Source organism: Barbatula barbatula (assembly GCF_947034865.1).
Source record: "Barbatula barbatula genome assembly, chromosome: 25".
Lineage (NCBI taxonomy): Eukaryota > Metazoa > Chordata > Actinopteri > Cypriniformes > Nemacheilidae > Barbatula > Barbatula barbatula.
Window position 1 is genome coordinate 6,560,341 of NC_136788.1, and position 104,405 is coordinate 6,664,745.

Here is a 104,405-nt window from a genome sequence, read left to right on the forward strand (position 1 = left end):
GATGCAGTTGAAATACCACTGTTTTTACACGAAGATGGTTATGATGAGGAGAATCACCGAAGGTGAACAGTGCTCATTACTTAAAATGGCTTATTCAGTAAATGGTAGGGATATAAATCTATCTGATCTAGAGTGGTATTGCAACTTGCATCTAATGAAATTAATGTCGAGTAAAAAATAAACAGTCCTGACTGCAGATAATTCAGCAGCACCAAAGAAAAAAAAAGTTATTTGGGTGAACTATCCCTTTTTTACATGACAAATATTCCATATAAATATATTACACAATTGTTTGTCACCTTAATGTAAGTTTCAATTCATGTTTAATGATTAGGAAAAGTGTGTGCTGCAAATTATTCTTAAAAAATAATATGAAACAACAACACTTTCTAAATTAAGAAATGAGCATGTGTGGGTTTTGTTTATTGCACTCCTGGAATCAGACATATCCAAATAAAGATATCGGATAAAAACACAAACATGAGGCCTAATTGTAAAACAGTCACATTAGATGTATGGATTGACTAATTTATTTAATGGAATAATGTTGTACAAAAATGTCAAAATGTATAAAGAGAATACACATCTCTCAATAAAGAGAAAATTAAATACAAACAGGACTTCACTTCAAACCAAGAAAATAAAAATAAAACATGTCCTAATTACTAAGTACTATAGAAAAAGTCAATCGTATTAGGCTATAGGTAATGGACTTCTTAGAATTAAGGGAAAAAAATATCAGCTGACATTCTCAGCCAATGAGCACGAAGCTGTGTCGTCAGTCAGTCGTTTCCCATCATGCTTTTGAGTAGCGCAGTCGGTGGAGAGCAACTGCGCTCGACTGCTCAATCCGACACAGCCGCCTCGCTGTCGCGAGAGTTTTTTGGCACACGTCAGCATGAGGTCAGAGCAAGGCGGACGTAACTCGGACACTTTTCTAACCGGCATGCAGCTCGCGGTGATCACCGGTGATCGGTTCTGCGCAGATTTTGTTCATCTCAAACAAGCCTAATATCTCAACCTATTTCAATACTTCACGACTTACAGGAACGTTTCGACTCCGGTTATAACTGGTTAGAGTTCAAACAAAAGATTGTCATAAAGAATTGTTCAAACTCACACTTGTCAAGCAATCGTTTTGCTTATCGTTTGTTTAATAACTGTGCAAACATCGCTAATGTGATATAATTTAAGGTAAATTAAATGCACATGATCAGAACTTTGTTTGTTCACTTTGAAATATTAGGAAAAAAATGAAATGATGAGTCTCATTGATTACGTTATGCTATATATCACAATGTACGATTGTACAAATATCCCATATATGTTTTACTGAATCCAGCAGAGACAGCGTTAATCTTTAAAATAGTGGGAGCAGGGTTTGTTTATATCTGTTACTAGAGAAACCAATGCTAGGAACGCCTGCTAACGACCTCCTAACAAGAGACTAGCGACACAGTCACTCTGCGGTCTGAACGCAGTTACTGACAGTAAAGTGCGGTTTTCACTTCTGCGTCAGACCTACGCAAAGACGCGTACACTACGCCATAGCCTGACACGCACAAAATGTCGCATTCAATGGGACGCCGACCGAGCGCTGTGATTGGTCTGCTTGAATCCCATCCCTTCATATAACAACATTCTGCCATAGCATCGGGTTTACTCATATTAATTTCCGAATTAATCATCCAAATAAAGTGTTATTCTTTATTTAACAACTAAAGCTGCAAAAGTGACGGTTACTTACCGCCATCACTGCTAAATGCTTCTCAAACAGCGTACACAACGAAACCGCTTCTTCTTCGGCTCTTGTCTTGTTTTCTTGTCCTCTCCACGCGGACAATGACGCACAACTATAAACAAAAACTGCAGAAGTAAAAATAACTGCCTTAACTGACGAGAGACGGATGACGTGAGCTCCGCTGCTTTACTCCTATTGGCAGTCGCTCAGCATTTGCATAAAGTGAGCAGTGAACGCAGTTTTGGCGGCGCCGTTGACGTATTGCAGCAGCTGAGTAAAGCTATGTTTATGAGCTCAACTGCGTTCTATGGAGGTCGCGTTTGTCAGGCTCATGCGTCATCAAGGTTTGTATTTTAGGATTTAATTTAGAAAAGCAACTGTTATATTTTAAGGTAAAAATGAAACTACACTGATTATGTCTTAAAAATATATACAATTTAATTTCACTCAACAAAAATGAGATGACTTATGCGGTGGACAATATGTGACCTCTGGAAGACTGCATTGCTTGGCATACGATTATTTTTAATGCATATAATAATAAAGTTTTGTTGCTGTGTTTATTTCACGTTTTGAAAAAACTTTTAAATTGTTTTGATTTTTAAATGCTTTAAATAAGAAGCTTTAATTAAGCTGGTTTAACCGTGTCTTTTTATAGCCATTTACCTTGGCTAAACTAGTTATTGTGGCGAGACCATAGTAAATGTGTGGTTATGTTTTTACTACCAAGAAAAAGCTAAACCATGGTTAACTTTCGCAAGAATGTCAGTTCTGTAATATATATATCATAAATAAAACAAGTACATACACAGAGTTAAAGTGGCATTTCAGGTTTTATTCGATTACACTTTGCTGAGTTTAACATATTAAGTGGCTTTTAACTTAGATAATTAAAAATACTTAAAAAGCAAGTATTAAAGAACTCTGCCAATAGATTAAAAAGGTCAAAATAAATATAAAGGAGAAAGACTATCCTCTCTCTCTCTAAAGGCAATTATTGTGATTTTTTACATAGTTACAATCTATTTCTTAAGAAAAGGGAAAATGTGCATGTTTGGGATGCCACGATATTCATTACCGCTGATAAATTAAAAAAGTGAAATTAAAACAGGTATTGCGACACCGGATTATGTGCCGTCTAATCATTGCAACAGCAAGTCAACTGCCATGCAACAATTATTTGCCTCCATCTGCAGCATCTCTGAGCAAGCAGACATGCAGATCTTATGTCCTTGTCTAGAAACCTGCAAAACAAGTTCAATATTTTGCCAGAACATCACTCAAATTCATCATACCTTCTTTAACGGAATCTTGAATGGATAATGAGTACATTTTAAAGATGGTATACTTTGAAAACCTCTAACTTTGCGCCACACTAAAATCACAGTTATAAAGCCAGATACATCCTTGCAAAAATTTAAACGCAAAGCAATTTAAAAATGGTGCCAGAGGAGGTAAAAACAAAAAGAAATGGGTAATATATGGTGTTTGGAATAAGATAAGTCACTATGTGAAATAAGGTTGTACATGAACAGTAAGTCAGTGTGTGACCTTACTCCCTCCACAAGAGGCAGCCAAGGATCACCCATAATTTTCGAAACGTTGTTGAATACAGACCATACCTTATATTTCCAAGGCACAGATGAGCAAAGCAATAAAACCATTCCCTTAAACAAACAGAGTAAACACAACCTCCGAGAGCACATGCGCAAAAATAATGAATAATGCAAAAATACAAACTGTTCCTATATAAACAACAAGGTAGACAGATTGTTTTTCCTGTAGGAAATATTCCCACCAATCTGTGCTGGTAAACTGCAGACCTCTGTCCCCACTTGTCCACCAGTTTGTATTAGGATGGCAATAAATATCAATGGAGGGGCCCGACCCATGTACTTAACATACACCAGAGGGCTTTGAGCCGTTTACCATCTTCCCCCTCTTCTGCTCGGTTTGAGGAGTTTGGTCGCCGGGACAACAGGCTCATCTCTCGGTTACGTGATTGTGTGTATGAGGGGGCAGGGGGGTGCACAGCACCTCTGATAGGTCGTCCATGATACAGGTCTCCTTTGAGTCGACCAGGTTGAATTCCCTGATAAAGACGATGAAATGTGCGTACAGTGTATTTAAATGTCCCTGCAGCTCCAGAGCTACGGACTCTTTAAAGTGTGCCCAGTAGATGTGCGCCAGCACGTGAAACAGATACCGGCAGATCTTCTTTATCAGAGACTCGAACGAGTTGGGAAATTCTTTGCCTGGAATGAAATAAAAAAACATTAACAGTTAAAAAATTTTTTTTACATATTTGTTTGAATTTAACATTATTAATAAGTAATAAAGACATTTGACACATTATTTTTGTAGTTTTTTGACTAATTATGTTTTATATGATTAACGATTATTTATTTATTTATTGTTAAAAATGTTATTCATAAATATAAACATATTCAGTTTTTTTATTTTAAATTAAATATTTGTCATTCCTTTTTATCCAAATTAGTTCTAAGTCCTTGATTCCATTCCTTTAAATTATTTAAACAAATTAATTTGATAAGAATGTAAATATTTATAAATAATAAAAAAATCAATCATTTGTTTTCTTAAAATATGATTTATTTTTTAACAAAAATAGAGCCATTGGTTTTAATGATTTGTTTAAAAAGCTACTATATTTTTACTAAAATGTATTATGGTTATTTATTGCGTTATAAGAAGAAAGGAAACTTTTTCAATAGTTTTCTTAACGACTAATTGCATATTATAAAAAATAAAGTGGGTTTCACTGATCTAAGGTATATTATATTTAAATTATGTCATTCTAAATAAATGTAAATATTTTTAAATGATTAAAAATGTATATGTTAAAACGTTCATTGTAATCATTACTTCGTTTAGCTGTAAATAAACGTAATTGACTTTTTTAAATTAATTTAATATTCAAAAATATCTGTATTTGAATCAATTATATTCATATTTCACATCAAAGCAACATTATAACTAATTAAAAGACAGACTTATTGCATATTATAACCACTAGAGGATGCCACAGACTCAAGATATTTGACTTGAGACTATACAATCCTACTATCCTGTACTTCTCTACAGTGACCAGCGATCATACCATATTTTGTGGGAAAGATTTCGTCGTCCGTCACTACTTTCTGCACGAAACTCATGACGAAGTCCACGTACTGAGGCGCTGTGCACTTAGTTTTCTTCCCCCTTTCATCATACCAGTAGTATATACTGCAAAGAGAAGACAAACAGGTACAATTCACCTACTACCACTTTACTTTAAACACACATTAAGACACAGTAAACGGTTTCGAGATTAAAAAACCTGCAATGCAGCTACCGCCGCCTTTAAAGCGGGTGTAGTTTAACGAGGTAACGTGGGTTCAAGGGGCTGTAGACATTACAAATCTCTTGGAATGCAGACTGTCCGCATAACTGACCCTGCAGCAGGGACCCACTGACCGCTAACCAATTCACATGCATTCAACTGTGGACGCTTTGTAGATGATCGGCCAAACAGAATTGGGGGGAGAGATCTCAACCGTTAAAAAGCATAACAGGAATAACGTCCACAAACTAGTGGCGCGGAAATGCAGAGGCTACTTGTCTTACAGTGGACAGGCAGGTAAATGTCCCAGCACGTTTCCTAATGTTCTCAAGTAACTATGAACGAGTGGGTCAAGTTACAGATTTTATGAGTGGATTGTTGGTCTAAATACGGGCGGTTAGTTTCACAATCGCAAATGCGTTATGAATCTAACTAATACTTATGCATGTACAATTATCCCATTCAGGCAAATGGTGAGATCTGTGGCAGCATGTTTCTCAATGTTTAACTGAAATATTTTTTCTGACACTTTTTGCTCTTTTCCCCTCAAACATTGAACAAATGTAATTACAAATCACTATTCAATATTATAGAAATGGCATTCAAAAAACAATTTGGCAATGGACTTTAAATTATTTAATACACACGCTGCAGTTAACTTTCTGTCTTAACATATGACCTACATCATCTCACACATGCACATCATCGACACTTTTGTCTCACAATAAAAAGTTTGCAAAATAATTCTGTGTCTAGTCTACAATACACAACACCAGCAATTCAGCATTACGGCTATTTGTGCATCACTGTCCCTCCCTTTTCTTTAAAACACGTTGTCAGTGATTGATCAATCAATCAACCGTAAAACCGACAATGACGTAAAATTGCTGTTGTTTTGATGCGCACACCCATCCTTACCCTTCTTGGTATGTCATGGCTGAATGCGTAATTGTTTGCATTTTGTGTGTGTTGGTAATTCTCATCCTTTAACATTTGACTTGAAAAGTAACAAATCTGGTTTAACAGGGTCGCAATGTAAAGGAAAGGTTCGCACCTAACTGGTGCTCCGGGCGAACAGGGTGAACAAGTTGAGTGAAGGTTTTAAATGTCAACTTTGAAAACTGTGGGAATGTACCGTTTTACACCTTTCTCTTGAGTTTGATTTCTTCGATTAGGGGCGTTTTGACTTAATCTTAAAACAGTGGTTCTCAAACCTTTTCGTCGTATTGTTCTGTGGCCCCCTAAATAAAGACTTACACCGTGTCTACACCGAACGCAACGTGACACAACAAAAGACATTAGAAACGCATTGGAATCCATTATAATTGTACATTTTGTCCACACTGGATGCGGCGTGACAAACCCATTAACCTGTCGTGTCCAGTGTAGACACGTTGTTATGATCTTAAACTTCGATTATACAATGCTGGAACATCAATTCTTTCGGTAAGTGGTCATATTTTTCTGATGTTTAATTGCAAAAAACGAAAATTTCATAAAATGCCACAAAAGCTGTGGCCCCCGCTGGACCCATCTTGGGTCATAATTGTTGAGTCCAGATCACCGATCTTCACCAAATCACACAAACAGCCTGTGAAAGCATTCAACTACATCCTAGAAAGACATTCGATTGGTTACGCTACAAAAAAAAAAAAAACCCTATTTCAGAGAACGGCGCCTTTGTATTCTTTCGTTCCAAACACATTTCCAAGCCAAACCAGATCTGGCTTCATTAAAATGTGTGTCAGTATCTATCCAGTAATGTGGGAACTTAATGCAGACCTACAAACCCGGATTTCTAAAGCTTGGATCTCAAATGTGGAATTTTAGCTGCACAAATATTACGAAAACGTGGGATCTGATCCAGGAGCAGTTCCCGTAGCCAGAAGGTCCTGAGTCTCGTGTCAGGACAGGCCCAGAAAGAGAACGTTAGACATATGTACAGGAAACGAAAGAGAAACAGAACTTACGTGTTGCAGGCCGTCATGGCTTGACAAGTTTCACCAGTGCAAAACTCTGAGATTGTGCTGTACTGCAGGTTTATGAGATTGAAGAAAGTTGTTGCTGTAGAGAAAAAAAGAAAAGACATTCATGAGATAACATTCGTAGTATTGTCTTACGAGAATCTGTAGAAGTTAACTGTGACCTGTCGAAGGGACAGTAATCCCCATAATATCAATAATCCATAAAAACTTGGCAGAAGCTTTAATCTAAAGCGCGTAGGGCTGGGCAATATATATCACGATTCACGCTAATTATACGTGTCTAAATCGATCCTGAAGAGTGCTTGCGTGAATTAAATTATTCAGAGTTTCTGCGCAAGAGCACCCCCTGGCTTTCAGATGTGGCGGCATTTAGCCGTAATAAGAATTGCACGATATATCGCACAGCCCTAATGCAAGGTATATATTTGATCAGTTAGTGTGTGTTTTCTGAGGTTCAAATCCAAGATTCTGCCGTTCCAGATGAGCTACATCAGCAACTTTTAGTTCAACTTTTTCCATTTAACGAAAATATGTGCCTGTGCTTGTCAGCGCAAGCCACCATGATGCGACTAGGGTATTTCCGTTACTATGTGGTTCATGTTTTGCTCTGATGGTTCGCCAGGGGCTTTCTAGAAAAATGGTATGCTGATCTAGCATCTGGCCAAGAGCTGCTTCAGGTCTATAAATTTGCATTATATATCTGCTTAATTGCAAGCCTATATGATTTTCACCTATTCTTATTTAGCTTTTTCACGATTCATCTACAGCAATATCAACGTTTAATATTGAGGGTTACAGATTTGTTTAAATCCCTAACCAGAGGTGCGAGCAAGAGTTTTCTAGTCCCTATCATTAAAACCGCAATACCTGACTGAAAAAGCAACGTTTTTTAAAGACAATGACTCTAACCTAAAAATCCTGAACAAATACTCAGAATGACTTAAGTGTTTGGTTATGGACTCACTGTTGCTGGCAAGCCATTCATTCAGGTCTATCTCTTTGGTTGGAAGCGAAACCAAATCCTTAAGGCCGAAGTCCATGAGCCGCACTTTTGTGTACTCTGGCTCCAGGTAATGCTTCTTCTCTTCTGCGGGTGCTTTCTTTCCATTGGGCTTCGTTTTGGATTTCCTGTAGGACAAAAGAACATAGGACACATTAAGATAATAGACGCAGAGTGGACAAAGACAACGTTTTGTCTATCTTCTTCAAAAGGGACATACAGAATCGCAAAAATAATGATCGTGAACTCATGCCATTGTAGGGGCCAACTTTGCCAAGTCAGAATCCTAAAAACAAACAGATAAATCTATTTACACTTTACAACTTGAAAAATGTCATGTATCTGTCTCTTAATGTAACTTGAGATTTACTGTGATCTACAACTATTTAATGACCAAAGCAAATCACCCTCCAGGCACAAAGACATTTCAAGAAAACTGATCTTAAAAGGACTGTTCACAAAATGATTTCATAATTGATTCACCCCTTGTGTCATTCCAAACCTTTATGACTTTCTCACTTCTGCAGAACACATAAGAAAATATTTTGAAGAACATTATTAAAAACAACATTGGCCCACGTGGACTTCCATTATATGGACACAAACCCACGGAGACATTTCTCTAAATAACTTCTTAATTTATTTGTAATAATAGCGTCATACACACATTTCGAACGACAATGAAGTTGAATAAATAATGACCGAATATTCATTTTTGGGTGAAATATCCCACAGGGTTATCCACATTTTTGGTTCTTTTAAAACTGGGGTGTCAAAAGAGACTTGTACTTCCAGTGCTAGCTTTTACATATACGTGTCAGATTTGCACAGTCGTGGTAGGTCCTGCAGATGGCTGGGACAAAGGTTGCAGGGGAGGCATTAAACAACTAATAGCAGGCGAGAACAGATTATCAAGAATCCACATGCTGTTGCTCCATTTATTGCTTATTGATAAAATAGGCTGTTTAAATTAGAATTTATATCTACATTTTCTAAGTATCCTCTTCATAAAGCCTCACCACAAGTGTTGTTTTTCTTTGTAAAAACCCCACTCATTCACCAAATTCAACTTGATTTCCTGTTTATGTCTCCCATCACATTCTCAACCTTTAGTCTGACCGCCTTCATGACTTCCTCTTCACACACAGTAGTCTAGTTTAGAATCAGGGACTTATCTCCGAGCCCAAAGTCCATAAACAATTCTTTTGAGAAGCCAACAAGCAACGTCTTTTATGGATTGGCTTTGCTTGGAGATTGAGCGGGAAATCTTATCAAACATGTCAAACTCAAACTGAACTAATGCAAAGGTCTACAAAGGGTTAATAAGGGAGCGCGGTCAGATCAAACATTACTCGAGAGTGTGAGAAGACTGGTAAACTTCAACTTTATAAGTCATTATGTTCAGTGTAAAACGGAAAACACGATAAACACAGACGGGAATTCACACCATGAGGCAATTTACAACTCGGCTCATTTTTGCAGCGATCGCATCGAAAATCCAAATATGACGACAATGTTATACAGAACAAAAAGAAAGATCCGCTTTTAAGTTAATCATTGTTTTTTTACAACAGCTAACGGCAATAAAAAGATCACTGGAACTGAAACCAAATGTTTGCGTAGTTATAAAATATGTCAAAATATAGTCAGATCGAGCTCTTTTGAATTAGCCTTGTAGCACCCCCCTAGCAGCCATCCACAACACCCTAGTATCCGCACAACAACGTGCAATGTGTTAAAGCCAGTCAAAAGACATTGACAACTGCATAGCAACACCCCAGCAACAATCCACAACAAATCCGCATTCTTCACTGATCTAGTACCAGCTTTGACTATAAGCATTGAACAGCTGATCTGGGATCATCATAAAGAATCGACCTGTATTACGGGAAAGCAAATCCTGCGAGCAGACAGCTGTCAGTTCCAGCTGGTGAAAATTGAAAGGGACGTTCATGACTGAACCATCTGAACATCTCGCAGAAGCTTTGATGGATCGGCACAGCTGACGGGACACGGGAGCTTCAATACACAGCTTTGTGCAAAACCGTCCCTCCACTAATTTATAACATAATGCGACAACTTGCGCGTCTTGAAGTTTGTTGACAGAAATGCACTTTCAAACTGCCGTTGAATCAGTAAGGGTGTCTGTAAAGAACCTGGGGTTAAGTTTGAGATACACCAATACAGCGCAACCAAGAGAGAACAACAAACACAGATGTTTGCTCGCTCTCCAGCTAAGTGAATGATACAGGTCTTCGGTCACAACCTTGGCTTGGTCTGAGAGTAACACTACAATGCCTTTTATGGCAAAGATATCTGCGGGAAACTCAAGTTAGTGGGCATGTGTGTGCGGGCGAGTAACGCTGGCAGCAAGAACGTTTTTCTTTCTCTTAAAATAAACTAGCTAATGGGCTGAGAATTTGCCCCTGGCACATAATTTATGAAAAACGCTGCTTCCTGGAATTACGAAACGCAGGGAGGGCTCAAATAAAACAATGTGCTTCTTGGATGCACATTCTGTTTTCCGTTTAAAAACAACAAAATTTGGGGTATTGACGTAATCACGTGCATGCCGTCAAGAAACGTGAATAAACAGCGAACTGCTTGACAAATAATAACCCTGTAGATACATTATCCTCCCGTGATATTTGTCCATTTTGAGATTATCTGCATCACTTGATAACAGTGTTTGCTTGGACGAGAAATGCATTTCTAACTATATGAATGTGTTAACATTTGTCCCCAAGCCTTGAATTAGTTTGAGAACATGAGATTAGATATAATATAAAACACTTCAAACTAATGTTGGACGAAACTGCTCAATAGGGGAAAAGCATTATGTTAATCCTCCATCTTTAGTAAAAAAAATACATATATAAATGACACATGGCATTATAGTACATGGTGCAGTTTTTTCTCAATATGATGTACATTGATTAAGCTTAACTCAAATAAATACTATGTTGGATTGTCAACCACGGGCCGTCGATTGTCTAAAAGCAGACGACAATATGATATCAAGAGATATTAATACAACAGTATAATAACAACAATTAATTTAATCTTTTTAAGCATTATATGTATGTATGTATGTATGTGTATATATATATATATATATATATATATATATATATATATATTAAGCATATATAATTGTGTTATAGCATCCTTCAGCTGAAACGCTGTACGATTTGGCTGCGAGTTTATGGCCAGGTTAAGACTTCCTAGTTCTCACAGGCATGGAGAGAGTGCGAAGGGCCATTGAGAAGATGACAGTATTGTGTTAAACACAGTAACAGCGCCACGGGGACAGTACAACGAGAGGTCATAAGCATCACAACAGAGGGGGGCTTTGAAATTAGCGTACCACCCACACACCCTAGTTTCATCTGAATTTCACAACTTCATTATTATGAGGAGCACATGCTTTATGACTGCAGCTAAAGGAAGAAAATCAAAGTTTGCAATTCATTTCAAACTAGAAGCAGATGCATAAACTCCGATATTTAATTACAGCTTTATATTTCAAAACACTTGAATGAAATAAGAGTCCCCTTGACACAGACAGATGTCTAATTCATATGCAACTTGATTTCCTCTCGTTATTTACTATACAACCATATCGTGCGTCTGACCTCGTTTCGTTTTATATCAGATATCGGCAGCACGCGAATATAGATGAGATGCAAATATTTCAACCAATCCTAACGTATTATTCGTGCGTCAGTAATAAATTGCGTTTACAGATGTTTGATTGGTTGAGAATATGCGGTGAGCGAGCGCGAGACCGCAGTGCGTGCTTCATGGCTACGCGTTATTATGCCTCAATAAATGCGGTTTTGACTAATGACGGTGTCATCACGCAAAAAAATGAAGTGAAAATATTTTATATTGTTTAATGAAACTGTTATGGTTAATGTAGCCTGCTTTTCAAAGTGAAACCCTATTTTGCGCAGACAGACAATAATAACTTAAATAAACTCACTACTCCGCATGCACGAATAACGTGACGTACACAAGAGATCTGAATTACACACGCATGCGCGCGTCGACTGACTTTATTGTTGTTATTTCCAAATGCAGTTCTTCTTATATTTGGCCTCAAATAGCGAACTATCAATCCCGTCACGTTACCGTAAAACTTTTCCGACCGCCTGAAGAACCATCTTGCAGCTTAGTCCGTTTCTGGGAGTTTTCTGCGAGTGCATATCCGAAGTGCTAAAACAGACTTTAAAGTGTGGACTGAGAGTCCGGATAACCGGCTGCTGTTCTCTCGTGCTCTGATGTTTTTAAGTCGACACGGCGAGTGATGATAAACTTCTCGGGCTAAAGTTTTCGTCCCAGCAGAGGACAGCCTATCAGAACGGCGCAGGGGCGGGGGGTAACGCGACAAGGCCAGAAATGATCCAATCATAAGAGCTCGGGGGCGGGATGTGTCGTTTGAGTTGAGCGTCTGATCGGTGAACTCCTGCAGATGAACAGACACCGCGCTTGCCTCTGGTTTACAGGGTGTGAATTAGAATGAAGTATGGTGGTGGTTTAATTATGTAGAATATATTTATATAGTTATATATACGATATGAGATCGTATTGCCTGACAATTCACACCTTTTCTTTTTCAGAAAAAAATAAATGGAGTTCAGAAACTTCTTGATAAAAGAATTAACAGCTGGACCAGATTGAGTATGAACTTTTTAAAGATGAAACAATGTCAATTCCACCAAGTCACGCATATTTACAGTTATTCAGGGCACCATAATATTTCGAAGGTCAAGAAACAGAAAACACACACACAAAACTCAACTTTGCCTGAAGCCAAACTACAAACAAATTCCTGACAGAGGTGCGGAGAGAACGCGCTTTAACTTTACTTTGACCGTGACAGTAAAACAAAAGGAATAAACAGATTTTAAATTGAGTATTTAATAAAATGCAATATCATAACACATATGTCTCCTAAATCTATCGACAAATACAGAACACATTAGACACAGAAAGTGACCATGAAGGGCAGTCTCGCTATGAGTTTTTGGCTACCCCCGCATTTTTATTTACACCTCACTGGAAAGTTATGAAAAATATATGGTAGGAGGACATAAAAACAGCAGGGTTTTTGCGATAAGCATGATCTGACGTAGTCTGAAGCACTCGAATTTCAGGAACAACAGATGCTAGATTTAGAAACGTATAGTTAAAATTATTGCATATCGCCTCTGTGATGTTCACATATACCGTCGAAATTCTTTTGAAATAACCTCAGTCCGATCCCACACACCTCATGTGATGCGTTTACTCACCGACCCATTCACCAAACAACTGAAACAACATGCCAACTACATCTGCCGTGTCTGATAATACAATTAAGTCATCCATTCACAGGAAGGGTTTCCTGTTCAGGATTTTACATTCAATCTTAAACATTTAGTCATGTTCTCGAGGGTTGAATTACAAAGAACATTATATATTTGAAGGAATAGCTCACTATAAGCTGTTCCCCAAAGAAGAAATTTGGAAGGATGTTGATGACCAAACAACATCTTGACTTCCATTGCCAGGACATAAAAACACCACTGCAACGTTTCTCAAAATATCTTCTTTCGTGAGTCCTAAACAGGTTTTCAATTTGGGTGATGAAAGAATTTTATTAAACATTATTGCATAAGTATAGTAATGAACATTTTCTACCCATTTCACATGCTTCCAGTCTCACCCAATGAGAGAAGGCCTCAAAAAACAAAACACAGCAAATAAAACAAAACTAACAATTTAGGCTGAATTACAAAAGGTTCATAGCATGTTCGATCACACAGTTGGTCACGTGGCCTGCTCGACTCGTTCGGTAAGAAATGTAACGAACATTCCTCTCAGACAAAGCCAACAGAAAAAAACTATTCCAGACGCTGCACATTAGGCCGGGAGCTTAAAGCATCCAGCAAACAGAGTAATCCAGCCGGCCAACACGCCAGGGGCGTCGCAAGATGAAAAAGACAGATAAGACCAACACACAATCCTAGAAATGTGATAAATGCTGCGAGACCTTTTACAACACTTCCCCTTTGATCGTTTTAAATGATCACTTTTACGACTTTAAGTAGCTGAAAGAGTTTAAATTATTGAGATTTTACAAAGAGTCAAGAGATACGCCATGAAAACGCTCCTAAAAGTGACACTCTCCAAACCAGGATTGTTATTGTTCTGGTCAGCAAGGTTAAAAAAAGCCCTGTCTCTTAATATAACTCGAAAAATATACCAGAGAATTTAGATTTATTCATTCTTTTTCACATGCTCGGCAGGATTTCTCAAGTCTAAATGAAGTAAGTTGCAAAACAACCATGTATCTACTCTTCTCTGAAGAGATCTTGGAAGAAGGCCATGAGCAACATGGTCCTGCATCCTATTATGCATTCCTGCAGGGGAGCGACCACATGCACCAACACGCTCTGCTCCCGGCTAAGAAAACCCGCAGCGGGGGAGCAGAAAAAGCGACAGAGGGACGGAGAAACATTTCTGAATCATGGCTTATGAAATATATTGGCTCTGCTTTCTACATCGCTCAACGTTGTGCTTGTTATGAATCTTGCTTGCGAGGTTTGATTTTTATGTCGGCTGTAATAAATCGTGCAAGACACAGGAATGTGATTTTGAAATCGACTGAGCTAACAAAATGTTGCAAGAGTAACTTAACTTATGAAGATCTAGCTTTCCAGGTATGTAAAAAACAGAAAATGGCCCTAGAGATGGGGAGTTCAATGGCCAGAAGGGCACGAAAACTGTGCAAACAAGAGAGAAATTGAAAGGAACAACCAGAGAAAAGCAGACGTTGTAGAGGTGTGCGTGTTGTAGCATGTTCTGAAGACTTCACCACACACACCGCATTCCTGAGGTTAGATGATTCAGGTGTACTTCTGGGTACGGGCTACACAAACCTACAAACATACAAATCAAGACTCACCGCCGCTCCATCTGTTCCAGAGACAAAACCACCTGCCAATTATGCGGGTCCAAGATTCATTTTGTGAGATCTTAACTACTTTGTGTGTTCCTGTAGCTATTGGTAAAGCATTGCTATTGGTGAAAGTCACTGCTTTTGCCTAATTCATGAATGTTAGAAACAATATGCTAGGCCATGGGTTCTCAAACTTTTTGACTCCAAGGCCCCCCAGTGTATTCGCTAATATTTAGAGGCCCCCATCTACCCAAATTCTTCCCAATGAAATATTTTAGAGCTTAACATTAACTGGAAAACGTTTATTTAATATAAAAATGGGCGAATAATAAGAAATATCTAGTTTATTTTTGTGGAAAGGATTGGTTTAGACATTTCGCGAACGAGCCGGCGAGCTTGTGATACTTGTGGTTTTAGACCGGAAAAGCAAATCAAGGTTTTTATTCGGAGGATAAAGACATGAGAGACGCATCATCAGAGTGGACCAGCATTACGCAAGGTAATTACATCATGAGTAATGCGCAAACGTGCACGGATACTAACACGTGCCGCCTGCCACGACACCCAGCAACAAAAACAATTTGTTAATTCAATAAGACAATGGGATGCAAACTTGGGAGTGTCTGAAAGGTAAACTTTGAAAAACGGCGACACCCCAAGGCGGTGAAATAACAAATAAAAAGATTGACAAGTCAACAATGAATATAAGAAAACACTGCCACCTACTGGAGAAGAGAAGTCTGTTAAAGAAGGCTTTAAAAATACTTGAGTGGTTTATAAAACATGTACAGTTATATGGCAACAGAACTACGAAAACAAAAGCCAGACAATCTTTCAAAACTTAATTTGTATTACTTAATGGCTGGAAAGCTATAAAAAACACGAACCCCCTTCTCTATTTCTCAATAGGAAGTTCTCCCATATGGTGAATCCCTTTATTGTTGTTCTAACTCTTTTAAGACGCTTTGGATAAACGTAAATGTAAATCAACCAATTCATGTTCTTAAAGGAATAGTTTCACTCAACAAACAAGCTCTGTCATCATTTACTCATCCTCGTATCATTTTGTATGCTGTGCTTTTTTGTGAAACACAAAATAATTTTGAAAAGAGATTGCAAAAAATGTTGATCAAAGCCATCAAGCGCCCAAAAAACATCTAATCTAAAAGTCTTCTGAAACCACATTAGAGGTTTGTGTGAGGAACAGACCAAACAACTAGTATAAAAAGAACAATGAAGTTGGGCACTTGAAGACTATTGAAGATTGCAATATAGTGTTTAGATCATTTGGACAGCTTTAATTGTTAATTAAAGACGGATGTTATCATCGAATATTTGTTGCACAGTGACAAATTGTTCTGCCATAGAATTAAACGATTACAATTATAAGTGAGGAATTTTATGTATTCCCTGAAAAAAATGTCCTAAATCTCAAAAGGTAATATGTTTAATAAATGTATTTTGTTGTTTCACATGTGATGTTTATTTTATTGACGCAGAATCATAATTTTGACGTTTATTTGCCATTAAGGAATATTTACATTGATAAAATAAGATGATGTATATCTCCCTTACTTTTACATTTATTCAGGGACAAAGTGACTCGAAACGTAGAGGGTCAGAAATATTATGCCATAGTAACACACAAAGGAACAAAAATAAGTATAATTATTTTAAGGCTTTAACGTTTTAGCTAACATGCGATTGTAAATTGTACAAATCAATTTAACAGTTTAACAAATCACATTCTAATATATACAGTTTGGGCTAAGAATGTGAAGTGCTTGCTACACACAAAGTTTATTGTATAGATAAACATACAGTTACCAAACTTACGAAAAAATTTGAGAATGCTTTTTCGAAATGTTTGAGAATCGCACTCTTACGAACTTCCTATAGTTTATCTTAAAGTCCGAATTAGAAAGTGATATTAAAATATGTGTTTCTGAGTTTGTCACATAACAGAAAAGTGTGTTATTAACCACCCAGCCAAATTTGAATGGAGAAAAAACATTCAAGTAAATAAAATAAGTTCATTTAAAAAATAAACAGGACTATCTGCTCTTAAACTGGGGCTGTGCCCTCTGATGGCGCTGAAGTCACGCCCACTCGCGTCGCTCAACACAAGTCCCCAGTAGGATTTGAATTCAAATTGGAGTCAATTTGCGCATTATTCATTAATAGATCATTCACGAGTTCGCCTAAGCAGATAATAGCACAGGTTAAAAGGTATGTGTATTTGGCGTGATGTCCGGGGAGAGGGCTTACAGCCCGTCAGTTTCTGAAATCGGAGTAGGACCTACTCTCCCCCACGAGACTTGCCCGAACCCAGAGCACTCCCCTGTTGTCCTGCGGGAGAAAACGGGCACATGGTGAGGAGCCGAGGTAGTGGAGGGATGCTTGAAGCATGTAGAGAGAATGCAGGTAAGACAGTTTTCTTGAGCTGATAAGATTGATGCTGAGAATGCCTATAGTGAACCGGGCGGGTGGAATATCCGCTCTTGCCCTTTCCGAACTTTTGCTTGTTATTTGGCCTGAGATTTGTTTAGTTGGGCGTGATAGAGCCTGAAAGCATGTGCGTGAGAACTCACAACCCTGAGCCATGATTTAGCAGACCCCCGATGCCAGGCCCTCTAGTGAAAGGGGAGGGACCATGCATGCTCGGACACTTCATTGCGTCATCGATACCCTGTTTTAGTCCCGCCCACACAATCCTGAACAGAGAATTGGTGAAAACCTGTTTAACTCCACAATTAAGTACTAAATACGTCTGTGTCTTTGTAATGTGTTTCAGCAATACATTTCTAACATCTATAATGTGTTTAGACACAATTCTCAGAATTCTCGTTACCCGCACTTTAAGAACAATCTTATATTTTGGCCTGCCCCGGGTTTGTAATCTAGATTTTACAATGACAAAAAGATCCAGGACAAACAAACTGTCCCTTTAAAACAAGCACCAAATGTAGCGCACACCACATGACAAAAGAGATAAGAAGTTTTGACAATATTTTGAAAACACAGCAATAGAAGAGCCAGAGGGCCGCCTACACATGTCACCATAACCTTGAAATGTACGCAAGCGTCCACAACAAACAGTGTGCATGGAAACAACTGAACCATTTATCGCTTATATGTATAGAAAACATGTCTCAGAAAGAAAAAGGGGCCACGTAAGTGAATTAAACTATGTCTCATTGTTCCATTTTTTGACCTGGAGGGTTCAAATATTAGTCACTGACATGAAGTCACAAAGGCAGCGCTCAAGTGATTTACATCACATCACTATTGTGTTACAGATACTACTGATGTGGGGGGAATCAAATCAAATAATCCTTTAAAACAAGAGAAATGAAATCTAAACAAAAACATTAAGTGAAGAGAAACAAACTTATATGAGACCTTCTACAGAAAAAAACAGTTAATGTTTCAATAAACTATAAGTAAGTTATGTTTCTCAATGTGTATAAATTGTTTAAATGCACGCAATTCATAATTTTGGCAAGTAAATCGTACCCACACAACTTTCTCCACAACTCTAAAGGCTTTCTTAAAAGCTCATTTCCTTCTGTTCCTCAATCTTGCCCTAATTTTCATTACAGTTTTTCCACAATCACGTTTGCTTCCGTTTTTCCGGAGCTTCACAGACATTAACCAGCAGCATAACAGATTTAATGAAACAGGAACGACCCGGGCTTGTGAATCTACTAGAGAAAAACTAAAACTGGTATATTGTCATTTGAAAGGCTCGACCTCACGTTTCTATTGGCTAAGGAAATGTAAACAGCAGCTGCCACAGGTGCGAAGCTCATGGAAACTGTTATCCGTAAGCAGCTTTGGGTTGCCATTCTGGGAGGGCATTTCGAGGAAACGCATCCAGCTAGACCTCTATAGAGCATATATCGTCTCTGGAGATCTTGAATCCACAACAACATACAATTCTGTGTGGCCAATAACAAGCAATGAAAACATTTCAATTATTTTTTTGTCAATTGTTACATTCTGGGCTTATGTGCTTTAGAAGAAAAAGTGTGAATAGGTAAAAAGAAAAGATCAGAAAGACGTGCCGTTTACTGTCTCTACAAAACAACTTGCACACGGAAAAAGGTCTGCCGGACTGGTCTCAGATCACATACACACAGACTTCATCAAATGAGTAAAGTCCAATGCACTTTAAAGGGATCGTTCACCCAACACTAAAATAAATACTGCCTTAGTAGGGACAATAAATAAAATGGGAGTCAATGGGGGATGAGATTTGGTTGGTTGCAAGCATTCTTTCAAAAATCTTCCTTTGTGTCTAGCAGAACAAAGAAATGTATACAGGTTTGGAAAAACCTGAGGGTGAGTAAATGATGAGTCTTCATTTTTTGTGAACTATCCCTTTAAGATGACTTGCTTGGAGATCAGCTGGCTGTTGGTCAAATCCTCAGCAGATGAGCCTAAAGCACAATATCATGAGTCTCTATCATTATCGAGGGAGTCACACACCTTGGGATGTGTTGACGTCTGGGTGCACGGGTGTTTTGTCTGGTTGTTAATTCCCTTTGTAATATGTTTGCACCTTTGTTTGATAAACACAATGCATTCAATTCTCTGATGTTGAAGGATGTGCACGAGAACCCTTTACGCCATCATGATGTCTAGCACGTTCACTTATACTCCGATGTAAAAATTCTCTCATTGTTCACTCACCCTCTTTATAACACTGGACGTCTCATTGGTTCTTGCGTGTCTTGTGACTGGTTGTAATCCGCATGTTTCTAAAGTTACGCAAGAACATGTGCAACATTTTCAATGTGTCATTTTTTATTTTATTTATCGTTCTGATATGTATGGTGCATAGACAACAGAAATCAATCACTGAACAAACTTTCGCCATGCTGACACCCATATAAGTAGGGTACCGAGAACCGGTACTTTTTGGAACCGGTACATAATTGGGTCGATACCAGAGTATTGATAAGCTTCATGACAAACAATACTGTTATTGACACTTGCATTGTGTTATCTCTGTTTATTCGGGTGTTATTAGAGGCTGCTGCCGGTCTTTTACCATCCCTGAATAATGTCCGAATGGCTGAAGTTTGCTCGAGGTTTGTGATATCTATAGGGCCATATGATTTCCGCAATGTATTTCTATCGTACATTGCATCAATGTATTGCAATGTACATTGCATCTGCTTGTTTTGCGTGTTTATGAGTGAAAGAGTGGCATGGTTGTGATTGTGGAGCTTTCAGCGTCCGCATTTTACAACGAGGAAGCTTCCGTCAAACACCCCTTTGCGGTAACCCATCAAAATAAAGTTCTTTATTTGAGAACAAGTTATAACATGCATTTCAATAATTCGGCCACGGACTATATTTACCTACTTTGGTAAATTGAAAATTTGTTGTAAATACGTTGAATTACATTAGGGTGTGCTCCTATGCACATGCTAAATGCCGTAAGTGATGTGCTAAGGAACACACACACGTTTTGTTATGTGGCATTTTCTGTTTGCTCAGAAGCATTTGTTAACTTTGTATTAGCACCTAATGTGCTATTGCTCTTTTATGACATATCGCTTATCGCTCCCCGAACTCTTTGTAAGTCGCTTTGGACAAAAGTGTCTGCTAAATGACTAAATCTTAATGCAAACTGTAGTTCTAAAAGTCAGCTGTAATAAAGAAACTTAAAATGTTCAACATCTTTTCACATCATGTCTTTTTGCAACAAATTATAGAGCGTAGTATCGATAACAGTATTGATAAGTACCGGTATCAATCAAATCTTTACGATACCCTTCCCTACATATAAGAAAACAACATGACATGTGTATTTCATAATTTATAAAAATGTGTTGGTTTTAACTGAAGAAAGGAATTAATATACATCTGGGATGGGACGACGGTGACTAAATGGTGTGAAATCTGGGTGAACTATTCCTTCAAGCTTTTTGCATAACAATCAATACATTTGCTGATGTTGAGGTGTGCAATTCGAGTTAGAGAAAACATCAGATATCTTTTTTAATGTTTGCATGTTCCACAAACTCGTCCATCAATTTCAACCCACCAGAACCAAAGTATACCTGCATCTCCAAACAGATGACAAATGCAATCTTTGGCTGTTTTGTAACAAGAACCTGCTGTGATAAGCAACACTGCGTTCCTCCTTGCACTTCTCCTCCAGCTCCTGACGGCTAAATATAGCTGGGCTTAACATTGCTGTATCACTCCTGTTATGAAATTATCAAAGTTGTGGGAGTGCTTTGGACTTCTTTGTGATAGTCTCCCTCAATGTCACAACGACAGATAATGCCGAGAATAAACACCATCTTCACTCAGAGAAATGAACTATCGCTGTTGTTGTATATTCAAAGGTTCACATCTGGATTCTCATCAACATCAAAAGGTTCAGAATATATTTTATTAAATTAAGACTTGTTTTAATTAACATGGTTATAATTTTATATAATAATTCAACTTGACATATGCTTTTGATCATATCCATGACTCATCAAGTCGTAGCCTACTTGCATTTTCTCTCTGAACGGTTACATACACAGAGCTGCATTTTTATTAAACTAATTGCCCAAAAAACTGATCTAATTTACATATTTTTAGTTTCTGAAATAGAACTTTAATGTTACCTGCAGTCACTCCTACTGAATTGCTAAAATCTTTAATTATAACTGCAATAAATTGTTATACAGCTGTGAATTATATAATTGTATATATAGTGCAGTGCAAACGTCTGTCTTGTGCATATGTAGTTTGTCTGTAAATATGTGCATATTTACAGACAAACTACATTCATTCAGCTGCGGTTCAGTCAGTTGAATATGCTGCTAACTGTGCCGGACCGGTTGCTGGACAGGCCGAAAAAAACGAGCTGCGTCGGGAAGGCAAAACCTTGGCGACATTTTTCTGCCGAAGGAAAGTTAAGGTTTATCCAAAATGTTGTTGATATGCGCTTTGTCTGACGAAATAAGTCTGTAATCACTGGTTTGCGCGCCTCTGAGTGTGTGCGTGTTTGTGTACTCTGGAGGTCTGATGAGAGTGCACTTGAAATATGAAGTGGATGGATGTGGGTACGGATCGACTTCTTTCCAGGTCCGGATCAGGACATTGATAAAAGCTGGCATATAATATTGGAACTATTGTTCGGGTTACTTAATATAAACAAGTTAATTCAACATGACTGGTGCGTAAGAAATGTTGTGTTATTTTAAGTGTTGTTCAGTAAAGATAAAGACTTTTAGTTTAATGTACATTTAACTTTGTTTTATGTTTGAATTTTAGGGGGTACCATTTTCGAGAAGAGGTGTAAATGTGCTTCGGCTGTGAGAGGTTAAAGTGCGCCCATGATGTGTATTGCATGATTCAATGATCATTAACTTAATGCCAGTACTGAGATGTCCCCCATCTGATTTGCTCATTGTGTTTTGACTTAAAACAAAAAATAAAATTAAATAAATAAATAAAATTAATTAAACTTATCTTCTGTTCATACAATTGTAGAATTGTAGAAACTACTAATTGTAGAATATTTGCGTGGAACCCCTTGATGCTACTTTTTTAATGTTAATCCAACACATGTATTTTTCGATAGGGTAATTAAATATACGAATATTGGGGATCATGTTCTAGACCCCACAAGCATTCATTTATCCCTCGGAGCCTGCGGATGTGAATAACTGAATCATGTCTGGATGTGCGTCCAGCTGAGTGAATGAATGGAGTGACCTTGGATCGTACGCTGAGCCAGCACTATCAGGTGCTCGCGCTGCAGCTCGGCATGCTGAGCCAGAGAGAGAGAGAGAGAGAGAGAGAGAGAGAGAGAGATGGAGAGAGAGAGAGAGAGAGAGAGGCATCACCGCAGTTCTATCTTTCGCAGTGGGAGGAGGCAGTTGCGTAATTTTCACACGATAGATGGAGGAGGCGTGACAATGGGAAGAAGGGAACCCAGAGGAGCTACAGAGGATCTGACAACATTCATTCTTGTGCCATGATCACATCAAAACATTGGACGACTGGATAAAACAATAAGATTGGAAATAAGACTTGATCATGGTGTGTGATCTATTGAGACTGCTTAAGGTTTGCATCGTGTTGAGGAATGAGTATGGACTTACTGATGTCAACATTTTCAGCCTCAAAGATCATGAACTTAGACTTAAGCTTTGAAAAGTAGGCCCATTTTACCCCAAGACACGATAGTCACCAGAGATTTACCCGAAGCGAGGGAAGAATGCAGACAGTAAGGAAGCGCTGGCCGCAACAGACCAATTAAAGCGCATCCGATTAAATATACGCCGCAGTCAGATGGCTTAGCAGATAGTGGCACAAACCAACACCAGACAGCGCTGGAATATAGTTAAACATTATTTACAGTCCTATAACAAACTACTCCCATTATAAATCTTACACCAACAACTGGCCACATTTCAAATGGAAAATAACAGCAATCTGAGTCTGTGTTTACATGATTCCAAACAGGATGTATTTCAGAATTTTGGAAGCTGGAACTTCGCCTCAAACAAGTTTGTCAGGACTTAATTTGAGACGCCGTGAATTTTGCATGGATGCGATTTTCATTCAACCAGGTTTTGCCGTGGTCATAATTTCCATACACACAGCGATGACTTATCAGCGCATATCTCACAACTCACACAGTTCTGATTACACAAAAGCGAAATATTGCATATATTTGTGGAAATCAAGCATCTTGAACCAACACCTTTAAGGACTGTTACGACCAACAACGAAAACACTGGTCATCCACATCTAAAAACGCAGACGTCAATGTATAGCGCATACATGAAATGTAAGAAGCTTCGATACTCGGTCACATGACTACGTCGCATGACGAAAAATGCTTCATCGTCTTCAAACGTCTCAGTTTTCCTTATCCACACTACAACACGAAAACGGAGCATTTTTAAAAAGGGAAAAACTTTGTCTCTGTGTGGACAGAAGGCCAAAACGGAGAAAACTATTTGCATAAGCGTGAACAAAAAAAAACATTATTTAATGAATACAGTGCTTATCTGCTTTTCTAAACAGTTTACTTGCTCTAAGTTCATATAAAAAAAGATACTTTTATACTAGATGCTCTGCTTTTGAGTAGATTTGTGATACAGTAGCTAATTATAACTTTTTATATGTGAGCACTGACACGAAGGGAGATGAGTGTGGCTGCCGTCGCATCATCCAGGTGGATGCTGCACATTGGTGGTGTTTGAGGAGATTCCCCCTTCAATGTAAAGCGCTTTGAGTGCCCAGAAAAGTGCATTTATAAATGTAATGAATAATTTTAAAAACAGACAGCAAAAGAGAAAAAAAATCGGAGAAAAGCAAACTAAATCATTAATTACCCCGCTAACAATATATGTTCAATAAATGTTTTGCTAACATTGCCGTGAAGTTATGAAAATATAATTTCTCTGTGTTTTAAACATTCCACCAACAAATGTAAGAATAACATCATCATTTATAACGTTTAGCAAGACGTTGATCAAATGTTCTTTAAAGGGACAGTCATGATTTACTCACCCCCAATTGTTCCAAACCTGTGTACATTTCGTTGTTCTGCTGAACACAACGAAAGATATTTTAATATAAAGGTCCGGGGCACTATAGACTTCCATAGTAGGGGAAAAACTACTATGGTAGTTAAAGGCGCCCCACAACTGTTTAGTTTCCCCACACAAAATATGTACTTTTGTGGTCATCCCTTTAATCATTACTTTTTTACATAATTTTAAGAGAACGTTTGCCAAAGTTCTGAGAATGTTCCCTGTTAGCTCTGCAAATAAGGCTGGGACTAGTATCCCCCAGAACACTGGCTTGGTTATATATACTATATATATATATAGAATAAAAACCTAGCAAGCACCAGGTCCCTATTACACGGCAAAGAAAATAAACTCCAACCCCAAGCAAAAGAGGAAACATATCTCTCGACACTTTCACAAGCAAAGCATGCACAAACTTTTAACAGCCCCCTTGCTTAACATTTCCAGAGGTCGAGCCTAACATTTGAAAGGGCAAAGTCTGCATTAAGCAGCGAGGAACAATTTGTCCCAATGTACATTGGTCTGCAGCCCTCACACGCACAAAAAGAGAACGTCTTGAACATTGATCCTGAACTTGAGCTAACTACCATTATGTCCCGGGCACCTTGTCTCCATACGCGTCTGATCGCACAACATCTGCTGGCAGAGCTTCTGGCAGAGCTTCAAGAACATCCACAACTTTAGACAGAATATATACAAAGATGCAGACATAAATACATAAGTGTGCATAACACAAGGATTAAGCATCTCAATTTTAGTACCTGTAGAAGAAACAGTCACAACACACCAGAACCCCCATGCAGCTTGTGAAGTCAGCAATCAGATTGTTCTGTCGTAGCGCTTGCCTCAAGGATTTACAAGATGTACTACAGGTGAGCGGCATCCATCAGACCGTAAACTCTTGGCAGAACTGCGGCGAGACGCAAGCTGGTTCAACTCAGACTTTCTCGTCTCCTATCTAGTTTCCCGCTCTGTGTTCGATTGCTGTGCTACAGTGAAGCTTTTGTTAGGTGGTGATTTCCCCTTGGCACGGTGCAGACAGAACAACACTCCAGTCAGCAAACAAACACAAACGTCCGCAGCGGGCGAGCACAGCACGTACAGTTGTTCAGCTCTTGTGTGTTCCTGTCTGCTGATACCCACAGTATCCCCCTCCCATCTTCTCTCTCTCTCCTCTCTCTCTCTCATTTTCCCGTTGGCTCTGACTTTGAGGCGGGAACGCTGGGTTGGCAAATAGATTTGCTGCAAACAGATGACGGACCACTGCAGGAACATTCTCAGCCAGGAGTTTTTAAGGGCCCGAACAGCCCCGGCAAATGTTGCCTTTAGGGATTTTCTCCATGCTCACCCTACGCAAAACGTCAACAGTAATATTCTCCAAGTGTTCCAGTACATGGAGATAAGTGCACTGTGTTAGTAAAATAAATAGGGAAACTATGGTGGTTAAGCTACAATTTGATGAAAACGTTTGCACAAGTCATTGCACATGAAAGTATATTGGTCAAATGTCATTATTATTTTTAGTTTTAATATATTTGTATTTATTTTACTCAATTTACTCATCCTCAGTTCATTCGAAACCACTATGACTTTCTTTCTTCTGCAAAACACAAAAGAAGATATTTTGAGGAACGCTGGTAACCAAACAACTAGGGACGTAACGATTTCCGGTTGAGATGTTAAAAGAATCCCAGTTCATGTTTTGAACAGCAGGGGCCGCTGTTTTTTTTCCGTAAATGTGGATATGCTGATATTTCTTAAAAAAGTAAAAGTTAAGAAAAGCACAAAGTCTTAGTTTGTTTATATTAAATATACTTTTGTATTATTCATTTTGTATTTTGTTTGTTTTAAAACTGCAATTCAATTATGTGACATAAAATACGACAATGCGTAACTTTAGAGAAATAATAAAAGGGCAATTGTTCGTTTTTAATTTGCTTCAACTCATTCTGTAAGAAAAAGTGAATAAAATCGCAATGTGAGATCAGAATCGTAATTCGCATTGTGAATCGTTACATCCCTACAAACAACATCGACCCCCATTGACTTATCAACACAAACCCCTTGAGACATTTCTCAAAATATCCTCTTTTGTGTTCCACTGCAAACTTAAAGGAAAGCGACGATACACTCTTAAAACATGATCTTATTCTTGTCAATATAAATTTAATAATTCTGGTTCTGATCTGGTGTGTGTAAAACAACCGTCCAGCAGTTTTCCCTAGTGTTTGTGCATGTAAATATGCATACCAGATTATAAATTCCCTTACCTCAGGAACAGATTACATCACCCATCTAAATCAATCTAAAACCACAGAGAGCGCAAGACCTCGTGTCTTTGTTTCAACCCTTAGTTTCAATGCATTAACAAAACAGCAACCACAGGGCCTTTCTCCCAGACCCGATGACGCAATCCCGAGCAGCATACTGCGTTTGCAGAGCAAAACCACAGGAGACCACCTCGATAAGAGCCTTCCCTTTGTCCTTAGAGTTCTGTGGGGTGCAACTGTTTTCTCTCCAATATCAGAAACAGACCAAGTAACAATGAGATCCATCTCAGTGCAGAAAGATGCGAGAGGAAATGCGCCTGCATGCTCTTATGTGATGGATGGTGAGTGCGATACACTCTGAATGAAACGCCCGTCAAAAAGACCACGTTCATTTCAAGGAGAATACGTGAAATGGATTTAACATGTAGGCTGAATAAGGAAAAAGAGCACGAGTCTTGTGTCCCAATGATGCGGTCATGAATGAACCCAAATCCCCGACTCAATGAAACCAACGAATAACAATCGAAACATGCGATGCTCTCTCAAAATAAATGGGAACGAAGCCCCCCCACACAAAAGCAGAATTTACAGCTTATATTTCACGACAAAAGCCGATCAGAAAGACTTCCACGCATCGTCAGGAGACACCTTAAACGTGCAACCAGACAAGACGTTAAGCAGGAAACTCCCAAATCGGGGCGCGTGTGGGTGATGGGGTTCCTCTCCTATCCGACCTGAATATAACATCCTCTTTTGTTCAGTCGTGTTAAAGTCAAAACGCAATTTTCCGAGACTGTCATACAACGAGCCATTCAAATGTCACGGGTGACCTTACGGAAACACGTGTGGCTTTAACGGGTCGCAACACAACAATGGAAACGAAACGCTACAAATGTTGCAGCTCACGCCTCAAAGTAACATCAAACGCGTTAACAACAAACGAAAGACGCAGTTTCCAGAGAAAACCTCGCGTTTGAGCACAACGCGTACGCGTGTTTGTCCCAAGAAGACCCCCTCACCGTCGATATAAACTGCTTACCTATTCAACGTGTACGAACCGTTCCGTTTAAACCTCATTCTGGACGCTAAAAGTTTGACGATGAAATCCAGAACTGTATCGATTCGGGCTGCAAAGCACGCGGACTGTTTTTACAGTAAGCTGCTAAAACACAAAGAGAAGACGTTTGCGTACGCGACCGCCTCTCATGTCCGTTTGCCTCAGTAGGACTGCCTTAAAAATCTGACAGGGGATGAGGGCGACACGAACCACTCATCGTTGTGTGCTTGTGAAGTTGTGGCAATAAAACATTGGGATTTGTCTGACCTTTGTGGCAACAAAGGATGGAGTATGTTTATTGTGAGCCACAGAAATAGAGATCTGCTTTTATACATACTGTATGTTTATAGATAATAACAGTATAAATATATTTGCAATGTCATGATAACACGTGTGTGTGTGTTTGTTTATTTAGTTTAGTCTGTGTGTACTATTAAAAAAGACACGCGTTTCAACATCCATCAGGTTCCCTAACTAAACATTTACAGCATTGCTCGAGGGATCATTCTGTGTCAAGTCTTGGATGTTTCCCGAGACATATATTTGGTAATATCTGTAAATAGGGATAATGATATGCCTAAAGTTACTCTTACCCATGAGACCCCACCCAATACAGCAACGCTGTCTGGTTCCACTTAACTAAAAGTGCCGGACTAAAAATAGAAGCAGGGGGAAGGCTGTCCGTGCAGCAGTCTGGAAAGAATCATGTAAAGAATGACTAAACCAAGTGCCAAGTTACATTTACTTAAAAAAGAATATGATATACTGTAGATGGACTGATACATAATCAACTGCCTCACTTTTGTGAGAAGTTCCAAATGGTTTTGTTTGTCCATACAAGACGCACCGTTACAATGCTGGCGAATTCTGATTGCATACTGGCCCAAGTGAAAAGAACCCACTCGATTTAAATGTAATGGGTCCCTCCTCCGATGCACAGTGCTTAAAGGGGAAGTTCACCCAAAAATCAACGTTGTGTGATTTTTTACTCACTCACATGACGTTAAAGGTGTTTAGAGAACTTGCGGCGTCTTCGGTGCACAAATGAAGATATTTAGGTGACATCTTGTCAGTGTATGGCGCGCGTTCACGAGACACTTCTTCTTAGTCTTCTTCTTGGACAAGAGCACGTTGACGCATACGTATTAGGTTTGTGGCATGAGGCTTGCCCCATTGGACGCCGACACTCTGTCTCACAACGCGGAAAAGTGATCTCGTCCAAGAATAAGAAGAAAGACGTGCTCTCGTGAACGCGCGCCATACACTGACAAGACAGAGGAAGATATCTCGATCAAGTTTGTTTTTCGCACATAAAGCATTCTCGTCGCTTCAAAAGAATTCGACTATGCGCGGATGGAGCAATTTAACGGTGGACCTTGACAACAACTGACACCATGATGTCTATGAGGAGGCCTAGAAATCTCTCGGCTGTCACCTAAATATCTTCATTTGTGCTCTGAAGATGCCGGAAGTTCCCTAAACATGTTGAACATCATGTGGGTGGGTAAAAATAAATCGCACAAGCTTTATTTCTGGGTGAACTTCCACTTTAAATTGATCAGACCACCTGGCCGCCATAATAAAGAGAAAACACAAATAGTGTAATATTGAAACATTAAAACTTGTTTTTCTATTCATAATAAAAGCAAATAACTGTAAGTGGGCATCTGAATAAAACAATAATATTCCTACAAACCTTACATTGGTAGGTGGTCTAATAAATTTGTCAAGCACTGTTTATCTATGCACACTTTATTTTGCTAAAAATCACAAGTCTTCTTGCTTAGAACAGTAAAGACACACAGTGTTTCTGTAAGCCAGTTTGTATTTATTGCTCATTTCTCTATTCATATTTCACATAAAAATACGAGTGCAGTGATGAGCTACATGTTACTGGTATACATCCCAAGAAAGACAATTTATGAACTAAAGACATACTGATATTCATCATTGTACCCTTTGATCATACATACTTTCTTATTTTAATTGTTTTATTTGATGAGAAAACATCTAAGAGCTTCTAACTAACTCAGTGCATGTCTTGTGTGGCAGTCAGACAGGTTATGTGAATGTGTTTCTCTCTCTGTTGGTTATTCCTGCGGAGAGCTTGGCTGGCTGACAGGACCATCATTATAATTACAGCTTGCTGCCGGTGTCCTGAGATATTGATTCTTGAGACTGCAGTCTGCGTTACACAATCCTCAGCGAGAACCATCAGAGCACCGGGACAAACCAGTCATATACCTCTGAGACCGACTACTGTATTTACAATGCAAAATAAATGATTAACACACACACCTCCATACACCACACCCAGTTGGATGGTTGTGACTGTGAATATTAATAAGGCCTGGTCTCCTGTTGTCTAACAGATACAGGATGCTGAACAAACATCGAAAAGTATGCAATTTAACAGGTGAAGAAAGTGGGATGTTTTGATGTACAAAGCTCCACCCACACATGACTGACAAACAAAGCATCCTGCGTGTCAACTAACCGTCACCTAAAAGTGTAACTTACTGGAAATGGAAGCAATGTTTACAAAGGGAAAGATCTTGGAAAACAAAAGTTTATCGGGTGGAAAAATTTTCATTGAATTTCTAGTGAAGTGGTTCCATTTCATGCTAAATCATTTGCAGTGCAGTGGAAAATATGTTTGGACATGAAGACTTTACAAAATGTTCTGGAATCCATTATTGTTTAATCTATGTCTAGGTAACAGGGCAACAGCGCTCTGTGTTCAGCAGTCTAATGCTCAATATCATTTCAGAGACAGATTTGGCGTCATCGTCTGCCAAAGAGTTCAAAACTCAAAAGCGAGTCTCCCGCATGCACCATCCATCACTTGGGTATGAGGTAAATGTCATGTTCTGGAACAAGATGGAAGTACAAAATCAATGCTCAAGGGAGAAGAAAGTAAAACATTTCAGACAAAGGTCAAAAGCTTTACATTATATCCAAAAATAAAAAAATTATGATTACCAAAATGTATAACATCAATAAACCGTTTATTCAAGGAAAAGTAAGTTATTTTTTATTCACCCACATGACGTTCAACATGTTTTAAGACCTCCCGGCATCTTCGGAACACAAATAAAGATATTTTAGGTGACACCTGAGAGATTTCCAGGCCTCTTCATAGACATCATGGCTATAGTTGTTGCATATACTGTATATAGTCGACGCATGCGCATTCGGTTTGAGAATATATTGATTCAAGTCGATTTATCTCGAGTAAAGAGTATATCTAAAAAAAACACATTTATTTTAAAATAAATGGCAAATAAATAAAAAAACTTAAAATAATTAAACACTGTTGTCAAAGATGACAGGCTCCTTTTTAAAGCCCTTAAAGTAATGTCTCTAAAAAATGTTCAGTGGCAGAACCATACTTAACCGGACAAATTCTACTGCCGATGCCCACCTGAGCAGCCTCATTTTCTTTTTAAAGTCTATGGCATAAGAGTGCCACATGGTTTCCATTTGCCGGTTACATCAGCTTTGTAAACAAATTCACATGTACTGCGCTGCCAGCGGGGAAGCTTATACAGTGACATTATTTACAACACTGATAACAGACAATAGAGCTTATGCACACGAGACAAAGATGTACTTCCGCTGAAATCTCAGCAAGCTAGGTCACTTCCGCTCCCATAGAACTATGGGGATTTTTCCCCAAGTGATAACAAAGTATTTAGGAAGAAAACCTTCACATTTCGGCGTGCCTCTGTGATCATGCCTCTAGTAAGTGGAAACGTTCACTTTGTACCTCGAAAGGGATAGCCTGAAGTTGTTCTCCTTTTTGGTTGTGACGTTTGGCGAAGTGTTTGAATACTTCGAATCACGTAGTTGATTGTAATCCTATGTGCATCCTGAAGCGAAACGCCATTGTTCCCTATGCCGCCAGAAGTAACGGAGCTGGCAGAGACTTCATGTCTCCGTGTGAATATACCCCATTGCACATGTCAACCACATGGGTGAACCCCTTGTGAAAAAGGTCTATAGTGTGGCTTTTTCACTAGTTAAATATTAGAAAAACCCACCAGCAAAAATATATGGTGACAAATAGTAATGATCTGCACAACAGCAACAAAATACACCTAATAATAAACAAACTCAACCTAAGAAGTAAACTCTAACTGAGAAAACGATACTTTTCGGCTTTTGTTGTTTCTTACGATCTGCTGCACCAAATTAAATTACACAGATCTAATACGGGCCATGTGGCCGGAGTGACGCAAGTGTTTGCTGAAAAATGTCAGACCTCCCGGTTGGAAATGTTGCCTTTAGGCTCACATGCACAATCGAATCAATCTGCACAGACCTCGACTGATGCACACTGCCCTCTGTCTAACAGCTTGACAATTCCTAGATCACATAGAAAACATTTAATATTTGTCTGTTTGTGAGCTTGTTAACCTCATTACCTTAACAAGGTTTTGGAGGCACTGTCAAAGCTGTGATGAACTGAGCCAAACGCCGTTTAAGCCAGGAAAGTCACTAAATTCTCAGACGCTATAAACTATTTGTTGCAGAAAGTTGAACTTATGTAACTCGCTCGATTTATGTTTGTAGGGTAAACTGGACTTGAGGCCTCTGGGGTAAAAGGATCATTTGATTTAGTTCTTCTCCAAAACACAACAGTACTTTTTTCGCAACCTGTTTCTATCTACGCGCTGCAAAATCTTCCGGCTTCATGTGGTTATTGTGTGCGGGTTCATGCTTATGATTTTAAACTTGAAATAAATGGTTGAAAATTAAGTGTGACCTTATAACCTACAGTATGGCATATTGCATATTATTTTGCGTTCAACAGAACAAAATAAAATGATAAAGTAATTTTTCCTACTTTGGGAGTCAATAACCAGATCTGTCTGCTTATAAGCTTTATTCCAAATATCTTTCTCTGTGTTCATCAGAACAAAGACATTTATACAGATTTCGAAAAACTTAAAGGCGAGTAAATGATGAAAGAGTACAACAAAATGGTATTGCAAATAGTTTTTGTTTTGGAAATAAACTGGATATTGATATGTCAGTTAGAAGTTTTGGCCAAAATATTGTGACACTACTCGACTACTGTAAGGCATATTGTATTGAACTGTGCACCATGGACATGCTTTTGGTGGCTGGATATGCTGTATTATCATAAACTTTGTAAAAGTGCCGATGACCCCAGAAAACTATTTTTTGTACTCCCATGACTCAAATTTTTTACCCTTATATGAAGAATGTGATGTTAGTTTAACATCAGTGGGAGTCTGAGCATTGGAGTCATAACAGCAGTTGTCTTCCTCTCACTCCTCTACAACATTCCACTCGTGTCTGTGTACTTCATGATCCAACGACCCTTTACACACACAGAAAACACTAACTAGATTAATGACATCCTGAACGAGGCTTAAAAGAGATGGAAAACAGTATGTCACACAGAACCAGCAGACAAATAAGAATTTGGTGTATCCTGAAATAACTATTGAAAGACTTGCCTGTCGGATTTCTTATCAGCAAATTTTGTATCCGCACTCTTGAATATTATACTCTTAACAATACATTTAAATATAATAGAAATAATTATATATTTTGATACTAATATAATTATATACTAAAATGGGAATTGGGCTTATGGTGAATCAATATCCATCACAGTACTGGTATAGAATACAGTAGTAAAGACGTGTGGTTATGATCGGTGGGGATGCGATGCTGCCATCTAGTGCAGAAATGAGAAAAAAACATCAAACTACAGAAGATTTTCTGAACAAAATGTACAGTAAGTTTGGCTTTACAACAGTCAGCAGCGTAATTGTTGGTTGGTGTTTGTTGTGTTATTGGTGTTTTTTATTACATTGCAAGGTGTCACCCATGTTTGTAGCACAACTTAAATCCTGTGCGATAGCAATAGATTCTCATCTTAGCAGCACAACTTATAATGTTTTTTTTGCCACATTTCTACAGAAATGAAAAAAGGACAAGAACAAAAGGATGACTGGAAGGATGGAGGTGACTGGAAACTCTGCTAACCACTAAGCCACAGCTCCATCATAAAATGTTGCATTCAGTACCTTTCACACCATGCGCGTGAATGATACACTTCATTGAAGATGGGTATCGAGACTCAAAACAGAACTGTGGGTTTTTGTCGGTCTAACCGTTGTTTTGTCTTGTGACAATATCTGTGAATCAACTGGATCAAAACCCTTAAATGATTCAATTCTGTTGACATTTCCCAGTCTTAACTAAGATGTTTAAAACAACCTGACGCACACTCTTCAAACATAAAATAAACAAAAAGAAAGTGTGAAGATTCTGAAAGAATGTGTCAAAATGTAACATTTGAAGCTACATCTATAAACACAATTGGTGTGCTGCTGTCTAAAAATGTATATATGCTCTAAAAAATAAAGGTTCTTAAAAGGTTCTTCACAGCGATGCCATATAGACCCCTTTACAGTCGACGTCACGGCATCAGCTGGAGGCAAAACAAAGAGAAAACTGGAGGCAGCCAATACAAACCAGCACAGATTCGGCTACATAAGTAGTTTCAAATATCATCTTCTTGTGTTTAGTGCCACAATCCACAGAACACAGTCCCCAATTTGATATTTTAACACATACCTGCGGCCATTGCCACACAAAAACACTGACGACAGCTGGAGTTAAACACTTCATAACACTTGAGATGAAAAAACGACTTCTTTTGTTGGTGTGGATAATTATTTGGGTATTTGTCTAAAATATCTCACGTATGCCCCAATGAGTAACTGGGGAACAAGGTTATTTTTCACATCATGTTATGTGTCAGGTTTGTGTTCAAATAAATGCATTTGTTAACGTTTGCCACTGTTAGTACACGCAGGCATCTATAGATGTATACACTCTTAGTTTATATTCACATTCAATGGTGCTCAAGTGTAATAATGTATTATAATGATAATTCTAATAATTAAAAAATACATGTTTGAATAAAATAAAAAACATTTTCCCATTTTAGTCGTGCAAAAAACATTTTTGATGTATGCGGTGAAGTGATTGACACATTCTTGATATATCGTAAAAATCTACAAAGATTTAAAGTGGCATTACACTGACAGTTTGTCTTCACATTTACTGTAATCTACAGTTAACATGCAGACGCACGCACCCTATTTCTAGACACAAGGTGTTCAAGGTATTTTGTATAACTAAATGCACCTTTCTAATCTCAAGGGACAAGTTATTATGAAAAACAAGTGACATATAACCGCAGCGTCACCTTTGGGACCCTTTAAGTTACTTTCAGTTCAGAAGCAATAGATTGTTGCATTTTCACAATACGTGGCAACAGACTTGGGTTATAAAACTAACGAAATTCATTGAAACACTTAAGATTGAAACAGTACGCTGTGGTTGTGGTTGTGTAACCATGCAAACTCAAATAACACATTAAATTCTCTAGAACAGCAATATGAACAGTCTGAGAAATTGTCGACAAATCAGTCTATTTAACCCTGTTTTTTTCAGACTTGAAATGTTTTGTTGCCCTAGCAAGAACGCTGACCGTGGATCTGTGGATTGGGTTAGTTAGGGTTTGACTTAGTGCCAATGGGACAGAAATGTAAACTGATTTGACCGTGACTTACAGTGTAATGGCTGAATATATTGCAATCCTCCCATTAATAATTAGACAACACACCGGCAGATGATTGATAAAATGTTTGCACTTTTAACTAAATATATGAATTAAAATGTAATGCAGATAACTTGTGTTATTTTTGCATTACAAAAGCCTTTAAAACCCTTTTAAGTGACATAAAGAGATTCAGGCTACTCGGGTGAATGTTTAAAAGAACTAAGAGCGTCGGATTTCTGCCTTCATACAGAGCTCTACCGGAGCTTTACAACAAACTAAATGACACAGATGAGAAGCATTAGGGCTGTCTGCTTACACGACAGAGATGTTGATTTTCCCTTTATTTCAAAGTTAAAGTTCAAAGTTATTTACATTTAGCAATTTAGCCGTTGCTTTCATGCAAAGCGTCTTACAAATGAGGTAAACAATAGAAGCAATTGCAAGTTATTTATGTTAATAGCACAGAGGGAACTTGCAGTATTGTGTTGAGTGTTTTAGTTTTGAGGAAGTGTTGAATGAAGATCTGTTATTCTGTCTCATGAGTACATACTCCTGTCTAGCTGCAATAAATGACTCGGGTCGGACCGGGGGCACAAAAAGTCTGATCAGGACATCCCTAGTTTTTGGGATTTAAAGAGCCTCTTTGACCCAACATTATGCCTAAGCTATCTCAAAACATTTTTAGGAGGTTTATTGACACTTTGTGTGGTGGTGTTGACTCTATAAACCGGATATACTACTTTTTATGAATCACTTGAGGTAAAATAGGTTATCAGTTGAAAGCACAAGATGGACAAAAGATTACAATTAAATCGGACGTTTCTACAAAGTAAAATTTAGGAGCTAGCAGCTGCCATTCATATCTAATCCTGTCAAACACAATTACATCATATTCACTCTAAAAAATAATTCTGCGGCTTTATATCACAAAAATAAACAGCTATATTACCTTAAAGTCCCCCTGTGGTTGAAAGTTTTACTCATTGCATATTTGAACATTTTCTTCCAGTGAAAACCGATTTCCTGCCTTAAATGTAATTCTAGTCATGAAGTATATGCAGATACATGAATATGCAAATTAGCCCCACCTGACATGTATGAATCTGACAGCTGATTGTTTCAGATCCTAATCTATGTGCCATCCTTGCATATCTATGGCTGGAACTGCTTATCCAAGGAGTCAAATGAGTTGATGTGGTTGGTTGCAGGTTTATGACATCATAAACCCGAGCAGTTTCAAACAGCATTTTTTAAACTGTGTTCGGGAAACTTACATTTTATGGAGAAAATACTCAGCAATGGTTTAAAATGATAAATGTGCACATGGTTTGTCTTAAAGCACATTAAAAGCAACACATAAACATATAAAAACACTAAAACTTGATTTTCACCAGAGCGGGTCTTTAATACAATTTTATGTTAGATAAAGTTATGTAAGTTACTTAGATTTACGATGGTATTTCTTTAAACTGTATATTTCATTGATTTCACAGCGTTTGAATTTAAAGTGGAGACACTAGACTGGAAGCAGGGATTTTTATTGCTGAGATAAAAAGTAAAAATTTCATTTTCATTTTAAAATTAGAGGTTTGCTTGCCCACGGGTCTTTCGACAGTTCATTATTTAAAAGCTTTAAAAATCTAGAGATGCTTACAAACAAAAAATACATAAAAAACACTATTAAAACACAATAATTGAAGTGGTATTTCTCCCAAAAAATTAAGATCCTGTCATCATTTACACATTCTCCTGTCATTTCAAACCTGTGTGACTTTCTTTCTTCCGCAGAACTCAGAAGATATTTAAAAAAAGTTGTTAACTGGAAGACAGAAGTTTATTATACACAATAAACAAATATTATTGTGAATAAATGTTGACAGAATTTTCATTTTTGGGTGAACTGTCCCTTTAATATAATAATTTTGGACTTGTTTTGAAGTCTACTGGCACTGTTTGTTCTGCGCTATAGAATTTGCAAGCAAACAAGCAAGAACACAACTGTGCCAAACACAACATGTACTATGCTCAGGGACAGAGGGAGACCTAGGGAGACCTTAGAGAAGAAAACACATCACCGGAATTCACAAATATCAAAACTCTTTTACTTAAAATGGCACATCAGATTTGGCAAATTTGATACAAGCTATAACACTTTACCAACAGATATCTGTCTATAAATGTATCTAGAGGGGACAAATTGTGAACTGTGTACTCAGATGTTAAATCGGTCTAAAGTTATGAAAGTTGAACAGGCATCATAAGCGTCATCGCTTCCCCAAGATGTGATACAGTTCCCATAAAGCATTGCTCTAAAAACAATGGCTCCCTCCACCCAGCGGAGACGGTTTCCTTCCCTCCGGCCTTTCTGTAATCTGTATTGTTTCTACATAGTGGAATTCTCCACTCAAATAAACTTCTTAAGCCATCCTATGTGTGTCAAGTGCCCTATGTGACGCCAATTGCCTCAAAGCATCTTAAACTAACATACTGTTAGGGGCGCCAAATATATTTAACAATCGGATTGCTCTTTATAAATCAGGTAAAAGACATGAGTATAAATAAATGCCACTGTTCTTACACAAATTGCAAAAAAAACTTCTCTTCTGATATGACTTTTATTTTCTGCTGATGTAATCATAGGGCGGGAAAAATATGAACCAATTATATTATAACCGTAGATTGTTTTAGGCCAATCAAGTCCCAGACATTTTCAAAGCCCACCCCACATACTGTCTGAATACTCAAAAATGCTGTCACGTTACGAAAGGTTAGTTCAATAGCAAGACGTGTTACACCAGGCTTGGCATCTATGACAGACAGCAAATGTCATTGGTTTGCAGACATTTATCATAAACTCACTATCTTATCCAAGATATCAAATACTAAAAGATACTTTGTCCCACCGTCCTACTATGACTAAATGGTCAAAATAGACCAAAACAGCTAGAACAGTCCATACGTCAGGAATGTGAATGTATGGCTAGTTAAACTATCTGGATGATGGCATTAACCCATAAGAATGCCTGACTAAACCTGACTCGCTGTAACCAGAAGCCACACCTAACCTCTCACTGACAGCAGACAGAGACGCTCTTTAAATAACGTTTCTAGCGAATGTTTCGGCTTGCGTGTGCTTATTCATAGCTTCTAGGTCTAAAACAAAACCCAAATGACAGCATGCTCGCATCAGTCCGTCAGCAAAGTCTGCATGGTTTCTTTTACTGCAGACACGCATCGCATCTTTAAAGCCTAGAACAACAGAAATAATTGAAACTTCTTTTCAATTGTTGTCACCATTGGAGTCAGAATCACAAACTTTTAAAAGATTATTATATAATAATAACTGATCTTACAAAGACATTTGACAGAAAAATTACAAATATTTTACAAGTCACTGTCATTGTCAAACAATGACTTTTTTCTTCTGCAAAACACAAGAGAAGAATGTTGGTAACAACGCAACCCCACTGACTTCCATTGTGTGAACACAAAACCACTCATACATTTCACAAAATATCTTCTTTCGTGTTTCACAGAAGCCAAAGTCATTTACAGGTTTTGTATAACATTAAGGTGAATAACTGATCATTTTAGGTGAAGTATCAATTTAATCCATCCATGTTTACTAAACTAACCCTAACCCAACCAGTCTAGTTTTAAGACCTATTCTAACAACATAAACGAAATCACAAAATGCCAATGTCGCTGTGCTTCAATGGGATGCGTCTGACAACTTTGACAGTGTTATCAAAAATGTCATATTATATTATAGAAAAAATAAATCCAAATTGTCATGTTGATCCACACTGGTTAATACTGCGGTGTCCCCAGCATGTGGACTGGTTGACCAGCATGGTCCTTCTGGTCAAGCTTGTTAAGAAACCATGTCGGGGACCTCATTCCACCACCAGAACCGTATACAACCCAATCTTTTGAGCTGGACAAACAACTGAAACATCAAATCTTGAATCAGTCATGAATCATGTCGATTCAGGTCAATACAGTTCAACAGCCAATAGACAGTGTTCAGTTTCTTGGAATACAATACAAACCGAATCCAAACGTCTTGTCATCTTATTGCCTTTAAAAAAAACAGACGCTCAAATGAGTGTCAGTGTTTTCTCAGCAAACTTTCTGTCAAACTCACGATTGGAGGGATGATGGACAGAGTCGATACATTTTCACAACAGCGAGCTTGCCACGAAGCTCTTGAGGTTAGTTTTCTGTTTATTTTACAAACCTTTCCTTACCATGCATTCAAGTGAACGGAACGTAGGGATATAACACCGTGAGCCGGTTGAAAATCAATTATAATATGTGACGACTCAAATCGGTTGAGACGATAATTTAAATAATCGCAGTTCATGTTTTGGTGCTGTTTTTTTTCTACAGACTTGGTAAACGTGGATATGCTGATATTTCTGAAAAATTAAAAAGTTAGGAAAAGCACAGACAAAGTCTTAAATTGTTAATATTAAACTGCGTTATTTCACATAAAATACGACAATGTAACACATTGTAGAAATAATAAAAGGTTGTTCGTTTTTTATTTGCCTCAAATCATCATGTAAAAAAAATCGTGACTAAAATCGCATCGTGAGATCAGAACCGTACCGCATCGTGAGCTGAGTGAATCGTAACATCCCTAATGGAAAGTGTCTCAAATCATAAATATTGAGCAGTTGTTCATTTATTATTTGCCTCAAATCATCATGTAAAAGAAATCGTGAATAAAATCACATAAATCCTAAATATTGAACTCACCCCATCAACCAATCCATGCTGATGTTAGGGGCTGATCCACGCCAGCTCTGCTTTGACTTCCACCGGCTGTCTCAAGCGATGTCCAGGGGAAGATTTGCTCTCTATTGAGTGTTCCTACAACATTTCTGGGCGCAGAATGTCTCGTGCAAAACAGCTTTGACTTTAAATGATGATCTTAAATAGTTGTGTGAAAAAGTTGATAACATCAGTTCGGTACTGTCAGGACTGTGCTGCAGTAATGATTCAGCCCCGCTACTTCTTTATTTTTAGGAATGACCGGAAGTAAACGCGGGCGGTGTCTCAAAACCTCGTGCGCTGACCTAAACAACAATAGACACCCTATCACCTAACGCGTTAAAGGTCGATAATAATGCTTTCTATGTAGACCACTCACTAGGCGCTTCCGTACCTGTCAGTCGTGGTTGTTCACCTAAGCTGCAGTCAAAAATAAACCATATCCTGCTTAACAGCTGCTTTTTACATAGATACATTTAAAGTATGGTCTCGTGAGGATCTTGATTATTTAGTATTTATTTTATTTATAATATTATATATGTTATTTAAACTATTTACATAATTACAGAAAATGATTTTCAAAGCTGACGACTTTCGTGTCAAGTAGTTAAAGCCGTATTATATCCAACCAGCAGGTGGCACTGTATACATGCTTAGTGTTACGTAAGCAAAACATTCCCTACATTTACTAAATTTCATTTTTGTTTAATTTTCAATCCGTTTCTGATTTTATAATACTTTTTAAACTAAGTAAACTAATTCACAAGTATGCATGACTGACATTTGGGATAAATGTGGATACAATATACGGGCCTTCCCTTATTAAAGTTCACCAAAAGGGACATATAAAACCATGGTTTTATTATAGTACAAGCGTGTTTAGTAGTAATTTTTAATACATTTGTATATTATAATGGTTACTATAGTAAAACCATGGTCCGTTTTCTTTTTAGTCACACATATGTGCTATAACCGCTGACTGTGCTTTACATTACGTCAGCAGACGAGGTTGATTCCCTTTAGCCTTTGCAACCATAGTACAGATCAATACCGACTTCTCTGACTCCAGACACGCCGTCTCTTGTCTCTCTCTGAGCCATGAGGCCGGCGCCTGCCCGAGGAGTCATCCCTACCTGTGATTCATGCACAGCTGGCCCACCTGACAAGTACATATGGTGTCTCCTTACATCCCCATTAATGAAATCACAGAAGACCAGAGATGATGCATGGAGAGAGGAAGGGCATGTTATATAATATGTGACCTCAATTTGGCCTTCTTAATGACAAATGAATTAGGATTCATGTCAAGACAACGTCGCCGTGCACCAATAGATGGCAGCACCATGCAGGTGTGTGTGAAATGTAATCTCAAGTCATTTGAAGAATACACTTTTATGGGCCAAACAAATAAATATTTGCTGTTCATTTCGGTCTTGACGTAAAATGATTTGATGAATTAGCACGGACCACCACCTCAGCTAAAAACCTTCTTTACTGTTCTACTGAAGAAAAGTTGCAAAAATCTATTTTTGGGTGATCCGAACCTTTCAAATATTTTCCTGATAAACCTTTTTATGAAAAATAAATAAATGCAACATTTGTAGGTTGTGTAAATACAATCAGGGCTGTGTTACGGGCAGCTCAAGTACAACACGGCTCGACCAAAAGCACGAGCTTGAGGAGGAACTTTGTGTTTGCCAGATGTGAATTTGGTGACTTTTAAATTCGCAGTTAGTCTCAGAATGCTGTGTTACTTGGAGCTATTAAAACATTTACATTTCACGTCAGTTTGCTCTAATAGGGTTTATTATATTATCAGTTGTAGTGGTCATTTTAGCAATGAAAATATATTAGGCCCAAACATTTTTATTGGCACTATAATTGGAGAAAGATTAAGCAATGGAGTAATGCACCCACGTCACAAGAGTCTAAAAACAGGCACAAAATCATTTCCTGGCACCAGAGGTTTATACATTTCTTACGGTGAATCTTTGTGGTTTTTCTGTTAGGGAATAAACATTTTCAGATGCTTTCAATTTACGGTCATCCGAGGACACAGGCAACAGGGCACGGAATCCCACGGAAAGTTACCTACCAGCTCCGGCAAACAGAGTTGGGAAGGACTGCAGTTATGATGTAACAGTTTTATAAGTTGCCATATATAAACCCTGGGATCCGAGAGAGCTCTGGCACACGGCACGGCTACATCTGGAAACCGTCGTCTCCACTCGTCCATCCACTCGTTTGTTCGGTCGCCTACAATAACACACACATTTTTTTTCAGTTTCACAAATATGTAGAAAGAAATATTTGAAATTGACATCATTTATTAAGTCAATTTTATAAACTTGAAACTCTATTCATTTTTTTAATGCGAGTCATGTTTGTTATTATTGTGTTTTTGAAAGGCATGTTAAAAAAAAACCATGGCTTCATTTAATAACCACACGATGTGATTCTGCATGTCACACTTACTAAAACAAACCCAGGAGACATTGACATTCCTGTTAATGTGGATGCTGGACTGCAGTCTTTGTAAGATGACAGCAATTTGACAATCGACTAACATATGTAATGTGATGTATTTATCAATATATTTATTTAGATTCATATATTTAATATTAACTGGCATTTATTAAATTGAGGTTGATAAATCAACATTCTGATTCTCGTAAATGTCCCAAATATTGTTTTAATAATTTAGTGCCGATTTATCAGTATGATTAACATGAATGAAGACATAATTAGAAATCTCATCAAACATGAACACATACACACATCCATATTATGTCAACTATATTATTTATGTATTAAGCTTATTTCATTTAATAACTGGTGTTTGCCAAAGACTAAATTTGAGCTAGAATCACTAAACTAGAGGTAGACTGCTGACCGCAGCAGCAATGTGAAAGGTGGGTAGTTGGTTTTTGATGGTGATGTGAGGGAGGAACACAGGAGGCTCTTTTGTGTCGACTGCATGTCATCATGCGGTCATCGTCAGCTGGCCTTCTGTAGTCATTATCTCTTCACAACACGCAGTCTGAACAACACTGCCTCATTTGACCCACTCAACACGTTACACAGGGTGTGTGAATACATCACCCGCAATGTACTGTACATCATATCATGTCCTAGAGTTCCTCAAACCTTCATTCATTCACGCTATTGACATTGAATGACACGAAAAGGAAATAAAAAATTCCCAAGCCGAGCAGGAACAGAATGGTATTCTCGAGTGGGAAGAGGGGAATTTGTCATGCTCTTCCCACAGGATCTTGTGTTTCTGGCCATACGGAAGGTCTTTCTTCTTCGCACTCTTACCTTTGACCCTGCAGCTCTGTCTGGTTGTGTGTGTGTGTTGGGCACCTGGGTGTTCACACACGTGATGAGAATTTCTGTACTTCCACTATCCACTATAAAGACAAGTTTGTCATGGAGAACAATGGGGGGAGTTTCGAAAGAGACTTCCAGAAAATGTGTGGTACATGTGAAATTTCAACAGAGGTCAGGTGTGCAGGCCTTGCCAACAATACACAACTTAGTTGTTCTCATTGGGCTTTGCTTAAAGACACAGATTTCATATTAGAGTGGGAGACCTTAATAAAATGGTTAAAAACAAGAAACATAAGTGCGTAAGGAAACTCTCCGGAAAGTGACAAACCCAACACACGGGTTGTAAAATAACATATGCTGGGTTGTTTTAACCCATCGTTGGGTCAAATACAGTACGCAGAGGTTGGATTTGTCCCTTTTTTGAACAAACGCTTGGTTAGAACAATTCAGCAATATGTTTTTTGAGTATACCCCGATCGATAACGTTAAACTTATAGTAATTATTTATAAGTTGCACTGCCAGGTACAAGCGTGAAATGTCTGTTTGACATTGTTTACTTCAATTTTGATGTTGTTTTACTTTATAAAAATAAGTACCTAAAGTAACCTACAGCTCTGTTTCATACACAGATGACGATAAAAGGCAAATAATATTGCAGCTTTAATAATATTACTAACTAACAGTTAACTCACTTTAACAAGATCCCGTAAAAAGTTAACTACATTTTCTTTCAGCTGGAGCGACAGAAATATATCGTAAAATAAAAAAATGTCCGCTGTAAAATTACAGGATATATTTAATAAATTATGAATTCAGTTTTGTGTAAATTTGCTGTCTCTTTCTGTAATTTTACCATCTATGACCGTTTTTCAAAACTAAACCGTAAAAGAATCTGAAACAACTGAAATGTTTTGGCAGCTGGGGCGCGATCAGAAATAAACAGTAAAATACCTGTTTTCCCAGTTTTTCATGTACATTTGTGGTCTTTTTCTGTAATGTTATTTTTTTTACGTATTTCAAATGAAAATAAATTATAAAAAAAAATAACAGAAACATTTTGAAAATTATGTTTTTGAATTGGGCCAGGTAAACTGATCATTTGGGTTTCTGAACATCTCGTGAATATTTCATGGTTTTGGTAGTCTTGATATCAATAATGCATTGCACTAAACAAACCATGTTGTTTTTAATGTAGTCTGCGACATTTTTACAATTGCATAATTTTGTTGAATAGGCCCTTTAAATGTCAAAACGTCTATTGTTGCTATAAATTTGGATTATTATAAAGTCAGTTGTGTTTTTTACGTTTGCATTTACCATTGTTTTCCCATACTATCTTTGATCCCAGTAGAAAGCAGGTGCTTTTATCTAATGCATTCAGCATTTTGTAACCATAGAAAAATCGTTATGAGGGTAAAAAGGCTCTTTTTGAGTTTATATTGTACCTGTTCCCTAATCAGTGAAAGGCCTAATACAGAATAAGCTTGTTTTTCACATTCTTAAAATGGACAAAACTCATCTACCCTGGTGTTAAATATATATTGTTCATCATGCCTAAACAATTATAATGTTATGTTAATCCACAAAAACAGTTTTGAGTGTTTGATCTTGCACAATTGGGCCAAGTAGGACACAAATCAAACGAAAAGAAATCGCTGGAAGCGTTTTCATATTTTGTAATGTCTGTATTTCGTTTCATCATCACAGAATGGGTACATGGGGAGGAACAAGCCTTTCAAAAGAACCTGAGGTATTTTGCGTCAAGCAGCCTAAGGTATCAAGATTTTCTCTTTTAAAGAAATCCCTATATCAATTATAGTGTTGTTGATACGATGCTATTCACACAACATAATAATAATAATAAAGTTGCCAACTATTTCACAATTTCAGCAAAAAAGGACAGCCTGCATCTTTTTATTACAAGTTTTAAATAATGATAGCAATGACTTTAAAAATATAGTACAGGAAAGGAAAAGGAAAGACAATGTCTCACACAAGGAAAAAAGGGAACTTACAGCAGCACAAATACAAGATCAAAGGTTTGCCATACAGAAAAGCTATAACTGAAACATACAGACATAAATAAATAGCTGAACTTTCTCCCAGCGAGAGGTCAATCCCATTCACATTCACACACACGCATACCCTTTCTGTGTTACATATCAACTTTGGAGCACTCAAGAGAATGTGAAAGAAACAGAGAGGATTGTGGGAGAATGGAGTGAAGAACAGAAAGAGATAAGAGCGCTAAAGAGAATGTAGAAAAAGGAGAAAATGAGGAGGAACCTTAGAGCTCAGACAGAATATAAAAGCAAGCAGAATGTATTGTCACATTTGTGCAGATTCTGTTGTCATCAGTTACTGACCTTATATATAAAGTTTATGAACAAACTAGTTCAAGAACAGACACTATTCTGTCTGGCCGAGTTCATATACGTGTATTTTTTCATGTGTGCACAGTTGCGGATGAAAAGTGTAGGGGCAAATTCTCCTCTCCATGATGCTTGTCTACATGAGCATCTGCAAGGGTCAGTCATTCACATCATCCATCCACAATCAGACCCAAACAAACAATAAATAAAGTCATAAATATGCAGAACAAACAAGGGGGACCCAGAGAAACCCCTCAGAGTCCCTGACATTTATTCCCTTCATTTTTTCTTCTGTGCTTGTTAATACAAAATTTGTATTCTTGAATTTCAAAATGAGTCAAGTGGCTGCTCATTTTACAATGCTGGGGTATCATACATTTATTTTTTAGATTATTCATGCTGGATTAAAGTATTTTAATTATTCAAGCCAGCAGACGAACGAAAGCCATACCAAATGCTTTAGTTTGTGACACACACTGCAGGACAATGGTTACACACATTTTTTTTTTGTAAAGCATTGTGGTACCCTTTAAATGAGAATGTTGAAAACTTCCCTCTCAAAGCAACAGAAAGTGCATTTAAACATCAGATCACTTCTGGTATTAACCACCCTTATGAACAAAAACGAGAACAAAAGAAGTAAAAACACATATTGCTTGTTATTGCGTATCGGTCTGGTGAGTGTTTTCGTAAATATCACTGTAAATGAGAGATCAACACTGAAACAGAAGAGGAAAAATAAAAATTCCACAATCTTTATATTATTTCTCATTACCAGAATGAACCAGTAGAATAAATTAAAACTGTAACTAAAAAAATGACAAAAACAGGTCCATTGAAACCACGGTGTATAGTTTATATACTATTTGTAATGAAAACAGCAGCCTCATACAATGCTCAGTGAGAGGAACATGGGCGGCACAACAGTTCGAGCATCACCACTTGGGCACAGGAGGGGTAGGACAAGACCTTGAAATCTGGGTAACAAAAGAGGGACAGAGAGCATGATGGGAAAACACCCACAATGCTTTTCCTTCATGACATGCCTGGTTCCTCCTCCAGAATTCCATGAATGCTGAGATACAGGAGCAGGGTGGACAAAAGCACTGCACAAAGAGGCCTTCATTCAGCCAGTTAAAGCATGTACCACTACGGCTTAGTCTGTGCTGACTCCTTGTGCTGTGGTGGTGTAACTTCACTGAGTCCAGGGCAGCATAATAAAAGAATCAAGTGTGAGCATAACGGCCATGCTTGATTCTCAATACACCAAAAGTCTGATAAAGCTTTTTAAAATATTTGGGGGGGTGGTTTCGAGAGCAAGGAGTTGAATTTGACAACTCAAGTATCAACTCTTTGTCATCTAGGGATGGCTATGGCTTAAAAACAGTAGAAAGACAAGCAAAGTCGTCCGGTTCCACCGGCTTGTAAAGACCAAAAAGGTTTGTTTAAAATTTCTGAGATCCAGTCATTATTTATAAGCCTATGAACTATTCTGAATGTGTTAAACAACAGCATGTCCACGCTCATTCAACTTTCCCACTCTCAGTCATCCTTGCTTATAGATGTTGCCTGTCTGCCTGTGTGTGAAAGTCCCCATGGGCTGTGCAGGTGATGTCAGGATACTTCGATGATCTCCATGCTTCCGGAAAAGCTGGATTGCTTGCTGATCTTACCCAGCTCTTCCCTTGAGCGTGTCTCCGATCTGCCCTCTTCAAACTCCATCTGACAGCTGCGACGCTTAAACTGTTTGTCAGCAGCGATGGAAGTGGGAGTCTCCTCGTGCCAACTGCTCCTGGAGTCCCGCGGGTCCCCTGCCTTCTCACGCAGACGAACGGCCTCACACGGTCCTGGGAGACTGCTACACCCAAGTGCCGGAAAGTGTACCGCCACTCCTCCAGTACTGTTCATTGATTCTGAGCTGTAGAACCAAGGGGCTTCACCGGTTGGTGTTACAGGAGTGGTGGCCTGTACGGTGTCTCTATGCTTGGTCCACATAGGTCCGGTGCCCACGGTGGGAAGGCTGAGCAGCAGGGAGGGCTTTAGATTGTCATCAAGACTCTTGTGTGCAGGGAGTGAATGTCCAAAATTTAGGCCTTGCATGTGCACGGGTGAACTTCCGGCGCTACAACCATTGTGCTTGCTTTTTCTCCGCGAACGGAGTCGGGAGCTGCTCTCAGGAAAGTGGCCTGGAGATTCAGCTAAACCAGGGCTGATAGAAACAGGTGAGTACTGGTAGACACCATTGGCTTCATCAGCTTCTGGGCTATCCAGCTTGCAGAGTTTAGGTACATCCTCGGTATGCGCAGGTGCAAGGCGAGGACAGTGGTTAGGCTCATAGACCGATTTGATATCGAGCGAGAAAGACCGCTTTAGGCGGTTGGTGTCCAGGATACGCTCTGCCGACAAGTTTAAGCCATTAAAACCCTGCTGGAGGGATGTCGGAGAGGGTATCTTGCCATCCAATTCCTTACCGTCTTTCTCAGCCTCCATGCGGCTCTTCTCGGGATCACTGGAAGATTCCCCTCTATGCTCCGATAGTTCCTTCAACTGATCCGACTTCTCTTGCCCTGCGGAGAGAGCCTTCAGCAACCTCAAGCCTTTCTCAAATTCCAGAAGCTGTCCTAAGAAGTTAAAATTGGGTGATATTGAAGGTCTGCGGTCCTTCACAAATCTAGAAATACAAGAACGGTAAGAATGGTTAGCCTAAGGACAAATAGACATACATGGAAAGGAAGACGTCTTTAACAAAAGATGCATCATGTGAGCTTGTGGAGACCATGAAAAAACTTTGTTTAGAACACAACGGGTATTGTTTACAAGTTTCTATGTGATCCGTTTTACATGTTGCAGGAAACAGATCTAACATTACAGCTAGCAGAAAATGGCTTTTTGAGAGCGTGCAATTTAAGCTGAAGGGTGTCTGAGTGAGTTTACCTGTACGCGTCATCTGATGACAAGCCCATTGTCTTCATGATATAAGCAATGGCAATGGTGGCGGACCTGGAGATGCCAGCTAAACAATGGACAATGACTCGGCAGTTGGAAACCTTGGCTTTGTCTGAAAGCGAGATCGGAAATGTGTGAGCGAACAAAATGCAAGCAAGACAATAAAAACACTTCCTCAGTCACAAGCCAGAAAAAAAGCAAATAATTTCTGCAACTATACTTTGAGGATCAAATTTGTTCTGATATCATCACAGGGTTAGATTCCTGTTTTTCGAGTCACGTTTAATCAGGATTTCCAGACCTGAAGACAAATGCATTAAGAAAAAGTTTCTTACCAATAAATTCGTTGGTTTTGTCTAACCACGGCAGGAGTTTTTCACAGTAGTTGTCATTGACGGGAATGCGCATGAAATGGCTCTCAGAGATGAACTCAGGCTTCGGGCAGGTGTTACTTGCATTCAACACATACGTGATGCCATTCTGAGCCATTAGATCCTATGAATGCAAAGAACCAATGTATGAATGATAAGTATGACTTGTCAATATAGTGCTCCTGTTTTGGATGATCTTTAAAAAAATATCAAGGTCTAACCACAGGCAGTCTCACCTTGTTGAGCACATCTTTTTGTGAGCCCAGGTAGAGATGGGGCAAAATTTGTGTGGGACCCACATTTGCCACGGGTAGACATGGCTGAGACAAGCTCATGGGCAGAGTAGCCACTGGCTTTCCTTCACACAGGCCTGGGAAACAGGATGAGAATGCTGCAAAACCACCTGAAGAAACGCACAAAGAGAAAAACTTAACACGTTAGGAACATTTGGGTCCTATAATCAAAAAATTACAAGAGACATATATCTAGTCAAAAACATATGCAGTATTTGTACTAAAAACGGACATTGCGATGTCACGCATCATTTGTCAATAACTAACCAAATCACAATTAATACGATGAATGAGACGTGTCAATCTAGGTCAGTGCATGAACAAACGGAGCGGACAGTGAGCAATGGCCAGCCAGCCTTAAAAAGAACCCTGTCTCTTTAGGAGGCGGGTGGCTCCAGTTTTGGTATTTGTATGCTGGAGCTCCTTTTCCTGAATGACCTAATATCCTCAACATAACAGTTGCGTCAGGCTTAAAGAATGAGGGTGGTCACAGGTGCAGACCAAGCCCCTGATTCATAGCCCGAGAGTGTTGGGTGTCTGGACAACGAAATGCAAACACACAAATACAAGGTATAAATCCATAAATGCATACATAGATGTGCACACATGCACAAAAGTATCTATAAGCAGCACTTTTGTAGAATGGAGTTACAGTGGAAATGGAGAAAATAAAGTCTTGAACTGTGCAATGCTTCAAGGAAAGTTTGAGGTTTAGTGTTTAATCTCAGATGAGGTCTATGGGAATCTAGGACACTGTAACCCTGGTATTGTGCACACACAGCAGTCAACCATGGATCCATGACATCATTTTGTCCGAGCCAGGAAAAAGTGCAATAGTCCAACAGAGACTTTGTTAATCAGATCTGGGTGTTAAACCAAACAAGTCAATAAAATGAGTCATGGCAAATAAAGACTGAGATGATAAGAAATTTTATAACAAAGAGAAGCAAAAGCCACATTGAGTGTTGGTGCATGACATCATCCAGAGTCAATAGAAGGGTGACAAATACTTCAATTGACTGTGAACAGTAAGGCCACCTGCCTAGCACTAACAGACACAGAAGAACACCTGTCCCTCTTATCAACACATAATCTGCTATCTAAGCCACTATTGTTTTTTGGGGAGCCTGGCCCTTTAACAGCTTTGAGCGACAACCTGCCTGTTTCCTGCTATTAATGACAACGGCTGGTGCAATGACATCATCTCTCAGCACAGAAGATGGGGGGGATTTGCATGTCACTCAAGCAGAACCAACAATCCCCGGGTGCCTCCTCCATACGCTCTCGAAACTAGCATTAGATGAATGACTGCCTACCGAATGCTCCACAACCCCATATTGATTCATATGCACCCTCCCCGCCCCCACCTTAACACACACACACCAATATATTCAAACACATTACAAACATGAAAATCCTGGATGTATGTTACCATCCCCCTACCATGCTAACTGACACAGTGATGTAACTGCATGAAGGGTTGGTCATTGTGGCAGCATTTGTCAGCAACACCTAGGACAGTCACTTCGTAACTGGCTGGTTGAGTCCTGTTAAAACCAGTTGCCTATCCCATATTTTACCAAAACAGGGAAACAACCATGAGCTTACAATTCCTTCTCAAAGGGAAAGGTCTTTAAAACCGAGACCAAATCTCGAAAGACGATTACAAAATAATTCCATGTCATCTTTGATGACCATTTTCATCTCTCCAAGGATCTGGGCCTGGTTGCATAAAGCACCTTAAGATTTTTCCTAAGTATGACACTTAAGGTGCTTTATGCAACCAGGCCCTGTAATATTGTCCTGGGCTTTTTTCAAAAGCATCGTAATCTTAAATTGATTTTAGAACTATAGTCACCAATGAAGCTACGATCAACGTAGGCTTACGATGCTTTTGGGAAACGCTACAATGGTCTTTTGTTTCAAAGGTCTATAGAGGTGCATTATATAGGTTCCTAAAAAAAGTGTTTCTGGACCACTGAAGACAAACAGGAACAAGTAGAGCGCCACACCGTTGAAAAGTCAAGAGAGGAAATACTTGAGTGAGGTCATCAGCTATCATTTCGAACTGGGCGGTGGTGGTGACAGTTAGGATTACAAGGAAACCTTTAGTTTCCGTGTAACTTATCTTGCTACAGTTGAGTTAACTGATTCCTACAAGAACTGATTCCAATGCAAAGCCGAAAACCCCTCAAAGAGATACAATTTGTTGATCTGCAGTGTTTTTGATGAATGCAGAGACACGCGTTAACACTCACTGTACGCTTATTTGGCCTAGGAAACACTTGTTTTATTAACTGTCTAGTTGCGTAACGGGGCAGTGCTGACGTTTCTCAAAACTGCTGGGCATGCGAATGCATACAAATGTTTTCAGCAAGAGAAGTGCTTGCTTGACCAAAAGGCAATGTGCCATACGTTTCCTCTCGCTCCCACCCTCTCTGAAACTTACATAAGTTTGATTTGCCATCCAGCTTCTTTCTCTGATGTGCTTCAGACCTCGGTCCTTTAGACAAGCACAATAAACTTTCCCTCATGAAGAAACCAAAACAGTATTTCTCTGCAACTGCAGTGGCGATGTCAAAATGTACTCCTCATCACACATCAGAGTTGCGCGATAGCTATCAAAATACTACAGCAGCAATGATACTGTGTTCCCCAACCTGTGATTCATAATGCAGAGGCAGAAAATTCATTAACTCCAGCCTTTGATATCAGTTCATTGTCCTTCGGCACCTGACCTCCATCTTTTGGAGCCCCTTAAGTTTTGCATCCTTTCAGCTGAGCTCTATAGCCTCTCACACAGGCCTCCATTCACAGCTCTACATCCAGCAGCATTGATAGGCCTCTGAATGAAACCAATGCACATTAACACACACACACACACACACACACAAGCTCTCAGTCTCCAGATGCAAAAGACATGACGGCATTGAGGAACAGCCCCCATCTGTCCCACACACACACACACACACACATATACTTATTAGCATCTCAATAAGGGCCCGATGACATCATTGCACACATGCACGCTGCACAATGAGGAACACAAAAAACAGCAGGGGGTTGGTGGCTACCTCATCACTCCGGGCGCTTTGTGTCATGCTTGACAGATTAGAAGTGTTAAACCCCAGGACCCCTGTATCATTGAATCATTAACTGTTGGCGCCGTTACAATTATTGCATTTCTGCCTCAAAGCATTTGCCGATGTAATGGCAGTAAAAGTAAATGGCTTGACAAAGTCCAACTGTTTAACTTCTACTTGGTGACATCAGTATAACGTAATTGCTATGAGACTTATATACATGCTGGTATGTGCACAAAATTACACAGGCTGTGAGAACCATATTACTTAACGTATAATGTTTGATTTACATCAAATAAACTGTGCCTGCTGCATGCACATCCAAGGAATTTACATCCTACTAAGTTACAATAACATTAATTCAACACTTGATTAACGTTTAATATGTCAAGTTTCTTGAGGAATGAAAAATAATTTATATATATATCAAAGGCTCTTGGACCGCCACGTGTTTGACAGGTACAGTTGGGAAAGCACCTATCGGTCCAGGTGACAACAAATGCTACACACCTCTAAGCTTGCGTTCGTTCCTCATCTTGCGAACTCTGATTTTGAGCCTCATGTCTGTTCGCTGGATCCCCGGCCAGAAGCAGTTCTCCAGAGGGGTTATGACCACGTCTAGGGGCATCCGCACTAGATTGCACTCCAAATAGCAATCCCAAAACTATATGTCCATAAAACGCTGGCTACACAAAAAGGTAAGATCCTAAAAAAGCTCCAACTGCTTGTCTCCAAACTAAAAAAAGACGCAAAGCAGAAAGAAGTGTGTGGTCTGTCCTGAGGAGCACCACGCATCCGCTCTCGATCTCATTCTGTGTGGCAACAACTGAAAGTGGAGATCGCTATTGTTGTACAGCCTCCGTTCAAGTCTTTCCCCGCCTTCTCTCTCTCTCTCTCTCTCTTTCTCTCGCTGTGACCTTAGAGTGAATGAGCTCATTTGCCGTGAGCACTGAGCACAGACTGCCCTGTCTCTCTCCTCTGTCTTACTTTCTCTCTCTCTCTCTCTCTCTCTCTCTCTCTCTCTCTCTCTCTCTCTCTCTCTCTCTCTCTCTCTCTCTCTCTCTTCTCTGCTTCCCCTGGTCTCTCTCATTCTGTGTCTGAGCTATATTCTGGCTCATGAGTAAGGCATGCAACCACATTCCTTACTCACCGAGCAAATATGCAACCACCTTAGGGGCCCACTTGAATTTTTTTCTAAAAATGAAAAAAAAAACGGATCTGTTTTAGACAGGAGTACCAGACTGCAAGTACACACGTCATGTATATGGCGGCAATTTGTTCTTTTCTCTATGACTTAAGTTTTATAATGTTGTTGTGAATTCTACAAATGCACTGATTTTCACTTAACGTTACATATAAACCACATTAATATAAAACTTTAAAATGTCTGTCCATTAAATCACATCATAAAGTATCTAATGTTGCTATCAGTGACAATACTGCAAGAAGCAAATGCAATGCACTCTAAAAAATGGTGCCTATAGCACTTATAGTGGTTCTTGGCTCGTAGGGCTCAAATCTTGGTTCTTAATGAGGTGCTATATAGAACAGCTGAATATCTATATAGCACCTTAGTCATCCCAAAACACCACTGAAGCACCAAGTTATGGTTCTAGATAGCACTAAAAGTGATTCCCCTATGATTACAAGCAAATAACTACTATAGCTGTATAGCACCATTTGTTTTAGTGTGTTCGCACTGCTGTACGTCGCAAAACAATAGGTGTCATGATCGGGGTATTGAGACACGGAAAGAGGACCCAAGTGCAGACAGCGGGTAAAGGGTTAACAGACTTTAATATATGAATGACAAACAAAAACCAAACAGGGATGGATACAATAACATGAGAAGACAGGACTAAGACTAACTACACTTAAACAGGACAAAAAAAAACTCATTACAAGAACTACAGACTAGACTAGACTAGACTGGACTGGACTGGACTGGACACAGAACCTCACCACAAAAACCACAATGAACCAACACAAGACACAAAGGCATTAAATAAGGGACCAAATCAAGAGTGGAACAGGTGTAGGGCATGAATCAATAATGAGGAGACGAGACAGAGAGAGCGTATGGCAAGCAACATCAACAATAATTGCATCTCTCCACATTAAACTTGAGGTTCTGTCATGATCCTGCCACTGGACCAAGAGAAAACTGACATGATGTGGCAGAATCATGACAAATATGCATGTATGCAAGGTTAGTAAGACACAAGCACATAACACATCCTCATTGAAAACACCACCGTTGATACATATACATTAACATCCAAAACACCAATCACCTGATCTTTTTTAGTGACTGCCGTTGCTACAACTAAGAATAATCACTGCAGAAGTGTCGTTCATTGTTATATTATCTAATATGACTAAGGTAAACAATGGAAGCTATTTGTAGAGTGTTACTTGATACAGTTAATGCTTTTAGTATACAGTATTTTTGCAGAAGAGGGTCGAGTACATGCATGTAGAGGACATACGTTTTAAGTGTGTTTTTTTCTTACGTTTATGCAGTATGTTACGTTTTTTATTGTGTACAACGATTGTGTTTTTAACATGTGTTAGTGTGCGTTTGTTTATTTCTCAGCAACATGCATGAGAGTTTTAGAAACCGCCACTACATCTTAAGTTACAATGTGTTTTTCAAAATGTTTTGTTCTCAAGAGTGTGTTGAAAGTATGTCATTGAGTTACGTCGTAGCTTTTATATAGAACACTTTCAAATAATCCTTTTTGTAGCGGGACCAGTGAAAGTAGAACTAACAATAGAAACAAGCATTTAGATTGAGCCCTAAAAGTGTGCAATTACAAGCAAGTGTGTGTTAGCAGTAAACATCTTTATAGTCGTTATGTAGGTTGGCTGGTGCTTGTAAAAGCGCAGTAGGAAGCATTGTCAGACTATGACACACTACACCGCAGGATCGTCTGACAGGTGAGCAGAGGTAACACGTCATTCATGCAATTCAGCTGTGACTCCAACATGCAAGTGTGTGCGACATATGTTAATAAATCGAATTCTGTTCTAGTGCGCAAATATATTCATTGACATTTGACGAATGCATAACTTGGGTAGCGTGACACAATATACAGATATTGTCAGTAACCAATATGAAAAAACACGATTACTGATTTTGTGTTAATTCTACACATATCGTAATATCATAAGCAATTTAGCAACCAAGAATTAGCCTTAATCACAATGGTTGCAACTAGGGCTGCAACAACGAATCGAAAAAAATCGATAAAAATCGATTATTAAAAATGTTGGCAACGAATTTCATTATCGATTCGTTGTATCGTGCGACTATAACGCGCGCCACATGTTTGAGTGGCGTGAGCGTGGCGTTTCTGTTGCGTGTCAGCTCTGTGGCGGCTGCGTCGTGTTTTCTGTATCTTTGCACACCAGCACCGTGCCTGACGCGGCGCTGGCGCGCTGCTGCTGCTAAAGGTGACATAGAGGGAGGCCGCCGACAGACAAGGGTCTTGTATTCACGACAAGTTTAAACTTTTTTCACATAACCTACACCTTCCAAAATCCGAAAAATGAGTAAGTAGGCTGTCTGTTTATTTAAATAACATTTCCAAATGTTTTGTAGCTTTATTACCTGATGTTGGACCGTCACTCAGATGACACACTAGACTACGTTGTTATTGTAGTGTGTCATATTTTTTTCCATTTTTAATCACATTGTTAAGAGCATAAAAAACAAAAATAATTCAGTGACCAATACATTTTGGGGTTTAATACGAACCACAATTCGTATTAAGATGATTCTCAGATATGTTATTAAAGATGTAACGTAATCAATTGATGCACGAGTTTACTTTATGCAATAGTTTAAGATGGACATAAATTAATATTCCCATTCAATGCAATGTATCTTTTCATTGGATATAGCCTAAGCATTTTCTTGGAGGAAGATTTTATGGAAAAAAGTAGTTAATTGGAGTATTCATTTGCAACATTTTAGTAATAATATCTCATACTTAATAGGAATATTAATGTATAATTTATTTCAATATTCACTTGTTGTTTCTCCAAAAATGCATTATAAACATGATTTAAGTCCTGATGTTTTCTACAGTAAACCCCGTAACGTGTAGATGTTGATTTAATGAAATTCAATCTGAAAATACGTTCAAATAAATGATGATTAGCTTTCAAACATCAAAATGGCATTCATTAATATGTATTCGTGTACAAAATTACATATAAACATCTTTTCCTATTCTATTTTGCCTGGAAACGCTTCCAACACGCTTGCGTGTCTCGTGAAAAATAGGCGTCGATTCAATTCCTAGCATGCACGCGTTTTCCGTGCGGCTCGTCTCACGCAGGCAGTGTGCAAGCTCTAACCTGTTAACATGGGAGCCGATTTAAAAACGGTCACGCCAGGCTTCTGAGACACTCACGCCACGCATCTAGTGTGTCACAGGACTAAAAAAAGTTGATCGCGCCGCGCAGCATAGCGGAGAAAAAATAAATTAAAAAAGCAGAGCGGAGGTAGAGGAAAGACCATCAGAGAGACCCGAAAAAATTCCAGAAAAAAACAGCAAACCATGAGAGGCTTCTTGATGGGAAATGCATCATGTAAACCACAGCCAGCTGTAATAATAATATAATAAGTAATAATAAAGCTTTTGAAATATGTTTTGCAATGTCAGTTCTATTTTTCAATAAAGGGTTGAAAATGAATGCTTTTAAAAATTTGTATTCGATTCATCGATTAATCGAACAAATAATCGACAGATTAACCGATTATTAAAATAATCGTTAGTTGCAGCTCTAGTTGCAACGCTCGCTCTGCCTCCATACACCAAAGAAACATGTTACTGTATTGATGGCATTGTTTATTTCTTTTTAAAAACATGCAAATAAATATTGTGATAGTATCATCACCGGAAATCATTGTCATGATAACAGGGTAAAGTAGGGTGACCGGATTCTTTTAATGAAAGAACGTGTCAACCGAGAAGCGATAGGAAGACCCACCTACCATCAAGATTGGCTGCGCTGTGGGCCTGTAGCTGCAGCTTGTTACTCTTGCGATAGTGAGAGAAGTTGAGGTGTGTTTGTTTGTTCACAGCATTTAAGTGATGGATATAAACGGTGTATATAACGCTGGATTTGGAGATTTTTTGAAACTGATAGATATGAGGGGTCCCAGCGCTAAAAGATGTCGGACATGAACCGCACGTGGTAAGTGAAACTAAGTCATATATCTGTGTTTTGTTGGCAATCGCCATGTACATGCATAATGTAAACAACACGAACAGTTATGCAGGGACAATGCGATGATGTATTGTGTGCTGATGTATATGATGTATTGTGATGTTGTGTTTTCTGAAATAATCGTACAGCTGTATCTGTCCTTTATAAATGTGTTCAAACTAAATACTCTTCGAAGATACGAAATATGCGATACCACTCTATAGGTACTCAAGATAAATATGAGAGAAACGCAGAAACTGCGCATTCAACCGGACCTTACATGAGTATTGGTACTGTTGCAATGAATTACAATGGTATAGTATTGTTTGCAGATCTAACTGACCAACTGGCTTAGTGTTAGTACCTTGGAGTAGTACTAATACTCCAAGGTACTAATTTTAACTGTAGTCTTTTGATATTTGATAAGAACTTGATGACGCTTATGTCTCTTCGTACTTCATCGCTAAGCGATGCGCGACCAAGTTATTAGTGTACCTTAAAGCCCCGCCTGCTGGGGTAAATAACCCCTACAAGGTTGCTCTGGTACTCTTCAGGAAACGTTGATTGGGCTTTTTCAGTGTATTTTCTGGTTGCTTTGGAGCTGCTGTAATACGGGGACATTTCCAGGCACAAGTCCAGTCGGGGACAGAACACAAAAACCCGGGACTGACTATTTCAAGATTTAAATTTGGTTATTATATAGATTCTCTAAAAACGAATCAATTGATTGGTTATTTCTATCACCACCCTCTACGAGTTACATTTATGCATTTGCCAGACACTTTCATCTATAATCTATTGCTAGCACTACACGCTAATATTTTAACTGTAATGCATTCAATGCACATTCTACAAACAACTGTTTTTGTCTATTTCATGCTTTTGAGTCCTTAGATTGTTCGTGAAGAATTTGGGTGTGCTGAGTAGGAGGGGGTCAGCGCTGGTAGCTCTTGTTGTCCAAGCACCAGTGACATGCGATCCGCGCATACATCAGTCAATGATGTAATGCTTACAGGGCCCCAGCTGTCATGCCTGAGGTGTGATGTAGCCTCAAGTTGAGAGCTGAGAGCTATCGCTCAACGCTCACACGCGCATATACATTTAAGTGTGTCCCCCCCCCATCTGTGATAAAATAACGTTAAAACCACAGCACAAAAATTTGCCATATTTGACATGAACATCATATAAATGGATCGAAATGGGGCCTCTCTTTCACTCTCACGATCTTACGAATGAGCTAGAATCTCTTCGCGTGATTAAGCCTCTAGATGTCTCATGTATACAAAACCATGAGTGAAGTCATGGAAAGAGACGGAAACACAACACTACAGGACAAATGTGCACACATGCTACATGCTACGCACGTGCTGCTGTATTGTTTTACGGCCACAGAAACTGAATGAGGGAAAGCTAGGAGTGTTTTGTACATTCACATCTCTTATAGGTCAAAACCAGAGCTGATACACGGTATGAAAGAAATATATGTCTCTACTTTAATGTGAAGCTCCATTTTTAAAATTGATAAATCATCCCTTGTTGCACACACCCGTTGACGTGCTTTACTCAGAGACGCGCCCAAAAACTCAATTTTTACAGCACGTTTATAGACTTATTTCAAGCTTCATGCTGGCTTTAAAGCTGCGGTCTCTAACATTTTGTACATGTTTTCCCTGCTATGGAAGTCAGTAGTGCATATCTTTCTATGTGTTCAGCAGTACAATGAAACTCACAAAGAAAACAACTTGAGGGTGAAAAAACTTGATATGACAGAATTTGGGGTTTTGGGTGAGCCATCCCTTTAAATCACATAGAATTCGAATAGAATACACCCTGTTAAGCAGAATCTGTAATAAATGATAAACAAGGCTTCAGGAAATGTTCGAGGTCCCTAAGTGTTCAACAGGATGCTGTCACTCAGTACTGAGCTGAAACTTACAGGTCAGAGGTCAAGGTCATTAATCAAGGTCTGCCATATATTTACCATGTTACAACAGCTGAAGGACTCCATTTATCTGGTTTCAATGTTTTTTTGGAGGTCAGTTACAACAGATTTGACTTTGTTTTACAGATTTGATGTTTTGCAAGATCTTTAATGCGGCCAAAGCCTAAGAACAATCTGGTCTGGTATTTACAAATGTATGATGAATTTGAACAAAACAGATTATGCAAGCAACTTGGACTTCTTATATCACTGCGATCCAATGCAGATTACTTAACAACCGCGGTAAATCCCCTTTTTCAAAATCACATACATCAACTGAGACTCATTGTATCATTGTATGTTTTTTTTAGATATCAAGATATAAAATAAAAACATTTAAATGTATTGAAATAACTTTCTTCCGCAGAACAAAAAAAGGATAATGTCGGAAACAGAAAACCGTTGGCCCCATTGACTTGCATTGGTTTTGTGTCTGTACAATAGAAGTCAGTGGGGACCGACGGTTTTTGGTAACCAACATTTTTCGAAATACCTTCTTTTGTGCTTTGCAGAAGAACAAAAATTCACACAGGTTTAAATTACAACAAGGTGAGTAAACACATCATTTTTAATTTGAAGGTGAAATATTCCTTTAAGAGAATTATGGTTCAGTCCTTTATTTTTTCATATAACAGATGCCTTTTCCAGATAAACCCAGACAAGGGATCAAAAATCGTAAAGAACACGTCAAGAAATCAAAAGTCGCTCAGTCCAAAGGCTCTTTCACTGTTTGGCAGAATTGCAGACTTTGCAGAGATTTCAAATACTCCTCAATTATCTTGAAACATTATTGTCTGTGTCACTGACTTGAAACTACATGTGCTTCTGTTTATTTTGTTCTTTCATGACTCATCTGTTGGCAAGACAATTTCATGGTAATAATTGGTCTAGTTTTTAAGGGAGTTCATTAAACTTAATATTTGTATAACAAGCTGTCATGTTTATGTTGTTGCACTTTTACAATTGTTGAAAATTATTAACTAATTGTTCTATTGATATATTGTCACAGTTATGAACAAATTTTATATTGGTATACTTGTGCATTTATTATCTAATGTTATATTTTTTTTAAACCTGAAAAACATTGAACTTTTTACAGTGTGCCCAACCAGTGATCTGTGTGTAAACATGTCACATTTTGGTACGGTACGCTTGGAACCTCAACCGAGGTGGTACTTAAATAAGTTATCGGTTACCAGTGGAAAACCCCTCAAATGTGAGCTGTACTGCACAGTACCGTTCAGTGTTATGTAGTGGAGAAGCGCCATATGGGAACTGATATCAGAACCACATTTTTGTTGTATAACAAAGCATCAGTTATTTTCATGCTGTTCGGTGTTCTCAGGTAGAAAATATGGTTTATCTAATAATATAAACGGAAATTTTTGTTCCCCACCCTTCCCCCCAACATCATAGAAAGAAAGCAATCTGAACCCCCACCCCGGACAACCATGATGTCATCTGGACACATGTAAACCAGTATAGAAGTCCCCGGAGAAGGTTACGCAACTTGGAGGATGTCGCTCGCAAAGGGTGGGAAGGAAAGGGGGAGATGAAGAAAGCCAGAAGGAGATAAATAAGAGACGGTACCTAATGCTACCAATAAGAAAGCAAAATTATGACAAAGCCAACATTTTTCACACGGGGCCTCGGGCCCTGCTGGAAATCCAAATTTAGTTGAGGTTGGAATGGAAGGATCTCCGGCCTCTATCAGGAAATGAGTGTCGAGTTGCGTCATTCGTTTGTGTGAGACCGTATATGTCCTGTTCTGCAAACTCTTCCTGGAATTCACAACATTCTTGAAGAGCAACCAAAACCCTTGCGACAAAAGAAACGATAAGCAAAGACTCTAAGGTGAAGTTCAATAATAAATATAATGAAGCTGGTTTGTTTTAGATTCTGCTGTAAAAATAAAACATGTTTAGGATTATTATTCATCCATTTCAGTTTCAACTTGGACAAGAACTGATACTGTACTGCAAACTTCAGATACAGAACAATCCATCACATTAACTATTTTGTCGATGTCCTTCAGAAACCTTGAGTGTCCAAATTCGCAGTTCAGAATTTTTTTATTTTTTATTTTAGTTTTATCCACAAGCAAAACATTTCAGGTGTATTATCATCCAAGGGCGGAGATGTGCAAGATGTGCACTTTCACAAGATGTGCAAAGATACCAGAACAGCACTGGGTACACAGGGCAAATCCCTTAGTGGTAAGCCAACCACAAAAGAGGTCATTTCCATATTGATTTCTTAAAAGTACAATTGCTAACATGTTTTATTCTAACTCAAAGCTTCAGACTGAGGGTAGACATGGTAGAAATTGAAATATGACTGTGTTGTTGGAGGAGAACTTGAATTACAGTATAAGTGGACTTCAGGGAGAACTGAAATTATATTAAAGTGGTTCTGCAAACTGGACAGCAGACGTGGACAAAGAGGGATGGAGAAAAGGAAAAGTGGAGCAAATGGAGAGGAGAACATAAACAACAAAGTAGAGGGCAAATATGTAGATGCAAGAAATGCGGATGTGTGGGACGGAAACGGTAGCAGAGAAGAGAGTGAAGTAAAGTAGTATATGTCATGCTGAAAATATTTGGCACCGGCCTCTCTACTGACATTTCTTCAGCTTGTTTCTCCGAATTGACATAACACATATAATTTGAGGTCTGCGAGAACAGAGAAACTATAGCCGAAATCGCAGCGGGCCTTATGTAGGACAAATCCCAGACGTTTCTCCATACCGCAAAGTTGTGTGTGTGTGTACGTCGAGGGTTTAGGGTGGAGACTGAAAGGTCAACTTTTCGACCCTTGCGAATCGGCGTAGTGTGTTCGTGCCTCTGAGTGTGCCTGTTGAAGTAGGCGACTGGCGCCAGATGTGATGACCACAGGAGCCTGAACTAAAAATAGAGGCATGCTCTAATCAGAAAGACGTACAAGTTGTGTGTGTGTTGAAAATAACAGAGCGGCGAGATGGTCCCTTGAGAGCTTACTTCATCCTAATGGCAACAGTGGCCTCTTCTTGCCAATAAAAACATCGATCCTACACAGACACAAGAAGTCTGCAGGATTACCTTCCAGATGTTAACTTTCTAAACTGATTTGAGATCAGTTTATGGTATCTTTATCAACTAACTCAATCAACTTACACGCTTTGGTCTCTCTGTTGTATAATTTTTGACTTGCATCAAAGCCATGGTGTAGCACATGCAGTCTTTTGTTGACCAAGAGATTTAGCAATTTGAGGCAATGCGACAAAGCTAAGCAAAGATTTAACATTATACAATTGAGCTGTGACGCATTGATGTAGTTGGATAATGCTGTGAGGTCGCCAAACAGTGCCAACAGTACAGCGACCAAAAGCTAACTGATGTCAATGTGAACTTGAGCTTTGATGCTTAAACAAGCAACACAGTTTCCAGTTCGGCAACGCAGCACCCCATTTCCATTCCTCATCACTTTTCCCCAAACAGTTTCCAATCTTCCTCTCTCTGTGGCTGTCAAACAGTGGAAAACCTATATTTCTGCCTAAAATGCTTTTGACAACTTTTCAAAAGGACTTTGACATTTTAGTCAGGGCTTACATGAGTTAAAGTCAAGCATATATATAATAGGAAACATTTTTTCAGACGAACGCCGTCAGACTTTTCCTGCGCTGGTTTCAATCATGAATGCTCTCCTGTCCTTCACCTCAACCGGCGGAGCTTTGGCTGACCGTGGCGTGTCTAGAGTCTGAGAGAAAACGTCATGGTGGGGCAGGCTTACAGTGAAAGGATATATTGATATTGTTTTAGATCGAATACGTCACCACCTGTTCATTACCTCATTTTGGCCAACACACACAAACACTTCAGCTAGAAACGCCCAGTTGCATAATAGGAGCCAGGGAGCGAGACAAAGCTGAATTCAGCTAAATACAAAGCCCTCGCTCTGCTCCTTGCCAAGCTAAAACTTTCATCTTATAATCGAGTACAATTCGCTATTTTCGGTCTTTGTTGTGTTAAATATAGACAGTGAGCAGGAAAATTTGATCATTCTGTTCGGGTGTAATGCGGACTGCATTTTGCAGCAGATAATTTCGTGCATCTGGAAACAGAAACCAGATGGGTCAGAAATGGGTGTGCAAGCGTATGTTGGAGTGATGTGCATGAATGCTTATTCAAGTCTTTTCGATGTAAAGCATCCAACCACAGTTCTTTGTGTTTTTGGAAATACAGTATATCATAGAAGTGAGTACACCCCTCACATTTGAGTAAATATTTTATTATATCTTTTCCTGTGACAACACTGTAGCAAAGTGTCATTTATTCAATGTAAAGTAGTGAGTGCACAGCTTGTAAAACATTGTAAATTTGCTGTCCCCTTAAAATAACTCAACACACTGCCATTAGGGAGTGTGATGTTCTGGTGCATGAGTGCTGCCGGCACTGGGGAGCTACAGTTCATTGAGGGAACCATGAATGCCAACATTTACTGTGACATACTGAAGCAGAGGATGATCCCCTTCGGAGACCGGGCCGCAGGGCAGTATTCCAACATGATAACGACCCCAAACACACCTAAAGAAGCTGAGGGTGACGGTGATGGACTGGCCAAGCATGTCTCCAGACCTTAAGCATCCGTGGGGCATCCTCAAACGGAAGGTGGAGAAGAGCAAGGGGTCTCTAACATCCACCAGCTCCGTGATGTCATCACGGAGGAGTGGAAGAGGACTCCAGTGGCAACCTGTGAACTCTGTGCCCAAGATTGTTAAGGCAGTGCAGTAAAATAATAGTGGCCACACAAAATATTGACACTTTGGCCCCAATTTGGACATTTTCGCTTAGGGTTGTACTCACTTTATGCCAGCTGTTTCAGACATGAATGACGTGTGTGGAGTTATTTTAAGGGGACAGCTAATTTACATGGTTACACAAGCTGTACACTCACTACTTTACTTTGTAGCAAAGTTTATTTTCTTCAGTGTTGTCACATGAAAAGATTTAATAACATATTTATAAAAATGTGAGGGGCGTACACACTTCTGTGAGATACTGTAATTCCAAATACATGTCAAGAATGGCACAAATAACCGTCCAATCAGAAAAGAGCTTTGTGCAACATGCATCAAATGGTCATCGAATGAACTGTGATCGGTCCCTGGTCATGTCATCTGAGGCTGAGACTAACATATAGCTGACCCAGGAGACTTCATGTCCTGCTATGCCGAAAAAACAAGGCAGATGGCAACAGCTTGGCAGAGATTAAAAACATCTGTAGGACACACACTAACACATTCCACGATACATCACTGTGGGTAGAGTATGAAAGCTTCAGGCGGTTTTGTGTGTGTGTGTGTGTGTGTGTGCACCATTCCAATAGGAAGGACAGCGTGGATGAGATGCCTGTGAACCAAATGGAAGATCAAATTCAACAACAGCACGCATACGATTTCAATCCAAGTTTCTGTAATCACCAGACATAAACAGGAAACAGCATGCCAACTCGCCAGGCAGTGGGGAGAAATTTGATGTCAGTCAACACAGAAGACACTCACGCTCCCAATTCGCCCACTTATACTCTGCCCTGAAAGTATTTACTGTTTTGTTGTGGAAAAGTATATACATTGTAGTGCATAGCAAAGAAGTATGCAAGTACTGGGACATGCCAAACCGTAACATCACAAAATATCCCTCCTGAGTATATAATTCCTTGCATTTCAGCTTCATTGACTATATCTTATGCAATGTGTACTATATACTTTAATTCAATGATTTACTAAAACGTCACTTATTTAGTTCATTGATCAATGTAGCGTCATTAAACTCCTCCCACTTGCAATGAGTTCTAATATACGTAGGGTATATGATCAGGGTCATTTCCGCCGTTGGAGTCATCGCAGGATTTATTACAGTGAAAATAGTCGAGCATCCAAGCACTACAATATGGGAGATTGGAAGTTTGAAAACAAATTTTGTTTGTATGCAAAATAGAATATGGGGTCGATATTACTAAGACTAACATGAAAATGAAATGTGTTTGTGTTGGATTAGTTTTTGGTACCTACGAGAGCTCTCTTGATATCTGATTTTCACTACACGGTTACTGTGGCCAAAGAGAATTTGTGATAAAGATACTATAAAGAAAGAAAGAAAGAAAGAAACAACGCTATCAGTCAAATTTGTCTTTAATTTTGTTTTGTCTTTTCAATCTAAATACGAGTTTGCAGGCGAGAGAGAGTTATAGAGAATATGTATGATATTATGGTATGTAGAATTAACACAATATTGATAATCGTGATCAGTTATTGACCAAATGTTTTATTTTTGTAACACCCCAGATAGCAATGTATCTTTTTTAGTGAGCCAAACATGCCTAGCCCAATTCCCACAACGGTTCTCAAAAAAGAAGTTCCTGTGATGCATCAACGGCTCTGGGATTGAGACCCGATCAGACAAATGGGTCGTTTTATGTCACTGCATTATGTAAAATGCTCATAAAATGAATCATGGGTTAAATTCTTAGTTTTTGATAAACACCAATCAATCAAAATCCAGGCAGAATTTATTCTAAAGGAAACTCAACAGTGACAGGAAGTGGTAATAAACTTCCTGTTCTTCTGGTTTATCACTTACAATCATCACTTTCATAACATCATATCCGTCCTGCCACTACAACATAACGCTGTTGCAAAAGAGGGCATCGAGGGCATGTTATATTACTGTGCCCTGCATGTTTTCATCTATGATAAATAATGAAAAGCATACTTACAGAGTATCTGATTCAGAACCCATTTATCTGTTTCCTGTCTACACAGCGGTTTAAAAAGCAGTATCCTAACTGACTTTCATAAGTGACTCATTTATAACATTCAAGAGATTTGACAAACCACTGAAAACCAGTGAAGTCTCATATTGAATTGCACAGCACGCACAATAAAAATGTCACTGCTGAATAAAAATAAAATGTAAGATTGGAACAGACATTTATCTCCCTTTTTACATGAAAACGTTCACTGAGCTCAATACGATGCATTTTGGTCTTATTACACATCCTATTATGCATTTTATGCAAAGAACTGAGTAGATGTGCAGAAGTTGGTTTGTAGGCACACAAATGTACAAATCATTAGGATGCACGTTGACTCATGATGAGGATAAGATTACACAATGATTGGCCAAAGTGGGAGACACAAAGAATCTAGACATATATTTCATGCAAGTTCACAGCCAGGGACAGCAACCAGAGTTCACAGCGAAGCAAGCGATAAGAAAGAGGTGGAAAAAGGTACAATAACAATGTGATCATGACGTGGGATATTGTGACATAATCCTTAACACATCTTTAAAAAAGCGTCCATGCCTCCGAATGATTGAATGCATCCAGTAATGTTGCATCATCACTAAAGCTTCCTTTTAATTCTGACTTCCAATGCTGCCAAAAGCCATTTGTTGTAATTGTTGTCTTAATCTGGTTTTAACACAAATCACGACGCCTTTTTCCTGGACAAATTTAGTCAAATAATATTTTCAAAGTAACTCCCAAAGTATATTTTATGTCCCCAATAATAATATTGCAGGAATATTTGCTTTTCATCACTTTAAGGTCTTCCAAAATTCTTTCACATTATTTAGGTTGTCCCCCTCTTTTATTAAAGAATAATAGTACGGACTAACCGAAGGAATGCGAGAGGGTTGGAATCAGGACACGTTGAAGGCAGGACTCCTGCTTAAAAGAGTAGTTCACCTTCAAAATGAACATTCTGTCATCTATTACTCACCATGAGGTCATTTTAAATCTGTGTGAATTTCTTTCTTCTGCAAAAACACTAAAGAAGATATTTAGAAAAATATTGGTAACCAAAAACCTTTGGTCCCCATTGATATGGGGACCAACGGTTTTCACTTACTGCGCAAGAAAGTCATCCAAATGACAAGAGGGACTTGTAAATAATGACACATCTTTATTTTGAAGGTGAACTTTCCCTTTAAAGTCAAGAATACATTTGGTGTTATGGTTAGTTGCTACATAAGGAGTTCCGAGTGGTTGTTAACGTGTGGTGCTATCGTAGATGGTTGTTAAGGTTGCTGGATGAGCGCCACCATCTCTAGATGCTCCTTTTAAGCAAGTGGGTTCCCTTTGCAAGGCTTGGCCTTCGAATCCCCCCACAAAAGAAACCTCAGAGATAGATAACAGTGTTAAATTTCTATGTTGTGACAGATTTCTAATTTGGGGTTCAGAGGCTTACCAAAAACACTGTGAGTGAAAGGAGGTCTTAAGGCGTTAAGGTGAGAGACACTTGAGCACAGGAATAATTTGAGATTTGCAGGATTGGTGAAATTTCTCCAAATCCTGACCGAAACCAATTTGAAGTGCTTTTCAGTGGTGACATATCTGGATCAAGCGGCTTAGTTTGAAGCGGATGGAAAAAAGTAACATAAGCTCGGCACAGAAAACTGCCTACTGTGAGGGTTTCAACATACTCATCACTTTGAAAGACTAAACTTTGCTGTGACAGATGTCATTACACTAAAGTAATAATTAGCAAAGAAGATTGTGAAATTGCTGTGTATCGAATATGTCAAGACTCTGAACTGTGTTTTCCACATAATGATCACGCCAAAGAAAGAAGAACATGCCTCCGCAACCAGCAGCTCCTTTATGACATCATTTGATTGACAGCAGGAGATTCTTGTCGGACCAGTGCATATTAACTGTGTAAACAGTTACCATTATATCCTCGATGCTTTCCCTCATAAACTAAGATGACATTTCAGCCAAATACAGTAATATTATTCATGAAGGCTTCGGATTTGTAAGCAAGGGCAAGGAACAACAAAGACAGAACACAGCCGAGGAGGAATTTAAACTAAAGGGAATCTGTGATGTAAGAATCGCCATCTGGTGGTGTAAACAAGAACGGTCTCATTCCAACCCTCCTCCAACAGAATAAACCTTGACCTCTACTGGGCCCCAGGATGATTTCTGATCAGTTTTACGGCTCATGACACACAGGAAATATTGATGTGCTGTACCTGTGAGCAGAGACACCCGGTGGAAGGTGGCGTCCAGCTTGCTCAGGAGAATGTGGACGAAACTGTCTTTGGAGAGCTGACCGGCGTCCTTCGTGCTCTGGTCGTAAACCACCAGCTCCTGTCTGCGGCCCATGTCCACCTGAAGTGCAAAAACGGACACAAGAACATACTCTGTCAACACGTGCATCACCGTCCGTCACATGATGTCATTGCAGCTGGAAAAACAAGCTGCATTTTAAAGGTCATGTGACTATTTACACTAGTCTCACAGGCCTTTGTTTTAATAACATGCCTAGTAGATTAGGAAAGATAGCTCCTAGATAATGTATGTAACATACATACAGTAACATTAATAATGTAATTTGAAGCTTAACATAAAGGAAGATATTTTGATAACCAAACAATATTGGACCCCATTAACTTCCATTATATGGACACAAAAGCACCAATAAATGTATTCAAAATATATTTTTTTGTGTTCCACAGAAGAAAGAGTCATATACAGGTTTTGAATGACATGAGGGTGAATAAATGATGTCTGAATTCTTATTTTTACAAGGATGTAAAAAAAAACGCAGAACCGGGTCTTCACACAAGAGGGAGCTAACATTTCCCTGCTTGAGCCATGAACATGGTTATCAAACAACTCTGAAAATTTCCAGGACCAAATCAGCCTTTCTTATATATAAACAAATAATTCTTTCACAATACTACATATTATACAATGCATTAAATGCAGTGATGCTAACAGTAATTGATAAATGCTACAAATGCATCCCATGTTTATAAAGTGCATGATCTATTTAATGACGTCATGATTCAGTTGAGTGTGCAGCTGTCAGGGGCAAAGATGCAGCTCAAAACATCCTTAGCACTCCTCGAAATAAACTGCTACCGTATATCTGACGTCTGTCAGATGTATTCACAAGAATGCGTGACAATCAAATCAGACTGCATGCATTATACGCGATGTGCCTGTTTTGTGTGTGTGCGTGTCTGAGATGCTGCAGAAGTGAGAAGCTGTGTTTGGCTGCACGTGAGTCTCAATGTTGTCAGGCAGTTTTTAATCACATGACCATCAGCCAGAGCCCCTGCAGAATGACTCACTACAACGCTGGAGCACTACTGGTGAAAACAGAGAAAGAGAAGGGGATGTGAAATGAGCGCTGTGACCGAAGAGAGAGATGGAGAAGCAGAAAGGGGGGAGAAAAAAAGGAAAATTGAAAGCAGAAAATAAAATGATGCACAATGCGAGAGATAAATAGGAATAGAGTAGTGTTATGGAAATAGATGCGATAGTTGCCATGGGATAATGGGATGTATATCAGCTAGGAATTATATTCTGTTTTTTGTTCTGAGCCCCCCGCCCAAAATTAAAAATATATATATATATATGACTTAAAATAACTGTCAGATCCCCCTTGAGTCATTTCCAAAATCTACTTTTTCAATAAAAAAAATTACATTATCATGCTGTCAGCTATAGACATAAAATACTTTTATATTCATAATAAAAAAAACCTGCTACAAATCAATGTCCTTAAAATATTAGTCTTTACATAGACTCAATAGTCACAGTTTCTTTGTTTCAGTTAATGACCTTTTTAAGACAACAAAATACACAGAATATGTGAAAAAGATCTCAAAAGTCTACAGAACAGTCTATAGAACAAGAATTAAAAGAGCCTAAAACAGGTTGTATCGGAGTGTAAATAAAGTGAGAAGGTGTGCATGTGAGAAAACGAGAGGCTGCGTTTGTGTGTACACTACACACATCGCTTTCAGATTGGCAGGTTGCCTAAAAGGTGATGTCACTTAAGGTTGAACTCTGGTGGAAGATTACCGTGGATTCCCTGCCTGCCTCGACACACTGTGAATGTTTCAATGGCCTAAAAACCCAATTTTCACTTCCTACCTATCATTTACCTTGAGGGATTATGCAAGTGAAGTTTAGCTATTGGATAAGGTATAAAACCGAGGAAATTTGATTGACAGGGGATAGTGTGAAACAAGGCTTAGCCTTCCTCCTCATCTCTTTACTCGTCTTCATAGGCCCCACACCTTCAGAACAAGGTGTTCCACCTTAATTGGATGAAAGCTAAATCCAGACAGTGACATCATCACTTGAGGATTATAGTCTTTCAGATGCATAGCCTGCTGGAACATGGGTAACATACAGGACAAACACTCATGTTGCTACAATTATGCTTATGACTTCAGAGAACCATGGGTTAATGATGTCAACCCCATTTGATTGGTCAAATTTGAAATCATATATATTATTAGGAGCAGAATGACATCATCCCAACAAACTCATCATTCTGTTACCTTAAAAAATGAAGTCAAGTGCACTGCATTGTGGGAAACAGTAATCCTCAGAGTATGATACTATGCTGTTCTGAATATAGCAAGAGACACCAAGAGAATGCCATCAGTACGTGCTATCGGGTTGTAATTAGGTACCCACTTATTACTAAACCAAGCTATACAGAGGTTCAGTAATAGCTAGGTGTCACCCAGAAATACAAACGTGTCCACAGCATGGTCTCAAAGTCACTGGAGAGATCTGTAATATATGTAGATGGTTTGAATGCCGTGACATCAGCGGGATTTAAAAATGACACATTCAATCTCTATTCTTATCTCCTCACTGTGCCTGTGTGGTCACATATATCTTCGTGAGAATTCTCACTCAGTGCATTTGTAACAATTTAACCTGTTGACAAGTATGTGCTCTGTCCTTTTGCACCATGCTCAGTAGACAGATCATTACATAGTCAACAACATAGCCAAAATCAGTATAGTTGGGTAATTTCCGTGGCTTTTGGCATTGCCAGTCCTTATCCATATACTTTTACTTTCTATCTCCTGGGTGTAATATAAAGCAATCTGTAAATATTACTGGAAGGGGTGGTTTTTAAAGGGACAATTCACTCAAAAATGAGAAGTCTTTCATCATTTACTCATCTTCATGTTGTTACAAGCCTTTACAGCTTTCCTGCCTTCATTGGAAACTAAAGGTGTTAGACAGTGACTAAGGGTGAGTAAATGATAACCATTTTTGGGTGAACCATCCCTTTAAGGAGTTATGCTTTGTAACAAGATAAAACCATGTTGTCAAGTCACAAATAATTATCTTCCTTTCTTAGGCCATTGTTGAATCAGTATGCCCTTCAGATCTGCCAATGCGTCTGTCTTCGCTCTGGGCGACCACAGAGCCATCTGTCAGTACCAGCTCAATGGAACATTCAGCAGCACAGATTACCATAAACCAAGGCCATTCGTCACTGTGGAGGAAGTCCTGCTCTTGTACCATTGCACTCTATCTACTGCACTTAACACTGACCCATTTACAACGCAGGCCAGGCAACTGGGTGCATATGTTGCCTTCCGCTGATGTAATCTGAAATGGGCCGAACACAGAGCTGTGGGGGACCTCAGGCATTATCTCAGTGTGGATGTGTGCTGCCCATCCATTAATGCCCTCTTTCACTTCCTTCCTTTATTCATACACACAATGGCCCACACTGGTGGCCTTTGGTTGCGGTGCTGTCGTTACTTTCAGCTCACACATTGATGCCACAACTTCTGGTAATGGCAGGTGTCCAAAGCAGTTGAGGGGGGTAGGGTTTTGTCTGAATCCTGCGCTGGTCGTGTAGAAGATTTGCACGTGCTCAGCCAGCGCTCTGCCAGTGGCCGCATTAAAGATTATGATGTCATGCTTATCCAATAACAAAGGGTTTCCAGAATTCACCCCATCCCCGCTCCCCTCCCCCTTAACACCCAGATAGCTCCAGCTTTATCCAGGACTTGCATTAATCACGACCGTTATCCTCTTTACTGAGGGAGATAATAAAAGCCACACAGCCTCTAGGCTCAGCTGTGGAAAGAAAGGCGGAAAGTAGCGAAAGATGGATCCAGGAAAACAGTGCTACTCTGTTATGATCAGATGGCACTGGTTTTGACCAGCAGATCACATTCAAAGCCCCCACTTTTTGTGCTCTTTTGGAATCAAATAGTAAACAAAGGCCCAGAGCTGACATGTTTATGGGCCAACAAAAAGTTCTCAGACACAGCTTAAGCATACAGCTTTAAAAGAACTACACAGGGTTTACATAAGCACCAAGTGGTCCTGAATAGTTCAATAAGGTTGGTTGTTAAGTGCCCTAATAGTGGCACCAAAATGTATTACAAAAATAAACATTCAGACACGGTTAAATGTCAATGTTCAGATAAGGTCCTACCCCACAATCTCACCAAACAAAAATAACAGAGGCCTATAACTCAGAAACCCACAAGACAAGAGTTACAGTATCTCTTAAAATGGAGGCAAGCACCTGCACCTACTTCTGTCAACGCACAGCTGCGCCTTAAAAGAAGGAACTGGAAAAGCACAAAATAGACTGTCTGCATGACAGGTCAGGAACTTTATCATAAGAAACCCACAAAATGACTTCCATGAATCAGCAATCAAAGAGACAAGTGGTGTCAGGAAGGCATTGGTGTAATTGATAGCAAGGCAATGCAATTTTTGAAAAGTACTGTGTACAATAACAGCTCAGATTAGTTTCCTAAATTGACCTCATCAGCTATGACATGGAGTTTTAGGTGACATCTGTCAGTGCTTGGATTTCCCCTTAAGAGTTAGGTCACTATCACAAAGTGCCTAAAAATACAAAGACTTGGCATGCCAGCCAGACAGGAAAAAATTATGTCATATTCAATGCAGAAGTCATGGAAAACTCAAGTCTCCAATTTCAGAGCCTCTGATAACCAATAAACCTACAGTGGTCTGCCAAATTTAGAGTTGTGCGAGCTGAGAAGATCAAGGGTAGCTGCTAGCCAGAAGATGTCAACCATCAAGCCAAAGACTGCTGATCTGCAGTTTGTCCTACTCAGACATTCTCTTCATCTCACTGGTTCTTGACTACTAAACCTAATTAAAAAATCATTCAACCTAAGAAACTGTCAAATACTATACATGCATATGAATTTGACCTCAGCTGTTGCGAGCTGGTGCCAAAACAGGGACTCTTTAATGCATGTTCACAAGTAAATATTAATTCATTACAATACTGTGAAGTGACATGGTTGTGAAATCCACACAAAACTAACAGATCTGTTAACTGAACTCTTCAAAGGTTGCCGTTGTCCACTTACTGACATCAACCTCTTTTCCGATGCCCCTGATAGTCAGACAACATTACACATACTCCGCTTACACACACACACTCTCTCAAACACACACTTGATACCTTGACCTTTCCGTTGGGTTGCAGGAGCTCGGTAACCGACACCTTGTCTTGTTGAAGTCTTCTCTTGACGAGTTTGGAGCAGCAGACATTGACTGCACCGTGCACATGCGAGGCATTGTACTCCGAGAATGTCCGACTGTCGATGACCAGCAAGCGGCCGGCTCCCCGCTGAAGCAGGCCCGCAAGGCGCTTGATATCCATGGTGCTACGACGGCTCTTTTCACCCGCCATGGAAGTATCCACCAGCCCTCTCTGGATGAGGGTTACTCACGACTCGACCAAGACAGAGGTGGTGGATCAGTGATGATCAAATCACTGAAGTGGCTCACGGACACACATGAAGGTGCACATGTTGTCTGCGGGAAGAAAACAAAAGCGACCGTATTAAAGACAACTCACCATTAAACATAAAGGGGAAAAGCACAAAACATTATGTGTTTTACAAACTAGTAAACCAAAACTACTCGTCTACTACTAGAAAAACCTAGATACCTTAAATAAGCCAATTCGACTAGTTCCAAATCAAAAGAAAATAGTGTCACAAATACAAATATTTAGGCTCTAAACATACGCTCTGCAAGTGAATGAATGTAAATATGTTGGCTCCCAAAAACAAGCTGCGTTCCAAAAAGTGTCGGACTGCAATTATAAGAGTACACATTAAATTCTCAGCGCTGTCACAGGGGGCGCTAACGCTCTCATTACATAAACTGTTCTTACATTTTTCAAATTATTGGTACAGACATCTGAATGGAGCTCCATGACCTTGATTAAGGTTCAATGACACAAAGTCAAAATAGCCCGTATTTATTCACGTTATCCAAGTTATACTTTATGCTAAATTTTCTTTGCACACAGACCAGTATTAATAAGAATGAAGGTCAAAACTGATCAGCAAACATGTGATGCATATTGACCTTGCTTGTATTACAGCCAGAGAGGATGTGGCCAATACAGATTATGTAACAGACTGGAGAAATGTGCCATTTTTAGCCCTGGCTGCAAGTATAGTCCTTTCAATAATCCTGCTATTGAAGAAGCACATTTAGCCTAGATGTTCCACTTGGCCGACTGAAAATGGTTGTGTGCATTCATTGTACGTGACTTTGTTTAGTTTGTACATCTGTGCTGAAGGACAGGCATCTGTGAGGTATAGAAAGAGAGACTGTATGAAATTGGCTGTATGAGTTTTGCTCCGGCCTGAAAGGGCAGGAACTGCTTTAGAGTTCAAGTGACATTCAAAAGATTCAATCAACACGCCACACATTTACATCACGGAGAGCAAAAGGCCACAGACAGAGGTTCATTGCGCATGAGCAACTACTGCAACAATACAGTAAATTGAAATATTCATAACCTTTATACAAAAATCTTACAAAATCCATCATTAAACTAATTCAAATGACTCTGTTGGGTTCTGAAGTGCAACAAAAGGTAACAATTACTAATTTGAGATTTTTCAATGCAAGCACATACAAAAATAACATTAAATAACATTAAATATGATAAATAACTTTATTTCCCGTTGGTTATTAATTGTGTCGTGACTAGTTTTCATATTATGTTTCATCATAAAACATGCAATATACAGTATATTTTACCAATAAGCAATTGCACAATTTGAGTTGTACTCTCTTAAAATGTCTCAAGTCAACCTTATTCCTCCAAAGTCAACTCTACTCCGTACCAGTCATCAAAAATACATAGCTTTGGCTGGCTGACTGGCTCCTGTTCTGTCTTTCTAATGGAAGGTTAACCACACCAAAAGTGAAAGTGGAAGGAGATAAGCTTTCTCCTCCAACCGGATAGACGTGCTACTGAATGACACATTCTGCTTGATAAGCTTAGATAGGTGTCTCCACACCTAAGCGTTTATGTAAAAGGATAAAAACCCTTTCCTGCGTACTACATACAGCTATGTGCATAACTTTAGCAATCGGCTAAGCAGAGATGACGTAACAAACAAAGACCGCACAGGTTTTGCTGCTGGTTAAGCAGATGGTCAGGATAAGAGGTTTTTTACGAACAGTGTGTTAAGCACCAGACTGTAAGACGGGTTATTAACATTTCGAAAATATCTGTTGTTTCACATTTTGTAATAGTTACTATTTTATATTTACTTTCATTTGTTTGTACATTTTCCATTTTGAATAATCTAACTCGGTATCAAAATATCATATAGAACACATTTTTTTATTTGTTCATTAACATCAGAAATTAAATCTCCACTTGTAGTTTTATTTCTGTTTTGATGTATTTCCTATTAAACAGGACGTTTAGACAGGATGTATAAAAGGGTTCTAATAAAAAAAAAACTTTTGTTTACATTGCATCGCTGAATGTAATTTACTGCTTGCTTTTACCAAACAGAACAGGGGTCAGGACATTCCCATTGCAGAAATAATTTTACTGGAAAAAATGACTGCGTGCACTCCGACTCAATGTTTTGATCCGTATTTCCAGAAGAAAAACAACTAAACGTAACATGTGTATATCTAATATGTATAATAAGAGTTTATTGGCAATAACTCCTTTTAAATTCCTTTAAAAATCACGGTTTTTGTTATGTTGTCATGTTTTTTTTAGTGTTTTATTGTGTTAGTTAGCTGTGTTTTGTCAGTTGTGACTTAATTTAAACAACCCAAGTGCAGTTTGATCAATATGAATTGGAATGCACATTAAAAACTCTTGATTTTAACCAAAAAACTTAGTTTTTTGCAAATGAACTGCTCATATATAAAAGTGAGTTTTATTAAAGACCAGCGAAAAAAGCACTTCATTTTAATTAGCACAATTGGTCTCAGTCCCAGTTTTATTATAACTTGATTCTTTTATGATTTACAATAATAACCATGACTTGGCTCCTTTAAACTTTCAGACGTTCATTCTGATTCTCATGCTTTCTTTCTGCTGCTGCATTAAGGGAGGGTGATGCTGCAACGTTTAGATATCTGCAGTGCCATGCAGAAGTGAGCAGGGAGAGATTTATGCATATACACGCTGCACACACGTATGCATATAAATACTCTAAAATTCCACATTTGGAATTTTGCTGTGTTGGAAATAAAGTCTCACATGGATCCAAAAATAAACATTCAAGGAGAATGTACACAAACATGCAATCTATTTTTATCGACAGTATATTAATTCACTTTCAGCAAGTTTGAAGTCAAATAAACATCCATCAGTGTCCGGATGAAAGGCTCATTTTCAAGTCCACGTAAACAAACCTAGTGCATCTGCGAGCTGCTGCCTGCTGTGCAGCGACCGGAGGACCAGCCTCACGCAATCAGCATCCCAATATGGATGCCTTTGTTTTGATCAGTTTCCAGTCGCGGTACGCAACCATAACCCGCATCTCAGCCAAAAACATGCAGAATACCAGGCGCTCAATAATGATATCAAAACCTGCTTACCACCCTTACATGAGTCTGATCTCTGTGGAAAGGAGGTACAGCCACACCTTCAAGACAAGAAAACCCTCTCCTGCTCGGCTGATCAATCAGACGACAACAGCCCCCCGTGGCCTACAGGATGAGATGAAGAACTTGCCAGCAGAGTGAAGGCACGTAAGAGCATAACAAGGGCTGACGCTGCATGTGTCTAATGGCGTTCCTTCTGCCTGACAACTCGGGCTGCGAGTTGCGGCGTGGGGAGGGGGATGCACAAGGCTGTGCATTGCAGTTTGACACCAAGCATGTGGAAAGGAGAAGGTGCGTATCCCCTCTCGAAGATTTACCACACTATTATTTAATACGCCAACTGCCTGACATGCTCACATGCATTGCGGTTACAAAGGCAACAAGGTGTGGCACACTTTGTTATGTTAGTTGCAAGCAGTGCATTCATTTGTCAACATGCATGCTTATGCACGTTTGTCTTGATATTTTCTTGATTTTCCTTGAAAAACAGAGACAAAAACAGCGGTGCTAAACGCTGATGTGGAATTAGGCTGAGATGACGCGGTTGCCATGGCAACAGACTCTTAAAAAGGAAAGAGAAGTTAAAGGTGACTGGGCATGCGAAGTTGCAGAGGCTATTCCTCCCGTCCCAGAGCTGGAAACATTACAAACGGATGATCTATTGATTTCTTGGGGTTTGACACCGCTTCCGACAGTAGCATGCCGAGAAATGACGCTCGAAAGGTGCTTGAAAAGGTCAGGAATTTTTGTTGTTGGAAGCTAAACCAAAGCAAAACAAACAGAGGCCTGAACAACGTTTGACAAACACCTTACCGCACATCTGCGTTTAAAGTGATAGCGATCGCTCTATCACACTGCGAACTAATTTTACTGAACGGGGGACAACGGAAACCACATTATATCCTAATCCGGGTTGTACATTAACTACACGGGTGACATTACTTATTTGGTGCAATACACGTGTTTATACAGACCATTGTTCCCTGAATGCACTTGTTAATCATTACCGCGATGATATCATCTGTTGCGATGAGTTCGATTTATTGAACATGAGTCAATCTGTCCCTTACATCATGGCGCAAGAAAAAGCTGTCACAATCTATTCATGCTCATGTAGTTCAAAACCTGTATATGGCTTTTTCGTTTGCAGAACAAATAAGAAGACATTTTGAGAAATGTCCCTGTGGTTTTGTGGAAGTCATCGGGGGTCAATGCTGTTTGATTACCAACATTCTTCAAAATATCTTCTTCCGTGTTCTGCAGTTGAAAGAGAGTCACACGGGTTTGAATCGACACGATGGTGAATAAATATTTTAACTCTCCCATTAACAAAAAAAAACATTGATATCATCAATCACCACACCAGTATATTTCAATCTTGAGCAGTCAAATTCATAAGTGTCTATTTTAACGACTACTGCATAGAACATATTAGGAAATCTTGGGGAAGTACAAGCAGCAAGTCCACAAAATTACGCAATTGGACAAATCTATCTATAGGACAGATCTTTTGTAAACCTCTCCGCTTTACAAAATATGAGTCCTTATTACCAATAACTAATTAAATCAGTTTTTACTGGTTATTAGTCGTTTCAATTTCTCAACCACAAGAGAGTCTTCTGCTTTGGTCCTGCAATATGTCTTCTGTAGCTGCGTTGCAACAATGCAAAATTGTGAATGGTGCTTGAGAAATCGTTATAAATAAATGATCCTGAATAAGAAAATGATAAATAAATATATGTACATACCCTTGTATATGTATATGTGCACTATAGGTCGAATAAACGAACAAAAATATCAGATCAAATGAATCTTACAAATATATTGACTTATTATCACACGAAGGAACATGTGTGATGTTTATAAATATGATGCAGAGGCCTGCGGCGGTCATCGACGGACAAAGCTATCACTGCCTGCATGCTGCCATGTAAACATTTCGATTACAACCCACAAGCGTGTCACATTGTGCCGTTCTCCCTCTCTGAGATATCACATGCACGACATAACGACGACCGTGCGAGATAAATGACGATGGATAAGTGCAAGAAAATGAAATGCAAGTCTACTTTAAATGTCATTGAGACACATGAGCGGGCGACTATGGTCGTCACGCGCCAGTAACGTACGTCCATCCCCAAACTATCGTCGCTATTTCACTATCATGAAATAAACCGACGCGCGCGCGGCTAAATCTAAGGTCTCAAATGTCGATACGCCCCTTCATACCCCGCACTCACCTCTGTTTGCCCCGATCCCGAGTGTTTCAGCTGGTCTCCATGTAGGGCACCGCGCTCCGATGCGAAGCCATTCGCCAATAGACGTCACTGCTGGTAAATACTGATGACTGTGGATGAGCGTGTCCTACTGACACATGCGATCATCTGAAACCGTTCAAACCGCATCCGGGCCGGCGATATATATCGATATCTATACACATATATCGTGGCCGAATATACAGATAAGCGAATGCAGATATTAGGCAGTCGGGAAAACAGAAGGTGCACTTTGGCACCATAAATGAACTAACGATGAGGTCATGGTTCAGGAGGGAAAAAAATGCCACTGACGTAACCGCCAGCCAATGGCAGCCCGTGGCCCAGGGGTTCGCTGACGTCAGCGCGCAGATCCGCAGATTAAAGGGACACGGAGGCTTTAAAGAGAGCTGCGTGTTAGGGTTAGTGCGCACTTTGTAGGTCACTCGTCGGGGTGAATATTTAGTGCTACTTTGTTTAGTTGAATGAAAAACGGTCGTACTGAACAAAATGATCTTGTTGTTTAGTTGACAAATGTCAAATGTTTGACTCCCAGAAGACACACATACATACAAAGTCAGAATAAAAGCATATGCCGAATGCATGCATTGAATTAAATAAATATTGGAAAATGTCATTGTTTAAATTTGCTTAATAATTGGGATTCGATATCAGGTTAAAATGTTATTTAAAATTTACAGAAAGTGCATTTATGACAGTGACAGTCTTTAAGTTCGTGCCGAATAAGTTCGCCCTCTTTTGGCATAGAGAGAGTATTGCAGCGGTAATGTATGTACAGTAAAACGTTTCCATCTAGTGGTGAATTATCCAACACACTGTATGCCGCATACGAAATGCATTTTCCAGATGTTGTACATAAAACATCACTGTCCATAGTTAACAGATGATTGGCAAATGACAGTTTTATCACATCTAAACGGGTTAAACACGCCAAACTATACGTAGATAAATGTATCAGTACGTTATTATAGTAGTGATCAAAATGCATCTGCAAATACACTGAACTGCCCGAATTTTCCCACAAGGTCTCAGAAGGCGGTATTTAGGGAGATAAAACGAAGTAAATATTCACAGTTAAACTTAGTTAATGATCTCAAAAAAGGCCAATATTCTGTGGCCTTCACGTGGCCTGACATGACTGGTGCCGGGTTCCTACCTCCCGAGCTGACGTTTTCATGCGCGCACACACAAAAAGAAAAAAATTAAAATGGTAAACATCTAAATTATTGTCACGGTGTGTGGACAGAACCCAAACGCAGGCAGCAGAGTTAAATAACAAAAACTTTATTTAAACAAAAGACCCTCGATGGGGAGAACACGATCTAAAACAAGACAAAAGTGTAAACTAAAACTTCCCACATGGGGAACAAAACAAACAAAGTCCTTTGAATAGTAAATCAACAAAATCCACAAACTTAGAACAAACACGATAATCCATAGACAGGAATAATCCAACAAGGTGACGTGAGGAGGTAGGATAATGACAAAATGACAATGAACCGACAAGGGACAGAGGGAAAACTGGGGCTTGATAAAGGGAAAACACTAACAAGGACTGATGACACAGGGAGAGTGGCCACAGGTGACAAGGATGAAACACTAAGGGAAAGCTAACAGGAGGATTGCACGAGGCAGGTGAAGGGACTGAAACACTAAGGGAAGGATGGATCAGGGCTGGAGACAAGACTAACACTAATGGACCGCTAACCGGGGAAACAAGGGGGCGGGACTAAAGGACGAGACACTGGAGAGAGAGCATGGCTTCTCAAACCAAAACAATGCTCTTTCTCCACACAAAACACATGGGACTGACATGATCCTGCCACAAGACTCGAAAACCACGACAAGGAGAGGCAGGATCATGACAGAGCGCCCGCCTTAAAGAACTCCTCCAGGAGTTCTTCAAGATCACACTAAACATGACAAGACTGACAGACAGGAGGACAGACACCACAAACACAGAACAGAACACACTAGGGGCAGGGCTGACATGACTAGAAAGGGATTGGGGTTGGACAATAAAATAAACATCAATGGGAAGGGGGGAGGCGGAATTGGTGGGAAAAACTTGGGAACATAACTGGGTGGGGACTTAGGAGGGACAGGACCCTGCTTCCTAGAGCTGGGCGGAGGGGTGGGATAGGAAGGCCTGGGCATGGTAGGGATACCTCTCTTGGAGTGGGAGGAACTAGAAGGGGTAGGGCATGACAGGACGGCCGTAGTAGGGAACGGCTGGGGCAAGGCTGACTGGTTTGTAGGTTGGAGGGCCGGCTGGGCAGGACTTGACGCCGGCTGGAAGGCCGGCTGGGCAGGACTTGACGCCGGCTGGAAGGCCGGCTGGGCAGGACTTGACGCCGGCTGGAAGGCCGGCTGGGCAGGACTTGACGCCGGCTGGAAGGCCGGCTGGGCAGGACTTGACGCCGGCTGGAAGGCCGGCTGGGCAGGACTTGACGCCGGCTGGAAGGCCGGCTGGGCAGGACTTGACGCCGGCTGGAAGGCCGGCTGGGCAGGACTTGACGCCGGCTGGAAGGCCGGCTGGGCAGGACTTGACGCCGGCTGGAAGGCCGGCTGGGCAGGACTTGACGCCGGCTGGAAGGCCGGCTGGGCAGGACTTGACGCCGGCTGGAAGGCCGGCTGGGCAGGACTTGACACCGGACTTGGGACCACCGGACTTGGGACCACCGGACTTGGGACCACCGGACTTGGGACCACCGGACTTGGGACCACCGGACTTGGGACCACCGGACTTGGGACCACCGGACTTGGGACCACCGGACTTGGGACCACCGGACTTGGGACCACCGGACTTGGGACCACCGGACTTGGGACCACCGGACTTGGGACCACCGGACTTGGGACCACCGGACTTGGGACCACCGGACTTGGGACCACCGGACTTGGGACCACCGGACTTGGGACCACCGGACTTGGGACCACCGGACTTGGGACCACCGGACTTGGGACCACCGGACTTGGGACCACCGGACTTGGGACCACCGGACTTGACGCCTGGGCAGGGCTGGATACCGGCTGCTGGGCAGGACAGGATGGTGCCACTCTCCTCTGCTTCTTCCTCTTTGACCGGCTCACAGGACGTGTGGCCGGCTGCAGAGTAGCGGTGGGGGACCCCACTATCTCCATGCTGGAAGAGTCGGACGGGGAGTCCCCCGACTCCCTCCGTCCACGCCTACCACGGAGGCTAGCTGGTGGTGGAGCAGAGGGTGAGGAGAGGCCCACGGCCCCGATTCTCAGGGAACGACTCTCTGGGATCGGAGGCAGGAGAGAGTGCGAAGCCGAGGGGCAGCTGGAGGCAAGACTGCTGACCAGTTGCTGAAAGGACCCCCGGATCAGCCTCTCCCGTTCCTCCAACGGTGGAGGCTTAACGAGGCCTGCCAGGAAGTAGGCATTCATGAGCGTCTCTGGCAGAAAACCCCGTCTTGCCACAGACGCTCGAGCATACTCACTCAGGGACCTCTCTCCCTGAGGCTGGAAAGGACCATCGCCCCGCTGTATTAAGTCAGCAGTCGACTGCCACCAATGCTGGTGGTCCTGGCTGGCAGAGGACTGCTCACGGTCCCTGGATGCCTGCTGGGTTCTCTGTGGTCGGTTCATTCTGTCACGGTGTGTGGACAGAACCCAAACGCAGGCAGCAGAGTTAAATAACAAAAACTTTATTTAAACAAAAGACCCTCGATGGGGAGAACACGATCTAAAACAAGACAAAAGTGTAAACTAAAACTTCCCACATGGGGAACAAAACAAACAAAGTCCTTTGAATAGTAAATCAACAAAATCCACAAACTTAGAACAGGAACAAACACGATAATCCATAGACAGGAATAATCCAACAAGGTGACGTGAGGAGGTAGGATAATGACAAAATGACAATGAACCGACAAGGGACAGAGGGAAAACTGGGGCTTGATAAAGGGAAAACACTAACAAGGACTGATGACACAGGGAGAGTGGCCACAGGTGACAAGGATGAAACACTAAGGGAAAGCTAACAGGAGGATTGCACGAGGCAGGTGAAGGGACTGAAACACTAAGGGAAGGATGGATCAGGGCTGGAGACAAGACTAACACTAATGGACCGCTAACCGGGGAAACAAGGGGGCGGGACTAAAGGACGAGACACTGGAGAGAGAGCATGGCTTCTCAAACCAAAACAATGCTCTTTCTCCACACAAAACACATGGGACTGACATGATCCTGCCACAAGACTCGAAAACCACGACAAGGAGAGGCAGGATCATGACAATTATAGGTGTTTTTCATCATTTGATGGACAATTGAGTAATCTCCACGAGTTACATTAAAAAGAATGAGGAAGTTTACACACAAAAGTCCAGCCAAGGCCAATAACCTTCGCTTAAACGTGTGTGTCTAGAATCCATTCTTGTGGTTAATTCTTGTGGACTGACAGGATAGAAACGTTTAACATCACACCAGCTATAAGGTGAGAGACCCGCTGGAAACGATAACGCTTGTGCAATAGAAGTGAGGAAGAGGAAGAATTGCGGTCATGATATGATCTGTATGTTTGTCCCCCAGGTTTCTCTGTTTATGACGCCCACTCATCGAAGAGAGGAACTGGTTTTTAATTGAAAAGGGATAATGACATCCCTGAGTGAACCACCCACACCCAGGAGACATGGGACAGTGACCCACAGGCATCTCTCCACGGCCCTTTACATGGATATATCTGAAGAGATATCTGACTATTATCGTAGTAAACAAAACCTCTATAAAAGGTTTTAGAACTTCTAAATATTTACGTAGGCATTAAAATGCTCATTCCCACGGGTATTGTTTGAGTATTATTAGTGCTATTTTTGTCCAAAACTAAGTAAACATGAGTGTAAGGTTGTTATCGTGTTGATGGCGTACAGTGACAGTAATATGATTTTTGACACATGGTCTTACAGCATAAAACCATCTCTCTCTCTCTCTCTCTCTCTCTCTCTCTCTCTCTCTCTCTCTCTCTCTCTCTCTCTAGTTTCATAATGACACATTTGCGGGTAAATGAGTTGAAATAGCTTGTGACATTTCTCCATCCTGTACACACGTTGTTTTCTATCATTTTCGTCCCAACAATCTGGAGTCAAACGTCACTCTTTTTTTGAGAAATCCTACTGTGTACTGCCAGAATGTTCAATACAGTCGTATTTCATTTTGCAGAATGAACATCAACTCTTTTTATCAGGGCTATAAGACACAGATAGACCCTTTGTTTAGAAGTTATGGAAATCAGAATGGGTCACTTTGACTAATGCTGGGAAAGAAGGAAGTGCAAATAAACACTGTGGAACAGGAAGTTTCAGCTTCTAAAATGGACTGTTTGACCTGAGCAGCTATATTAAAATAATACGTTTTAAAATATTTGTTGGATAAGTGGAAATTGTAATGTTATAATATGTTTCAGACCTGGGGCCTGAACCATGAATATAGCTGAACAACTCAGGGTTACAGGATTAGATTTGGGTTGACAAAACCAAACCAACGTGATCAAGCTTTGTTGGTACCATGAAGCAGCTCATGGAGTTTCTTTGTCAACTCAACCTTTGATCCAGAAGTATGTGTTTAATATGTGTGCCCCCAAAGTGGATGAAAATATCCTGCCTTATATAAGTTACCATTTATTAATGAGGGCGAAGCACGTGATGAAGTGAAACTATCTGTGCGCTCTGATAGAGTTAAAGAGATACTTGTAATGTGCTTTTCATTAGGGCATACGTGTGATGTGAAGATTTATATTTTACGTTACTGGTGTCTCTGTTCTTGTACGGTACGACATTTCACAACCTTGCCAAGAAAACTGAAGCGTCTACATCCATAGTTTACAGAAGAAATGTGAACAAAATACACCAGATAAGCTGATTCTAAAGAAGGCTGCATAAAAATTGTCAGTATGCACAGAAAATAATGTAAAAAATGCAAAGAAATACTTATTGTGTGTAGTAAGATAAAGGAATTTCAAATAAATAGATTTCTTGCGAGTATAAGGAAAAACCAGCAATTGTCATTTCTAAAATCAAAACTATGTAGTAACCATTATTTGATTTTATATTTGCAATTTATATTTATATATTTTATATTAGTATTTTTATTTTATAACACATTATAAAAAAACTAGCCATTGGAACCACTGTGAATTAGTTGCATCGTTTTCTGGAGCCGAGCTACTTTCATGGTCACCGAGCCGAGCTACTTGGATGGCTTTAATCATTCTCAGGATATACATTTTTTATATCAACAATTCAATTTTTACTAGTAAAAATTATAATTTTTGATATCAAGAATGGAATTTATACCAGTAACAATTGCTATTTCTGATATCAATAATTACATTTATGACAATGTTAATTCTTGATATCAAGAATGTGATTGTTACTAGTAATTTACTAGTAATGTTACTAGAAAGCCATTGTAGATATCTACAATTATGCTCAGATTTATTGGTACCTGAAATCTATTTCCTGATATCACAAATACCAAATGCAACATATGAACAAAAATCAAGAATGAGGAATACACAAGAACTAGTGAAAATTGAATTCTTGATGTGAGGAATTAAAATTTCTACAAGTATTGAGTTAATTGTTGATATAAAAAATATGTTTTTACTAGTAAGAATTGCTTTTCAGAGATATCTGAAATAAGATTATTTACATGTTATAAATTAATTATTGATATCTGAAATTGAATTTGAATGGCAGGTGTTATTTAACAAAACATGCAATTACATATATCAAGAATTATGTTTTTACTAGTTGAAATTCAATTACATATATCAAGAATACACGTTTCTGCGAGTGATGACGCGATTGTTGATATAAAAAATTCACATTTTTACCAGTGAAAATGTCATGGCTGATATCAAAAATATCAATTGTTACTAGTAGAAATTCCATTCTTGATATCAAGATTTATCATTTTTAATAGTAAAAATTGAATTGTTGATACCAAACATTCATATCCCGAGAACGCTTAAAAGCTAATTCGGCTTGCCATATAAACCGGCTTCATGGTACAGGCCCTTGCGTGGTTTTTATCATGTTGTGTTTTACACACATTACAGTGATGTAATTGGAATGATATTTACATATATGTAAAGTGCGCAAACACATGTTTTCACAAGCGTCCTGCGGGTAACAAGAAGTCCGACTGTCTCCCAAACTCCCATAAATCTAACGCTACAGTGGTATGTTCAAAATAAATAGATGTTATAACTTCCTGTTTAGTTTAGTTGGGGGGGGGGGGGGCGGAGGAATAGCGGTCAGTACGTTCGCTAATGTACTGAAGCGATGAGTGAAGCGTTGAGTTCTGTAACGCTTGAGAGCGGTCAGAGGCGGAACTTTAACAATGTTCACATTAACAACACTGCATTTAATACCCGTGACAGCAAACGACACCCAACGACTTACGCATCACTGGAACCGCAAGGTCGAACGAGTTTAAAGCCGTTTTAACGGTGCGAAAAGTTGCGCTGAAACTTATGACAACATGATATGAGCATCGCTGGTCGGGACTAAAATAAGAATAAAATGGGATGTCTTGCTTTGATAACAGCGTGTAAGGGCACGGCGCTTCTGTTATGTGTCATTCTTCAGGTAAGTCTTCTTTGTATAATGTGGAGTTAGATGACAAGCGCACTTGTTGCTGTGGGCGAAAGCATCCTTCGACCTGCGGCATCCTCGTGTTTCGCCTACCTTTTGGTTCCCAGCGCAAGTAACGGTTCTCATTTCTGTATTTTTCAACGTATCTATTCTTTATAGCTGTTTCAAAAGCGTTTAAACAAGTAAATAACATAAAGAAAATATTTTTCTTAATACAGACTACAAAGGACTTGATTTAGTAAATTCAGATACTTGTGTTTAACAAACGCTAAAGAAAATGTTAATGTGACGAACTACTCTCTAGGAGTGAGGACAGGATACGATCTGAAATATACCTTTCTCCAGATGACATTACTGAATTTATTGGGATTAACATTCGTAAAAAGTAAACGTGTTTAATAAAGAAGTGAACAACTGACGTTAATAACTACACTTTTACTGTATATTCACAAAATAAAAACAGAAAAATTGTACATGAGAGAAGTTCTGTGTAGTTTGTATTCTGAGAAACACTGAAGCAGTGAACAATCCAAGATCGATCCACTCCACAGTATTAATCCAAATCATTTTGTTTGTTTTTTGTTTTAACATAACTTGATTACATTCACATTTAGGCATTTGGCAGACGCTTTCATCCAAAGCGACTTACATAGCATTATCCTATACATTTATACATAGGTATCTGCAACCCTCTGGATCCAACCCACAACCTTGCGTTGTTAACCCAATGCTCTTACCACTGAGCTACAGGAAAGCTTTACATTTATTTTAAGCCATTCTCTGACGTATAGGACAAAGCACTATTTTAAGTTTTCATAAAATTCCCGGTTGAATCGTGTGGTGTTTAATTATAAACCAACCTGGTTTGCATTTCGTGCTTCACTTGTATTTCTCTGCAGAACTTTGCTTAATCTGACGCAGGTTTATTTGGAAACCACGCTGCAGCGTTTTGTTGTCACATACTGTATACAGTATCACATATTTGTGACAAACAAGATCATCCAGTTACATCCCTCCGAATCCTTACCTTCCTTCATATCAATTTCATTGATTCATGTAAACTGTGTCTTGGCAGCTGTCCCGTGTTCTTTGTCCACTGTATATCTCATACATAGGTTTTTCTTTGTTACCCTTTGATGTTATAATTTAAGAGGACTTGCCTATATTCACATAGATGGAAACAGTATTAAAACATGTACATGCCATAAAATTAAATGACAAACATGTAGTTGCACTCGAATTTTGCGATAGCATGTCAATTTTCCAGTTTTGTGTGCCAACAAATGTAGACATTGTTTATTATGATGGCTGAAAGATGATTTAGGCCCTTGGCCTGTGTATCAGTGACAAAACATTTTTGTTTAGCTTTCTGACCTGAGATTTCTTCAAGCACTGTTTGACATTCTTCAACTGCCCTTGAAAGAACGTCTACACACCTGTAAAAGAGCCTTAAATATCGTGTTGATGTATTCAAGGACCTGAATTGAAAACTCATGATGTAAAACTGAATTTCCTGAAGTGCAGAAATAGGAAATAGGAATAGTGTTTGTAAAGGTGTAGCCCAGCCGAAGTGAACCTGAGACTCGGCCAGACTGTTAGGGGTGCATGATGTTGGAAAGTCCACCCTGAAGGAGTTTACATCATTCTTTTCCTGTTATTCTCACCACTCGAACACTTCAGTCACCCTTTTCACTCACCCCACAGGAAGTTGTCTAATACTGGTCAATAGGTGTAGCTTAAAATGATTGCAACAGTGTCAATCTAGAGGAATGTCGTGATCGTACAGATATTTGAGGAGACTTTTAATTTGCCTCATTAGATCCGACTAAAAGGGTTGTCATTGCCAAAAAAATTACGACATTGAAGAAGCAAAATGTACGTAATGCAAAGGTTTTGAAGTAGAAGGTGTCAAATGATGCAGTGGAAAGACAGAAGAAGGGACTTTAACATCAATAGAACCTTTTTGTTGCACAATTGTTTCTTTTAGTGAATCTTAATGGTTCTTTGAGAAAACAAAAGTAGTTCTTCTATGGCATCACTGTGAAAAACTTTTATCTGAAGGAGAACTTTTATCTTTGATTGATACAGATGTTCCTTTCATGTCTAAAAATGGTAAATTTCCATGGCTGCTCAGGATATTATTTTATTATAGTGTAATTCAGCAACCATTGTATGTTTGGCCTGATACAATTATAAGACAAATTTGCATGCTTGCTTTGCATGTTTGGTGTGTGAAGACATGTACATGTGGTTATAAAGTAGCATTTAGATAACATGCAAATGTGTCTTTCAAAACAGTTTTCCAATCAATAGATCATATTCCAGTCCTAGTTTTTATATGTGCATACGTTTCCGATCAACCAACTCATGCACACAATCAGAGTGTTTTGTATAAATACATATTTCAACATTGGATGAAACAGTATTTAAACATACAATAACAGTAAAATATTCAGTATTGCATCTCCCTTGTTCATGTTAACCTGAGCTGTACTTGTGATAAAAAAAATTGAATGAATAGAAAAATCATGAGATTGTGTTCAAAATGTACTGATTCGTATACTGCAGCAGCTACTACTTGACCAAAGAATCGTTTCTGTCTCAATGGAATGCAGTCTGTGGTTAATGTTTGGTGACATGTGGACATTGGAATAACAATTAGTAATCGATGGCAGAATCATTCATTGTAATAACATGTGTTACTGTATTGGAAATAAGTTTTGTACATTCAACATGTTTACAAAATAACCGAAATGAAAATATTTCCACTTTTGTCCCCATAATTCTGATTGTATTGATATTATTAATGTAGGTGATAAGCAAGTACTTTTATAACTGAGAGGTGGTAGGTTGAATTATTAAACTAACACGTAAGTAAATCAATAAATAATAATGAAATGTAACAACAAAAAAACCTTTTAACGATAGACCTACTGTAAAAATAAGCGTTAAAGGGTAAGTTCACCCAAAAATCTATTTTGTATCATTTATTCACATGACGTTAAACATGTTTAGAGAACTTCCGGCGTCTTCGGATCACAAATGAAGATATGAAGATGACATGGGAGAGATTTCCAGGCCTCCTCATAGACATCATGGTGTCAGTTTATGCTAAGGTCCAGAAAAGTACAATGACATTGTTAAATTAGTCTATCTAATACAAAGTGGCTCAGTCGAATTCTTTTGAAGCGACGAGAATGCTTTATGTGCGAAAAACAAACCAAAATACCGACTTGAATCGATATATTCTCCTCTGTCTCGTCAGTGTATGGTGCGCGTTCCCGAGAGCAAAAACTGACACCATGATGTCTATGAATAAACGAGGAAATATCTTCGTTTGTTCTTCGAAGATGGCGGAAGTTCTTTAAACATGTTTAACTTCATGTGGGCGAGTAAACAAATCACACAAAGTTCATTTTTGGGTGAACTTCCCCCTTACATTTGTAGTCGGTATGTCACAAATGAGGTGAGGAAACAGGATCCAATCCAAAACAGGAACAAAGAAACATCCATGACATAAAACAATACTGTACCATGAACGCAACAAACACAGAAGTTTAAGGATAGATGGATTAATCTGGGTTAACGCTACATCGCTCTTAAGTTATACCTTAATATGTACACTATTGTAAATATGTGTTTCCCGAAACCTTCTTCGTTAAGTATACCTTCTGTAAGTCGTATGTTTGGAAGGTTGGTCTGGAGCACTCTTAGCTATACAGAGTTCACCCCGCTAGCGGCCAGTGTGGAAATAAAAGCTTCTTTACATCGCAGTCAATACAATTACAATTCTAAAGTTAGAAATACTTGTTAAACACTAATGGTTGTTAGATTTTCACTTATATCATCTAAATAAGGTGAAGCTGTCAGGAGCTATAACGAACCAGCACGGGAGAATGACTACAAGGGGCTTATGAAGGGAACACTAACAAGGGGAAATTACATAGTGCAGGTGACGGGAATCAAACACTTGGGGGGGTCTAGATGAGACCGGAGAGAGCTCATGGCATGTCAAAACCAACAATGCGATGTCTCTCTCCACACAAAACTCGGGGGTCTGTCATGATATTTAAAGAGAAAGATTGATTGTGGCATAACGTTTAGTCAAACTGCAACGATACAGCACATTTTTTGGCTAAATCAAAGACAGCATCCCTGGCTACAATTTATGACAAAACACTATAGCAACATATATTATGATAATATAAATAAGGGGTTCCCAAACACATTCACTCCATTTACTTTTTATTGTTCTTGTCATGAATGAATACGTTTAATTTCATTATCAAAATACCTTATTGTAAGGCTGCACAATTATGGCAAACTTGCTTTTATTATTCCCCTTGATATTGTTAGTGTGAGTAATAATGTTGATTATATTTTAATGTTTTAATAAACCCGGCCATAAGCTACACGCTTCATGCTGTAAATGTGCTTTTGCTCATCCAGTGTCCAAGCACAATAAACCTGTGAACTATACAAGTAATGAAATAAACCTTTTTAACTACAACTAAGGGCCGTGTCCAAAATAGCCCCCATGACCTAATTTAGTGCACTATTTGAGAGGACATCCATTTTTAGTGGTCTGCATTCATAGTGGAATTTGTGGATGTGGTGCCAGTAGACAGGTAACCACCACGGGGGCGCAGGTGGAGTAGGAGACATGGGAGCAGGAGGAGGCCAAGGCGGAGCAGAAAACCACAAGGTGAAGATAGATGTCAGGGCAGTGCTGGAGACCATGGATGAGCAAAAAGCCTTTATCTGTCCAAACCTGTATGACTTTCTTTCTTCCGCAAAACAATATATTTTGAAAATGTCGGTAACCAAACAACATTGACTCCCTTGATTTACATTGTATGAACACAAAACCACTGCGACATTTCTCAAAACATCTTCTTTTGTGTTCCACAGAAGAAAGAGTCACATAAAGGTTAAAAGGTTAAGTTCCACAACTTTGCTCAGGCCATTTGATAAGAACAGTCAATGTGATTCATATTTGGCAATACATTTCTGTTCATTTTTTTAGTAATAATAAATAGTCAATAAATCATAATTACCTTTTTCTTATCAAGTTTGTTTATCTGTGCTTCAAGGCTTGAGTCCATGATGCCAACATTGCCTAGTTCAACATAACAATGAATAAACTTTCAAGCGAACATGTTTTTGATGCCATCATGTGGTCTTCGTGACAATTTTAAAGAGAGAATGTGTGATTAGATAAAAAAGTTTTATATTTAACAGTATAGTAAATATTTAATTTATTTAACTTAAATGGCCAACTTTGACTGCTGAGTTTCAATATCTCTCTGTTCATTATGAGGATGCTGTGGATTTGTCTTTAATCATTGGTATTAATGTTTCACCTGGGATTTTTAGAGCATTTATCTGTTTGTATTACTCAAATCAAGAGGAAAAGCATAAAGTACCACTAGTTTCCCCTTTTTAGGCAGTGAGGTGTTTATTGTTTAAACACTTTGAATGCAACTCTTCCCCTCAATGGGCCAGTTTTATCATAATAGTAAGGTGGCCTCTAGGTCAGCTAACACTAGGTTTCATAGTTTCTTTTGTTAAACTGTTCAAATTGGCCAGCTTGTGTTTAACCCACGTGGACAAAACAGAATGTTTATCGACAGACTGTGGTAAATTTTTATATTTTGTTCTTGATCAGAAAACAATCGTAAAGGCCTATTTTACTCTGGAAGGTCTGTTCCTCAGCCTGTTACAGTAAAGCTGACAGTGTAGAAGACTCGCTGTTCTTCGATTGCCTTGTAACAATAGCCGGACAATAAAATCTGTTTTTATCATTTATAATCTTGATAATAAATAAAAACAAACGTGATACCTCCATGCCGACTGTATGAGTTAAGATTCTACCAAATGCCTTCCAACAAAGACGCAGCCATTTGCCTGTTTTCCCGTTAATGGTGACCGTCATCCGAGGAAGATATGAACTTATTCTACTGCTCACCGCCGCATGTAAATGTTACATTTACGTTTTACATTTACATTTTACATTTAGTCATTTAGCAGACGCTTTTATCCAGAGCGACTTACAAAGAGTTCGGGCAGCAATAAGGTGCTGCTGCATTTTGAACCAGCTGAAGTGGTTTGAGGAAGACCTGCAAGGAGAGCATTGCAGTAGTCTGGACTACTGATCTACTTTACTACTGAAATGTTATTCTCTTTGTCATTTCAATGTCAGTGTCTGTCTTGTTTAGCTCTGCATTGTATAAATAAATAAAAAAAACTAAGGTAACAGGAACTACACCGCGTTTTAAAATGAAAAAATATCAGTGCAACTACAAATTAACATACAGGCTATAACTTGAAGGCGACAACTCCATCAAAGGTTTTTAGGTAGTCTGTGGAAAAAGCTAGCATAGCTATCGATCTTATGCTAAAGCTAAATTCATTAGTTGCTGTGAAATGTTTACATTTTCATGTTTTAAACTTAAATTAGCATTAAGCTGATGGATTTTTAACAAACGTTATTTTTATATGGTGACGTGAGCAGAGCATAATGCGATCCATGTGGCCCTTGTGTAAACTTAAAATATTTAAAAGAACTATTTATTTGACTGCTGCAGCTTTGACTTTTAATATATGTGATGATCGACTGTATCTCTCTAGCAATATGAAAATACATTTTAATAAGGTCAACCATTTGAAGATTTGTCTTATGGGTTTCATCTCGTGTGCTTTTTTTCACATATGTGCAGCCATATTAATTTCTGATGTAAACCTGAAATAATAAAAAAGAATGTCTGCCTCTTACAGCTTTAACGTGAGTTTGTACGATAATAGCTAAATAAATGAATACTCACCCGCATATGAAACGTCTTTTAATTCCATAATAAAATATAAATACAAATATAAACAGTGAAAGCACTTATGCCTAAGATGCTGAGATCCATATTTTCCTGTGACCCTGTTAAGTTGAATAGAAAACAGATGAATGGATCGTTTTAAGAGACAGCATCTTGTGCTTAGTCTCTCTGTATCTATTGACAGAAATGCAATATAATGTACGTAATGTCTTCAGAGGTATATAAAGACAAAGTTGTATAAATTACCTTAGAATGAGCTATTTCTATCTACATCCCCTTGCATGGAATTCATCATGTTGTTTCTGCAGTAGCCCTAAACGAATAAACTGCTCTACAGAGCGCATTTCGTAAACGATATATGAGCGATGGAGTGAGCCATTGGTTGCAATTCGCTACCTCACCACTACATGCCGCTAAAACCCCACATTGATTCTTTAAGCTATTTGCATAACGCCCAAAGCTTATAAATCTTCCAAAACCTTTCAGAATAGCTGTTCAGGTATCAGGTTGTTTGCGTCAAGTCTTGTTGTGCTATGCAGATAGTTTAATGTTTTTATAAAGGTGTTATTTTTTGTGGTTAGGAAGGAATATTTAAGGGATTTCTTAAATCAATTTTAGAATATTTTTTGTCATATTATATATTTTTCTACCACCAACACACACCAACATTTCTAACAATCCACCCAACACCAGATAAAGATCGTGAATTAGCTTAAATGTAGCTGCTTTCTTTCTCTGTTACATAAATATAATATAAACTTTCTTCCCCACAGGTCCTAAATGCTGAGAACCCAACAAGTGAGTGCTTTCCTTTCATCTCAGACACCACCTCTTACCAATAAGAACTGTCAATTATGTTTAAGCATATCACATCATGGGAATTGTGTGTTTTTATAGCAGTTGAAAGTAACACAGTGCACAACCCAAACACTTCATCAACTGAGACTTCAACATCAACTGCTACAAGTGAGTGTTGTTGTAAATGATTATAAACACTGTTATGTTAGCAATAAGGTACTTGAGGCTGCGCTTTATCGAGAATAAATCATGGCTGAAGGGGTTGCAGGCACGACGCGGTACGCGATACAACACGAGATAGCCTTGCACTTTATTTCTTTTATTAAACGGTTACCACATAAAACAAATATTCATGCGAAAATTATGTATCAGTGTGACCTCCATGAAGTAAAATAAAATCTTAAAATATTCCTTCCATTGGAAATATAATCCCTCATCGACTGTAAACAAAAACAAATCGTTGCGAAGGTTGGTTGCCTCCCACCTTTCAGAAATGTCAAATAGTCTCGATTGTGATATATTTATATAGTTCAACGTCAAATGTATTTCAGATCACATCATGAGAATTGTGTGTTTGTGTTTTATAGCAGTTGAAAGTACCACAGCGTCCCCTGTCACTACAAACACTTCATCAACTGAGACTCCAACATCAACTACTACAAGTGAGTGTTGTTGTTGTTGTTGTTGTTTTAACTCTATGAAATTATTATTTTTTCAGCTTACAGCTAATGTAATTTTACTAATTATTACTGTTATGCCGTATGAAATGTAATTCAGTGCGCATTTCAATGTTCTCATTGTAATAACAAACTTATGTTTATTTTATTTTGGTATCAGAATGGTTCAATATTGTCAATTATTTTAGCTTTTGAATTGACTTTTAAGTTAGAAAAAAAGTTTTTATATAGTTCGTAGTAAAAGGCAAATCACATCATGAGAATTGTGTGTTTGTGTTTTATAGCAGCTGAAAGTACCACAGCGCCCCCTGTCACTACAAACACTTCATCAACTGAGACGCCAACATCAACTGCTACAAGTGAGTGTTGTTGTTGTTGTTGTTTTAACTGTATGAATTGATTATTTTTTCAGCTTACAGCTAATGTAATTTTACTAATTATTACTGTTATGCCGTATGAAATGTAATTCAGTGCGCATGTCAATGTTCTCATTGTAATAACAAACTTATGTTTATTTTATTTTGGTATCGGAATGGTTCAATATTGTCAATTATTTTAGCTTTTGAATTGACTTTTAAGTTAGAAACATGTTTTATATATAGTTCGTAGTAAAAGGCAAATCACATGATGAGAATTGTGTGTTTGTGTTTTATAGCAGCTGAAAGTACCACAGCGCCCCCTGTCACTACAAACACTTCATCAACTGAGACTCCAACATCAACTGCTACAAGTGAGTGTTGTTGTTTATTCACCATTATATAAACACTTTATTCAGAATTATAGTTGTTTCCTTTTTTTAGATTATTATTAAAAGAGCTCACTTCAAAAAATGTTATTCCTTCTTCAATGTGATATATTGTGGTAATAGATGTTTGCTTGAAACCCTGAGCACCAAACATCAGGTTCTAGCGGTTAATGATTTTTTTATTTAGCGTTTGACACCACCACAAAGCCCACTGTCAGCACAAGCACTTCTTTACCACTATCAACAGCCATAAGTGAGTGTTGTTGCTCACACACATTTATATTAACTCTTTGATAACTCTTTCTAATAGTTGCTAATAGTTATTCAGTTTACAGCTAATGTTAATGTACTTATTATTTAGTATGAAATGTAATTTTATTAAGGCATACACAGATTTATTTTGTTTTAGATTTACTACTAAGAATGATTTAATACTGCCAACTAGGTAAACATTTCAATAAAAATATATTTTATAGTGTTTATACTTAAACATAGTTATAAGTGAGAGGGTTTTTTCATGTTTATTTATTTATTTGCTTGAAAAGGAGATACAACATACCAAGTAAACAACATGAAAATCTCAATAACATTCCAATAAGCAACATAACAAAAATAAGCAAAATAAACAAACATAAATTCGAAAATTAACAAACATACATAAATGGAATACAGTAGGAGGTGCTTAATCACCATAGAATACCTTCAAAAGATGACATCGCTTGAGGGCTTTTTTTATGATGCTCAAGTTTCAAAGATTTGAAGAAGATCATTCAATATTTCTGAAGAAGTGAGAAAGGGGAGGGGAATCTGCATTAATGAATAAAGTAGTTGGCCAAAATCACAGTATTATTAACCAAATATTCAACATCGCAATTGCTACAAAAATACAAATATTGTTTTGTTTTAAAATCAAAGTCAGGTATTACTATGCACATTTCAAACTTAACCGAGCATACAGGTCATCCAGTTTTTTTGAGAAATGGCATAAATAAAACAAATGAATCTATGTCTGCTTCACAAAAGGTGCACTAATTACAATTCATATATTAAATCTATGTCTGAGGAACACATTCAAGGCATATGAAGAAAATTTGTAAAACTTTCAATTGTTAGTATTTAAAAATAAATTATACAGTTCACAGTAAAATGTCAATCACATCATGAGAATTGTGTGTTCATGTTTTATAGCAGATGGCACCACTACAACGCTCCCTGTCACTACAAGCAATTCTTCTCCAACATCAACTGCTACAAGTGAGTGTTGTTGCTTACGGACTATTATAAGCACTAGAAATTCTGTAAAACTTTCAATTATGGATTAACTTGAATAAAAAAAACAAATGTAGATTAAAAATGTAAATTACATCATGAGAATTGTGTGTTCATGTTTTATAGCAGATGGCGCCACTACAACGCTCCCTGTCACTACAAGCAATTCTTCTCCAACATCAACTGCTACAAGTGAGTGTTGTTGCTTACGGACTATTATAAGCAATTCTGTAAAACTTTCAATTATGGATTAATTTGAATAAAAAAAACAAATGTAGATTAAAAATGTAAATTACATCATGAGAATTGTGTGTTTATGTTTTATAGCAGATGGCACCACTACAACGCTCCCTGTCACTACAAGCAATTCTTCTCCAACATCAACTGCTACAAGTGAGTGTTGTTGCTTACGGACTATTATAAGCAATTCTGTAAAACTTTCAATTATGGATTAATTTGAATAAAAAAAACAAATGTAGATTTAAAATGTAAATTACATCATGAGAATTGTGTGTTTATGTTTTATAGCAGATGGCACCACTACAACGCTCCCTGTCACTACAAGCAATTCTTCTCCAACATCAACTGCTACAAGTGAGTGTTGTTGCTTACGGACTTTTATAAACACTAGAAATTCTGTAAAACTTTCAATTATGGATTAAATTGAATAAAAAAAACAAATGTAGATTTAAAATGTAAATTACATCATGAGAATTGTGTGTTCATGTTTTATAGCAGATGGCACCACTACAACGCTCCCTGTCACTACAAGCAATTCTTCTCCAACATCAACTGCTACAAGTGAGTGTTGTTGCTTACGGACTTTTATAAACACTAGAAATTCTGTAAAACTTTCAATTATGGATTAATTTGAATAAAAAAAACAAATGTAGATTAAAAATGTAAATTACATCATGAGAATTGTGTGTTTGTGTTTTATAGCAGATGGCACCACTACAACGCTCCCTGTCACTACAAGCAATTCTTCTCCAACATCAACTGCCACAAGTGAGTGTTGTTGCTTACGGACTTTTATAAACACTAGAAATTCTGTAAAACTTTCAATTATGGATTAATTTGAATAAAAAAAACAAATGTAGATTAAAAATGTAAATTACATCATGAGAATTGTGTGTTTATGTTTTATAGCAGATGGCACCACTACAACGCTCCCTGTCACTACAAGCAATTCTTCTCCAACATCAACTGCTACAAGTGAGTGTTGTTGCTTACGGACTTTTATAAACACTAGAAATTCTGTAAAACTTTCAATTATGGATTAAATTGAATAAAAAAAACAAATGTAGATTTAAAATGTAAATTACATCATGAGAATTGTGTGTTCATGTTTTATAGCAGATGGCACCACTACAACGCTCCCTGTCACTACAAGCAATTCTTCTCCAACATCAACTGCTACAAGTGAGTGTTGTTGCTTACGGACTTTTATAAACACTAGAAATTCTGTAAAACTTTCAATTATGGATTAATTTGAATAAAAAAAACAAATGTAGATTAAAAATGTAAATTACATCATGAGAATTGTGTGTTTGTGTTTTATAGCAGATGGCACCACTACAACGCTCCCTGTCACTACAAGCAATTCTTCTCCAACATCAACTGCCACAAGTGAGTGTTGTTGCTTACGGACTTTTATAAACACTAGAAATTCTGTAAAACTTTCAATTATGGATTAATTTGAATAAAAAAAACAAATGTAGATTAAAAATGTAAATTACATCATGAGAATTGTGTGTTTATGTTTTATAGCAGATGGCACCACTACAACGCTCCCTGTCACTACAAGCAATTCTTCTCCAACATCAACTGCCACAAGTGAGTGTTGTTGCTTACGGACTTTTATAAGCAATTCTGTAAAACTTTCAATTATGGATTAATTTGAATAAAAAAAACAAATGTAGATTAAAAATGTAAATTACATCATGAGAATTGTGTGTTTATGTTTTATAGCAGATGGCACCATCACAACGCTCCCTGTCACTACAAGCAATTCTTCTCCAACATCAACTGCTACAAGTGAGTGTTGTTGCTTATGGACTATTATAAGCAATTCTGTAAAACTTTCAATTATGGATTAATTTGAATAAAAAAAACAAATGTAGATTAAAAATGTAAATTACATCATGAGAATTGTGTGTTTATGTTTTATAGCAGATGGCACCATCACAACGCTCCCTGTCACTACAAGCAATTCTTCTCCAACATCAACTGCTACAAGTGAGTGTTGTTGCTTACGGACTATTATAAACAATAGAAATTCTGTAAAACTTTCAATTATGGATTAACTTGAATAAAAAAAAAAAATGTAGATTAAAAATGTAAATTACATCATGAGAATTGTGTGTTCATGTTTTATAGCAGATGGCACCACTACAACGCTCCCTGTCACTACAAGCAATTCTTCTCCAACATCAACTGCTACAAGTGAGTGTTGTTGCTTACGGACTATTATAAACAATTCTGTAAAACTTTCAATTATGGATTAACTTGAATAAAAAAAAAAAATGTAGATTAAAAATGTAAATTACATCATGAGAATTGTGTGTTCATGTTTTATAGCAGATGGCACCACTACAACGCTCCCTGTCACTACAAGCAATTCTTCTCCAACATCAACTGCCACAAGTGAGTGTTGTTGCTTACGGACTATTATAAGCAATTCTGTAAAACTTTCAATTATGGATTAATTTGAATAAAAAAAAAAAATGTAGATTAAAAATGTAAATTACATCATGAGAATTGTGTGTTCATGTTTTATAGCAGATGGCACCACTACAACGCTCCCTGTCACTACAAGCAATTCTTCTCCAACATCAACTGCCACAAGTGAGTGTTGTTGCTTACGGACTATTATAAGCAATTCTGTAAAACTTTCAATTATGGATTAATTTGAATAAAAAAAACAAATGTAGATTAAAAATGTAAATTACATCATGAGAATTGTGTGTTCATGTTTTATAGCAGATGGCACCACTACAACGCTCCCTGTCACTACAAGCAATTCTTCTCCAACATCAACTGCCACAAGTGAGTGTTGTTGCTTACGGACTATTATAAGCAATTCTGTAAAACTTTCAATTATGGATTAATTTGAATAAAAAAAACAAATGTAGATTAAAAATGTAAATTACATCATGAGAATTGTGTGTTTATGTTTTATAGCAGATGGCACCACTACAACGCTCCCTGTCACTACAAGCAATTCTTCTCCAACATCAACTGCTACAAGTGAGTGTTGTTGCTTACGGACTTTTATAAACACTAGAAATTCTGTAAAACTTTCAATTATGGATTAAATTGAATAAAAAAAACAAATGTAGATTTAAAATGTAAATTACATCATGAGAATTGTGTGTTCATGTTTTATAGCAGATGGCACCACTACAACGCTCCCTGTCACTACAAGCAATTCTTCTCCAAAATCAACTGCTACAAGTGAGTGTTGTTGCTTACGGACTATTATAAGCAATTCTGTAAAACTTTCAATTATGGATTAATTTGAATAAAAAAAACAAATGTAGATTAAAAATGTAAATTACATCATGAGAATTGTGTGTTCATGTTTTATAGCAGATGGCACCACTACAACGCTCCCTGTCACTACAAGCAATTCTTCTCCAACATCAACTGCCACAAGTGAGTGTTGTTGCTTACGGACTATTATAAGCAATTCTGTAAAACTTTCAATTATGGATTAATTTGAATAAAAAAAACAAATGTAGATTAAAAATGTAAATTACATCATGAGAATTGTGTGTTTATGTTTTATAGCAGATGGCACCACTACAACGCTCCCTGTCACTACAAGCAATTCTTCTCCAACATCAACTGCTACAAGTGAGTGTTGTTGCTTACGGACTTTTATAAACACTAGAAATTCTGTAAAACTTTCAATTATGGATTAATTTGAATAAAAAAAAAAAATGTAGATTAAAAATGTAAATTACATCATGAGAATTGTGTGTTCATGTTTTATAGCAGATGGCACCACTACAACGCTCCCTGTCACTACAAGCAATTCTTCTCCAACATCAACTGCTACAAGTGAGTGTTGTTGCTTACGGACTATTATAAACAATTCTGTAAAACTTTCAATTATGGATTAACTTGAATAAAAAAAAAAAATGTAGATTAAAAATGTAAATTACATCATGAGAATTGTGTGTTCATGTTTTATAGCAGATGGCACCACTACAACGCTCCCTGTCACTACAAGCAATTCTTCTCCAACATCAACTGCCACAAGTGAGTGTTGTTGCTTACGGACTATTATAAGCAATTCTGTAAAACTTTCAATTATGGATTAATTTGAATAAAAAAAAAAAATGTAGATTAAAAATGTAAATTACATCATGAGAATTGTGTGTTCATGTTTTATAGCAGATGGCACCACTACAACGCTCCCTGTCACTACAAGCAATTCTTCTCCAACATCAACTGCCACAAGTGAGTGTTGTTGCTTACGGACTATTATAAGCAATTCTGTAAAACTTTCAATTATGGATTAATTTGAATAAAAAAAACAAATGTAGATTAAAAATGTAAATTACATCATGAGAATTGTGTGTTCATGTTTTATAGCAGATGGCACCACTACAACGCTCCCTGTCACTACAAGCAATTCTTCTCCAACATCAACTGCCACAAGTGAGTGTTGTTGCTTACGGACTATTATAAGCAATTCTGTAAAACTTTCAATTATGGATTAATTTGAATAAAAAAAACAAATGTAGATTAAAAATGTAAATTACATCATGAGAATTGTGTGTTTATGTTTTATAGCAGATGGCACCACTACAACGCTCCCTGTCACTACAAGCAATTCTTCTCCAAAATCAACTGCTACAAGTGAGTGTTGTTGCTTACGGACTATTATAAGCAATTCTGTAAAACTTTCAATTATGGATTAATTTGAATAAAAAAAACAAATGTAGATTAAAAATGTAAATTACATCATGAGAATTGTGTGTTCATGTTTTATAGCAGATGGCACCACTACAACGCTCCCTGTCACTACAAGCAATTCTTCTCCAACATCAACTGCCACAAGTGAGTGTTGTTGCTTACGGACTATTATAAGCAATTCTGTAAAACTTTCAATTATGGATTAATTTGAATAAAAAAAACAAATGTAGATTAAAAATGTAAATTACATCATGAGAATTGTGTGTTTATGTTTTATAGCAGATGGCACCACTACAACGCTCCCTGTCACTACAAGCAATTCTTCTCCAACATCAACTGCTACAAGTGAGTGTTGTTGCTTACGGACTTTTATAAACACTAGAAATTCTGTAAAACTTTCAATTATGGATTAATTTGAATAAAAAAAACAAATGTAGATTAAAAATGTAAATTACATCATGAGAATTGTGTGTTCATGTTTTATAGCAGATGGCACCACTACAACGCTCCCTGTCACTACAAGCAATTCTTCTCCAACATCAACTGCTACAAGTGAGTGTTGTTGCTTACGGACTATTATAAGCAATTCTGTAAAACTTTCAATTATGGATTAACTTGAATAAAAAAAACAAATGTAGATTAAAAATGTAAATTACATCATGAGAATTGTGTGTTTATGTTTTATAGCAGATGGCGCCACTACAACGCTCCCTGTCACTACAAGCAGTTCTTCCCCAACATCAACTGCTACAAGTGAGTGTTGTTGCTTACGGACTATTATAAGCAATTCTGTAAAACTTTCAATTATGGATTAATTTGAATAAAAAAAACAAATGTAGATTAAAAATGTAAATTACATCATGAGAATTGTGTGTTTGTGTTTTATAGCAGATGGCACCACTACAACGCTCCCTGTCACTACAAGCAATTCTTCTCCAACATCAACTGCCACAAGTGAGTGTTGTTGCTTACGGACTATTATAATTAATTCTGTAAAACTTTCAATTATGGATTAATTTGAATAAAAAAAACAAATGTAGATTTAAAATGTAAATTACATCATGAGAATTGTGTGTTTATGTTTTATAGCAGATGGCACCACTACAACGCTCCCTGTCACTACAAGCAATTCTTCTCCAACATCAACTGCTACAAGTGAGTGTTGTTGCTTACGGACTTTTATAAACACTAGAAATTCTGTAAAACTTTCAATTATGGATTAATTTGAATAAAAAAACAAATGTAGATTAAAAATGTAAATTACATCATGAGAATTGTGTGTTTATGTTTTATAGCAGATGGCACCACTACAACGCTCCCTGTCACTACAAGCAATTCTTCTCCAACATCAACTGCCACAAGTGAGTGTTGTTGCTTACGGACTTTTATAAACACTAGAAATTCTGTAAAACTTTCAATTATGGATTAATTTGAATAAAAAAAACAAATGTAGATTAAAAATGTAAATTACATCATGAGAATTGTGTGTTTATGTTTTATAGCAGATGGCACCATCACAACGCTCCCTGTCACTACAAGCAATTCTTCTCCAACATCAACTGCTACAAGTGAGTGTTGTTGCTTATGGACTATTATAAGCAATTCTGTAAAACTTTCAATTATGGATTAATTTGAATAAAAAAAACAAATGTAGATTAAAAATGTAAATTACATCATG

The 104,405-nt window shown here is 38.5% G+C and overlaps 2 protein-coding genes and 1 long non-coding RNA gene across 8 annotated transcripts; all 3 read right to left on the minus strand.

Moving 5' to 3' along the window:
- Positions 1 to 2,490: 2,490 nt before the first annotated feature.
- On the minus strand, positions 2,491 to 40,713 carry mob2a (MOB kinase activator 2a). 4 transcript variants are annotated; one of them, XM_079449557.1, is made up of 6 exons: positions 27,888 to 28,120; positions 25,340 to 25,927; positions 8,034 to 8,197; positions 7,055 to 7,148; positions 4,863 to 4,987; positions 2,558 to 3,996 (listed from the first exon to the last, which is right to left on the minus strand). In XM_079449557.1, the coding sequence occupies exons 2-6, from the start codon at positions 25,459 to 25,461 to the stop codon at positions 3,725 to 3,727; spliced, it is 777 nt and encodes a 258-aa protein (XP_079305683.1). In that variant the 5' UTR covers positions 25,462 to 25,927; positions 27,888 to 28,120; the 3' UTR covers positions 2,558 to 3,724. The 4 variants fall into 4 exon arrangements, with proteins under 4 accessions (XP_079305684.1, XP_079305682.1, XP_079305683.1 ...); XM_079449558.1 differs by lacking the exon at positions 25,340 to 25,927 and having other exon boundaries at positions 2,491 to 3,996; positions 27,888 to 28,098; XM_079449556.1 differs by lacking the exons at positions 25,340 to 25,927; positions 27,888 to 28,120 and adding an exon at positions 12,204 to 12,377 and having other exon boundaries at positions 2,491 to 3,996.
- LOC306890070 lies at positions 29,718 to 36,546 on the minus strand. Its single transcript, XR_013786251.1, has 3 exons — positions 36,467 to 36,546; positions 30,948 to 30,985; positions 29,718 to 30,775 (listed from the first exon to the last, which is right to left on the minus strand). It is a non-coding gene; the product is annotated as an uncharacterized lncRNA (long non-coding RNA).
- Positions 40,714 to 45,298: 4,585 nt separating the features above from the next.
- dusp8a (dual specificity phosphatase 8a) lies at positions 45,299 to 80,221 on the minus strand. Of its 3 annotated transcripts, none has more exons than XM_079450835.1 (7): positions 79,831 to 80,221; positions 74,169 to 74,524; positions 68,914 to 69,052; positions 49,556 to 49,722; positions 49,284 to 49,443; positions 48,937 to 49,060; positions 45,299 to 48,673 (listed from the first exon to the last, which is right to left on the minus strand). In XM_079450835.1, the coding sequence occupies exons 2-7, from the start codon at positions 74,397 to 74,399 to the stop codon at positions 47,617 to 47,619; spliced, it is 1,878 nt and encodes a 625-aa protein (XP_079306961.1). In that variant the 5' UTR covers positions 74,400 to 74,524; positions 79,831 to 80,221; the 3' UTR covers positions 45,299 to 47,616. The 3 variants fall into 3 exon arrangements, with proteins under 3 accessions (XP_079306961.1, XP_079306962.1, XP_079306963.1); XM_079450836.1 differs by having other exon boundaries at positions 74,175 to 74,524; positions 79,831 to 80,108; XM_079450837.1 differs by lacking the exons at positions 68,914 to 69,052; positions 74,169 to 74,524; positions 79,831 to 80,221 and adding an exon at positions 53,206 to 53,624.
- Between the last annotated feature and the right edge of the window lie 24,184 nt (positions 80,222 to 104,405).

Coding starts and splice junctions, on each gene's coding strand:
- dusp8a (XM_079450835.1), bottom strand. CDS start 74,399: ATGGCGGGTGAAAAGAGCCGTCGTAGCACCATGGATATCAAGCGCCTT. Junction 49,723..68,913: donor CCGGGTGTCTCTGCTCACAG/GTACAGCACATC, acceptor GCGTTTCTTCAG/GTGGTTTTGCAGCATTCTCA. Junction 49,061..49,283: donor CAAAACCAACGAATTTATTG/GTAAGAAACTTT, acceptor TCTCGCTTTCAG/ACAAAGCCAAGGTTTCCAAC.
- mob2a (XM_079449557.1), bottom strand. CDS start 25,461: ATGCCGCTCACCTGTAGTACATCTTGTAAATCCTTGAGGCAAGCGCTA. Junction 8,198..25,339: donor TGTGACTGTTTCTTCTACAG/GTACTAAAATTG, acceptor TTTGTCCTACAG/GAAATCCAAAACGAAGCCCA. Junction 4,988..7,054: donor GCCATGACGGCCTGCAACAC/GTAAGTTCTGTT, acceptor TTCTCTTTGCAG/TATATACTACTGGTATGATG.